This window comes from Mytilus trossulus, chromosome 14, assembly GCF_036588685.1.
Source record: "Mytilus trossulus isolate FHL-02 chromosome 14, PNRI_Mtr1.1.1.hap1, whole genome shotgun sequence".
Lineage (NCBI taxonomy): Eukaryota > Metazoa > Mollusca > Bivalvia > Mytilida > Mytilidae > Mytilus > Mytilus trossulus.
Window position 1 is genome coordinate 69,929,718 of NC_086386.1, and position 144,179 is coordinate 70,073,896.

The following is a 144,179-nucleotide window of genomic DNA, read 5'->3' on the forward strand; positions in this document are numbered from 1 at the left end:
ATTGTAAAAAAAAACTTTATGAGCACAAATTACAGCCATAAAAGGGTCAAAGGACATTCAGGAAAAGGTGGAGGCAAACCTTATTTTCGTCAAGTTAGACAAGTGTGTTTCATTTTTTTAAGTCCGAAAACTTCGTCCAGCATTTTCGTTTCATGTTTTTCGCAGTCATTTAACATCTGTAAATTGTAGAGTAACCATGGTAACTTTAAATCTGTCAACATCAGTCCTTTTATCGTGTTGATATTTGGTTAGATATCTGCTTAATTAATTTTATCATTACATTTGATGATTAGCAAAATTTACACGGTGTAAGGGTGTGGATCAATGGAGGAGGAGTTCAACCTGGCTCATGGACACCTAAAAAGAAGGGAGATTTCAACCTCAATCCTGTCGATTTTATTTGATTAAAAAGTCAACAAAAAACTTGGGATTCTAATGCTGGACCGCTTCTTGATCAAGTAACGAACATTTTTGATGACGGTGATGTGTTTGTAGATCTTATTTTACTAAAAATTCTTGCTGCCTACAATATTCTCTATCTTTAATAAACTTGGCCTTTTAGTTACACAGAGGAAAATATTTGGTAAACATTTACTATAAAGGGCAAAAACTCCTTAAGAGGTCAACTGACCATTTAGGTCATGAGACTTATTTGTAGATCTTACTTTGCTGAACATTATTGCTGTTTACAGTTTATCTCATAATAATATTCAAGATAATAAACAAAAACAGCATTTCTTTAAAAATTACCATAAAGGATGGCAGCAACCCAATAACCCATTGTCCAATTCATCTGAAAATTTCAGGGCAGATGAATATCGACTTGATAAACAATTTAACACCTTGTCAGATTTGCTCTAAATGCTTTGTTTTCAGAGTTATAATCCAAAATCTACATTTTACCCCTATGTTCTGTTTTAGCCATGGCGGCCATCTTGGTTGGTTGGCCAGGTCACTGGACACAATTTTTAAACAAGGTACACCAATGATGATTGTGGCTAAGTTTGGTAAAATTTGGCCAAGCAGTTTCAGAGGAAGGATTTTTGTAAAATATTACAAAATTTTACGAAAATCGGTAAAAAATTACTATAAAGGGCAATAACTCCTAAAGGGGTCGACTGACCATTTTGGTCATGCTTAATTATTTGTAGATCTTACTTTGCTGAACATTATTGCTGTTTACAGTTTATATCTATCTATAATAGTATTCAAGATAATTACCAAAAACGGCAAAATTTCCTTTAAATTACCAATTCATTGGCAGCAACCCAACAACGGACCGTGTCGGTTTGTCCGATTCATCTGAAAAAGGCAAATAGATTTTGACCTGATGAACAATTTTAAACAGTCAGATCATTATCTCTATTAAATGCTTTGGTTTCAGAATTATAGGCCAAAATCTACATTTTACCCCTATGTTCTACTTTTAGCCATGGCGGCGATCTTGGTTGGTTTGCCAGGTCACCGGACACATATTTTAAAACTAGATACCCCAATCATGATTGTGGCCAAGTTTAGTTAAATTTGGCCCAGTAGTTTCAGAGGAGAAGATTTTTGTAAAGGTTAACGACGACAACGCCGGACGCCAAGTGATGAGAAAAGTTCATTTGGCCCTTTGGGATAGGTGAGCTAAAAAAAGAAAAAATATTTCTATGTCAATTTCATTGTGCGGAAAAAGTTTCTGTTACAATTTATTGATCAGAATATAATAATAATTTACATATTTTATTTATACGATGTGTACGAATATTAGATAGTATATTTAACATAAAAAATACAGACAAAGCTAGGGTCACACAAAATAAAACAAATAAATTGAAAACGAAACAAACCAAAAAACCAAAACTTATTTTAATATCAAGTTTTCATTTGTAAATGGGAAGATTTTACTATTTTTAGATACAGCGCATTAGAAAAAATATATGTGTGCATCTGTCATGGCTCACTCTGTGTATTATATTTAGCTAGATAGCAAGCGAGACAAATCGTAATTATGACGGATTAAGGATCAACAGATCAAAATAAAATATATTTGTTTTGTAATATCATCCTCATCATTTTATAAACTATGCAATTGTCATGTTTTAATGCATCATAAACATGATAAATGTACCAAATTATAAAATATTTCCGCAGTCAATAGTAAAAATGTGGAATCGTTCGTGTCCCAAATTTTGCCCTCACAAGAGCTAACAGCTTACTGAGTGTGCTTATGTTGTTCGCCCAAGCAAACAGCCACACCCCTGGCCTATGTTTTTTTACCTTGACATATAAATACAAATCAATAAAAAAACGTAATTGTAAAATATTATATGCCTACCTTTATTAACATTGGACTGTGACATTTCGGTATCCAGCTTAATAAACTGTGAATATTCTCACAAAACGTAAGCTTTACCCACAGGTACACAAAAAACTGTGTTGTCGTGATCCCTGTATTGCTGTAACGAAATTTAAATAGTCACAGGTAATAAGGAGTTGTGTTGAAATGGTCGGAAAACCACACTTAGATACGTCACAACACACATGACCATGAAGTATACATTATGAAATATACATGTATGTATTCAATCAATAGATATGTATTTGGTATATGTTTTGTTATCTACCTTTTCAATTTACCTGTTGGATTAAAGGTTACCTCGCGACATTTGTACCGATCGATTTTTCTAAAAATATCCTGAAAAGAATTATATTAATAAAAGTCACATGGTTTTAAATATGAATGAACGTTTGTAATAGGAAAAGATAGATATGTAGGTTATTTGTAATTAAATGCGTAAAACTAAACGAAAAAAAAATATTTGATGATGACAAAGATTTTAATTTTATCTTTTAAATAAATCTTGTTAAATTCAGTAACTTGGGGCGGATTTAAAACACTGATGTCACTGATGGTAAGAAAAAAATTACAGAATAGATTTTTATCTATAATAACATGCTATATAAAATACAACACTTCGATTGTATAACATGTATAATATGAGCAACATTTTTTAAATTCCTCTCAAATTGTGTGACAAATTCCAAAAAAATAACAAATTGCCGCCCCCCTTTTAATAAATATATTTAAAAAAGCACCACCACCACCACAAAAGCTTACTAGCGCGTGGAGCATGTAGACTGTAATACACAGTAAATTTTGTCTTATCAAGTGGTATTTGTCGCAAACTTAGTTAAATTTTTTTAGTGACAATACAAAGATTTTGAATTTAATGTGAGTAAAATCTCTATACGCATAGTTAAGCTTTGACGGTTTCCTAGTCCATCATTACTACATATATTAAAGTGATAAAATTCATTGCCCAGACCATTTCTACATACAACTGAGACTCTAACACTGTGTTATAGCAGTCTCAGCATAAAAGAATATCGTGTCGCTCTATACAAAACTGATCATTGGAAATGATTTGAACATGTGCACTTTTAAATTTGAATTCGAAAAAGTCTCGTGGCAGTGGCGGATCCAGCCATTTAAAAAAGGGGGGGGGGTGGTTTCCCAACCCAGTACAAAAGGGGGGGTTCCAACTATATGTCCCCATTCAAATGCATTGATAGTCCAAAAAAAGGGGGTTCCAACCCCCGGAACCCTACCTCTGGATCCGTCACTGCGGGTCATTTTGATAAATAAGACTCGATCTTTAATTCCCTTTTTTTTATAGAATTATTTAATTTATTTGAATCAGATTTCGACAATCTTACCACAACTTGCGAATTGAAGCAATGATATCCGGGCTCAACGAAATTTGACGAAACAAACCGTTTCTAGCATTGCTTAGTTTACGAGCTGCAATATTTGCTTGGAAGTTGAGCTTACAACATATTACCGGTCATGCACCTCTTTCGATTTTCTTCATTTCACAATTTCCCGATACACAAAAAGATCGAGTGATATCATAGATCATCATAACTATAAATTAGTTTCATCAGCTTAATCAGAGACATATATACATGGGCTACATGTATATACAAATGTATATGATCCTGGCTCAACAGTTTAAAAAAACTTCATCAAATATACCAGGCTTATGATATGTTACCAGAGCGCAATTATTTGTAATGGATTTTACATAGGGTACTAGTTGTGTTCCATATTTATCTCTTGAAGACTACACAATCTAAAAAAAATAGGTAGCAGTTTCAGTTACAAGAAATGTCTGCGTTATATTCCAGCCAAAAAGTAGTAAAAGTCATGCGGCAAATGTTAACCTAAAACAAAATTGAGAATTGAAATGGGGAATGTCTCAAAGAGACAACAACCCGACCAAAGAGCCAAAAGCCCAAGTCCTCCATTGGGTCAAACATGTGCGGGCTTCAGATGGCCCCTAAACAAAAATGTGTACTAGTTCAGTGAAAATGGACGTCATACTAAACTTCGAAACATAAAAATGAACTAAAATTTAAAAAACCAAAACATACAAGACTAACAAAGGCCAGATTAAGCATCCGAAAACCACTCTTCTGACTACAAATTGCGGTCCATTTTAGTAACTATGACCTTGACCCTTTTTTAATTGACCTCACAATCCTTTCATTATATGGGACCATATATCCAAGTAAGGTTGCAATCCGATATCAAATATCTACGGTTTCGAATATTAATACGAAAGTTTTATTTTGATTTGGCTCATATATAACAATACAAACATATTTTGGCTTTTGAGAGCTTTTTACCGAATATAAATAACATATACATCACATTAAAACACAGTCAGGCATTTTGAAATACATGCAAAGCACTACTATACTACACATCTAAGTATGCCAAAACTGATGCATAACTAAAATTGAATATATATATAAGATATCGGTCAAAAATAATAACTTAGTTTAGTAAGCTTTCAAACAAAACAAAATCCAATCCTTTTTCATCCATGCAATCAAGAGTCGGACAGGATCTCATTTTGGTACCAACCTTGGTAAAAAGAAATGTCTGTAAAAAGTAAAATAATAATTGCGCTCTTGTAACACCATCGAAAAATCCCTGTTTTTGGGTTAAGCATACTAAGGTGGTTGATATTTTTTATTATTATACATATTTCTTAAAAATATCATAATCGCAGAAAACGCATCTGGTATTGGTGCTGTACAGTGTTCGAATATCGTTAGTATATCCACTCGAATCTTTAAATTTGAAAATACCCGGTCGAATATCTTAAGTATACCCACTCGAATATCTTTAGTATACTCACTAATTTGTCACAAGTATACCAACTCGAATAACCTAAGTATATTCACTATTTTGTCATAAGTATATCAACTCGAATATCTTTAGAATATACTCATTCGTGACTTTATTCGAATATAGCAAGTATACCCACTCGAATATCATAAGTAAACCCACTCGAATAAAAAACTTTAATTTCAAATGATTGATATCTTTCCATGTAAAACTGTTTCCTGAATTTTGACAAAAACACCATCCTTGTATTTAAGTGCAAGTACATTCTGAATTTCTTTTGACCGATATCTGAACTTTCTGCACTGATGTATTGTACCATGCGAAACCAGTTACCCGTTTAAGAAGTACGGAACATTTAAATATGTGATATAGGCAGCCAATAGAAAATAAAGATTCTTTAGTGAGTAAGCTCACATACCCCACGTTCTCATCTAAAGGGCAAAAGATTTAAAAAACCATTTGTAGTATTAGGTTAAGCATCTGGAAATCACTTTATATACGAATTGCGGTCAATTTTACTAACTTTGAACTTGAAGTTGAAGGTATTGGCGTAAAATCTATAGGGATCTTCCTCTTATTATATGTGACCATATATCCGAGTTAAGTTTCAATCCCATATGTAATCCGAAAACCACTCTTCTGACTACAAATTGCGGTACATTTTAGTAACTATGACCTTGACCCTTTTTTAATTGACCTCACAATCCTTTCATTATATGGGGCCATGTATCCAAGTAAGGTTGCAATTAAAACAAATTATTTTATGTTTCAATGATGACAGGTTATTTAAACTCTACCACACAAAACAAATTCTCAGTGGCGGATCCAGGGGGGGGGGGGGGGGTCCGGGGATTGGACCCCCTTATTTTGACGATGCATTTAAATGGGGACACATAGTTGGAACCCCCCTGTTATAAATGCCCCTGCATTCTTCATATGTGTTAATTGTTTCCGTCTCCCCAAATTTTCCGGTTATTTTGTATGTACGATAATAAATAGAACGACACGTGTTTTTTTTATATTAGCATCCCCATTAAGGCTGACCCTTAGACCGAATAGCTGCTTAACACCCAACTGCAAATATTAAAATCAATGATTAGAATATGATCATGGATCCTGTTTTGTTCTAGACCGACGATTTTTACCTGCTAGTTCACAAAATAATAGTCCACAGGAATAAATTTTGCCGTATCCCTAAACCTCATATTATTCTATCCTCGAAGGGTTCAACCGACAAGTATTTGCTGTGAATCCCTTTTTAAATGCTGATGCTTAAGCAAGCAGCAAATACCAATTTAATAGTCTTTTGATTGACGTTAGCCGGGGTTTGAACCGTCGACCTCTGCATTCGAAGCGAGCTCGTTACCACGAGACGTGGCATGTAAAGTATTGCAATGATTCAATAATCAATGTTTGCTTTCGGTGTATTCCGCATGACTCATATTTGTCAAAATAAAAATGAAACAATACATAAATTATTTTTTATTGATTTTTTTCCTTTACAATATTATATAGTACAAATAACAATATAGTAAAAATAGAATATATTAAAAACTTTGAATATTTGGGACAGGAACTTCATAATTTAAATTTATTATGAAATTAAGAATAATATAGTATACAAACAACAAGTAAATAAAAAAACAACATGGAATATGTGTTTGCAACTCTTAATCAACATGCTTAACGTGTAACATTAAAAAAAGGCAAGTTTTTAAATACGTATTTATAGACCTATTTACCCTTGATGTATAGCCGGTTTCTACCAGATGAATTATTAACACTTTTAATATTTGGGGCAGAAACCCTCATAATTCAAATTTATTATGAAATTAAGAATAATATAGTATTCAAATAAGTAAAGAAAAAAAACATGGAATATGTTTTTGCATCACTTTATCAACATGCTTAACGTGTAACATTAAAAATAGGCAAGCTTTTAAATACATATATAAATATATACCATTGATGCATAGCATGTTTGCAGTAAAACTGAATTATGCAGTACCCCTAAAACCCAGCTGTTTACTGTTTACTGGTAGGTTTCCCCTATCCAAGAAGCACGTCTGAATGATAAGTTTATATATTATTTGAAACTAAATGAATATTTACAGAGACTTAGTTAAAAAATGTGATACAGAAACAAAGATGTGATACAGTCACAAAATAAAACACAACAATTTAGAGACTAATAACCATATTCTAGTTGTTATCAGTCTTTATATTGCTTTGAAAATCAGGTAGCTACCATTTCACTTGTACAAAGTGGCATGTTTCCAGAAAATAAGTATTATTGTTGATAGATCGACATGAAATTTAAAAAAAAAATATTTAGTTTCAGCAATATAGTACAACAAATAAAAAAGACATACCATATATTTTTTTTCCGTGTTATTGGTTTTTACATAACTAAAAAAAATAGAAATACATATTCCTTATTAGTTTCGTCCAATAAAGTATGGGCAGGTCAAATTTCAATTTTATTTAACCATTGTACTCATGTTTTTTTTTTGACGAATTAAATAACAGATATTTTTCTTGAAACTGAAACATGTATTATATAATTAATAATAAATATTGTTTTGCTTTTGTACGCAACAATATAAATAGGGAGATGTGATATTTTTGCCAATGAGACAACTATCCAACAGAGACCAATAAACGAGGAATTAAGCAACTATAGGTCACTGTTCACCTATTCAACACTAAGAATCTCGTTTTCGTTCTTAATCTTGTAATTAAGGCATATTCATGATATCACAAGACCATGCATATTTTGTTATATATATAAAGTTATATTGTTTTGATATATGCCATTTTCAAGCATAGTCTTTCATTTACGTTGTACAAACAACAATGGATTTAAAAACATAAAAACACCAGTTTTATTTTTTGCCAAATCCACTCAACAAATCCATTGGTAATGGGAAAATAATGGTGGAATTCCTCTCTGCTGCAATGCTTTGCAATGTTTGCAAATAACGGAGCTGAATGGCGGCTGGCGATTGGGCCATGATGTCGGCTGCTTCCTTCAGTGCACGTGAGGCACGCTGTTCTCCTTCAGCTGCTATTACCTAGTGAAAATAAATAAAATAATAAATCTCCTTCAACATATAAAAATAAAAAAGTGTTTTCTAATTAAAGTTAGTTTTTTGATCTAAAGTCAAAGGTCATCTTCAATTTCAACCTCATGAACACATAACAAATAAATAAAAAAAAACTACCAAAAAAATTTTCAATTATACCATGGCTGAGAATAATTGAGTTAACTCCAATGTTGAATATTTGTAAATATTGTATGTACAGCCATAATAAAGAAAAAATTCAGAAGGGTTCCGCGGAACCCCGTGTCTCGCCTACTTTATGAGTCCATATATAAGTACCTACACAGAAAATAGGAAATATATTTTTACAAAATTTCCTTCTAGATACTAGCTTTTGATCATAAACAAGCTTCTGTCCAAGTTTGTTAGAAATCCAGGATAGTTAAAGAAAGTTATTAAAATTTCAAAAACTTTAACCACAGAGTGAATATTTGTGGACGCCAACGACGACGGAATGTAGGATCGCTATGTCTCGCTTTTTCAACAAAAGTCGAAGGCTCAAAAAAAACCTAGACCCTCTTGATGCTATTAAAACGAAAGAACTTGTTTTCAAGTGTAACATTAATTTTCACTGTAAATGAGAAAAGCGGCAAAAGGTGTTTTGAACATACCTTAGCACGTGCTTCTCTAGAAGCTTCTGCTTCAGCAGCCATTGCTCTCTGGAGTTGTACCGGAAGTCTGACATCTTTACTGTAATAAAAGAAATGTAAAGTTTACAACTGATATGCAGCATTGGGTGGAAATTGAACAATAGATGTAAGAAGATGTGTTATGAGTGCCAATGAGACAACTCTCCATCTAAGTCACAATCTGTAAAAGTAAACCATTATAGGTCAAAGTATAGTCTTCAACAGGGAGCCTTGGCTCACACCGAACAGCGAGCTATAAAGGGCCCCAAAAATTACTAACTAGTGTAAAACCATTCAAACGGGAAAACCAACGGTCAAATCTATATAAAAAACAAGAAACGAGAAACACTTATGTACCACATCAACAAACCAAATCTACTGAACATCAGATTCCTAAGCATGCATTATCTTCTCACATCATGAATCTTCATTTGATAATTGAATTCACACTTTATAAATATACCAACACAGGGGCGGATGCAGGAATTTTCCAAAGGGGGGTGCTATCCCAGGGCAAAGGGGGGGGGGGGGGGGTGCAAAACATATGTCCCGATACAAATGCATTGATCGGCCAAAATAAAGGGGGGGTCCGAACCCCCGGAACCCCCCTCTGGATCCGCCACTGCAACAAAGGTAAATAGTTCAATTGTTCACATTTAAAGATTGACAGAGTTTCTCTGTTCTTTATGATTGAGTGACAGATACTTTCCCTCCCCAGTCACACAAAAAAGAACTCACAGAAAATCTTTGACAAGGAATGTTGTAGGGTCTGCATGGGGGGTCCTTCGTTTCTTTTTTTTTTTTTTTAGATCATTTTTCTCTATTCTTTACTCATTTTGTCCATTATTCTCTATTCTTTATATTTTTACACCCCATTATTCTCTAAAAAATTTTGTTGGCCTATTTTTCTCTCTTTTTTTGTTGGCCTATATTTCTCTATTCCTTATGTTTTTCCCTTTATACTGTACTTTTTGTCCATTATTCTCTATTCTGTAAACCCCATTCTGACCCTCATATAGTGTACAGAGAATAAAACAAGTGAACCGTGAGCAATAGCTCACTGAAGATACTCAAGCTATAAGTATTCGGGAAACAGGAATTTGATGAGCAATGGATGTGAAAATCCGTCACACAGTATGGCATGCTCACATTCAGAAGCCTGATACCAAATTTCAGGAAGTGATTCGTAGTTCCAGAGAAAAATGCAACGGCAATTTCATGAGAAGGAAATTGAGTCGAATGGACAGACAAATAGGGATAAAACAGTTGATTTCTTATGAAGGAGGAATCTGGTTGGTTAATTTCCCGGTATTAAAAGTAACACCCCACCCTTGGCCCAGTTCACCCGCCCGTGGATAAAATTTTGCAAAACATTTCTCAAAAAAAAAAAAAAAAAAAAAAAAAAAAAAAATAATCTTCAAATTCCCCAAAATATATTTAAAAAAAAAAGGTAACATTTGACAATGCACATCACTGTTGATAAAATATGTAGTGATAAGAACTTTTCAATTTTAAACCAGAGTATAAAAATGAGAAAAGGAACGCCTCAGGGTGTATGAATTTTCAACACTGGTGTTATTGTGTACAATTCTGTACACCCCTGAATACAACAAGATAACTAATAATACCCCCTCCTTGAAGTGGGTATAAATAATAACAGCGACATGACTGATACTTACATTTCAACTCTTTCTACCTTGATTCCCCATGGATCTGTAGATTCATCTAAGATTGCCTGAAAAATAAGACAGAAAAATTGAGATTATGATGTCCAAAATAGTCTATGGTTCCATAAAATGACAAAGGTTTCACACTTTTTCTTACAAACAAGACAAACTTTTTTTTAACTTTGAGTAAATATCTTCTTTGTCAGTTAAGGGCAATAACTCCTGTAAGAAGTTGTCTGGCAGTTTTGACGTATATTGACAATTGGTAGAGCTTTTGGTAAAGTAATATTCCTTTTCAAAACAAACTTCTGTCAAACCAATTAAAGTATATGCATTATATACATGTTAAGAACATTATGAAAAAGTGTGGCCGAATCAACCGTGGCCGAAACAACTGTGGCAGAAACAACTATGGCCGAACTGTTACTATGGCCGTAACGACATGTGGCCGAAAATTCTAGAAAGAATAATTTGTATGCAAGTTCGCAACATCGAAAAAATATACCACAGGACTAACAATCATCATCTTGTAACACCTCTCCGTTGACAAAAGAAGACGACTGGATTCGACAATTGGGAACTGCGACGACATATAGTTGCAATTGTCCTTCCTGTAGCTCGGTGAATGTGATGAATATTTTCAACTCTCCTCCTCGACGTAGACGCAGTCATGGTCATGGTCATTATAGATCACATACTCTCCATGATGTCTCTAATAATGACAATCTAGAAATTGACAATGAGAATCAGATAAGAACTAAACGTTATAACATAAAAGTCTAAGAACAGAGTTCCAATGTTCCCCGCGTTGCACATAATTACCTATCCAAGGAACAAGGGCAATAACTGAAAAAAAACACACTTTTTTTTGTTCTTTAAAACAATTTATATATATCTTCCGAGGAATTATGCAATGAGATTTCCATTTTAATTAATATTTCCAAGGAGCATAACTTTAATCATAAAATTCTGGCAAGAATTGTACAAATGAGAGCAATAACGATGCAATTTTCCATAAAATCAATATTTCCAAGAGGAAAAAAATAAATTGATGGGCACTGATTTTCAAACGCGTCCAAGACATTGCTTTCATACAAATCTGGCAAGAATTGTATACTTGAGAGAGCTAACAGTGCAATTTTCCATATAATTAATGTTTCCAAGGGGCATAACTCTTAAAAATAATTGATTTGCACCGATTTTCGAACTCGTCCAAGACATTGCTGATATACACTTATATGATATAAGTTTTATAAAAATCTGGCAAAAACTGTACATGTGAGAGCGTTAACAAGACAGAACGGACAAACAGACAGACTGACACCCGGTATTTCTATGAGAGATGATTTGAGCTTCCCAATTGTTAACTTTCCATTTCTATGTAGCAACATTCTAGCAGCGCCTGCATATGGAGTATATATCTCCCAGTTCATACAATATTCCAGAACTTGCATTTTCTATCATGAATGCATTGATAGAGGGTTACTGATTACAAAGAAGCTATTAAACCAAGAGTTACAAGTGGAGAAGTTGAAATTATCCCTTCGAAAATTTTACGGCAGCCATCACGAGTTGGTTGACCTTTTTGAAATATCTGTTTCACAGATGACGACATAACCACAATACCATCCTCTTTTCCTCGAATGTGACCTACCGATATTAAACTTATCACCGGGTTTGTACTTAGATGAGCAACACAACAGGTGCCACATGTCGAGCAGGATCTGCTAAACCTTCCAGAGCACCTGAGATCATCTACAGTGTTTGGTGGACTTAGTGTTGCTCAGTCTCCAGTTTTCTTTGTTGTGTTTTGTATACTGTTGTTTGTCTTTTGATTGTTTTTCCCCATGGCTGTCAGTTTGTTTTCGACTTATGAGTTTGATTCGAATGTCCCTTTGGCATGTTTGGTATCTTTTGCCTCCCTTTTTTCACCATTTACTAAATTCTCTGTCACTTTATGGTCATATAACTCTTAAAAAGGGTATATTATTAACCAAGACAGCATTATTTTATCTAAGTACATACATTCAAAATTCTGAAAATCTAAGTATGTTTGAAAAATATATTTGATTTTAGGGCCAATTTTGCCCTTAATCATACCATGTCCTTTGTGTAATCACAATTTTAATGTCATATTGAATGAAAACAGAAAACATGGGCTATATATACTGACATACTACAACGCTTTATAATTTCATAGATCTATACCAACCTGCATTTGATGAGCAATAGAATCCCTTTCAGTCAGTAGTTCCGACATGTTTTTAGTTCCAAGGACATTTCTCAAGGTTGTCGCTGCCAACAATCGTGTAGACGAATCAGCATTTTCTACATTACACACGGACATTGTGGGGTCAAACACACGGCTGTAAATCACAGCATCTACAGCAACTGTCACAGAATCTTTTGTCAAAATCTGAAAGGAGTACACAACTTTTAAAACAGTGAGGGGGTGACATGGGGATGATCATTTCGTAAATGTTTCCCCCTTCCCACTTGTTTTACCCCCTCTATCCTAGATCCCTACATTTTTACCTCTTCTATCCAACATCCCCAATTTCTTTATCTCCTCTATCCAATATCCCAATTTATTTATCCCCTATATCCCTTATCCCAAAAGCGTGTCATGCCCCTCTATGAACTAAAGTAACACATTCACAATCCAATTCGAATTAGAACTACGTAAATGATAACAGGAGTTTTCACAATGTTGATCGATCTTTTACACTCATTTACTTTATTGAACAGCAGTATACTACTGTTGTCTTCACTCATATAGTAACCTCATGTTTATTTGGTATTAATGTTCTATTGCTTAAATTGTGCTTTGATTTGTAAAATTTATATGAAATAATGAAATGCATTGGTGTTGCATGGTTGAAGTCAAATCCTCTCCAGTGGTCAAGATTTCAAGCATTTTTATAAATACGTATTCTTACCTCTTGTGGTGGGACATCATATGACACTGTACGAAGGTCGATCTTTTTGAACTCATCAAGACATGGTAATATGAAAAACATTCCTGTAAAACAAATATGGAAAACTCAGAAAAGGATACTTCTGTAAGGGAGCAACCATTAAACTTCAAGGGGAGGGGGTTATGTTTTTTTTGTCCGAGTCAGAATTTTTTCTCGAACATTTTAGTTTTTCGACGCTATCAATCAAATTATTTTTTTCAAAATTTAACACTATAAGGTACAGAGAAAATCTGGATTCACAATATTTTTTTTTTTGCTATCTGCTTGAACAGATTTTTTTTTTATCAAATTGGGGATCAGAATATTTTTTTGAGGAAAAAAAACCTACCCCCCCTTTTGAAGTTAAATGGTTGTTCCCTAAGGGTAAATAGCATACAGTTTGATCTGAGACTAATCTAATGGTCACAGGTTGTTAATAAAGAGGAACTTGTTTTTTAAATACTTTCATTTGAAGTAAAACGATTCGAGTCCTAGAGTTTCAGACTTCACGGCAAATAATCCCAAATACTGTTTCAGTAAAATGGCAAAACAAATATTGATTGATTGTTGTTTGCTTTACGCCCAGTGCCGAATATTTCATGCAAATTCAGGACGAGAACAAATTCAAAATACATGTTTATCCAATAGGTACTAGGTTCTGCCAGAGACATATATATGTATATATGTCTCTGGTTCTGCAAAGCTGGTCAATAGAAACGAGGCCAGAGTGTGGGAAATTTAGACTGCCACTGGAAAATGGGGTATGTTCGATCGATAATGAGCCGTGCAACAGACCGACTAAGACCCCTCAAAGAGCTGTTTTTGCGATTTCCGTATGAAATCGGGTCCCTGTACGGAAATATTTTTCGGCAATCAATCTCGGAAGTAACAATATATTTATTTCTTGTTGTTACTTTTTGCGGGTAATCGTAGCCAGTGCAAGTATAATTATACGTAAATATACTTCTATCTGAATGCTGAAATTAAGACTGACCGAGTATCGACATTTCTGTTGCATAATCGAGAACATTTAACAATTGCATTAGTAAATGAAAAGTATTAGTATGGCCCCTCATAGGGGGTCCAAGTAATCCAACACTCACAATCTTTTTGCCAATAAAATCACATAATCATTAATTATTTTTTTAAATAAGATAATCAAATAATCAAATAATCAAATATTTGTTCTTGTAATCAAATAATCACTATAAAAACGGCCAAGTAATCACATAATCAAAAAACCCATTAGGAGGCTCATTAGTATGTAACAAACTTACCAGGTCCTTTCGCCCCTCCCGGTAGTACTCGACCCAATCGAAAGATGACAGCTCGTTCATACTCAGTAACAATCTGAAAAAGGAGACAATTTCCCTGAAGTACCTAGGCTTTTCATGAATTGCAATTTCATTGGTTTCAATTTATATGGTATAAGAAAAGATAAAAATAAAGACACATTGGCATTAAAAACAACAACAAAATAATAAACTATAAACAAAAAGAAACATAAAACAAAATTTCGATATTTTTGTTTTATAATATTTTTTTCTAGGTAGTTACAATTATTATATAGATAATGGTGATTAATATGAATTTCCCATTGTGATAAATTCCGATAATCTCGATCTCACATGTGAAATAACTCCTTTATTTTCACAGAAGCAAGTCAACTCGAACCATTGCAAACTTGTACCATGTCAACTCGTACCACTAAAATTCAACTCGTTCTCGTGCACATCCTGCAATAGGTACAACAAAATCCGTACCTCGGTGTTATTATTTCAGATGATCCGAATTGGGGCGTCCACATTGCTAAAACCGTGAAGAAAGCTTACTCTACTATAGTCTTCTTGCGACGAAACCTCCGTCCAAGGATTGCAGGAAACAAGCCAATATAAGGCTGATCCGGTCACTGTAGAATACGCATCAATAGTATGGGACCCTTATTTAATCAAGGACATTAATGCACTAGAACGCGTCCAGAGACAAGCAGTGCGTTTCATCACTGGGGATTATACAAGCAAAGAGGAAGGTAGCATATATACGGAGACTTATGAACGAACTAAAACTTCCAACACTTGAAAACCCACGTCGTCGCAGTAGTCTCAGTTTTCTCTATGTAAAGTACCAGCTATCCCGCAAGATATAGTGGTACGAGTTGACGTTGGTACGAGTTTACAATGGTACGGGTTAACTATAATTCCGCAAGATTCAGTATTAGTTAAGGAGAGATTAAAACGTCAAATAAGATCCAAACAATTTAGTGACTATAAAACAACAAACATTGTAGACAAATTTGTACAAAACAACAGCCGGTGTTTCAAAATTCCACCTAGTTAAATCTGACCAATAAAAACAGTCATTCTTTTTAAGAACAATTTCCGATTGGAATAGACTACCAGACAATCTCCATAGGCGGATCCAGGGGGGGGGGGGCTGTGGGGCCCGGGCCACCCCTTTTGTGGGAAAAATTTGGTTGATTATATAGGGAATCACTGAAGCATGACTGGAGAGGCCCCCCTTAGGACAGTCAGAGCACCCCCCCCCCCCCTTATGAAAAGTTCTGGATCCGCCACTGATCACGTGTGTGCCAAGACAATAGAATCAATACAATATAAACATGATAAAGCCAAACATGAATCGTATTAATTCAATCAAGAAATAGAGAATAATTGGCAAAAAAAAAAATAGGAAGAGAGAATAATGTGGTGCTAAAATATAAAGACTAGAAAATATGAGCAAAAAATAAAGAAAATGGCCTAGAAATTTAAAAAAAATATATTCCGACAAGACTTAGCTAGATGGAGAGAAGCGGAGTCACCCGAGGGTTGCCGATTGACGGACGCCCCTCTAAGTTAGCTTGGATTTTACTGTCAAACTAGAGAAGTCCGGATGACCATATTTCTATACCCAGTCAACCCTTTGGTGTCTAACCTTATCTGGTTACACTGACCATAAAGATTTAAGGAGTATTTAAATTAAAATATACCAGTTTGTTTATTTAATAAGTACATGATTATTATACCTATTTTATACTGATTATACGACTATCATGGAAAAAATGTGTTTTTGTTAATATGTCTAACTACCCAATTTTCCAAATGAAGGTATCCATTGATGTGAGGTATACCGTTTTTATATTCCCTTTAAATCATCTTTCTTGTCTGCAGTTTTTTTAGTTCAACTAGGTTTTAGTTTTCGTTTTATTTTGCTTTTTGTTACAAACAGTATAAAAAGACCTCTGAAAGGTTTATCATCATGTTAAAGATCCGAGTTGAAACTTACAATTATGATTAGATGACACCCGCGAATTCGCGACTATTTGAATTCTAATGTTGGTGTTAACTTCAAAATTAACATGTATTATAAAAACTTCAAAGTACGTGTCGTAATTTCTGTGAACTATGTTCGTCGAGTTCAAATCCTTTATTCTGCTTGTAATGGACTCAATTTTACCCGTATAAGACAGCTAGGCAATATTCCTCGATCGTGAGACAGTCTCCAGATCTAGAGATGTCTCCAAATTGGAAGACATGGAATAATGTAATTTGTCTCCCAATCAGGAGACACACTATGAGATATATTATATATAGATTATTCGGGTAAGTGTGTTTTATTTAATAAATTTCCTCACACCGCTTACACGGGAAACGGAAATATTAACATAAATCCGAATCGAATGAGTAAATGAGATTCGAAAATCGTTTTCCCTTTTCAAATTTCCCAGATAATCCGAAGTTAAGAATGAATAGTGAAGATACAAAACTACACTGTGCATGTTACATTCAAGAATCGGTACACTTTGTTGTATTGATCGTAATCTAAGAGGACGACCATTTGGTTTTCTAGGCGGCTTGAGGATTTTGAAAATTAATATTCCGCCCCTGAAGTGCAGAGCGCTCACAAAAATGTTTAACCCCGCCAAATTCTATATGTGCTTGTCCCAAGATAAGAGCCTGCAATTCAGTGGTTGTAGCTGACTGTTGTCTGTCATATTTGTTTTCGTTTATTGTTTTGTCATCAGACAGGTGTTTTTTTCATTTGAATGTCGAGGCCTTTTATAGCAGACTATACGGTATAGGTTTTGCTCATTGTTGATGACCGTACGTTGACCTATAGTTGCTTGTACATGAACGTCAGTTGGACTTTGTTGGATAGTTGTCGCATTGGCAATCATACCACATCTCCTTATTTTATATAACATATCAAGATATTTTGATTTCTCTGTTCCTTCAGTTCTTTTAAATTGATTTGAACTGAAAATTTCGAATTCCAAAAAATGCAAGGTACACTACAGGCCCAAAACAATATGGGTTTGTGAAGTGAACCCCAAAGTTTGGTTGGGTCCGAACTTAATGCAATGTTTAATTATCTGCCTGTCCTAGATCTATACTGTCACAACTTAGCCGAACCAGAACAAAAATAGTCGCTGATAGGAATAAGTGCCCTTTAAAGTTTGATTTATGGATATCTGACATTGCTTTACCAGATCTTATTTTTTCTTACCTTTATTGTCATACATAGAGAGACTGGGAAAAACAAGATAACAAGAAAGTAGGATAGTCCCATCAATATGCACCCACAGCAGCCGATCCCATCTTCGGAAGAATCCTGCATATTTCTTTGGTCACCCATCTGATAATCTACAAAATATATAATGATACAGTATTATTACTCAATAGATTAAACCTGACTGCACGTCATGGACATGCTTACTCACTGAAAACCAACAAAAACATACAATATTTCTGTAGTTATACTCAATAAATTTCACCTGACTGGACATGATTACTCACTGATAACCAACAAAAACATACAATATTACTGTAGTAGTACTCAATTAATTTCACCTGACTGAACATACTTACTCATTGATAACCAACAAAAACATACAATATTACTGTAGTAGTACTCAATTAATTTCACCTGACTGAACATACTTACTCATTGATAACCAACAAAAACATACAATATTACTGTAGTAGTACTCAATTAATTTCACCTGACTGAACATACTTACTCATTGATAACCAACAAAAACATACAATATTACTGTAGTATTACTCTATAAATTTCATCTGACTGAACATACTTACTCACTGATAACATACAAAACATAACATTGATCCTTTATTATTACTCAATAAGTTTTACCGGAATGGGCATGGCTTTACATGGTGGCTGGGTAAGGTTGGGATGTTTTATATAGACTATAAAAATCCTTATAACGACCCAAGTTCATTAAATCGAAAACGTTGGAAGCTAAACACATGGCGGAAGCCAAAAATATTTATAACATTTGAGGGAAAGTTAAAAAAAAAACTATAAAAGGGGATAAACAGAACAGAAAAAGGTTTAACTTATTTCAAGGTCACCTTTGTCAGAAAGAGTTGAATTGTTATAACAAGAATATGTGTCCATATGACACGATGCCCCGCTCGCACCATCACATTTTAAAGTTCAGTGAACTGTGAAATCAGGGTCAAACCCGCAAGTTGGCATAACCAAAATAAAATGTTCACGTCATAATGAACATGCATACTTATTTTCCAGTTCGTGTGAAAGTAAAATAACTTAACCAAACACTTTAACCTGATACGGACGGACGGACGGACCAGAAAAAGGCGATGTGGTATAAGTTAAGTTTAAGTACAATCATAATGTATTAACTGGAAATTTGCAAACAAAATATATAATTTAACACGTGCCAGTAGCAAAGCAATGAGTTTTTTTTTTTATAAAAGGATTGTTTCAAAAATATTGTAATGCATAATTAATCTACAAAAATACGAATCTGACAATAGTTGTTAGACAATTATTATGCAAGCACAAAGCTGAAAAAGCAAGGAATAAATATGCCTATTTAATATTGCCTGCCTACCCTCACCCATTTTGTGGCAATTTTTTGTTGAGGTCAAGGTTGATCAACTTCATGCAAAATACTTTCGAAAAAATAAAAATTTTACCTACCTATACCTATATATATCTTTATATTACCTCCTATACATTTCTAGGAATATGATTGGTTAAAAGCAACCGCGTGGAGACCGTGTATATTTCATATGGGGTTAGTAGGCGTGGTTTATTTCAATACACGGTTAGCAGTGGTGTTTGTAAAAACAACACGGTGTTGAGGAAAAAATCTGAAAGGTTTCAACAGACGAAGAAATTGATGATGAACGATTGAAAAAAAATCACAAAACAAATTAAAAGCTAACAAGTTGTTATTATTTGTTTTGTTTAGACAAATGGAAGTAGGTTCTTAATATTGAAAACTTGATTAAGGTAACAGGTACGTAAATGGCTTGCCCTGCGATTTTTAAAAGAAATTGTATGCACGTAGAACTTTTAAAAAGATAATGAAAAATCGAAAAATTTGATTTGGTAACCGATCTAGTTTCCGAGTTCCAGACATTTGAAAATGGTAAGAAATCAACATAAAGTACATAGACATAACGTCAAATTTGAACCAAAAATAAGAAATTTCAAGCTTAATTTATTCTGCAGTTAAAACCAATCCTACGATTTTTCTATAAAAATTAAATGTTTTTAAGGTATTATTTTCCTTTCTTTTGATATATAATTTTCAAGGGGTCACCGAACTCCTCTTTCATAAGTGAGTGTATGTGTGTATCTCGGTACGGGTTTGCAATATTTTTATCTATACTACATTCCGTTTTCACGTCCCGTATCAACATTCCCGATTTTCAAGTTAAGTCTCTGAATCTGTGCCGATTACCAGCATGTAGTAAGTTAATGTACAGTTACCCCAATGCATATACACAATACTTCCGAAACAGATTCTTTGTTCTTTTAAACAGTTTTTAGAAACATTATGGTGAATAGCTATTCTTGCAAGCTTTAGTTGGTCAGCTCACTCTCCGACTAATACGTGCATAGCCAAGTTACTTTATTTTCAAAAGGAGGGAACTCAGGCTCGGAAGCACTGTTTAAATGTGACAAGATATTTCATTTACATACTTTAATTTTTGCTGTATATTTTGATGAGGTGCATTCAATACTTCAACATTATTCCGACATCTTGAAAACATTTCTTCTGGTGTACGGGAGGTAACTCCCATAACAACAGACGTCGATTTTCCCGTTTTCCGCTAGAGGCGTTCATTTACGTACCTCTCACCTTAATGCGATGTATATGCATGGGGTCTTCGCATTCACCCCATATGGAATTTACTGACCCCATATATATCGTATTATGTCCCTAGCACACTATGTAACTAATAATACATGCTATATTTACATACCCTGTTATTTTTATTTAACATAAATAATGTTCATGGTCTGAGTTCAAAATCTTGCGAAAAAAAAATTTGGAATGTGCTTTTGGTGAAAGTTTTTCTTCACGTCAACTGGGATCAAAAAATGATAATTTACGATTTTTTTTAACTTTTAAAATCTGACAAATAACCGTTGTCTTATTAAATAACAACATGAACTGTTATCTTTAAAAAAAACAAATAACGAACAGAATTCTACATCTTTTCACGCTTGGTATACCGGTATAACATAAGAACACTATATAATAGACAAATGATAAAGAAATTAATTTATGTTTCACGTTATTTTGACACTTTTACCACGGTCAGTTTCACACCGAGGTGTAAGGAGTTACTAGTATATAAATTATTCAAAAGGAACAAAAGACTTTTACGAAATCAATATGGTTTGTTATTTGTATACACAAATCAATATAACTAAATAAATATTTATCATGTTTTTTTTATTTATCAATAATCATACATTTATATTTTGTGTCAATATCAGTTAAAACTATTATCGACATTTTGCAATGTTATAAGGTTAAATTTGGCATTTCGTTTAAATCAATATGCATGTACACGTACCTTATATTCAATTAATGAATTGAAATAGGCTGTGGGTTTAATTTTTGTAAAGTCAAACAATTCAATGCTACAATTTCCCATAGGAACTCCCTTTACGCATGAAACTGTATTACTTTTACTTGGATTTTTCATGACTGATTTTTCATTAGATTTTTCATGAAAAATCCTATACTGGAATGAAAACTTGACATGTTCATTTTTTTTCTGCAGGTCTGTATGTAGGGTCGTGTGGCACGCTTATCTTCATTGCCTAACAATAGTGTGGTAAATATAATCAGTGGCGGATTCAGAAGGGGACGTAGAAGGCGTACGCCCCCCTTTTATTGGAAATATATCATTTGTAAACATAAAATCGTCCAAAATATTTTTCGCCTCGCTCCAGTTGGCATTACATGTATATATTCACTTTTCTAGACTTACGCACCCCTTTCAAAAATCCTGGATCCGCCCCTGGGATAAATATCCTAATCAACGGAGTGATGTGGTAGAACTGATCAGGAAAATAATAGAATTTGCATTTGTACAATTTAGGCTTATATTATCATTTTGTTATTCTTAAGTACTTTATCATGAGCTGGCGATATTGCATGTGCTATTAGAAAAGAAATAATTCATGCGGTTTGAATTTATATTGATTTTACCGCGGGTTGGCTCTTTATGCTAAATAATTTACCTCGAGCAATAGCGAGTGGTAAAATATCGGCATAAAAAGCGTTTGCGATCAGCTGACATACAATATATTCGTGTTTTACCACGAGTGTGTACCCTAACCCTAACCCGTTTGAAGAATGTCATATTAGAATTAATTTTCTTTCAATGATTTAGACCGTTATCCGATTGTATTTTTATCATGTATATTGGTTAAATTACAAAGTTGTGTCTATGAAAAGGAACATGGGCATCATATTAAAGAACCATGCAGTGGTGAACACTGAAATGTCTCGCCTGTTTTACTTATCATTGAATTTATGTTGAAAGTCTGTAATATGAATGTTTTACTACAATTATCACACAAACTTAACATCATCAATGTACTATGAAAATGAGATCACGGTCAGACGAATCAAGCCAGACAGACATGTACACCTTACAATCATTCCATATACACCAAATATAGTGGTCATATCGCTAATAGTACTACCTGAGAAACAGATCAAACCACAAAATCTTAACATTGACCAATGAACCTTGAAAATGGGGTCAAGGTCATATGGCCCTGACCTATTGCTTATAGTGTCTGATAAACTGAGAAAATTACGAAAACTTATATCCTATTACTCATAATTAGTGAGATTTCCACTTCACAATAAAAAAATCTGTATACAAGGTATGAAGCACCCAGGTCTTCTACCTTCTGAGATATAAAGGCGTGGTTTGTGTACCAGCTACACTCTCCCATAGAAGCGTGGTTTGTGAACCAGCCATACTGAGTCTCTCAATAGATGCGTGATTTGTGAACCAGCTATACTCCCGAATAGAGGCGTGGTTTGTGAACCAGCTATACTCCCGAATAGAGGCGTGGTTTGTGAACCAGCTATACTCCCGAATAAAGGTATGGTTTGTGAACCAGCTATACTCCCGAATAGAGGCGTGATTTGTGAACCAGCTATGCTCTCAATAGAGGCGTAGTTTTTGAACCAGCTATACCCCCGAATAGAGGCGTGGTTTGTGTACCAGCTAAACTCTCAATTGATGAGTGTTTTGTGAACCAGCTATACTCTCCAATAGAGGCGTGGTATGTGAAACAGCTATATTTACAAAGCGCAATCTGTAACTATCGCCAGTGCCATACAGGATTGAATATAAATTTGTGTTTCCTTTTCTGGTATCCTACAATGAAGTAGTTGGGTATACAGGTATACAGTAAGTATTTACTAATGAAATGTACATATTGTTATGTTTAAGAATTATGATGGGATTGCATAACTTTTCCCCCACGTTGAAGTGAATACAATTTGAATATGGCAATTTTTGTATTAAAGTAAAGGAGGCAAGACTTTACACAAAAGCACTATAGAAATAACAGAGAGTGCGGAGAAATATTACACCTTCACCATGTTCACCACAATAAATAAATAAATTCCAACTTTACGTAAAGCATGTTTACATTCGGGCGTGATGAATGCACAAACAGCTATTTAGATATTGCATAGAATATGTGTTTACTGTGACATGAAAATCAGGGGTGGGTCCAGGGTTCGAGGAAAGGGTGGGGTTGTGATGCCCTCTAGGTCCCAACCTGAATACATTAGTGTTACGTCAATGAAAATAGTTATTTTTGGTGGTGTATACTAAACTCCATAACATTACCAGAAAGAGTGAGAGATTGCTTTAACAATATTATTTCGGTGAAGAGAATTCCAACTATATATAAGTACAATTGCTATAACGCAGTGCCCGGGTAGAACCAATGACCTTCGGCAGGAACACTGGCAATCCTAGTCAATTAGTCGGGGTAACCATGCATGGTTACTGACAAATGGACAATGTGATCCGAAATAGCTCTTTAACCTTAATTGTGAGAGTAGAAATTAATATGTGTCTTGTTCAAATACGGAGCATATTATTCCATAGAACTTCTAAAGAAATTCGTACTGTGCTAGCTAGAGTTAACAGTAAAATAAATAGCGGCTGACTATGAAATTTGTAACAAATTGAAATAAATCGCAAGCTTGTTAAAATGCAGATGAGACCAAAACGGTCTATAGAAATTCTTGCCTCGGGAGAACACTGGTGACATTAATACGTCACTATGTGTAGAAACCAAATCCTGATTGAAGCAAACTGAATGTGTTGTTTGATAAAGCTTGATTTTCGACGGAAAGTTTGATTAAGCTTGATTTGATACGGAATAGTTTGATTAAGCTTGATTTTCTACGGAAAGTTTGATTAAGCTCGATTTGATACGGAATAGTTTGATTAAGCTTGATTTTCTACGGAAAGTTTGATTAAGCTTGATTTGATACGGAATAGTTTGATTAAGCTTGATTTTCTACGGAAAAGTTTGATTAAGCTCGATTGTCAATGGAAAGATATCTGATCATAAGCAGCAGCAGTACCACACCCACAGACATTTAAAGCACTTGCAAGAAGCCAATTCTATAAAGCTGTTAAAATGAATCTAATTTTGTTGAGAATAAGATGATTTTGTAAATCATGAAATTGAGCAGTTTCACTTAAACCATAGCTTACATTTACAAAGTATTTTTTTTTTTCAAAATATGAATAGAAATTACTATTTGCAAGAAAATTTCTTAAAAGTTTCTGTCGTTCAAACAGGTAATTTGAACGTATTCACCAAGCTAGGAAAATGGTCAAAACGAGATACTTTGTCGTCCAAATTATGATTCACAGATTCAGATATTAGTATTTGAATTTACAAACGATTCCAGAATATCGACGCGGTATAATAGTAAAAAAAGTCCAAGTTGAAAATACACCCCAACCCCAAACCGTTATATACTTTTTTCTTTAGAAGTTACGATCTTATGAATACGTTTACGGTTAAGGGAGCTACCATTTGATTTTTAGGAGAGGGGGGGGGGGGGGGGGGGGGGGGTCTAGGATGAAAAATGTTGTCATGCATTTTTTTTAGTTGTAATCTCTGTCCTGCATTTTGATTTTTCACTCTATTCGGTCCTGCGGTTTTTTTTATTAGATTATTCTGACTTTGTTGGCATAAATTGTCATCCTGCCTTTTTTTTACTCAAAACTCCTGTCCTTCCATTTTTTCAATCCCCCCCCCCCCCCCCCCAATAAAGATCAAATGGTAGCTCCCTAAAACCACAAGAATTTTGACAAGCATAAAAACCGATGAAATTAGTTCAAATGATACTTGTACATGTATATACTATAGCCCATATTCGTTATATCTGGTTATCTGTGACAGTGACGCGTAGCTTACACATACTTTGATCTCTTTTCTGATTTATACAACATCAAAAATTATTATGAACTTTCTTCCGCATCTATAGTGTAAAAACAACTGTAGCTGCAGATTCTAAAAATAGACCTATATATCCCGTTTAGACCACTGTCCAAAATCGATTAAACTTACTTGTATTATTAAATGCAGAGCGTACAAGGATCGACTTTTCACCTAAAAATACAATTCCAAAAGATTTCATGATTGGAGACCGCATCATACGTCCCCAAAATAATCATGATAATATTATAGACGAGTTTTTTTTTAAATAGAATTCGTGCACATATTCACTTCTGTATATCGTCTTCCAATCCGTTGAAAAAGGACTCGTTTGAAATAAGCCACCAGTGGCCGTACACCATTCTTAATTGCTTTTGTAGAATCACTGATGAAATCACTCTTAGCTGGATTAAATGTTCAGTGGCCTACTCTTAAATGAAGAGTGGCCATGCACATCATCGCGACAGGCATATGTCAGTGTGCACATAAAAAGGTATATTAAACGAGTTGTAATTATTTCAGAGTGAGATATAATTGTTTGTCATATAAAATACCAACTTCGGCTTTTCAAACAAATGTGCTTTAACAATCGGAAAACCTCGGCAGATTCCGGTTCTCTATATCTATGTATTATCTGTCGAGGTGTGCTGAATGAGCTTTTACAATACAATAAATTAGCACAAAAAGACTTTTATCATTACATTGCAATGCGAAAACCAGGAAATAACGAATTTAATCGAGCTTTTCGGGTTTGTTTTTAATAATATTCCAACGTATTGTTACATAGAGAGCACGTGTCGTCATGGGTACAAGTTGTGTTGTATTTTATTATTATATTGATGTTTTGGGAGGCGACTTTCCTGCTATGGAACTTGCGCCCTACTGTGTTGTATTTGGACATAAACATCACTTTTAAACACAACGTGATTTTTGTCAGCCAATCAAAATGATGGAATCGTGATGAAACATCTATGTTATATGATTATAAATAGCTAAAGATAATAAAATGAAATATATTTGTATCCAGGGACTAAACGTGAGCAAGCATTTTACATTATAGTTTTATAGTTTAATTTTAGTACAATTAATAGCTTGTTCATAATTATAAGGGAACGGTTTAAATTTTCAAATTCCTTTTTTTTTCAGGGGTTTCTTCATATGAACTAATTTTCATGTCCAAAACTGTCAAAAAAAGTTTTATACGAACTTCGATGAATAATTCAAATTCAACTTGTTTAATCACAAATTATTATATACTCAATAAAATGCCAATGACATATATACATATAACAATGGCCAGGCAATATATTTACTTTAATCTTACCATATGTTATGGTCTGAATAATTGATTGTTTTTTGGTTTTTTTTTAATTTTGACATTTTTCTTAAAAAATAATCTATCTAAGGAAATTAACTGTAAAAATGGTATCGTATTACTATTGAAAAATTAATTAAGTTTTTTTCATCGTGTTTGATTAACATCCATGAAAATGTGATGACTGATAAAACTAATCAATTCAAAAAAATGCAACAAATGATATTGGACAGACGAGGATCCAGAATTGTTTTGAAAGGGATGTTAATCTAGGATGTTCCTGTTGGATATTAGAGGAAGGGGGTCAAGCCTAATTTTCGTCGAATCATTGAGATTTAAAAAACATCCGAAAATAAAATGCTTTGCTGAGGGCAGATGGATACGATCGCAGAGGTCCAACCCTGAACAGTTGGAGCAAAAATGGACACAATATTCACGCTTGATCATGTTGATACAGGTCTGAATTTGGATTGTTATTAAATATTTGACACATAATAGGTTTCTGACACAGAATAACTGTAGTCAAAGAACTTAGAATTGGTAAATATATGATTTGAATTTATATTAATTTTTTTGCTTTGTGCAATACACTATGCTGTTGCGTATATTATTTTAAAAAATAATAATATTTGAAATTTTCTTTTTAATTTCTGAAATCTGAAATGAGAAAAAAATGCCCCCCCCCCCCCCTCACAATTTCTCTTTTACCCCCATTTTTTTCCCAAAAAAAATTCTTTCCCTCAAGATTTGGTCATAATCTCAATTCAAATTTCCAATGGAGTTTGCAACCATAACTACCCATTAAAATACATCAAAAAAGTCTTAAAATAGAAAATGACATACATAATCATGGCTAAAATTAATATTCCTTTAATAGTAAGTTCTAAAAATAAATGGACAGCTAATCACTTCACGACAAAACAACATTTCGTTATACATAATTTAAAAGCAGTGTAAGGGAGGTAATCCAAACATACACAATATTGTACTTTAAATGTTTTTGGATTACCTCCCTTACACTGCTTTTAAATTGTCCATTAACCAGGAAACCCTTGCTTTCCCCCTTTTTTTTTGCCCCTAATTCCTAAACGGTTTGAGCCATTACCCCCCAAAGTCAATCCTAACCATCCCTTTGTGGTATGGACACTTGTGGTATAATTTCAGAGAGATTCATATACCGTTCCACAAGTTATTGTCTGGAGACTAAAACAAAATGCTTATTTGGGCCCTTTTATGGCCCCTGATTCCTAAACTGTTAAAACCATAACCCCTGAAATCAATCCCAACCTTCCTTTTGTGGTTATAAAACTTGTGTTTAAATTTCATAGATTTCTATGTACCTATACTAAAGTTATTGTCCGGAAACCAAATGTCTTCGGACGACGCGGACGACGACGACCACGACATGATACCAATATACGACCGCAAATTTTTTTGCGGTCACAGAAAAAGGTGTTTCTATTTAGTTGTGTCCGAAATTTCGTCCAGCACTGCTTTTCTAATCATACTTGTTAAGCAACCTTAAAATCTGACGAAGTCAGTCCTTTTATATTTGGTTTGATTTCAGCTAAATCACAATATATTACATGGTTAGCAAGGATTACATGGTGCATGGATGTTTATCGATAGGCGTGGATAAAGATTTTTTTTTAGGGGGAGTTCAACTGGGGTTCACCTGGAAAAGAAGGGTGGTTTCAACCTAAATCCCGTCGATTTAAGGGATAAAAAAATCAAACAAAGGGGTTGCTACTCCTGAACCCTTTTGATCCGCTTATGAATTTAATCGAGCGGAGAATCTTTCTTTAATATTTTTAAGATGAGAAAAAAATATATCCTGGTAGAATTTTGGTACGCAGCTGCGGATCTACGTGCTATCATGAGACCAACAAAGCGGCTGTAATCATCAATGATTTGGTTTTTTAACACGTGACCCACTATGACGTGACCCGAAGAGCAAAGATATATTTTAAAGTCGCATATACAATATATAAGTTGTTTACGGATTTCCTCGCCAGATGTGTACTTGATAACAAATATAATATGCGTAAATAGTGTTGGTCATAGCATACGATGTGAATATAAAATACCAATGAAATGAACAAATTTGTCTATTAATTGTTCTATTCCAAATCAACAACAACAACAAAAAAACACACAAAACAAAACAATTCAATTAAAAACGAAACAAAAACAAAAATAATATTTATATCATGTGTCCAAACCGGGAAATATTTCCTATTTTTAGGTACAGCACATACATCATTTTTGTACATTGACATAGCTTCATACGATATCATATAGAAATAGTTTTGTGTATTTGTGTATAATTAATTGGCCATTGAAGGAACTTCTAACGGTTTAACAACCGATACATGCTCGAGATAATTAACAAAAATAAAAATAAAATTTATTTTAACATCCGATTCGCTATTTTACACACAAAATCATTTGATACATTTGATTGCACAATAAGCATGATAAGTGTATAATATTAAAATAAATTATATTTTTTACACAGTCATTAAACGGGGAGGCGTTAATTAATGTCCCAAATGTTGCACTCAACTGGGCTAACTCAGTAACTGTGTATGTTGTTCGCCGAAGCCAAACGTCACCATGACCCTTATGTTTTTACCTTTACATATTAAAATACAAATCAATAAACAAATGTTTCTCAATATACTGGTTATAAGCTTACCTTTGGTTGACATTTCAATGTCTAGATTTGTAGACAAAAACTGGGTTGTCTTAATCTCTAAAGCGAAATTTAAATGGTCACAAGTCTCAGAGTCACAGGTAACAAGAAGCCGGAAAATAAAAATAGATACGTCACAACACACATGACTATCAAATATACATGTATGTTATAAATCAATAGGGAGGTATATTTTGTTATCTACCCTTGATCATCCTTAATTTAGCTTTCCCGAATATTCACGTACAGTTCGATTTTTCTAATTATATCCTGCAAATATTAATAATTGTTGCAGGGTTTATGAATGCGCTTTATAACGGAAAATAAATAAATACAGTTTACTTTTAATTTATAAATGCGTTGAATTTATAAATGTCTAAATAAGCAATTGGACTAAGTCCTTAAAATTATCTTTTAGGTAAATTTTGTAAATTTCAGAGACTATTGTCAGATTTAAAAACAAAATACAAGAACTTGAAGAATAGATTTTTATCTAAATAAAAATAACATGATGTGTAAAATATTCCACTCCGGTTGTATAATGTTTGCAACATATTTAACATTATTTTCGAATGGAGGTGCATGACAATTTTCAAAAATCAATTAACCATCGATGTCATAGATTTGAAACGAATACAGTGATTCGTAAATAAAGTTGTGATGAACGGCGAGAATGACTGTACCACGGTGTTGCATTAAGAATATAATGTTACGTTTAGCGCAAAAAAGCGAAGAGATCACCGGTAGTTAAAAAAAGGAAAGTTTTCTGCTTTTAGCTAAACAAATAAACAGATGAACGCCCTTTCTCTTTCTTTTGCAATTGACTGTGCACTGGCTGCCCCAAGAATGTTATATTAATTTCAAGAAAAAATACTTTCTTCTGTGTGCATGCATTTGTAGATGTCATATAGATGTGCATGTCATAGATCAAACTGATTCGTTCAGTGTATATTTACTTGTTTTTATGTATTGTCTTTTTGATCGAGTTAAGCCATCTCAATTGTCCTTTTATTGTGTGTCTTTTTATGTTGTAATGTTTTACCACTGTTTCAGGTTAGGGTGAAGGTTGGCGCCTGTGAAAACGTTTAAACCCGCTGAATTTTTATGCACCTGTCCTACATGAAAGCCAGGAGCCTGTTGTTCAGTGGTTGTCGTTTGTTGCTGTGGTTCATAAGTGTTTCTCGTTTCTCGTTTTTTATATAGATTATACCGTTGGTTTTCCTGTTTGAATTGTTTTACTCTAATCACTTTGGGGCCCTTTCTAGCTTGCTGTTCGGTGTGAATCAAGGCCTTACTTTGACCTATAACTGTTTACTTTTTACACATTGTGACTTGGATGTATAGTTGTCTTTTTTCGTTTGAAATTTGTGTTTATTTGTCGGGAAATTTTTGAAGTATAAAGTTTTGTGATTTAGCCTCAAACATGCCGAATCATATCAAACTGAAATATCTCGAAGACTAGAGTTAATCCTGCAGGTGTATTTTCCTTTGCATATTTCGAGAGTGCATATCAAACTTGACTTTGTGCTAAAGTTTCAAAGCAAATTAAACACTGGATGTTTTCTGTATCTCATGCCCTTCAATGTGAAAAAAAACGTCTCGTTGGTATGGTGGTTACGTGATAGCTTCAAGTGAGGGAAATCATGGGTTACATCACAAGCCGGGTCAAACCAAAGACTTGCAAATTGGTATTTGCTACATCTCAGCTAGATAAGTTATATTTAGGAGTAGAAGCAAAGACTGGTCAGTTCGGAGTCATAATAATGTGTCCATATCTGCCTGAGGACTTTTAAATCCAACCTATTGTTGATTTGACTACTGTAAACCAAATAACTTTTGTTCGCGGATATTTTGTTTCGCGTTTAGCCCTTTCTCACCATCTTCGCGTTTATTTAATTTTGCGATTTTAAAATTTACTTGATGTAGTTTTAAAAATAAGAAAAGAAGAAAACATTTTTTACATTTTCGCGACGATTTATATTCGAGTTATTTTTCTACTCGCGAAAATCGCGAAAATAATTCGCTCGCGAAAATAATTTGGTTTACAGTATTCTTTTTATGACCCTTAAGTCATATTGCTCCTCAAGGTTTCAAGTATATTTTTATAATCTTTGCTTTCAATGTTTTTTTAGTGTTTGAGCATTCCTTGGTGAGGATACTGAAATCCAGAAAAACACTTAGGACACAACATATTAATTAAGTGTTACTTTAATTTTGTGAGCTAGCACGTTAAAAATCAGCGTGTTTGGTCTATTACGTAGCAAGGTTCATATGCATATCACATTTACATATTCTCGTCTGGATATGCATGTGATATTTGCCACTGGACGTCAAACACTAATTTATCATCGTTATTTTATAGATTTTAATATGTTTACTGCTTGGTTCATCTTTTTCTAAAAAAATAATTGACTCTTTCTGTTCAAAGGAACTATAAATGTATAGCTAATTCTCCGGTTGATTTTTGACAAGTTTTTTTTCGAAATTCGAAGGAGGTAGTGCCAATTTACCATGAATTCAATTATTTCACAATTATAAGTGCCGTTTTGAAAAAGTCATTCAAACTTTTATAATTCTAAAATTAAAATTATTAATGCTTAAAGATGGCTGAAATTTAAGTCAAGAATTATTAATGCTTAAGATGGCTCAAAACTTATTTTCAAAGATTTGACAACTATTTAGAGTTTATCAAAACAAGGGAAAGGGGGATGGGGGGAGTAAAAGAAAAATAATGACATTCGTAACCGAAAAGAAGAAAGACTGTATAAATAAGCCCGCACAATCAAACGGACTTCCAAGATAAGGGAAGTAATACAAGTAAAACACTTTGATAAAAAATTCAACTACTTATTTACAATGTCTAACAATATAAATAAGAAGATGTGGTATGAGTACCAATGAGACTACTCTCCAACCAAGTCACAATGTATAAAAAGTTAATAATCACACACATATAACTAACAATGATTTGCACAGCAGACAGAAGCCTATATATATACAAACCAACTTCCAAGCAAGGACTGAAGCTCATAAACTCGGCAATCACGCGCGTGCAATCCTTGCCGTTACCGTGTTTTTTGTATTTTGTTAAACGCGGGACTTCATGAAAGTTCGGAGAGCCGACAACCTTGATTCGAAAGTTAGTTGTATACAAACAACATAAAAACTAACCAATAACCATGAACACAAAAGTGTAACACAATTTGGATCGCTATTTCCAATATGATATACAAGAATCTTTTTCTTCAGCAGAAAAAAAAGAAAAGCATTACGTGAATCCGAGACCGCTGACAGGTCAGCAAAAAAAAATATCGCTGTTTTTTTTTGCTTTTGATATGAAATAAATGACTGTGAATAAGGTACTAATGGTGTTATAAAACATTTTATTGGATACATTGTTGGTTTAAAATCATCAAACTGTGTAGATTCTTGCACAAGTCAATGAAAACTGAAGCACTGTAGTTGGATTTTAGTTGTAAGTAAAAAAAAAGTGTACACAGTTACCGTTGAGTTTTACCTTTTACACAATATCACGTGCAGGGACCGTCTCAAAGACATAAATAATTATCTGTACAATTGATCGAACATTTTCGAGGCGTTCCGAGAATCTCTTTCCGAGGATTTCCGAATGGCCCATAGTCGATACCAAACTGACTCACAAATATATAAAGTCAACACTGTCTTAATCTATTATCAACTTATCTATAAAAAGCTTATTGATCGAGAAAACAAAACAGTTGTTATTGTCGTTAATGCCATGGTTGACAAAGCTTATCCAATAAATAATTTATGTTTTAATTTATAATTTCTTATTACAAACAGGAACAATCGATTTTAAACATGTAATGAAGTGATACATAAACAAATAAATTCATTAAAAATATATAGATTTGTACTTAATTAATGTTTACCTTAACCCTCAACGCAATCTACGTCGTTTATACGGTCTCGGTCAAACAAATTTAGTGTAGAATATATGTTGCTTTTCACATGGGTTTGCATTGAAAATGAAACATGAATATTTTGTTTTACTTTTTCGCTGTTTTAGCCTCCATTTGCAACATACGGCAGCCCCAGGCCACAGAATAACAGAAGATCACAGAAGGTAGTGATTGAGAAGGGTCAAACATGATGTAGCAATAGTTTTGTGATGCTACCATTACAACGGAAATACTAGTCATTTGATATAAAATTCCTAAAAAAGGTTTTTTGGGGTTTTTTTTTTTGGGGGGGGGGGGGGGGTGGACCTTTATCGGGACTCCGGAATCGGGAGTTTTTAAGCTCCGGATTTCGGGATTGATACTTTAGGGATCCGGGAATTCTTTTTTCGAATTTCGGGATGTCGGGATTTTACTTTCTTAAAATTCGGGACCTCGGGATTTCATGTTTTTAAGCCCGGGATTTCGGGATCAGGACCCCTCCGACCCCCCTCAATATTTAACGTATGATTAATTATCAAATATTCTTGAAATGCTTTTTCACTTGTAAATATTTTATGGGATATGTTTTCCTATGGTTTTGTTTTTGTCCTTTTGTGTATGTTTGCATTCATAAAATGTTTAAATATTATCTTTTTGTATGTTACTGTCACAAATCTTTTTAAAATGATTTATGTAATGGTAATAAAATTAAAGTTAAATTCAATTAGTATACGTGTCACCATACAAACTGTGCATGTATATAGAGTGAATAATGTGAATTAAGACTTAATTTCGTCTATTTCGATATAAGTGTACTAGAACTATTTTCCCATTTTTCTATTTTCATTGGTCAAAACGTTTCCACATGTGGAGTAGGATCTGCTTACCCTTCCGGAACACCGGAACTTTAGATGCGTCGGATTTTAAAACGACCTTATGCAAATGAATATCAATACATCTGTTATTCTATTTCAGGTTAAAAAATCTGTACGCAAAGTGTTTAACTGTTTGACAATTGAGCTGTTATAAGAACAATACAAAACCGACCAAAATTCATTCTTCATATTTGAATGTTCCAAAATCAACCAAAGTCTCATACATGTACATGTGCATTTGTATAAGGTCAATTTCTATTCGAAGCAGCTCATATGTTGAATGGAAAAATAAAGCATGAGAACGTTCATATATTCAGTCTCCTGTATTGATATAAAACAACTTTGTCATCTGAAATTGGACTATAGGTTTTGGACGATTGTAAAACATTACTGTTTGTCTATGATGAACTGGACATACAAAAAATAACCATAACAATCAACCAAAACAATCAACTTCTATAAATACCAAAAAAATAGACTACGTCAGACAACGATTTATTAGCACGTCACATAGACGTTGCGCACGATGTTGGTTCTACTTTGCGTTTCGCGACTTTCCTAAAAATAAGGCAATTTCGACGATTTCAGGTTTCAAGCATATTATTGATGAGGTCAATTTACTGTTATGAATTTGGTAACCGTTTTCGGTTTGTTTGAAAAAAATGCTTAGTTTACAAATAAATCTGAAAGTGGTCGTATAGATATTTAAAAAAAAAAAAATGAATATTCATTTACAGGAGTTGTCAGTCTTTCCAGGCCATAATTGATAATTTTCCTTTCGCCAGCAGTTCGCATTTATGAATCCGATACATTAATTTCCAAATTTACACAGATTTATTTTTAATATAAATTAGATTTTGAATTCATATTCTCCTATTTTTTTCAGATTTATACATTTGTACATACTCCTGTTGTTGCATTTCTTCCCGTTTCCGTTTCCTTTCTATATTTTATCATTCCCGATGCTTTCTTTGTCGCAAAATATTTATCAGACCATTTTCAAAAATAACATTTTCCGAATTACGGTTTCAATGATATTGATTTGGCTTTAACACGCGAATAACTACAAATGTATAACAATAGCAATATTCTTGTGAAGTTTTATGATGATCGGAGAAAAAATGTGGTATTTTAAATTTCGGTTCCTTTTTTTCTTTTATTTTAAGTTTAATGTGATGAATTTAATCAGAAATCACTATATGTTTATCGAACTGACCAATCTACGTATTTATTTTTATGCTAATTTATAGCAAAATGGAATTGGTACCAACATCGTGCGCAACGTCATAATTATTAAATGGTTTTATCAGCTAAACATTGCAGGTTACGAGGAAACGTAAACATACTATTGGAAATCTTAATTCGAGATAAGCATGCCAAAGTGGCAGATATTCCACCTTATTATTCATATTTATTTAAAGGATTTTATTCTAATGACACGTGCCCGTTATTAGTGTTTTTAAAGAGTGCTCGAATATCGCAAGTATACGCACTCAAATGTCGTAAGTATACCCACTCAAATGTCGTGAGTATACCCACTCGAATGTAATAGATATGCCCATTCAACTGTCGTCAAGTGTACCCGCTCGAATGACGTAAGTGTACCAACTAGGATGTATTCCGCACATTCCCCACTCGAATCTCATAGGTACACCCACTCGAATGTCGTAAGAATTATTCACTCGAATGTCGCGTAAGTATACCCACTCGAATGTCGTATGCATATGTGTATCCACTAAATTGTCGTAAGTATACCCTTTCGTATGTCGTAAGTATATCCACTCGTATTTATTTATTAAGTACATTACCCACTCGAATGTCGTAGGTATACCCACTCGAATGTTGTAAATATACCAAGTCGAATGTCGTAAGTATATACACACTGAATTTCGTAAGAATACCCACTAGAATGTTGAAGTATATACGTACTGAAATTTCGTAAGTATACCAACTCGAATGTAGTAAGCATATATACACACAAGAATGTCATAAGCATATATACACACTCAAGTTTCGTAAGTATACCCACTCGAATGTCGTAAGTTAATACACACTCAAATATGGTAAGTATACCCACTCGAATGTCGTAAGTATATTGACTCTCAAATTTCGTAAGTACATACACACTCAAATTTCGTAAGTATACCCACTCGAATGTCGTAAGTATATACACACTCAAATTTCGTAAGTATATCCACTCATATTTCGTAAGTATTCCCCCTCGAATGTCGTAAGTGTATATACACTCAAATTTCCTAAGTAAACCCACTCGAATGTTGTAAGTATAAACACATTCAAATTTCGTAAGTATACCCACTCGAATATCGTAAGTATAAACACACTCAAATGTCGTAAGTATACTCACTCGAATGTGGTAAGTATATACACACTCAAATATCGTAAGTATACCCACTCGAATGTCGTAAGTATGTTAACACTCAAATTTCGTAAGTATATTCACACTCAAATTTCGTAAGTATACCCACTCGAATGTCGTTAGTATATACACTCAAATTTCGTAAGTATATCCACTAAAATTTCGAAAGTATTCCCCCTCGAATGTCGTAAGTATATACACTCAAATTTCGTAAGTATATCCACTAAAATTTCGAAAGTATTCCCCCTCGAATATCGTAGGTATATACACACTCAAATTTCGTAAGTATACCCACTCGAATGTCGTTAGTATATATACACTCAAATTTCGTAAGTATACCCACTCGAATGTTGTAAGTATATACACACTCAAATTTCGTAAGTACATGTTTACCCAAATAATCTCTGTTGGAAGTACAGAAACATAAGTATAGGCCAAATGATCTATAGGTTTTCAAGGTATTTCATCTAATTTGTGTTCGCTGTAGGTACATTTATATAAAAAAAAATCCTGAATTTAAAAAAAAAGGAGAGATAAATAAAAAAATAAGGACATTCGTAACCGAAAAGAAGAATTTTTGATAAAAAAAAATACTACAAAAATATTGAATAAATAAATTCAGCACTGTGTAAACCTATTAAAACACTTCTACAAGGACCTCATTGATCGAGAAAACAATACAGTTATTATTGTCGTCAATGCCATGGTTGATAAAACTCATTTCATGTGTATTCAATTACTAATTTATGTTTTAATTTATAATCGACGATAACAAACAGGAACAATCGATTGCAAACATGAACTGAAGTGGTATGTTAACAAATAAACTTATTGAAAATCTATATAGATTTCTACAACATTATAATGATTATTGTTTACCAAACCCTCACGTCGTTTAAACATCCTCGGTCTGATAACTGTACAAACAAATTGAAAGGTATTTCGCTTTTCACATTTGTTGGCATTGAAAGTAAGACGTGCATACAATAGCTGTCCTAGATTTGGGAAAAAGGGGTGAGATTGAGCGCTCATAAACATGTTTAACACCGCCACATTATTTATGTGCCTGTCCCTAGCCAGGGGACTGTAGTTCAATGGTTGTCGTTGGTTCATGTTTTGGTGGGTTCCTTGATGCTCATTATCAAGTTTTCTGTGTTGTTTTTCGTGGACTGTTGTTTGTCTTCGGTTCGGATTTCGTTTTTGCCATGACATAAATTTTACAGTTGGTTTTCGACTTATACGTTCAACAATCCCTTTGGTATGTCCGCCTCTCTTTTTAATTAAAACCAGTGCATTATTTTATTTTATTTGAATTGTCATTGCTCATTTAAACACAAACATGGTTTCTAGTGTGCAGGAACTGTGATAAAAGATCTCAAATGCTCGTTAAATGCAAAAGACTACTAGTACATAAATGGTTTCTGGTGTAACTGGAGGAATGTGAACCAATCTCTCATATAGTTACCCCTGCCTATTCCTTTTAAATACCACAATGAATTAACCTTGTAAACCTACATTCCAACCACTTTCGCATCAAACCATTTAGTGGTAAACGGTCACTTAATATTGTCGGGATCTTTTAAAGCAGACAACTGGTATACGATATGGGTTTATCTTGATTTACTTCTTCGCTTTTTAAGTCATCATTGCAACATCTTGCAGTCACACACAATAACAGAAGGTAGTAATTGAGAAAGACAAAAGACTCGATGTAGCTTTTTGGTAAGTGAGCTTGTTTATCTTCGGGTTTTTTTTGTAGTGCATTTGACAAATTTGTCTGTACACGAATCTACATATTTTCTTTTCTATGATTATCCAAGATACACCCGAGTTTAAAAATTGCCTCTGAATCGAAATTTGTTCAGTTTTACAATTTTTTTTATTTTCAACGATGGTTTGTGGAAACAAAATTCAGGCAATTATGCTTTATTCCTCACACATCATACATGTAATCCCATTTGGACACTGAATCCAAGACACACATTAAAGGGGCATTAGCTACGAGATTTGAAAAAAAATTGATATGATTTGTTTGTTTTAAACATTAGTAAAAGTGAAATAATGAAATACAAATTCACTTTTAGCAGCCAATTTGGTTCAATTTTGTCAAAATAAGCAAAGAAACACCGGTGATGAATTATTTACTTGCAAGTGAATAATTCGATCTCATTGAATCCGTATTAATGTGACCTTCAATTTCACCCATTAGCTAAAGATTGGTTGCGCATGTATTAGTCATGTTCAGCTATTAAAAGGAAAAGAATGTCAACATTGAAAGTGAAACAAAGGTGAACCATTTCGTTGACTGATTCGATCCACAAATACATTTTTATACAGGTAAAAACGATAACTAACTTATTTTTTAAAACATGAAATCAAACAGAACTAGAAAAAAATCCTATTGCACGAGGACGCTAATTATTTATGTTTATATTTATGTTTATATCGGGTTATGAGACCGTCGGCAGGTCATCTCGATAGTTAATAAGATGTCGTCTAGGCTAAAATACTCACGAAATTCTGATATATTTTATAGAGTACATGCATTGTTAACTGTTTATTTCAGACTCATTGTAATTTGGATATACGTTTTAGTGTGTTATAAATCAAATATGAGAATTTGAGTAAAATCGATGAAGATGAATTTGACAGCTAATGCCCTTTTAAACTATCCAGCACGTTGTTAGTTTAGCGCGATCTAAAACCCGGGTTTTAGTCGTTCGAAAGTGTATGGTGGTACCAAGTCAAGATTACGACAGTCAGCACAGTAATAGCGAAGGTCTGAATGAACGAAGACTGGGGTCTTCAATTCTGTTTTCGTTCATTTTATTAGTCCATTTTCTCTCTTCTGTATATTTATGACAATAAACCAAAACCAAAATAGATAAACAAAACAATATTGGGACACTGTTAACAGGTTGAATTGGTGCCTATCAGTTTCACCATCAATATCATTCTTTTGTTTTTAATTGTTTTAAAAGTCTCTATATATATCATGTTTTGATATATTAATTTATTATTAAGAGTTTACAGTTACCCTCAACTCTATTGGCTTTGACATGGCGGCGATGTTTTATTGGTGGAAGCCGGAGTGCCCAGAGAGAACCACCGACCTTCGACCGGAAAACTGATAATACTAGTCAATTAAAATTGGAGTCAAACGTTCTAGATCTAATTCGGTACTATTGACAGCTGACAGGCTAATAATACAGTAGTTTATTACTTATAAAAATATCGTAAGTGTTCCACGGAACCAGGTGTCTCGCCTACTTTTGCTGTGGTCTATGTTTTCAGTGTGATAGGGGAATGCATATAATAGATTAAAAGTTAATGAAATAAAACGTTTGAAATGTATTAAAAAAGTTATGCTTGTTAAAAATGAAAACAGTATGCAATCAAATCTATAGATTTATAAAATTTTCCTCTTGATACTATCTTTTGATTGTAAGAAGCTTCTGTCCACGTTTGGTAAAAATCCAGGATGGTTTATGAATCTAATAAATGTTTTAAAAACTTTGAGTGCAGACTGTGTGTAATGTTAACTGGAAGAAGAACTAAGTCCTTTTATAAGTAATATACGGAAAAACAGGAAATAAATGTTTACAAAATTTTCTTCTAGATACTAGCTTTTGAGCATAAACAAGCTTCTGTTCAATATTGGTACAAATCCAGGATAGTTTAAGAAAGTTAATATATTTTTTAAAACTTTAACCACAGAGTGAATGTAATGTTAACTGGCAGAAAAACTAAGCCCATTTATAAGTAAAATACGGATAGACAGGATTTTTTTTTACAAAACTTACTTCTGGATACACTCTTATGATCATAAACAAGCCTCTGTCCAAGTTTGGTAGAAATTCCAGGATAGTTTAAGAAAGTTATTAAAATTTCAAAAACTTTAACCACGGAGAGAATGTAATGTTAACTGGCAGAACAACTAATTATAGTATACAAGGGGTACAATCAAAATCACGTGATGGATATACACACACCGGAAGTAACAGTCGAGCAGACCGCTTGAAAGGTAAGTAGTCGTATTTACTTGTTTATATCAATAAAATTTAATAAATAAGGTAGTGCACCGAATGTCGGAGACTATCTAGTTTTGAAATACACAATTATCCTTGCTGGAAAGCGTGAAGTTAATGCTAACACTTCGACACAGTTCCAAAATTTCACCAGATAACTGTGTCGAAGTGTTTGCAATAACTGCACGCTTTCTAGCAAAAACAATTGTGTATTTTAAAACTACATACTATCCGACATTCGGTGTGCCAACTTATTAATGAAAATTTAATTGATATAAACAAGAAAATGCAACTACTAACCTTTCAAGCGGCGAGTTCGACTTTAACTTCCGGTGTGTGTCTATCCATCACGTGATTTTGATTGTACTACTTGGTATAACTAATCGCCGTATTTGAATATCTAAAATTAGACAACGCGTGACCGAACGACGCATGGATTAAACTAGTGCGCAGCATAGTTTAAGAAAGTTATTGAAATTTTAAAAACTTTAACCACGAAGTGAATGTAATGTTAACTTGGAGAACAACTAAGTCCATTTATTAGTAAAATACGGATAAACAGAAATTTATAGTCCCTAGTGTTGACAGTGGGTTACTTGCCAATATTTGTCCATATTTTGAGTAAGAGCCGATGTGAAGTTTTCTATAATTTTGATATAATTTGTCCCAAAAGATGTCAAACACACTGTAAAAATTTCATTGAGAAAGCGCAAGTGGGATTTTTTTAATTTTCATTTATGTTCTAAAAGAAATGCACTACGAAATAATTGTGGTCTCGGATCAGAGTGAATATTTGTGAACGCCGCCGACGACGACAACGACTACGACGACGACGCCGACGGAATGTAGGATCGCTATGTCTCGCTGTTGCGACAAATGTCGCAGGCTCGACAAAAAGATGTGGTGTGATTGCCAACTCTTCACAAGAGACTAAATGACACATGTGATTAACAACTATAATAGGTCACCGTACGGTCTTCAGCAATGAGCAAAGCTCATACCACATAGTCAGCTATAAAATGCCCCGAAATTAATGACAAATGTTAAACAATTCAAACGAGAAAACCAACGGCCTGATTTATGTACAAAAAATGTAACACATCAACAAACGACAACCACTGAATTACAGGCTCCTGACTTGGGACAGGCACATACATACAGAATGTGGCGGGGTTAAACATGTTAGCGGGATCCAGGCCCTCCCCTAACATGGGACAGTGGTGTAACGGTACAATATAAGAACGAACTTTAAAAATCAGTTGAAAAAGGCTCATCAGACGGATACAAATAGAAATACATCTAACAAAAGCACAAAGTGGACGTGGCCGGGTACTTGTACATCCCAACAACAAAAAGACACTATGTACAGATCTGAGAGTACTCGCAGTTACTGACAGCTAGTTCAAAGCCGATAACAACTAATAAAAAACATCATGCAAATAAGACTAAATTAGACCACTTGTCCACCGATCGAGACATCTTAATTTTATTTTGAACCAGAGACATATAATATAAATGTTCAAATGTCCGCTTTGAACAACCTTTTTTATTAAATTTTAAAGATGTTCTGATCAGATTTTTTGTTGTTGTTTGGTTTTTACCTCGAATAAAAAAAAACTACTTTAAACCGGGAGCAAAAGAAAAACCAAAGAGAAGCGCATCTTTGTCTTTAGTATAGGCTATGTTTCTATACTACTGTACTTTGTTTTACGAGAATAAAAATACATGTCATGCCATGGCATTCAAATCCACGAGACAAAAGTATGAAATTTTCTGATACCTAGTATAGGTCAATGCCTTTCATCATACCCTTAATGACCTAGGCTGGCTATTTAAACATTAAACAGCCTAGCGATATTAAGACTATTTATCTAAAGTTGTTAAAATATATACCCACTGAATTAAAATCATTAATTGTTTTTTTTTTTTGATACATTCTTATGTTCAAAGTAGACCTTAACACCGATGTAATGAATGATTGTTGTATGTTTACACTAGAACAATTAATTTACATTACCCTGCAATTGGCCAACCAAATAACAGGTATACAAATAATTTTTTGCTTTATTTGTACAAATAAAGTGTCCTGTTATCCCGCTTCCATGTTGAGCAAGTGGTAATATGGATATTTCTTTTTGCATACCAGTTCATTTTAGGGTCCTCTTCGCGGTCCGCGTTAAAACTATTTGGATTTCTTTGAGAAATTAGAGACAATGCATTTGATTTTACTAACTAAACTTTCAAGTGTTGGGAGTCAATTTCAGGATAAAACAATATATGTAAATTGTCGGAAAATATAACTCGCTACAAGCCTCGCTTTTCGTCCTGTTTCTTAAACTCATACAAACAAATTTTATATTTTCCGACAATGTTCATATATTGTATATTTATCCATTTATAGCTTCAAACATAGAACTTTAAATAAAGGATACCACATACACGACATAGGGAATTTTAATATATTAAAATAATTCTGTCTCATATCTTCATGATATTGGCTTACATCTAAAAATGACAATGAAGGTCGTTTGAGATCAAAACTTAATTAAAGACAAAAGGGATGATTTCAGCTTTCCATGCAATTGTTAACTTTCCATTTCTATGTATAGCAACATCCTTGCAGCGCCTGAATAATGATAATATATCTATTACGTTGATACGACATTCAGAGTTTGCGTTTCCTATAATGATTTCCTTAACAGAGAGTTGCTGCTTACAAAAAAGTTATTGAACCATGCAAGGGTTCATTGAAGTGGTAGTCATTCTTTTGAAAGTTTTACGGACACCATCACGAGTTGTTTGACCGTAATGGGATATCTTTAGGCCCAGATGACCACGGGTTACTGTATGTTCCAATTGTAATTGCCACAATCATGCCCTCTTTTCCTTAATTGTGAAATCACCGAATAGTTCTTTTCATGCGCATCATGAAGGGCGTCACTTGTGGAACTGGATCTTTTAACCTTCCAGAGCACCTGACATCACCCATATCTATGTTGAGGTTCATGTTGATGATGTTTTAGTTTTCTATGTAGTGTTTTATTTCGATTGTTATAACCTCAAGCATGTCCTCTTTTTCTCGTTTGTGAAATCACCGTATGAGTTCTTACCACGAGCAACATGAAGGGCGTCACTAGTGGAACAGGATCTTTTCGCCCTTACGGGACTCCCTCCCCATCTTATGGTACGGTTCGTGTTGATGAGGCTTAGTTTTCTATGTAGTGTTTTGTTTCAATGTATGTAGCCACAATCATGTCCTCTTTTTTCGATTGTAAAATCACCGCATGTGCACTTACCATGACCAATATAAAGGGCGCCACTACTGGACCAGGATCTTTTCACCCTTCCAAAGCACCTGGCATGACCCATATCTTTTTTGGGGTTCATGGTGATGATGCTTTATTTTGTTTCAATTGTAGTAACCCCAAGCATGTCCTCTTTTACTCGATTTTGAAATCACCAAATGTGTTCTTACCACTAGCATCATGAATGGTGTCACTTGTGGAACAGGATCGTTTAAGCTTCTGGACCACATAAGAGCACCCTATCTTATGCCGAGGTTCGTGTTGCTGAGGCTTTAGTTTTGTATGTAGTGTTTTGTTTCAATGTATGTAGCCACAATCATGTCCTCTTTTTTCGATTGTAAAATCACCGCATGTGCACTTACCATGACCAATATAAAGGGCGCCACTAGTGGAACAGGATCTTTTCACCCTTCCAAAGCACCTGACATGACCCATATCTTTTTTGTGGTTCATGTTGATGATGCTTTATTTTGTTTCAATTGTAGTAACCTCAAGCATGATGTCCTCTTTTACTCGATTTTGAAATCACCAAATGTGTTCTTACCACGAGCAACATGAATGGTGTCACTAGTGGAACAGGATCGTTTACGCTTCTGGACCACATGAGAACACCCTATCTTATGCTGGGGTTCGTGTTGCTGAGGCTTTAGTTTTGTATGCAGTGTTTTGTATGTAGTGTTTTGTATGTTTTGTATGTAGTGTTTTTGTATGTGTTTTGTATGTAGTGTTTTTGTATGTGTTTTGTATGTAGTGTTTTGTATGTAGTGTTTTGTTGACTTGTTTGTCCTATCGTCATCTTTCGTTTTTAGGTCAATTACCTGCTACACAATGTGAAAACTGGAGAGGCGAGAACAATAGAAAAGTAACTCTTCTTCAATGCCATTATGGTGCATGTCCTTTTTAAAACATGCGTAAGTATCGAGAACCAGAAACTCTTAAATTGTATTGTATTTGAAAAGATTTTTGGTGTATATTTTTTATGGATATGTTCCCTATTTCTCTGGTACTATACTCAATCGGTCTGTCTTTCTTGATTTTCGATTCCCCCCTTTGGACCTCCTCCCCAGTTTTCAACTGTTTATCAACTTAGTACTTGCCGTTAATTTGACTTATATTACATGTATTAGTATTTTCGTGTTTCAGTTAAGTTGTATGATAGATCTTGTCTTGCAGAAAGAATAAACTTTGTGTGAGTAACCTTTACTTATTTCAATGTAAAATAAATAATATACAATCATATTTACAAAATACATTTGAGTATACCCTACTTTTGAATCAATGTGTACATAAATAAATAACACAGTCAAACAAACTTCGTCCTTAAGGCACATGTTGTCAACGTTATGTGAATATTGCACACTTGAGTGATAAATGCGCCACCTACATCAATGATCATCAGATTAACAATTTTACTTTGCATCACGTTCAATCATTCAATGGTGTTTTTTTTAAAGTTATTTGGAACAGTCTGAACAAGGAAGCAGTTTTAGTCTGCACTAAAGTAGAAATATTAAGTAATTTTCGGTGGATAAAAATGCTTTGTATGCCAAAGCAGCTTCATGCACAAACACACACCTTCAAGAATTAATTCACTTCTTCAAAAATCCTTGTAATAGATCCATTGGAAGAGGGAATATAATGGTGGAATTCCTCTCTGCTGCAATGCTGTTCAATGTCTGCAAATAACGGAGCTGAATGGCGGCTGGTGATTGGGCCATGATGTCGGCTGCTTCCTTCAGCGCACGTGAGGCATGCTGTTCTCCCTCAGCTGCTACAACCTGTGGAAAAGTTCAAGTATTAATCTTTGAATGGCTTAATTTATAATAAGATATAGGAAGATGTGGTATGATTGCCAATGAGACAACTCTCCATCCAAGTTAATTTATAAAAATAAACCATATATAGGTCGAGGTACGAATCTTTAACACGGAGCCTTGGCTCACACCGAACGACAAGCTATAAAGGGCCCTAACAAATTACTAGTGTAAAACCATTCAAACGGGAAAACCAACAGTCTAGTCTATATAAAAAACGAGAAACATGCAAGAAACTCTTATGAACCACATAAACAAACGACAACTACTGAACATCAGATTATTCACTTAGGACAGGTGCAAACAATTGCAGTGGGTTTTAATTTCTTTTAATTTTGCTTCTTCGAACTCAATAAATGTGGTTTGTGAGGTTTTTATGTAACATTTTTGCCTGAAAATGATCTTTTTTTATTTGGTATTAAAATGTTTCAGGTAAAACTATAATGTTTTCGTTTGGAAAATAAAGGTACTATTTAATATCAAATAGCATTGGGTGTTTTTAAAAGTCATTATATTGGTTAATTGGCGAGTTTGATTTAATACTTTGAAGATCAACTGAGCTCTTGTTATAGATGAATACGTATCTCATGTGAATAGGAGGACAATATCATATATGGTGTTTACAACAATAAGACAGCAAACCTACAACACAAACATCAAATGACATCAGTAGAGGTTATTCCACTATGCTATATATGATCAGGAACAGATATACTGTTCCCAGATATGATGAAGGTATAATCTATGGTAAGTGGCAGAACTCTTCAAAACCACTTGTACGTTTGTTTCGAACATTTTTTATAATATATTCTAAGCTTCTAAATAACAAAGATTACGGTACTTCTATGTCACATGAGAGCTGAAAAAGAATTGAAAGGACTATTACAAACGCATTACTGATTTAAAGTGTTCTCTGATAACCTTTCACTTTTATCGTCCGAGTCAGTTTATAGAAGTTGTACATGAATGTACCCCTTTTTATCCCTTTATCTAAATATATAAAGTATCTGCCATGTTACTCACCTTAGCACGTGCTTCTCTAGAAGCCTCAGCTTCGGCAGCCATTGCTCTCTGTAGCTGCACAGGTAATCTTACATCCTTACTGAAAAATAAATGGGTGAAACTCTATATAAACAACAGTTGTATGAATGAATGAAAGAACATGTAGGTTAACGTCAACCCAAGCAATGCAAGTAAAACAAATGTCACTTTACGGCATACAATAATTAGCAAGCGTTAAGGATGAACTTAGGTCAGGTTTAAGAATTTGTGTCAGATGTTCAGACTCCTTGGTTTTTTTCCTACGATACAGGGTAAATATTTTGCCCCATAACACCCATTTTTCTTTTCATATAAGGCTTCAATAGCTCATAAAAAGTCATTATAATTTTTAAATTGTTATTTGGATGGAGAGTTGTCTCATTGGCACTCACACCACATCTTCCTATATCTATTTACCAAAATTTTATAAGCAGATTCTAGATTTCTTTTCTTTCGATTTGAGACCCAAATAATACCAATGCAAATATAAGGTAAAAAGATATAAGATGTGGTATGAGTGCCAATGAGACAAATCTCCATCCAAGTCACAATTTGTAAAAGTAGACCATTATAGGTCAAAGTACGGTCTTCAACACTGAGCCGTGGCTCATACCGAACACCAAGCTATAAAGGGCCCCAAAAATGACTAGTGTAAAACCATTCAAACGGGAAAGTCAGAGTCAGCCTTTTCTCGCCATTTAAAAAAAATAAATATCTCGAAAAGGAGCTCCATTAAACCTATCAATATTTTTAGCTTATTTTGTTCCTCAACTAATGCTCTTCCCGACTTATAGTATCAATTTTAAATTCTAGATTTTTTTTTAAATTTCACCTAAGTACATCCTTAAATCTTATCTAGATCTAGATAAACAATGACCACCGAAAATCAAATTCAGGAGAAAACCGAAAAATATGGCACAACCACTGATATGAAATAAGAAAATAACCATATTTATTTGTTACATTTATTGAAAGGTATGCAGTTTACAGCAAATAGTTTGAATCGATATATTCCAATGATAGGTCCAAGAGTTTTAACGAAACATAGAGAGCTTGGCAGTCAAAATCAGAAATTGTGCTATAAAGGTGGTTAGGGCAATACCCCTCCCTCGGGATTAGCTTCTATATATATATATTGGTGCTATTTAAGTATAATTCAGATAAGGTAGTTTATAAGGAAACACTCTTTTATCAGTTGGTTGTAAAATACTCACATTTCTACTCTTTCAACTTTGATACCCCATGGGTCTGTTGATTCGTCTAGAATTTGCTGGAAAATGTGTATAATAATATATATAAATAGTTAACATATGCGTTTGGCACAAGGTCCGTCTCTTTTTGTAAGAAGTACATGACATTAAAAATATCAATATTAAATATTTCAGCATGTTTTCTTTATTCAAATTAAATGTGCTTTTACTAAATCAAATATGTATTTCTAAATGTATGCCATCAACCCCATTCGGGCATTATAGTGCATTATTTTTAATAAACTTAATTATTGATATTACAGGAAATGATATAAGCACAAAAGAACATAAAATATCTTTTCACAGCGTAAAAATAACGATCACATGTCCCTTTATAAAACGACTGTTAATACCTTCCATGATCTTCCTTGTAAAACTTCTTTTGTTGTTAATCAACATAGAAGATATTTATGGTTCACTGTCCTATAAATAGTGCTTTAATTTTCATATCTTTTTCGATAAAGTCACATTTAAGTTTTTGAACTTAAATGACTGTATACAATTAAATGATTTTCATCGTCAACCGTATTATGGATGAACGCAATCAGTTTTCTCAAGGAAGTATTAAATGTCGCAATTAATCCTGTCAAAATTCAATACTTTACTCCCGTGCTTAGGGATCATAGATTTATTCTTACGAGGAAGCTCTGAGCATGTTCAGAGGATGCTCGGAGCTTTAAGTAGGCTCTTCTCAGCAATTTATGTGACAATAATTATCATGATCCATTTAGATGTCTATCAAATCTACACCACTTCTATAATAAGGAAAGTAGAGCATTATAGAGGAAGCTCAATTAACACCTGTGTAAACATCTAGTATATTCAAATAGAAGAGCCTACTTCAAAAGCTCCGAGCATGCTCAGAGCTGCCTCGTAAGAATAAATCTATGATCCCTTTATATCCTGACCCGACAGTCGGGGGACAAACTATAAAAATGACACGAAACGAGATGATCGCAAAACCTACCTGCATTGAACTGGCGATAACATCCCTTTCGCTGAGAAGTTCTGACATATTCTTTGTCCCAAGCACGTTTCTGAGTGTAGTTGCTGCAAGAAGTCGTGTCGAGTGATCTGCATTCTCAACATTACAGACCGACATCGTCGGGTCAAATATCCGACTGTAGATTACAGCATCCACTGCTACTGTTACCGAGTCCTTGGTCAAAATCTGAAAGAAAACATCGACATACAAATATAAACAAAGTTAACCTTTCCTGAAAAAAAATTCGGAGACTTCTATTTTTCCAGTGCCGGCAACAAATTCACTATATTGCTGTTGCCGGTCAAACAGCTATTTCTATAGAAATAGGCTATTTTGCCGGCTTGAATTAAGATATTTTAATCAGAGCCGGCAAAATAGACGTCCGGCAAAATAGCCACTGCCTTAAATTAATTACTGAATGTACTTTCTCAGTTAACGTTGACAAAAGAAAATTGAATTTTGAAAATAAACACAGTTGTTTCGAATTATCTCCGTTTTTTTGTATGGCGTTACCTGTTTTATGTTCAATCTTCAATTTTATGAGAAGTGTAATACATTCTGCACACCTCTGCAGTTTAAACATATAGGGTAGGGGTTTTTTTTCCGGTGGAGGACTTATTCAACATTTTAACTTTGAAATAATTTTAGTAGGACCAGGTTTATTATTTTAAACTGATCCGTTAAGTAAAGACAGCTACATTTTTTGTGTGTGCTGCAACGTTGGAGGGATTTACGTAAAGAAGAAGAAGGTTTAAGATATGACGATTGAAGCTTATTATTGGCCGTTGTTTGCCTTTCCCACTTCTTTCTTCTAGTCATTGTGTTGTCTTTCCTCCGATTTATAAGTATGCCCCTTCGAATCTTCTTTTTTAACAGGTAAAAATTGATTTTTTTTTTACAACTGCAGAAAATTATTGACTCCTTTAAAATCTTCCTTTATTTACCTCTTGAGGGGGTACATCATATGAAACTGTACGGAGGTCAACTTTCTTGAAATCATCAAGGCAAGGTAGAATGAAAAACATTCCTAAAATGAAGAAAATATAACATACAGAAAGAGAAAGAATGACAGTTAGTTTCACTCTAAAAATATTCATAAAATAAACATATCAGAAGCAAGTATATGTAACACATATATATTGAATGAAAAGGCACAATACCAAACAATAGATTTTTCTTACAGACTATTGGTAAGTTAAGGGGTGGAGCTGTGTTAAAAAAGATTGCTCTTTAATGACTTATATGTTTTCTTTATCAAGTTTCATCACTGCCTTTTAAGTATCCATGTGAAGCAGAATCAAAATACATTCAGTGGTTGTCGTTTGTTGCTGTGTTACAAATTGATTTTCGTTCATTTTTTTGGTACAATAATTAGGACGTTATTTTTCTCATTTGAATTGTTTTACATTTCTCATTTCGGGGCCTTTTATAGCGGACTATGCGGTATGGGCTTTGTTTATTGTTGAAGGCCGTGCGATGACCTATAGTTGTTAATTTCTGTGTCATTTGGTCTCTTGTGAAGAGTTGTCTCATTGGCAATCATACCACATCTTCTTTTTATATGCATCTTGAAAGTTTTGAAAATAAATTAGAAAGGAATTGACACAAACGTTCCTATGACTTTAAGAGTAACTAGAACACACCCGCGAAATCGCGGGCATTCAGAGCGTATTTGAAAGGATGTAAAGTGTTGTGGGAAGAATTTTGTAAAAGATTTTATGACTTGATAATTTCAGAAAAAGTATCATAAGTCATAGGTACTTTGGGACAGGATAATGTTTTTTTAACCCTCCTCCTTTATTTCCAAAATTCCCATTTTTTTGTTTCCTATTAATTTCATTATGAACATACATTTAGTGTACATGTATCATGAACATTCCAGTCAGGAGCCTTTAATTCAGTGGTTCAGTGATATTTGTTTTTCGTTCATTTTTTGTACATAAATAAGGCTGTTAGTTTTCTCATTTGAATTGTTTTACATTGTCATTTCGGGGCCTTTTATATCAGACTATGCAGTATCGGCTTTTGCTTATTGTTGAAGGCCGTAAGGTGACATTTAAATGTTAATTTCGGTGTCATTTTGGTCTCATGTGGAGAGCTGTCTCATTGGCATTCATACCACATCTTCATTTTTTTGTAAAACATTAAGTGACTTGAGAATTTCATAAAAGGTATCAAAAGTCCTGGGTAATTTGGGACAGGATAATTGTTTTTCTAGCCCGCCTCCTCCTTTTCCACAAAAAAATCCTTTTGTTTTTTGGTTCTCTATTAATTTTAATGACACATGAATAATTTTAGCGCTTATCTGTATATTATGGATATTCATTAAAGGGGGGTCGGGGCAGAGGCGGATTTAGGGGGCCCACCCCCCTCTTTTCTGGAAAATACTTGGTTGCTTATATAAGGAATCACTGGAGCATGACCGGAGCGGGCCCCTCTTAGGCAGTCAACGGGCCCTGCGTATGAAAATTTCTGGATCCGCCACTGCGGAGGGTTCCTGGTCCCAATATCCCGGGCTTAAAACATGAAATCCCGAGGTTCTGAATTTATTATACAAATTAAATATCTCGACATCCCGAAATTCGAAAAAAGAAATCCCAGATCCCGAAATTTCGATCTTAAAAACACCCGTTCCAGACGTCCCGAAAGGGTATTTTCTTTTTACAGTCAATTCTCAGTTTAATAATTGATCCACAGCGGTCATTGATATATTATTCAGACCCTCTCTATTTAAAAAACCCTGTGACTGCCGTGGATAATTTTAAAACTTGAAAATGATATCAGACAGAAAATAATCTTTATTCGTAGTATATGTATTTGTTTCAAAGTAAAAAGAAAAATGCAAACCGAAGGTCTAATCTGATTTAAATTTCGTCTATAAGAGAGAAAATACACTGTTTTCGTAGTATTAATGTATGTTCAAAGCACAGGCACTTGTTTCTGTCAATATGGGGTTTACTATCAATACCAGTATTAAAAAAAACACAAGGTAGCTAACGGGAATTTTCAATGTGTTCGCTTCAACCAATATTTTATTACTTTCCCTTGCCCCTTTCACGAATAAAAGTACACCAGTCTTTCGGTAATTGATTTATCTTTACAATGAAACAACTCTCACGTACCTTGAGAATACCCCTCAAACAGAATAACACACTTGAGATGAGAATTATTGACCTTTTTCCAGACCATTGAATTTGGAAGTACTAAACTTCCGGTTTACTTAGGAAGTTAATAAAACTGTGCAATCTGATTGGTCACATTTTTCTGGTTTCTGGTAACTAATATAAATAACCAGGTAACCAGATGAATTCGACCAATCAGATTGCTGTGTTATATTAACTTCCTAAGTAAACCGGAAGTTTAGTACTTCCAAATTCAATGGTCTGGAAAAAGGTCAATAATTCTCATCTCAAGTGTGTTATTCTGTTTGAGGGGTATTCTCAAGGTACGTGAGAGTTGTTTCATTGTAAAGATAAATCAATTACCGAAAGACTGGTGTACTTTTATTCGTGAAAGGGGCAAGGGAAAGTAATAAATTATTGGTTGAAGCGAACACATTGAAAATTCCCGTTAGCTACCTTGTGTTTTTTTTATACTGGTATTGATAGTAAACCCAATATTGACAGAAACAAGTGCCTGTGGTTCAAAGTATACAGAAAACGCAAACCGGAAGTCTAATCTGACTTAACATTTCGCCCAATGACGGAAACATATCCGGACGTCTTTTTTCTCGTTTTTCACCCCAAATAACTCAATCTGAATAATCATATGAATGGATGACAAATGCGATTATGCACTGTACCCATAGGACACAGAGGCATGTTGATAAATTTATTGTTGAAAGAAGAGAAGCGACACCAAAAATGAGGTCTTCTCGTTTAATAGTATAGATATCCCCTATATATGAATGTTAACCTCAAAGAAAAATAGAAGAAAGAAAAAAACCAATCAATTTATATGAACAACTTACCCGGGCCTTTAGCTCCTCCAGGAAGTACCCGTCCAAGTCGAAATATTACTGCTCTTTCATACTCCGTCACGATCTGAAATATTACAGCATATAGTTTTTTTTATTTTTTTTTTATTTTGCAGCAATACTATTTGTGCAATGCAGTTGTATTGACCGTAGCAAACGTTGGTTGTTATTTTAAAAGCGTTGATATCAATAAAAAATATATGTAGGGTATGTCAATATCTCGTTGAGACAGCAACATAACGACATCTGGGTCTTCGGTCATAAAACATTACACAGTATTCGGAGAACAAAATTTGTACTCAAATCACAACATCCAGTATTTTGATTGGTTGTTGTCGGAGTCTGAGTACGATAATCGTACTTGAAACTTTTATGACCGCAATGCCTGCTTACAACACCGTGAGTTTTTATTATGTATAAAAAAACACTAAGATATATGACAAGAGAGTCTCCCACTTAATTAAACTGTTGTCGTATGATAGAACATTTCTCAGAGTATACAAGGATTGGAAACACATAAAAAAATTAAACAGACATTTTTATTAGTTTGGCTTATTAGACTTACCTTGATAGTCATACACAAAGAAAACGGGAAAAACAATCCGACAAGAAGATATGATAATCCTATCAATATACAACCACAGCATCCTATATCATTGTCACTTCCGGGGGCTTCGTGCACTGAAAAAAAATGCAATGGTTAAATAATGTGGATTTATTATATTTCGTTGAATACCAATTTTCGTGGACTTCGTGGGTACAGGGAAACCACGAATTTAAACGTTCAACGAATTGCAAATTTTCTGTATGATTAAATGCAGACTTTTAGAAAACCACGAAATCAAATATTCACGAAAATGCAAGTTTTCCTTAATCCACGAAAATTGGTACCCACGAAAATAAATGAATCCACAGTAGGTGTTTTTTTACATGGAGCATAGCTTGTAACCGGAAGTTGATACTGATCATGATGTAAGTGGAACCTAGTGAATCAGTTTTGTTACTAAGGTTATTGCTTATAATTTGTTATGTATAAATCTTCAAGTGATTATCAAGTTTTGGGCAAATTCACAAGGTAAAACTATGATAGTTTATTTTCCATTCAGATATCACTGGAAAGGCGTGTATACTATGTATATACATGTTAACTTTATAGCAGGCACATAGAAGACAAATTTGTTATGAAATTAAAAGGCAGTCTGGTGGAAACGTGAGCTTTGACCAGTTTGTCTAGTACGTTAGGCAGCATGTTACAAAATGTACGAACAAATTATCAACACTACGTTAAATATCAAATTACACCGTAAAAAGAGAAAACTAGAAAACGTTTTTACATATTTGTGACAGTTGTGTGTCTACATTTCTTTTGCCAAATATCACATGATTAGATTTAAGGTCAAACCATTTGGAACAATATTTTGCCGTTTCTATTAATGAGACATAGAACTTTAAAATCAGTTCAAATTCTTCATTGCCATTCTAGTTTCAACAACATGATATATATAACGATAAATACTTGAGATTTCTACACAAGCTAATTTTATATACTTTCGGATTATCTATTCTCAGTTCTAATGACCTCTTTATTATAATAATCTGTTATAGTCGTAAAGCATTTCAAATAATTTAAAAGCTTGTGACAACAAAATACAAACTAAAACATGTATATTTTATGCATATGTACATCATATCTTATAACAATCAATTAATGAAGTAGAAGGGTCCCTTGTCCTCAGTTATATTGACGGTCCAAAAGCTTGGACTTCACATATATCAACGTAGAGCTAAATATAAGAAAATGAAATGTAGACGAAGAAATCTTAATTTATAATGGGTCTACTAAGACCATACATAAACGCACAAATCTGAACGATATTTCAGACGATTCATGAACCTATTAGACCTATACTGATTATCGATACGGTAGATACAATCGGATCTGAGTTCCAAACTCTCGTCTCTGCTACCGCAGTGTAATTGGTGTGTGATGTTCTGTCAGATTGCCATGGCAATACAATTGATATTGCCATGATCACGTATAGCAGATTAATATGTGTAACCTATTGCATCTGCGTATCGATACTGCGATGGCCAGTAATACTGCAAAATCTACAAATCTGTTAAAAAAAACGAAAAATGAATTAACAAACATGATTTACCTTTGTTGGATTCCATGTTTCTGCTTTCAAACTATTATCCCACGGACTTTAAATAATACTGTCACGCTTAGCTTAATCTTTTATATCTACAATGTATACACATATATATTTATATTTAAATTATCACACGGGTATTTCTCAATCATCTGATACATGTACCATACGTCACTAGGTAGGTCAACGTATTGACGTCATAACAGGTACATTTTGAAAGTCCAGAATGTTTAAAATGCCCGTCAATATAAGAAGATCAACATACAACTGCAACCGATCGTCAATTTAATTCCTTTTGTTTTGCATGTAGCTACGCGACTTGTAAACATTCGATTTATTGTATTACCTGAAGAGGTTTAAATACTGTATACATGCTTAAAATAACCCAGTCCTACTGAGCTATTTTTGTTTAATTGTTTAGTCAATATATGGAACGTCAATTTGAATGTACTCTCATATAGCAAATTTGTTAAATATTACCTTAATTATTATTACAGGTTGTCTCGTGTCCGAGTGCCGATACTGCGTATGGGTCCGATCCTCGACTAGATAGAACCAAATACGCTCATTGAGTGCTCGTAGCACCCAGGAATGACTAGGCGGTTGGTAGTATAAAAAAATGTGTACGGGTAAACCGACATGTCTTCGCCAGGAAAAAGTAGTGTGTGATTAACATCCGACTTAGCGCGAGTCCATCTAGTTTACAACAGGATAACTTCATATGACAGAAATATGTTGAAATAAATGTTGTGATAAATGTTGTAAAGATGCAGACAGAAACTGTTAAATCACAGGCAGAGGCTATTTTGCCGGCTCCGGCAAAATAGCGATTTATATAAAGTTTTGCTATTTTGCCAGTCTTATTTCAGATTTTAAATCCGACTATATGAAATACATTTTTTATTGAAACTATCAATTACCTTTTAGTCTTCGCCTTGCCGGGTCTGGTTTATTCACTTTTGGTGAACTGCACTTATTAAATTACATGTACACACGTTAATTTATGTGGACCATTGACGTTCGACAATGGGAGACGACAATTAGTTATAAAAAAAAATGAATTAAACGCTTAGTTCGACTTATATATGAAGAGCTACAACAGGTTTTGGAGCACTCTGAAAAAGACAACTATGTGTAACCGTGGAAACGTGATTTGAGGACTATAAAATTCATGAAAACCAGACAAAACTTTAATATTAATCTAGTCTACACAGCCAATTTTGCATAGGTACTATTTTTGTACTTAAAATCTGTAGTACTGAAAATTTACTTTTGATATTATGTACTATTTCTTTACCTTAAAATTATTTTAATATTTACGTACCTGTATTTTACAGTACTTGGTTTGTACTTAAAATTTTGGTACAGAAATAATACCAAAAGCGAACACAATATTCCATGTTTGAAAATCATAATTTTAAAAAGATTTGAAATAGACATACTATCAAAATGCTGAAAATGTAACGTTGTAACCAAAAATATGTAGATGTACTTAAATTTTCAAGTACAAATCAAGTACTGTAAAATACAGGTACCTAAATATTACAATAATTTTAGAGTAACAAAATAGTACTGAATATTAGAAGAAGATTTCAAGTACTGTAAAATACAGGTACCTAAATATTACAATAATTTTAGAGTAACAAAATAGTACTGAATATTAGAAGAAGATTTCAAGCACTGTAAAATACAGGTACCTAAATATTACAATAATTTTAGAGTAACAAAATAGTACTGAATATTAGAAGAAGATTTCAAGTACTGTAAAATACAGGTACCTAAATATTACAATAATTTTAGAGTAACAAAATAGTACTGAATATTAGAAGTAGATTTCAAGTACTACATATTTTTGGTACAGCCATAGTACCTATGCAAAAGTAGCTATGTATGGTGCAATAAAGTATTAAGATTAATAAATAAATATTGTACAGACGATGCACAACAATCTATTGACAGATTTATCCTATGAATGTTGAATATAATGTATGTATATCTGCAATTTTTGCAAAAGTGATGCAGACGCAAAACGAAACAAGTGTTATGTGCAGTTCATATGTCTGCAGTGGCAGCATCTTTCTTGTGCCAGACCATAAAAAAATGCACCAAAAGCAAGGCACTGGTTTTGTTACGCGCTGTAAAAAACGTTTTGAGTTTGTTTAATGTTACTGTTTATTTTAAAACTAATAGGATATTTTTATTAAAAGTTTTCAGTAATTAAAATGTCGATTTTTTTTATATGGGTTTGCATGCTTTGCTTAATGTGTATTGTATATATTATATATTTTTTAAAGACATATGTTTTACAGACTTCCTATTAATGAAAAGAATAATAGTATCAATTTTAACATTTATGCTTTTTAAAAAGGTTTTAAAGAGACATGTTTAAGGGACTTCTTATTAAAGTAAAGAATATAAATTTGAATATGCACAGTTTAGGAGCCGTCCTCTTTGTTTTCAAAAGCCTGGATTCGCATCTGATAATTATGTACCCCAGTCTACTATTGCATAGGGAAAAATGTTGTGAGGTAGGAAAGCGTTTCACGGTTTTGTCAAGCAAGTACTTGAAGTAGAAAACAAAACCAGAAATGGTCGAGGAGTTAACTACCCCGATGTCCAACATGCAGTCACGTTTGCAGGATTTCTCCTAGATATGAGTGAATAAATAAATAAATACCTATTTTTAAAAGAATCTGACTGTTTCACGACCGGTCTCTAGTTCTCTGTTTATCCCAGCATGTATAAATATATAAATGCAATACTATCCTCCGATTTTATATTCAATAATAGTGTAATGAGTAGATGTGTTAACCTTCAACTATTTACCTAACATGGATAGTCGTTGTGAAAACGTGTTGTCATTGGTTACTTCATTTATCAATCGATTTCTGTTATTTGCTTGCGTCTCTAATTAATAATTTGTTGTTTGTCAACATTTAATTACTTGACACATTAATTACGTTTATAATTATTTATTTGAAAAAAAAAGAAGTTAATTGATTTTCTGATTTGACACAAAACTCTAAATGAGATACATGTCTAATTATGAAATATTTTAAAATAAGTTAGATTAAATTTCAAAACTGACGTCAAGAATTTTAACTGAACTCAATGCTATAGGATCGGAAAAAATATTTGTTCAATGTATTTCCAATCAATTACCTCAATCACTATATATGAACAGTTTGTTTAATCTTCTTTATTTTTCTCTCTTGAAATTATTTACATTTTTAGTTCGGCTATTGTGCAATGTCCTTTTTATAAATTATCAGTCATAAAGTTGCTGTGTGAAATCTAAAATTTGAAATCAGCGACAAATATTAGAGTAATGAAAGGATGATTTGATTTCCACATCAAAAGTTATAGTACATTGCTTTCAGTAACTGCTAACAATCACATTCAACAGGTTCTATTGTCAAATTAATGCTGATTAGTTTAATTCGCATTCGAAACTTTTTACGTCCTAACGTCAGTTCTAATTCGAATTACAATGCGAGTCAAATTCGCTAAACTGTCCAAACGACGTTGACTTTTAATTCGAATTAACAAAAGCGTATTTCTAATGCGAATTGGATAATTCGAATTAGCTAATTCGAATCAATTCGAATTAAAAAAAAGAAGAGTGTGTGAACGCGATTAGCGAGTTCAATTCGCATTCGATTCGAATTCAATTCGATTTAAGTGCCATTCTGCTTAAGAATCAGGCAGTGGTGAAAACATGACCAAAAAAACCCACCCAATTTGACATTGATTTCAGTTCATAAAATGTAGTTATGCACAAAAATAACATTCATTTCTATTTTCTGTTCTGGTAATAGAAGATACAATTTGGTTGAAATGCACTAGAAATTAACGAATAAGGGGAGATAACTCTGTGATTTGCTATCATTCTAACCAATTTTCTAACCAATTTATTTGATATTACCAGACACACACAAACGAAAGACTAATACTTTTTAACTCAGGATGATGGTTAGTATTAAATAGCATGATTAGCTCGGTTTTTTTTTCTAATCATGTTTTAGATTGCCTGATTCTTACAAAGACTGGCACTTTAAACATGTACGTGTGAACAAGGCAATATGATACGGTATTTTACTTGTGTCAAGTAACTATGTTTTTGTTGTTGTCTGTGTTGTGTTAACTGCCTTTCTGTGCCGATACATGTACTTAAAATGATGTGATATGATTGCTAATAAGACCAAATTACATTGATGTAAACATCTACAACAACAATGAAAAACAAATACTCCATAGTAACGGTATAGTATGAAGGCGTGGTATGATAAGCAGCCTGCGATAGACCGTACTTTGACCCATAGAAACTGTTGCTTAAAACAATGCCATTTGAACTTTGTTGCATGATGTCTGATTCACAATCATGTCATGTCTCCTTATTTTGAAATGACCTTGTGTAGTCCGAGTTTGTTCTGACCGTGCGTCCCACTGCCCTAGAAGTTTATGCATCTTCTAAAGTAAGAAAGTAAGAACAATAGTTAACGTAACGTTAGAAATAAATTTCGTAGCTTCAGTATATGTATTTTTATACTTCACGTTAAAATGCCATATTTTGATTGGCTAATACGAGGATGTTAATTTACTCTCATCACATGGCTGAGCGGGTGACATTTTTTTTTAATGTAAACCTCTCGTCCAGACCAATCAAAAATCGATAATTTAAAGGACAATGAATTGAATTTACATCAAGTTATTACAGACATTGCTTAAGATCTACGTTTTGGCTCAGATTCTATTATTTGACTGTCAAAATAAAAAAATAAAATATCTTGCTTCACTACCGTTGATTTTTCTAATACCCGTAACGTTGTTATGTTCGTGACGTCGAATAAATTCATCTGTAAAAGACAATAATGATAGGACATTAAGTATAATAAATTAAATAACACATAGCTGAGAGGGTGATAGACCAGATTGGTACCCCTCGCCGCGGTTGACAATGTTTTCTCGGGGTAACAATCTGCTCTATCACCCTCTCAGCTATGTGTTATTTATATGTTGGCACACGTCTATTACCGACTTCCCGCATGCAAGCATGGATCGAATCATGAACTCGGTAATAATATACTGATATGCAGTGAAGTTTAGCATTTGATAGTTCATTGATAACATTCTGTCGTATCATAAACAAACAACTTGTAACGTCTCATTTCATTGGCCGACAGATTTAAATACAACAGCAATGTAGTCAGTGTGCACGTGAATTGACACAGGTGACCGACAATGGAATTTACTATGTTTACTACGAACGTAAAAACAATGATTTGTATAGTTTACAAACCTTTGACCCAAAGATTTAATTAAATGTTTTGCTAACTTCAAATAGTGGGGTCGAAATAGCATACTGATATTCTAAGTTCTTTATGCATGCAGCAACTCAATTATCTTGTACCCGGCATGATGAGAAATATAAGGATAAAATAAAATACAGGTGCCGCTTTTATACGGATGAATAAATGAACCACTTTTAATTTCTTTCATACCTACGATAGGTTATAATCCTTACAATGTCGTAGTCACTTATAAAGTATTTCATAATACTGATCCTGCTTTACAAATATTAATGATGGGTTGCACTGACAATCCTCCTTTATTATTTTCATGCTAAAAACATACACACAGTAGCTACCATAAAAGGAGGAAGTTGTCCCCCAAAGATAGAAACAAAATAACTCTTATCGTATCATTTCTTTCGCATGTTTGGAAATAAATAAATATTAGTATTTGTGAGAAATGTCGTAGTTTATAAGGAACAACTCCCGTTTGAATTGTTTTTACATTGTCATTTCGGGGCCTTTAATAGCTGACTATGGGGTATGGGCTTTGCTCATTATTGAAAGCCGTACGGTGACCTTTAGTTGTTAATTTCTGTGTCAGTGTGGTCTCATGTGGAGAGTTGTGTCATTGGCAATCATACCACGTCTTCTTTATTACATATAAATGTACTGTTTTCGATTATGAATGGGTGAATATTTATTTTTTAAATTTATACTGTATCAATAGAGTTGCATAACATTGTTGAACAATCCGCTAAAGTATATGTAGTACGTATTCGTATTTGAAATAAAATACAAAACGAAACGTGTATGATAAACTGATCAAAAAATATCAAGAAGTTAAGGATAACTAAATGTATGTACAAGATGAAACTCATCTTTTTATAAATACATTTAAATGATTTAATGAATACAGACATTGTTTGTTTCTATTTACATAGATATAGGAAGATGTGGTATGAGTGCCAATAAGACAACTCTCCATCCAAATAACAATTTATAAAAGTAATTCATTATAGGTCAATGTACGGCCTTCAATACGGAGCCTTGGCTCACACTGAACAACAAGCTATAAGAGGCCCAAAATTACTAGTGTAAAACCATTCAAGCGGGAAAACTAACGGTTAAATATTTACAATATATAATTTACGTTCGTTTTTCAACCGAGAATAGCAAAACCTCATGGATTATATCGTTTGTATAAACTTCATTTAATTATCCACTGTGCCATGATTGGCCATCTCCATTTTTTCTTAACAAAGCGTGTTACATGATATGAATTTACTTACAATTTCGGAATTATTTTTTTTTTCAAGTTAATGGAATCAGAAAAAATATCACTTTATCTATGAAGAATACCTAAAACTTGGCAAACAATATGAAAAGTGTTTGTAGTAAAGTATACAGTTTCATTTTTCAAGTACAACGTTAATTCATCGAGTCCATTGAGTAAAAGAGAAGGCATGATAAGCAACTTGGGTGTGTCAATGAAAAAAAAATATGTGAATTGTGAGGTTTTTTTTATCCTAAATTAAACTTTTGATGTCGTCCCTTGATTTAGAGGAGATATTTAAATTGAATATTTTAACTGTTAAGATTTTAAAGTTTAAACTTTACTACCAATTGATTGCAGGAAATCAAAACACAAATGAATTCCACATGGACATTAAGCAATAATTGTGATTAGAATCATGTATGCGAATACGACGATAGAAGCTTTAGACGACCTTGACCAGCTACGTGAATATTAATCAGTCCATTCAAAGTTAAAGTACGTGTGTTCTATTTTTGCAGGTGTGAGGTCGAAGGTTTGAATTGACCAATGAAAACGATCGTTCCTTAGAGAGTTAATCTAATAAAGTTTGTTTGTCTGATTATGTCGCACGACCTATCGCGAAGCTTGGCCGCAGTTGGGTATAATGGAACTTCGTTAAACAAAAAATTGGCGGAAAATACCAAAGGGGACATTCAAAACTTATGAGTCGAAATAAACTGACAACGCCATGTCACAAAACGAAAGACGACGAAAAAACAAACAAGTTCATGCACAAAGAAAACTAAAGACTTTAAAACAACAGTTACACGAAGTGAAAAACCCGACTCAGGTGTTCAGAAAAGTTAAACAGATCCTCCTCTACTGGTTGTACTCGTTATGTTGCTCATGGTAAGTGTATAATCGTAAAGAGTCTTATTCGTTTATGTCACAAATCGAGCAAATAAAGAAGGAGTCTGGTTACGACAATTTGAACATATCCGTGGCAATCTTTGACACAGTCATCCATAAACGGTAAACCAATTGGTTGTGATGGCGTCCGTAAAATTTTCGAAGGGATGATTCAACTTCGCCACTTGGAAGCCTTGGTTCAATAGCTTCCTTGTAAGCAGCAACCCCAACGAAATCATGATAGGAACCACAAGCTCTGGTAAAAGCTTATCAACTGGGCGAGATATAAACCTAATATACAGCTACTGAAATGCAGTACATAGAAATGAAAAGTCCACAAATTATGGAAAGCTGAAATCATCCCATGTGTCGTAAAGTGTTGTTCTCAACCGACCGTTGTTTATCAATCTTTAGATGAAAGTCTAGATATGTATGAGGCAAACTTAAGTGTGTCTGTTGTATTTTGTATTTAAAAATAAATAAAAATTATAATTATATATATAATTGATCATGATCATGATCATCGCCCAATCTCATATAAGTCGTGCAAACATGGTTCATGAGTTTGAATGGGTCCACTGTTGAAAAGATACTACTTTTTGAACAGCCTATGGGTCAATAATAAATCTCATGATATGTAAATTTACTTTTAAAAACATATCAACTATATTAAACTTCAATTAACGTAAAAATATCGAACTTAAATTCCATAAAATTGTAAAAAAGCCATGTCGTCAATTTTAAATAAGGAATATGCAGCCGAAAAAAACTATCATGTGCACCAATTTCATGCTCTTTCTTTATCAAACCCAAATGATCCTGATATGAACTATTGAATATGAAAGTAAAAATGAAATAAAAACTAACAAAAAAAATGTTTATCAATAATTTAGATGTGTCGTCAGTTTCACGATTCTTCCATAACGGTGATTTGAGCATATTTCAAAATGAGCAACTTACAGGTTCAGTGCTTTTAATGGTTGTTTATTAGTTGAATAGTGTTGAATTTTGAATTACTATCACAATCTGTCCATGTAAACAAGCTATCTTTGAGAATTTCTCTTTAATTTTCCATTTAACAAATTATGCTCATCAAATGATTCCTCCGTAACCGTAGGCAAAACGATTGGTACAGTATAGAAACAAGAGTTTCTCTTTTTCTTTCAACCAATCATACTATTTCGACATAAAACAAGCTTTGAAGTAATTAGAATAAGCAGCATTCTTGAAAAAAAACACTAAAAACTGCTTGGAAATTCCTCCGAAACGATTCTTCCGTAACGGGACAATTTTATACAGGGCAAATTTTCATCCATACAGCGGTTAATCGTGTATCACGTGGTTATAAAAGTTTTACAAGCGGGATTGTATAAAAGAAAGAAGTGCTAGGCAACCTAAAACGAAAAATTTGAAGAAAAAGGAATTATTTTGGAAATTCTGAGAAGGTAAATATATCATTTCATAGAGAGGAAGTTTTAAAGAGAGTAGATTTGTATTTAGAAAGATTTTTTACCCTAAAAACATAATAACAATACTGTATAAACCACTACCAAAATGTACATAAACAACTTTTGGGTGCAGAAGGAAAAAAATACAAATAAAAAAGTGCCTACAATGTTACGGAGGAATCACAATTCCTCCGTAACATAATTGTATTGACAGTAATGATGCAAAATATGAACTACAACTATGTATTAATGAATATAACAAGTTTATGCATAATTTATTATAAGTATTACACTGATTATCCAGAACTACACTGCTATAGATAAAGGAAGATGTGGTATGAGTGCTAATGAATTGAAACAACTCTCCATATTGAAGTCACACTTTATAAAAGTAAACCATTATAGGTCCGGCTACAGTCTTCAACACGGAGCCTTGAATTTTTCTAAAATGTACTTGAAACGAACATACGACAGCAGAATCTCTAGACAAGTATACAAGAAGCAAACAAATTACAACAGCTCGCTCACCTACGAAATCATGGAAATATAAGAGACGATCCTGACTGGCTACAAGCATTTTTAAGCAATGAATATGGTTTTAAAATGGTTTTACGGCATGCCAAACCACATTGTGTCTTGGCTAGATTTTTGTTTCATTTGCACTCATACCACACCTTCTTATTATTATACTTATTTTTCAGCTTAAATGGCATTAACCAATGCCGAAAGACAAAAACTGTTTAGAGAAAGACAAAAGGCAAAAAATGAAAAAGAATACCTGCAGAGAGAAAGAACACGTAAAAGAAAAGCATACATTCCATCAAAAGGACTAAGTTTGTCTGAAAGAAAGAAAAGAAATAAACAAAAGTTGACCAGTAATAGGGAAAGTAGAAAAAGGAAAGCAAATTCAAATCAGGAAGTATTGGTGCTTAAACTAAGTTTTCCAGCTAAGGCAAATGGCAGTAAATCCAGAAGAAAGAACATTTTGTTGGAATAGACCAATTAATGCATTACAGCGTTTAGAAGAAGAAAATTTGAAACTGAAAAGAAAATATCAAGCACTAACTAGAAAGCAGCAGAGGATAAACAAGAAACTAAGAGACACAGATTCCCCAAGAAGCAAGGCTAACAAAGATATCCAGGAAGTAATCTTAAAGAAGACCAGTGCTGATAAAGTTAGAAGAAAACTAGTATTGCATCATACAATGACAAATGAATTAAAAGAAACTAACAAAATGTACAACTTCAAAGCAAAGCCCAAAAGCTCAATTTATTCAGCTAGCAGTGTCTGTTACCTGAAAAAATATAGAATGTTAAGTTGCACAGCTCAAGAAACAGGACTGACCAGAAATACTTTAGCAGGAATGGCCAAACTGAAGATAAAAGAAAACTATCAACGTAAAAGATCACTGAAAAAGCAAGGAAAATATCAGATCGCAATCATCGAATTTTTAGAACGCAGTGATAATAGTACCACCATGCCGAATAAGGACGTAAAAAAATTAATGACCAACAAAAACCAAAACGAATACTGAATGATTATATAGACAATTTATATGATAAGTTCCGTTTGGAAAACCAGACATTCAAGGTCAGTAGAGCTACATTCTACAGATGTCGTCCAGGTAATATTATGCCAGTTTCGTTCACTACAAAAAGATCGTGCTTATGCATAAAGCATCAAAATATGGCCCTGATGACAAGCAAAGGACTGAATGAAAGTCTTGGTAAAAGTGACAGAGCACTTGACAAGTTTTATTACAGAAATTCAAATGAAGATCTTCTAAGGATAGTTGATGACATGGACAAAGAGAAAATAGGGTTTAGTAAATGGCAGAGAATTGATATTGGTTACGGACGAAAAAAGATAGGATTGGTAAATGTTGAGCTTGAAGCTAATGAGTTTAAGGAAGAATTAGTAAAGTGTGCTGATATTTTTAGGCAACACGTTGACATGCATGGTTACTAATCAATGCGATGAGATACGCAAATTGAAGGAAAATCTACCAAATGGCCATGTATTAGCGCAGCTTGATTTTGCTGAAAACTACACCTGTACAACATACGACGAAGTACAATCAGCATACTGGAACAAAACCATGGTCACTATACATCCTATTGTTGTCTACTTTCGAAATATTGAAAGCGGCAAAATAGAACACAAAACATTTGCTATGATTTCGGATGAACTATCCCATACAGCAGCAGCAGTGTTAGCCTTTCTACGGTCATTGCTTCCTAAACTACACGAGCTTGTTCCTAATATGTCATGTGTACACTATATATCAGACAGCCCGACATCCCAATACCGAAACAGATATATTTTTAATGTAGTTGCTGAACATGTATCACTGTTCAGTGTTCCTGCTAGCTGGCAGTACTTCGAAGTAGGTCACGGCAAAGGTCCTTGCGATGGTGTAGGTGCCGTGGCAAAACGTATGGCGGACAATGCAGTTGAAAGGGACAAACATGTCATTCAAGATGCCAAGTTCTTCTTTGCATGGGCTTCACAGTCTGAATGATCAATTAATTACAAGTGGGTTGGAAAGGATTCAATCGCTCAAGCTGATATAGACATTACAGCCACTGAACTAAAACCTATTAAAGGAACAATGTTGTTGCACGCAGTTTTTGGACACAATGAATCTACTATAATTACAAGGGAAAAATCCTGCTTTTGAGGAATGCTTTGTAGATGGCGAGTTGTGCCCAAATAGTGTTTGCGGAGGCAGTTGAACAAAATGTCCAAATAGAACCAACAAATGATGAATACCACAATGGTGACTGGATTGCAGCAGTATACCAAGGAGACTGGTATATTGGGCAAGTCATTGATATTGACATTGATGAAGGAGATTACAACATATCCTTCATGACGAAAACTAAACTTCGGGGAGCATATAGTTTCAAGCCTCCTTCAAAATCAGACATAATGTGGGTTTATTCTAGTGAGATTCTTTGTACAGTAGAAGAACCATCACCTGTAGGAAAAAGTGGACGTGCTTTGTCTCTTTTACCGGACACAGTTATCGAAATTGAAAGACTTTTTCTTGCAAATTCCTCCGTAACAGAACATTGAATTTAAATTGCTTTTTTGGATAAATTCTGTTCAATTATTACTTTTGTTTGTTTGTCCATGTTTATTTGTATGAAAACTCTTAACGTTGCTATTGTATACTTGCAACTATATATGACTGACACGAATTATTTGTCCTAAAAGTGATATGAGATTCCTCCGTAACAGAAATTGATGTGTGAATAAATAAGTAGATACTATCAAACATGAAACATTAAATTGATTTATGAACTTCATCATGTTTAATGTTCAATAATACATATATATATAACAACAAGGATGTCATATTATTTCACTCCAAAAAATGTTGATTAAACTGAATTCCTCCGTAAACAATATCATTGATTACTTCTTGATTACCATTTAAGTAAAATATGTTTAAAATATGCGTACATTATATCTATATCAGATAGAGGGTTATAACCGAACTTAAAAATGTTAATATTCTTATATTGTGCTGCTAAACCAGTTGTGTACAGATAATGGCATATAAGGTTTGTTTTATAATCTAAAAATACAAATTTAATCAAATATTCATCCATTAAACTAAAAATTTTACTTTTATAAACATCATAGCTTACCGTTTTCATCAATTTACATCAGTTCTATACATATACAAGTTTATGAATCAGAAATTGGCTGAGCATTTTTTGATTGTTTTAAAAGAAAAAAAATGCATCCTAAAGGGTCATTTCGTTGTTATGGAGGAATCTGATGATAAAAGTTTAGCAGAAAGCGCTTGTCTTTGGATATTCATTAGAAAGTAGTTGAGATTTGATCAAGATATTTTACAATTTTAAAATTCAATATATTTCAAAAATAAAAACGAATACAGTTTGTAACTATTGAGATTTTATTTCTTATGCATTTAATATATCCCATTGCAGGGTTCTCACTAAGGCGAGTCCATGAGTCCTGGACTCATCAAAATATGTCTAGACTCATCATTTTCAAAACTGGTGAGTCCACAGATGCATCAAGATTGAAACATTTTGTATAAACCGAACACGGTTAAACACAAATATCATCATTTTATTGCAAAAGTTGAAAAGTGATCTGAATTTAATGTCATTTCCTTGCTCTGTTAGGAAATGGAGACTAAAATATTACATTATATTGCAATAAAATATTTTCTTCTTTCTGTTGGACTCATCATGGCTAAAAATGACGAGTCCCTGGACTCGCCTTCAAAAATCCTTAGCGAGAACCCTGCCATTGCATGACTTATATGAGATTGTAGTTCAATGGAATATATGCGTTCACAATAGTCACCACACTTTAAATTATTTAGTGAGAAGATAATGGAACCATCCATATCATGGAACATCATGTGGTTTATTGTGAAGTTAAAAGCAAATTCTATTTTCTTCTTATCCTTCCCGGGCAGCGCTGGAAACATGAATAATGGGTCCAAGAAGTGTAGCACAGTTGGTTCTCATAAGAATTCCGATTGATTGTTTAAAAAAACCCGTCCTCAACACGTAATAAAATAAACCAGCATCTCGAGACCAAAGAAACCACTTTCTCCTCTACTGTCAAATTACGTATAAACTCGTATAAAACTTTTTAATGCCATCTTATCGCTAATTCCGGCTGACCCCGCCGCTTGATCTTTTGACGTCATACAACAATCACTTTTCCATTGTGGCGTCAGATATTTTGTTTTATGACGTCAAAATTTTACGGGAACCTGTCAATCGTAACTACTCGGCCATTCTCACTATGCAATACAATACTATATATATTTCTTCGTGCAACCAGAAAGGTCGAGTAGTTACGATTGGGGAACCTGTGTGATATGTAGTAATGGCGGACAAATAGCGATAAGGTGTATAGGTTAGATCCTATATTTCTAAAATCTGTCTGATACTGAAAGACTAGTAGTCCTGCTAAATCCTTTAAATATAATCCAAGTGAAACTCGGAGAAAAAAGGTTCCTTTATCAAACAGTCTTTACAAAGCTGAGGACAGGGGACTCTTTGTTATTTTTGCTTGCGTCTTCAAATCAGTCTATTTTTTGTTTTTGTTATAATTTGTATTTGTCACAAATTATAGCATGTTTTACTTTATTTTCGGGACATTCAGATTTGCAGGGACAACAGAGGTATGACAGACATTTATATTTTAGGATTTTTAGCGTACACGAGTAACATATGTGTATGGGTCTCAGGCTTCCGGTACAGGATACAAACAAACAAACAAACAAACACACATAAGGGCGTTTTTCAATAAAAACATATTTTCTTGTCCCAGCCACTTTTAAAAATATGTGTTTGATCTTTGCCAGTAATTTTTTGTGCAGTCAGTATACGGAATTAGATCTTACATTTTTAAGCAAAGAAACAGTTTATTTTTTAAAGGGATTCAAGAGCCTGTTTTTAACTAGAGATCCATGATGATTATCGTTACTAGGTTAATGTAATCCGTTGAGACGCTGAGTTATATCCAGGAAGAATAGTTTAAAAGGAATGATGACAAGTTATAGAAATTAAGGTTGAGACAGAACAACAAATGACTATTATATTTATATATATGTATAAAAAATATAATCAGTGTCGAAATTTTAGTGAGGCAATTGCCTCACTTGCCTCAAGGGTAGTTACGGCCTTGCGGATTGATAAGATATTGATTCCTGAATGGTCCAAAACAACTAAAATGGCATGTCCCTAGACCGCCTGCTCAACATTCATACTCTAAAATATCGTAAAAAAAAATGTAGAAATAAATGTTATTTTTAATTAATATAAGTTCTTTAATAATTCAAAAGTATGTTTAGAGCCAACATATTTTAATAGACAGCTTTTAACATAGGATTTTTTATTTCAGAAGGTGTGTCCCTGACAAAATGTCCACTATGTTAAAATTTACTATTAAACAGTTTTATAAAATCAATGTAATTTGTGTTTGCAAGAGATATAAACATTAGGGTATTACAAAAGAAAAGATGCTTTTATAACGGCAATTAAATTGTTGGTAAGAAAAATTGAGCACATCAAATGGACCAGAGTGATACCGTATTTTTGTTTATGTCCACTACGAAACGGGTCAAATCTCCTTCACCAGTGTTTCAGTATCTGATTTTAAAATTATGAAAAAAATATCAGTTTACAGCTTAATACATGCTTTGATGAATACAATCAGTCTTGTTACTATTGCAATCGTGTAGGGATTGTGGGAAAAAAATAAAACATGTGAATATGTCCCCTACGAAACAAGTATGGGAGAAAAACGTTTCGTCGTGGACACTACCACTACCCTGCAGACTTTTTTTACTTTTTTTTCAATTATATTCGTGCAAAATAAATAACAAGGGTTAGTTTCATGTAATTTTTATAATGTTTTTATTAACATAGAATAGGGTTAATGTCAACTACGAAACTTTTTGTCCACTACGAAACGGTTTTGTCAACTACGAAACGCATCAAAATGTCCACTACGTAACATGAGTTGTACCTTCAGAAAAAAATGAGATTTTCTAGTATATAAAGTAAACAAACTGGAATGTCTATAGGAAACATTTAAAATTGCAAAAATACGTGTGTTTAGAAGCAGTTTCGTTCTTGTCCCCTACGAAACAGTACACAAATTTTGAAAATAATATCATTTTAAAGAGTTTTTAAGATTGCACTTTTAGTTTACTAACAGGTCTATGACAGAGGTATTCAAAATAACTCTTGAAATTAAATTTTAGACAAGTTGATTTTTCCATTTTTTTAAGTCTGAAAGTTACGCTTTTGTAGAAAAACGCCCATAACTATCCATATGATGTTTACATTGGATTTGGAATCAGTGAAACAAAACCTAACCATATAAGACATTGACCCTAAAGTACTATAATGCAGTGACAAACTTACCGATTCTTTGTAAATAGTTAACCTTCTTCAAATCAGAATCAAATTGCAAACCCTAACGACATGGTAGTATAAATGACGTCATAAACGTAAGATGTAAACAAATGTTACGTCTTTTGGCAAAGTATCGGTAATATTAAGACTAGCGTCCTTTAGAATGTTAGATTATTTATATGTTTATTGAATAAATGCACATTTTTACCCATATGGGTTGAAGGCATACATAAATCAACATAATAATTTTACAATACATCATACAAAAAGAACAACAAAAGAACAAAACATTATATACATTTATGTTAGAAGACTACTAACCCGAATAATTCAGTCGTTATATTCCGCTGATCTACGAAGGCTAGTCATTAACACCTCGTGTGGAAGAAAATCCGACACGGAAAGGGCTTGAATTATTCGAGTTAGAAGACTACTCGATTTCCATTTTTCTCGAATGAACGAATATATTTTGTACTGATAATATGGATCAGATAACATTGACTATATTCCTAAATTAATCCTGAAACAAATATATCATCATATAAATGATACCATTTCTTTACTTTTTCACAACACTAAGACTGAGGCACCATCGCTCTTGAAACTATGTTCAAATATAAATGAATATGGGCGTTTTTCAATAAAAATGAGATTTCTTGTCCCAGACACTTTAGAAAAAATGTTTTTAATCTTTACAAGTAATTTTTTGTGCAGTCAGTACATTTAATTACATTTAACATTTTTAAGCAAAGAAACATACTATTTTTAGAGGGATTAATAAGATATTGATTCCTGAATGGTTCGAAATATCCAAAATGGCATGTCCCTAATTCTTCAAGTCAACATTCATACTCTAAAAGAAATAAATGTTATTTTTACCCAATATAAGTTCTATAATTATCAAAAGTATGTTAAGAGCTAGTCCAAATAATTATGAAAGGCTATTATACATTTTTTCTTTGACGCCTTAAGTCGATATAAGGCGTCAAAGAAAAAAAGTATAATAGCTTCTCAAGACGTCATAATTAGTTGGACTAGTTTAGAGCTAACATATTTTAATAAACAGTTTTTGATAAAGGATTTTTAATTTTAGCAGGTGGGTCCCTGACAAAATGTCCAGTACGAAACGAAGTCATTACATTTTGCGAATAAACAGTTTTATAAAATCAATGCTTGCAAGAAATGGACAGGATATAAACATTATCATGATTATGGTGCTTCAATAGAAGTGATGCTTTTATAACGGCGGTTAAATTGTTGGCAAAAAAAAATGAGCACATCAAATGGACCAGAGTGATACCGTATTTTTTCTTATGTCCCGGCACTACGAAACGGGTCAAATCCCCTTCAGTGTCTGGTTTTAAAATTATGAAAAAAATATCAGTGTACAGCTTAGCATGTGCTTTGATGAAAAGAATACTTTTTGTTACTATTCACGGCAATATAGGGATTGTTGGGAAAAAATAAAACATGTGACTATGTCCACTACGTGACGATCAACTACAAAACAAGTTTGGGAGAAAACGTTTCGTAGTGGACACTACCATGCATGCAGTCGTTTTTTACTCTTTTTTCAATTATATTCGTGCAAAACAAATAACAAGGGTTAGTTTCATGTAATTTTCAATATATTTTTATCAACATAGAATAGGGTTGATGTCAACTACGAAACTTTTTGTTCACTCCGAAACGGTTTTTGTCAACTACAAAACTCGTCAAAATGTCCACTACGTATCATGAGTTGTACTGTCTAATCTTTATCGATAAAAATGGTTCTCCAATTCATAAAAAAATGAGATCTTTCCAGAATATAAAATAAAACAAACTAGAATGTCAATAGGAGACATTAAAATGTCATAAGATGTGCGTTTAGAAGCAGTTTCGTAACAGTATATAAATTATGAAAAAAAAAAAAATTTTGAAGAGTATTTAAGATTGCACTTTTCATTTACAAACAGGTCTATAGAGGTATTCAAAATAACTCTTGAAATAAAATTTTAGACAAGTAAAGTTGATTTTTCCAATTTTTTGGTCCGAAATTCACACTTTTATTGAAAAACGCCCATAAAGGTCTCCATATGTAATTTAAAACATAAATATGTTATATGTAAGTTCGTATGATTTATATTTTTTCCATGTACTTATTACACCTAGTCTCATTAATCTGGTTATAATAGTTGTTGGACTTTAAAAAGTATATTTCTTTTCACAGTCCTCATGAAATCCTACTCTACACTGGGTTATTGCTTTAATCCATAGCTTTCTATATTAAAATCATGAAGAAGATATTGTCTTTATTCATTATTTATGTTAAGAATAAAAAAGAACAATACACGTATTCTTCATGTAAAATTCACAATGAAGCTTTCTTACATCACACCAAAAGCTCGACTGGTGTATACATTAAACAAATACACTGCGTTTGAAAACACGATTGCATCTCCAATATCCCGTTCGTGTGGACCGTGTATTAGGCAACAGTAATTAAACAAGTAGTATCGTCCTGAACATGCATGACATATTTGCCACTGAATGTTAAGCAACCAACAATCAATCAATCTTACAGAACCGATAATAATAGAATCCCCTACATAAAAAGGCAAAAAAAAAAAAATCAAACACACAAAGAGAAATTTTATCAAAACAGGTCAAAAATATAATTACATAACATGCATAATGAGTAAAAAAAATTGAAGTATTCTCTTGCTAACACGCACAAGGGGACACAACTACTATAAAACATAAGGTTTATTTTTAGTCATCTACATTTTGAAATGAATATTGTTGTTGTTTACTTGTAATATGCAAGGTGCAAGAAAAAAAGGTAGATATCAACATGATTATTCAAGTCTGATGGCGACAGATAACGGTAGGTTAACTTCATTTTCTGTATAGAAATATAAACATTAAAGTTCACTGTGTTTCCAGTTTCAACCACAGGTACAAAAATGTACTTGTTTGTGGTTTCAACCAGTCGATCGATCTGTCTAGCTAGGGGAGTATAGAATCATTCCGATCCGATGCTAGTCCAAATAGTTGTGATGTTTTGAAACCTTGACTATTTTGATTTTTGTCGAAGGGAAGCATTAGTAAAAAAAATAAAATTAAAATAGCCTTTCAAGACGACACAATTATTTGGAATAATGCTGTGCATGCTTTTTTTTTAATTTGACGCTTAATTGTGCTAATCTGTTTGATAATTATTTAGTCCACTTATTTTGTCAATCTGATGCTGCTTACTTTTGCTTATTTTATAAATTTGACGCTTATGCGTGCTAATCTAAGGAGTTGATTTGTATGCTAATATTCTTGATACATGTATATATCATTCTTAAGCTGGGGTCACACATTCACGATTTCTACTACCGTCCGTGAAAGGTCCATTCCCGATTAAAATTTCAGTGTCAAAAGTCTGATCAAGATCCTGTGAATCGTGGATGGAAATTAAAACTGTAATTAAAATTTGTAAAAAAAATGATTTAATCACGACAACAATCAGATATTGTTCAGGAAGCGTCGATATTCAACCGTTTCGAAGCGAATGTATCCCGATAATCCCGTTCTAAACTCGTTTCTAATCCGTTTTGTATCTTTCGCCTGGTAAAATTCGACCGAGTCTGTTACGACTCCGTCCCGATTCTACCGAATGTAATCCGACAGAGATCAGACAGTGACCAGACAGTGAACCGACGCTGACGGAAGTTATCCGTTCGAAAACGGTCAGCATTCTCGGGATGATCAGGTACTGTCCAATCACGGTCCGCTCTATCGCATTGCAAACGGCTTTGTCTAGTCTCAGTCGTATTGTATTCTGTAATTTTCGGGACTCTGACGTGGGTACCATTGACGAATTCAAATTAATAACGGGACTGTTTCGGAACGGTTTCGGTAAAAACGGTTCGCAATCGACAAGATCTGGATGCAATCTGGACTCAATCGGCAAAAAAACAGCAATGAAAAATTTCTCCAGATCCTTCCCGTTCCACAGGACACCGTCCAGAATACACAGAACATTGTTAGGAATTCGATCTGATACAGCAGAATCTGTCACGACATAGGCACGATTGTAATCCGACTAGACAAAATCGGCTGAGTTTCCCCGAATGTTACGGGACGCACCTAACTGTCCGGGAGCTTTGCAGAACTCTACGGGCCCTTCCCGACCCGTAGGAATCTGTTACGAACTTAAACGACTGCGTTCAGACAATGATAGGACATTCCAGATAATTGAGGATAGTAATCCGACTTTTTCACTTTTTGTGTCGTATCACTGTCTGATCTTAACTTGACGGGAGCAATAATCGGCAATGTGTGAACCCCGCAATATGCTTATAAATGTATATTTTTTTGTATAAAATCGTTACGCTCGGTGTTATTTTTACCATTACGGACAATTTCGCCTTACTTTCAATCTTTGAACCCTGGATCAACCTCTGGTAGTCCAAATTACATATACATGCTCGGTGTTTTGCGGGACAGTTAAAACTTACATTAATTTCAATTAATTACTTCTTTTTTGAGTACTGAAAGTGAACTACTCCAGGGTTTATAATTTGAACTCACGTAAAAAGAAGGGAATGTTTGGATAAAGGCAGAAGTTTGGACTTGCAATTAACATGCTACTTATATGAACCAATCAAATAAAGTTATGCAAGGGATGTTTGACGCATGCACTTGCATGGGTACATGATTTGATTTGTTTTCATTGTTTGCACTGAATATTCAGTTTTCTTTTCTTTTTTCTTTTGAAACCTACTACGGTAGAAAAAAGACAATTGTATGAGATATAATGTAGAAAAAACAATCTATTATTTTCAGGTAAAAATGAGACTGCTGCAGCCTGTTCTAAAGAGCCATATACAGGACCCGGATGTGCCGGTGGTATATTGATTGGCGTTACATATTTGCTCTGTGTCCTGTTTTTCCCGTTTTCATTATGCTATACCATCAAGGTATGTCAATCGTTTGCATCCTCTCTACACGACAAATTATAACGAGTCAGCATGTCCGATCTCTCTTCACGACAAATGATCGCGAGTAAACACATTTGATCCCTCTACTTGAATTGATTAGTTTACACGTAAACACATCTTATCTATCTTCATGACAAATGATTACAAGTTAACACATCTGATCATGATCTCTCTTCACGACAAATAATCACGAGTAAACACGCGTCTAAACACGTCTAATCTCTCTACACGACACATGATTACAAGTAAACACATCTGATCTCTCTACACAGCATATGAACGCGAGTAAACACATAAGATTTTTCTTCATTACAAACTATCACAAGTAAACACGTCTAAACACGTCTGATCTCTGCACGACAAATGATCACGAGAAAACACATCTGATCTCTCTCTACACGACAAATAATCACGAGTAAACACGTCTACACACGTCTGATCTCTCTCTACACGACAAATAATCACGAGTAAACACGTCTACACACGTCTGATCTCTCTCTACACGACAAATAATCACGAGTAAACACGTCTACACACGTCTGATCTCTCTCTACACGACAAATAATCACGAGTAAACACGTCTACACACATCTGATCTCTCTCTACACGACAAATAATCACGAGTAAACACGTCTACACACATCTGATCTCTCTCTACACGACAAATAATCACGAGTAAACACGTCTACACACGTCTGATCTCTCTCTACACGACAAATAATCACGAGTAAACACGTCTACACACATCTGATCTCTCTCTACACGACAAATAATCACGAGTAAACACGTCTACACACGTCTGATCTCTCTACACGACAAATGATTAAGAGAAAACACATCTGATCTCTCTACACGACAAATAATCACGAGTAAACACGTCTACACACGTCTGATCTCTCTCTACACGACAAATAATCACGAGTAAACACGTCTACACACATCTGATCTCTCTCTACACGACAAATAATCACGAGTAAACACGTCTACACACGTCTGATCTCTCTACACGACAAATGATTAAGAGAAAACACATCTGATCTCTCTACACGACAAATAATCACGAGTAAACACGTCTACACACGTCTGATCTCTCTCTACACGACAAATAATCACGAGTAAACACGTCTACACACATCTGATCTCTCTCTACACGACAAATAATCACGAGTAAACACGTCTACACACGTCTGATCTCTCTCTACACGACAAATAATCACGAGTAAACACGTCTACACACATCTGATCTCTCTCTACACGACAAATAATCACGAGTAAACACGTCTACACACGTCTGATCTCTCTACACGACAAATGATTACGAGAAAACACATCTGATCTCTCTCTACACGACAAATAATCACGAGTAAACACGTCTACACACGTCTGATCTCTCTACACGACAAATTATTACGAGAAAACACATCTGATCTCTCTCTACACGACAAATAATCACGAGTAAACACGTCTACACACGTCTGATCTCTCTACACGACAAATTATTACGAGAAAACACATCTGATCTCACCTAGCGACAAACAATCACGAGTAAACAGGTCTACACACGTCTGATCTCTCTACACGACAAATTATTACGAGAAAACACATCTGATCTCTCTCTACACGACAAATAATCACGAGTAAACACGTCTACACACGTCTGATCTCTCTACACGACACATGATTACGAGTAAACACGTCTACACACATCTGATCTCTCTACACGACAAATGATTACGATTAAACACATCTGAATTTTCTACACGACAAATGATTACGAGTGAACACATCTGATCTTTCAACATGACAAATAATTACGAGTACACACGTCTGATCTCTCTACATGACAAATGATTATGAGTGAACATATCTGATCTCTCTACATAGCAAATAATTCACACTTCCGACCTCACCAACAACCAATCATACACATAGAATCATATTCAAAACAGTGTGGTCCTGGCCATTGATTGACGACCTAAATTATCCCATTGACTGGGACAGATTAGGCGAACGTTTGTCGGTAACAATCACTGCTCACTATGTACTTGTTAAAGACACTGAATCTGTGGGGTCACCAAAGGTTCTCAACACCTAAATAAAGCAATTTGAAAAACGAATCCGGAATAATACGATGTGTTGATTTATATCAATAATATAAATCAAAACATAAAGGTTATTCCTGAATATTTTTTTCTAATTATTTTATTATTAAAGGCGTTAAGAAACTTTGGTGACCCCACAGTTCAAATTCTATAATAAGTAAGAAGTGACCAATCGTCGTTACAGACAAACGTTCACCTAATCTGTCCCAGTCAATGGGATAATTTAGGTTGTCAATCAATGGCCAGGACCACACTGTTTTGAATCTATACGGTTGTATGTCTTGGGTCTAAAAACAACGGATAAACATATCAAACTTGAAGCATATGGTCTTTCAACTTCCTCATTAAAACTGATTAAAAATTTCTTATCTAACAGGAAACAATGTGTTCGAGTTGGCTCTAGTCTGAACAATTGGCAAAACATATACAAAGGAGTACCACAAGGTTCTATTCTTGGTCCTATGCTTTTCAACATCTTCATAAATGATATATTTCACTTCACCACACACAGTTCACTTTACAATTACGCTGACGACAACACACTATCTTATGCAAATAGAGATATAGACACAGTTATTTCCACACTTGAAAAAGACAGTTTGGCTCTGATAGACTGGTTTTCTTCCTATCAAATGAAGGCAAACCCGGAAAAATTTCAAGCTTTGGCAATTGTCAAAAAAAAACAATGGGCAAAAAACATTACATTTGATCTAGCAGGTAACAAACCCGCAAAGTGGTAAGGGATTAATATAAGTTGCAAAACTTGTTTCCCAATCCACTATAAATAAATATGTTTAAACTAACAAAATAAAATGTGAAAAAGAGGTCAAACTATTACATTAGGCATCACTATTGACTTTGAACTAAATTTCAACACACAAATATATATCAAACATCTGCAAAAAAGCATCAATACAACTAAATGTATTAAAAAGACTAGGCAAATACTTGAACAAACTTGGAAAACTAACAATATATCACTTCTTTATTATGTCAAACTTTAATTTCTGCTCATTGTCCTGGGATTTCTGCAGCGAGGCCAACACTACAAAAATTGAAAAATGTACAAGAAAGAGCACTTCGCTTCATTTACCAGGATCACAATAGCACATATGAAGACTTACTTTTAAAATAAAAAATGCCATCACTTAAAGTAAGACGCCTAAGAACCATGGCAATAGAGGTCTTCAGAACAGCCAATCATAAAAATCCAGTATACCTCCATGATCTTATACATATTAAAAAAACAAAATAGAACTAAAACATCTTTTACCCAATTCAAGAGTCTAATAAACTCATGGAATGGCAACTCATGCCATTGCAATGCATGTGCTTAGTTTTTATTTTATGTTTTATGTTACAGCTTTAAAACATAAAAGTGCTGCTTTTTTGTGATTGTTTGCTTAGCTTTATTATAATTTGTGATTGCTGTGCTTTAGTTTTTATGTTGCTTTTAGCTTAGTGCTCATGCATGTGTATAATATGTAGTATTTTAATAAGTGCAGCCTACATATGCATGAAATGTATGTTCTGTGTCTTTTATATAAAGCTTTAATATTAGTATTGTGTATGATTATTATGTAAATGTATGTATTTGTCGGTTATAAAAGCTCAGAGAGCTTATAGATATAGGAAGATGTGGTGTGAGTGCCAATGAGACAACTCTCCATCCAAATAACAATTTGAAAAGTAAACCATTATAGGTTAAAGTACGGCCTTCAACACGGAGCCTTGGCTCACACCGAACAACAAGCTATAAAGGGCCCCAAAATTACTAGTGTAAAACCATTCAAACGGGAAAACCAACGGTCTTATCTATATAAACAAAACGAGAAACGAGAAACACGTATATATTACATAAACAAACGACAACTACTGTACATCAGATTCCTGACTTAGGACAGGTGCAAACATATGTTTATTTGTTATATAATATGCCGACTATAAATTAAGCTTTGAATTTGAATTTAAAGACACTAGCATTATTATAGTGTAATTGGCCGTTTCAGAATCTAAAGCATCATGGGTAATTTCATTGTTCGTACCCCAAAGTGAAAATTACGTTACGTCATTGGTTGAATTTCCATTGTTTATAACGTTTTAAACCAATCAAAACGCTTTGGTATACGCTTTTGAAAATATTACCCAGGATGCATTAGATTCTGAAACGGCGAATTGCATGCATATTAGTAAATATTATCCCGTGAAGATTTATAGTATTGCAGCTTGCGAGTGCAACATGTATTTTATATACGATACTTTATTAAATCTCGTCAAAAGTCCAGAATCGATTAATATAATAATATAGAAAATAATAAATATCGAATATGTGCTTTTAATATATTTTCAGGTAATAACAGAATATGAGAGAGTGGTAATTTTTCGTCTCGGTCGTTTATTACCTGGTGGTGCCAAAGGACCAGGTATCATATCAATTAAATTATAAAGTTGTATTGCTTTAATTCAGTGATCTTGACCATGCCTTCTTAAAACCCTTTAAAAATAAAAAAAATAAAAAAATATTTACACGTCTATATATTTCCTTGCATGCAGTAATATCGTTTTCAATCTAATCTAAACGTCCTGACTGTATCAGTGTTGTTGAGAAAAAAGAAAATGATTAAATATTCAGCCATGGCATTTGGGACGGTTTGTTCCAAACTCCGAAAAAATGGTTACATCATTTCTGCTACGCTACGCTGACTTACTGAGAGTGTAGTAAGGGGGTCTCATCGGGTGTGGGAGGGGGTCTGATCCCGGATCACGTTTATCACTGTAACTTTCAGATTTTGTTTCTCGTACTCGCACTTTCACGAGTCACGCTTACAAAAAACGAGCTAATGAGGGCCCTCATGGGGGTTTTGATTATGTGATTACTTGGCCGTTTTTTTAATGATTATTTGATTATTAAGCCAAATATTTCATGATTATTTGATTACCTAGGACTGTATTTTTAGTCTATGATTATTTGATTACTAAAGATAAGCAAATATTTAATGATTATGTGATTATATTGGCAAAAAATGGTGATTATGTGATTACTAGGACCCCCCCCCCCCCCCCATGAGGGGCCTCGCTAATCCCGCGCCACGCTTAGACCACAATGAGAGTCAGACCCACTAGCAAAGACACCCGCGCTGTTTCAGGGTTTTGGTTAGTCCATTGACTGTTTCACCGAGATAAAAAAAAAAAAAAATTGTTGTTCGGAATAAACGATAAAAATCTTGAAATTATTATATATTTTTGCATCATACTATTCAATAACCCATCTGAGTAGGGGTTGCCTAGCTTGGTTATAGAAATGTGGTCATCTGGACCTCTTCCATTCGTCAGTAATACCCGTGCAAAAAAACAAACAAAAAAAAACTCATCAGAGATACTAGGCTTATAATTTGTTACGCCAGACGAGCGTTTCTTCTCAATCCTATAAGTAAAACAGGTGGGGAGCAAAATCAATTACAAAAAGATTGAAACCCAAAAATTCTAATAAAACATGTGCCAAATACAGATATGGCAATCTATGCATGGGAGGAAAACATCTTTAATATAGTGTTACGATCGCGAATGATTTGAAATTTAAGAAAAAAATATTTTTTTATAGAGACAGTCTCATTGGTATTTCATAACAACACAGAAGTGCTTGCTCTTTGTGTAGAAATGGCTGTCCAAATTATCCCTCTATTCCCAGTTGAGCAAAGCATTCCTAGTGTTTTAAATGCGGATGCGTCCTCTACTCGTAAACACAGTGGCGGTTCAATGCATTTGAACGGGATATATATTTGGAACTCCCTCTTCTCCTGGGTTGACACCCTCTCTTTAAAAATGGCTGGACATGCCCCTGAAATACGCTTGAATCATTTGCTGAATTATTCCTCTGCTTAAATTCTGGAGAACCTATGTCCATCGTCAAATTATTGTTTGGGTTCGTGTTGTTTAATCGTCGATTCTTCTGCGAGCTGTAATCTCTGTTGTGTTTTGTGCATGAACTGTTGTTTCCATGTTTCTAGAACCAATTCGCAAGACACAAATAATACATGTTCATATTTTGCTTTTAGGTCTTCTTTTCATCTTACCATGTGTGGATGAAATAAAAATGATGGATTTACGAACGGTGTGTCGGGACATCAGACCTCAACAGGTAACATATTGTCTAGACCTCCCTCCCTCCACCAATAAAAACTCACGATATAGATTTAGAGGAGTTGCAATGACAAACTGTTGCAGTAGTTTGTTGAGGCTTATAAGTGCAAAGGGACACAACTCCTTAAAAAAATGCATCATAATTTCCTGTCGATATGCACATCTACATAGTATGTCCTTATAAATTATACACTGTTATGGAATTTTGTTGTGTGGTTTCAGAGGAGTAGCGATGACGGGACAGACAGACAGACAGGCATGCAGACAGGAGCCTGCGGCAATATTGCTGAAGTTGATAGCGCTCTGAATATCCATTTACTTTGAATAAAAAAAAAACCGACTGATCATATCGTTATTTATTCCAGCTAACTATCGATCAATACATTAGCTTTCGAGGACACCGAGCGATAAAGGGCGCTAAATCGTTTGAGTTAAAAAAAAAAAATGAAAAAAAATGTTCTACTAATTTTAATACTTTTTAAACTCTGTAATTTTCAGATTTTGACAAAAGACTGTGTGAACATCATGGTGGATGCAGTAGTTTATAGTCGTATATTTAATCCGAATTTATCAGTATGCTATTTCTCGAAGCCACATTTATCTATGAGTATTCTGGCTGCAACTACTCTTAGAAAAACATTAGGGAAGAGAGACATGACTGAAATATTATGTGACAGAAAGAAAATTGCCAAGGAAATAGCGGTAAGTTTTCAAAGAAAACTTGCATTGTTTATACTTTTGGATCGAGCATTTAGAATAATTTTGGGGTCTAAAATTAAGGAATGGGGTATTTTATTATTTTAGCAATTGTAATCCCCCAACATGACATATATGATCGTTTACGGTACATATCATGGTTTACCGTTGTCCGTCGCCAACATGTCAGACATAAACCCCAAAACACGCTTTAACCAATTTGCATAAAACTTTGGTGAGTTATTTATATCTATTAAAGTGAGCTCCATTTTTTTTTTTTTTATAAGTTTTAGATTTTACTTTTCCCAGTTATTGGGTTTTAATCATTAAAAAGGGTTATAATCCAGTTTTCAGACAATTACTCAGCAATGCTTTCAGCAAGTCTCACGAAACTTTAGTGGATAGAAGATATTTATTGATGTAATCTCCCTTTAAATTTGAGATGTTACGTTTCCGAGTTATGGGGTTACATTCAATAAAAAAGGGGTGATTTTCAAGCTGTCGGACAATAACTCAAGAATGCTTTCAGCAGTTCTCATAAAACTTGTTAATTGTTTATATATTTTGACGTAAGCTCCCTTTTCATTTTTATAAATTTCTTATATGACATTGCTTAGTTATTAAACTTTATTTTTTGAAAACGCGACGGGCTTATCATGCGATCATGGCGCAGCTGTTTATTTCAATAGCTTCCTTATTTTCAACTACTTCACTTGCCTATTGAAATTGAGTCAGGTCATAGTTCAATTACATAATTGTCACAAGGGAGTGAGGGGATGAAACCTTTCTCTCCCGAAAGTCTTTATGTAAGCATTCAATAAATTTTGAGTTGTAGACATTAACTGTTAAAGAAAATAAACTTACATTGTCTAATTATAAATTCGTGCTACCTGCACTACCTGCTTAATCAAGAAATACTGTTTCTCTATTCCCGAAGTTGTATGATTGTAGGTTCTGTACGTACAGAGGCGGATTCTGTCATTTATAAAGGGGGACCCAGGATAGAAGGAGGGGGCGGGGGATTCCAACCATATGTTCCATTCAAATGCATTGATCATCTAAAAAAGAGGGATTCAAACCACAGGACCCCCGGATCCGCCAATAACGTATATTCTTAATACGTTATCAGGTTTTGATAATAATCACCTTTCGTTTATCTTGAACGGTTTTTCATTTTCAGAGGAAATTTGACAGACAAACAGCTGACTGGGGAATTAAACTGGAAAGGATTGAAATGTAAGTGAAATATTGCTTTTGTTTAGCTTTGGCGTGGCCGGTATATTCATGTACATGTAGTTGACAGGATTGATTGCTGGATTATAGATATAGGAAGATGTGGTGTGAGTGCCAATGAGACAACTCTCCATCCAAATAACAATTTAAAAATTAAACCATTATAGGTTAAAGTACGGCCTTCAACACGGAGCCTTGGCTCACACCGAACAACAAGCTATAAAGGGCCCCAAAATTACTAGTGTAAAACCATTCAAACGGGAAAACCAACGGTCTAATCTATATAAACAAAACGAGAAACGAGAAACACGTATATATTACATAAACAAACGACAACTACTGTACATCAGATTCCTGACTTAGGACAGGTGCAAACATAGTATTACACGCAACTTTCAATAAAAAAAAGATGTTGTGGTATGATTGCCAATGAGACAACTATCCAAAAAAGACCAAAATGACATAAACATTAACAACTATAGGTCACCGTACGGCCTTCAACAATGAGCAAAGCCAATACCGCACTATATTGTGCTATTCCATGGCGGTCAGTGGTTTTTGGTGGAGGAAGCTCGAGTGTCCAACTAGCAATACTATAGCCAAGTACGATTTGCCCAACTTTTTGCTTTATGTCACAGTGTAGCTCCACGCAATCATTCTTCCTGTTATGAATGACCCTTATGTTGTCCTTTGAATTGAAACTTTTGACTGTTGCCATGATATTATTAGTAAATATTCGTTTTTTCAATAGAAACATTGTTTAAAAGATTAGAGAAATTTCAATAAAACTTTTACATACTGCTAACAGACGTTAACAATGATCAGACGCAGATCAAGGTTTTGATGGGGATGGTGGGCGTTTCCTCAGAATGAATGATACCTCTTGTAGGTCGATATTTTGACATTTATTTTTTATTGAAATTGAACCTAAAATAGTTTAGGGATGCAACCTCCCTAGGTACTAATGCATATAACTTTATGCAACGTATATATTTCAGAAAAGAAATCAAACTTCCAAAAGAAATGGAGAGATCTATGGCAGCTGAGGCAGAAGCTGCAAGACAAGCGCGTGCAAAGGTAAAATACAATAAGAATCGAATGACATTGCATTTTTTGTAGATATATTAGGGTGTATAATTGTTGACTGTGAATCATTTATCTTTTTGAATGATAAATATTTTTTTTAATTGTTTGTTTTGTTCAGTAACCAATAGATTTTAGATAGATACATAATGTAGAACTTTAACTAGCACAAAAGATCAGCAAGACAGATCTACAATTAACACAATTTGTCTCCTTATTGGATGTATAGGCCTGAAATGACGATTTATACTAATTTTGAGTATTTTGGCTCATACAATAAAAATTAAAAAAGATAAATAGACATTTTGAATCCCAAAAGTGATCAGCAAGGCCAGATTACAAAAAAGGTTAATGTTGACGATAAAGTAAGCAGACTGTCCCCTTTTATAGGAAATTGACCCTAATATAAATTAGGAATTTCTTAGCCACTTTTCTGTTTCGTGCGAAAACTAATGAAAATGGAGAAAAAATAAACAGACTAAATGCTCAGTAGTGCAAGATCATCAAAACAGAGATTTTTGCCATGATTTCTATTCTCGAGTTTAATTTGAACATGCACATAGACCAACGTAATATGTATACACAGGCTCTTTGATCCTCTTTAGAACATCTAATTTATAAGTACAAAGGTCATACAATCACAGTTGGTCATTGTAACTAAAAATCCAATCAAAAATAGTGATGAACTGTATACTATATGTCGTTATCAGTTGCATGTTATGTCATTAAAGGTCACATGTTCTATGTCATTTAGTCATAGGTTGTATGTCATTCAGTCATATGTTCTATGTCATTTAGTCATATGTTCTATATCATTCAGTCATAGGTTGTATGTCATTCAGTCACATGTTGATCATGTTGTGTGTCATTTAAAGTCAAATGTTGTATGTCATTTTAAGTCACACATGTTGCATGTCATTCAGTCATATGTTGTATGTCATTAAAAGTCACATGTTGTATGTCATTCAGTCATATGTTGTGTCATTAAAAGTCACATGTTGTATGTCATTCAGTCATAAGTTGTGTCATTCAAAGTCACATGTTGTATGTCATTCAGTCATAAGTTGTGTCATTCAAGGTCACATGGTGTATGTCATTCAGTCATAAGTTGTGCCATTCAAAGTCACATGGTGTATGTCATTCAGTCATATGTTGTATGTCAATAAAAGTCACATGCTGTTTATATGTCATTCAAAGTAACGTGTTAAATGATATTCAAGGTCACATATTATACTAGATATGCATATTAAAGTCCTTGAAAATAATCCTCCAGATTTTATAAGGAACAAAAAGGGCTTCATTCAACGTATAAATGCAAATATTTTCAAAATACCTGATCCCAAACTGTTCTTTATTTCATTCACATAATTATAAGCCTTTAGTATAAAAGCTAACACCAGACAGCTGCAAATAAAGAAACTGAAAGTCATAAGTACTTAGCTTAATTGGATTGAGCATAATTATTTGCTTACATAAATGATATTTTTTAAAGATAGAAGATAATGCTGTCAATGTTCCTCTTCCAGAAAAGTAATACATAACTCGCAAAAGTCTGGTTTACTTTTGTAACTTTTATCAAAATAGAGAGAGAAAAGATGTGACTTCTTAATTTAATAATAAGGTAAAATTGTTCACATACATATTTATAAAGAAAGATATTCACATCTAGAAGAGCTTTAGTTTGATAACATCATTTTTGCCAGCAGGGCGAAGCCAGCCATCCAACCATATGTACCCATTGAATTGCATACACCTTATCGCTATTTCCGCTTGACCCGAGAATCTGTTCCGCTTGAACTATTGGCGTCATACAACAATCACTTTTCCATTGTGGCGTCAGATATTTTGAATTATGACGTCAAAATTTTACGGGACCCTGTGTGATGTCCAGTAATGGCGGACAAATAGCGATAAGGTGTATTGTTTGGGCAAGTTATATTACACCTGTACATGTACAGTTCTTTTTGTATAATTGCCTATATATAATTATTTACTCAAATTATCAGCACAATGTTAAATCTGAAAATTTAAAGAAGCTAATATTTATCTACATACATATTTATTTACACAGGTCATCACAGCCAAGGGAGAACAAAATGCATCTCGTGCCTTCAAAGAAGCTGCAGATATCATGTCACAATCACCTGCATCCATTCAGCTCCGATACTTACAGACACTAAGATCTGTGGCAGCTAAAAATAACTCAACCATTATATTTCCTTTGCCGATGCAGCTATTACAGGGATATGCTCACAGCTGACCCCCATTGCCATGACAACGGATATTCCATAATTCAGCATTCATTTGAAAAATGACACTTATCCCTATATTTCTATATATAACAATGTCCTTCTACCTCTGTTACCCAATCAATTATTTGGCCTTTTATAACATTTTTGATTCGAGCGTCACTGATAAGTCTTTTGTAGACGAAATGCGCGTCTTGGGTTAATATTAAATGTTATTCCTGGCACCACTGGCTATTGGACAAACTACCTTACTTAATAGTTGATTTATCTAGTTCTATCTAGGTAAACAGTTCACCTTTTGACTATATATATTGTACTTTTTTACTATATTGTCAATGCAGAATAAGAAACACCAGAAACAACAGTAAGAGCCGTAGCCAGCATTATAAGGTATTTACATTTAAGGGTTTTTCAAATTAGTTTATGGTTAAATGTTTTTGACTTAAATATTTTATTTAGTTTCATTTACTTTGCTAATTGTATTTCAAACTTTATATATTCTTTTTACCTGTAATTAACTTTCAATGTTATATAGTATTTTATAGAGTAGTATGGTCAACTTACTTTAGTGAACAGTTTACATTTGCATTGATTAACAAATTGTTTACATTCAGAGTGGTCATTTAACTGTGTTTTGCATTAATATTTATTTGCAATTGTGTAATTAAACATAATATACATTATTTGCTACAAAATGATATATTCATATACATTTATATGTAAAGTTGTATTTATTTGTCATTATCTGTATATTTCAGATCTGTCGTTGCCTTCTATTATATATTATATTTATTAAAATATATGAACGTTCTGCATAATTTATCTGAGCCTTATTCCACCTGGTCACAAATGGCATCTATAATGAGTTAATTTATTAGATTGACATGATTGATGAATATTTCACTCTTCATAAAATTTCATGAAGTTGTTTTGCCCAGACGTCATAAAATTTCATGAAGTTGTTTTGCCCAGACGTCATAAAATTTCATGAAGTTGTTTTGCCCAGACGTCATAAAATTTCATGAAGTTGTTTTGCCCAGACGTCATAAAATTTCATGAAGTTGTTTTGCCCAGACGTCATAAAATTTCATGAAGTTGTTTTGCCCAGACGTCAATAAAACTGTGTTGCTCATCTGTATCTTTAACCATGGACACTCTTTAGTAAAAATCATCATTAAAAGGGAATAACTCTATAATGAGTTAATTGGACATTTCAGTCATATAGATCTGTCCTGCTGATAATTAAGCTTGTTTCTATAAGAAGTCCTATGACAGTTGACATGTCTATAGGCTGTTGTCTGCTCTATGGTTAGTTTAAACATATTTATTTATAGTGGATTGGGAAACAAGTTTTTGCAACTTATATTAATCCCTTTCCACTTTGCGGATGCGAGTGCTGCCTTGTAGCGGCATTAGCCTACTCTTTTTCGAAATCTACAAGGGTGTCTTTAACGTGCAAGAGATATGGCTCTCTCTTAACACGGGTCAGCCATTTATCGTCCCCTTCCGAAGGACTATCATCGTTTCCTCAAGACCATACTCGCAAATGGTGTCAAGGGAGAGCCGGAAATTGAGTTCCTGAAATTTTCATCCCAGACGGGAATCGAACCAGGAACCTTTGTGCTAGTAGTCCGATGCACTAACCACTACACCACGGCTCTCTAGTGCTCTATGGTTGGGTTGTTGTCTCTTTGACACATTCCACATTTCCATTCTCATGTTTATCAAGTTTTTTAATGATCGCTTGAGTTCAGCCCTGTAGTTTCAAAGGAGAGGAACTTGGTAAAATTTAACAAATGACAACAGATGTCAAGTGATGGCAAAACCTTTCACAATTATCTTTCTATGTAACGTCATCTGGCATGGTGGCCTTTTTCATTAGGAAATACAGAGAAAAGCAAGAAAAATAGACACCAATATTATATTTTGACCAATGGAGAACTTTCATCAAACAAACCACACATTGCTTAAATAAAAATAATCAGCAGGTCATGAAAAGTATAAATCTGCCAGAATGAGAAAATTTCAAAAAATATATAATTTCACAGGCAATTAGTATATCACAGATTTTATTTCTTGCCTAACTCAATAATAGCATCAACAACATCCCCACACTTTCTTAAGGCCATTACAGCCTCGTTTCTATCTACTCCCATTTGTTTCATCAGTACATCAACATCACCAGTATCAAGTCCATCCTCATTGGCTGCCTGTTCACCAATCACTTGGAAGATAGCCTTATTTGAAATAGCAGACGGAATTGTGTCACAAGTTAAAATCTTGCCTTTATTTATCACTTTAATCTTTTCATATGAAATGTTTAATTTGTTTGAAAATACTTTTAATATATCATCCCCACTCCAAGCATTTTGTATTTTTAATTTTTGTTTTTGTTTGTTACATTTCACAGTTATTTCACAAAATGGCTGACTTTCGTCAAGCACAGGTAGATCAGTTTTGTACTGGTTACAATGTAGATAGGAGTTCTCTGGTTTTATAGATCTATTTACATGTTCTGTCAGAGGTTTCTGGTTCTGCAAGTCTTTAGAAGCTTTGTGGAAATCTACTACAGGACGATGACGAATTGTTATTTTACCTGAAAATGCAAATATACAAAGTACATATATTGCAATTCACACCTATCAATTATCTTAAAACTTTAGTTGTTAAAATCTAAATCACTGTCTCTAATTTTTCAAATATGATCACCATGAAGAGGACCCCAAAAACTTTTATATAAAAAGAAATATATCCGGAACACATTACAGGTTGCTTACCACAGAAGCGGGGTAACAGAAGAATTTATTTGTACAGGTACAAATAAACCAACAAATTTATTTGAATACCTGTTATATGTACAATAGATGGCTGTTTGAAGGATAAAACAATTTTTGTACAATAATACACTAGTATATTGATACAGTCAAGGATTTGTATAGTGTATACAAATCCTTGATACAGTGCACAACTTACTAAAATGTTCAAACTGAAAAATGGAAGAAAAATAAAAAGTACATGTTAGAAATTAAAATCTTATATTAACCTCTCATGACTTTTTCTGTGGTGAATATAACATTTTATCAAAGAAGGGACAGTCACACTCATAATTTATGAGTCATAAATTAAAAAATAAACTGACAATACCATGGCTACAAATAACAATAGTACATAAAATACAACATCTGCTACCCATGATGCATTAGTTTCTGCCTAACTGCAAGAAGCCTTACCTTGAGGTTTACACTCTGTGAAAATTGACCCGTCATCTTTATAAGAAGTCTCAGAACTTTTTGTTTTCGCGTTGATTTGTTGACAAATCTGTCTGTGTGTCTTCCAATCACTAATCTGGCATTCCTTTGAGCTGTAATATAGAATTGTCAAGAATTAAGAATTTTTTAGGCTAAGAATACCATCACACATGTATTTAAAGTATTTGAAACAGAAAGTGTTATCAAACTTATCACAATAGCGCATGTACATTACAAATTCCAAATGTATCACTGTTGAGCAACTGACTAAATATTAAAACGTTCTGTTTAACATCATGATCATGTTTATTAGAAAGTCTACATACATTGTACAAGCATATAGGTAAGGTTGCAATTTGAAAATTCAGCTGTTTCACCAACCACACCTTTTTTGGGGAGATATATATTATATTCATAGATATTTTGTTTTTTGTTTTGTTTACGTACTGGTAATAAAAATTACTTTACAAGTATTACCCCTGACTGACCTTTAAAAGAAATATATATACTTTATAGTTAGTGATAGAATGAAAATGTTTAATGCAGCTTTAGTAAAAAAAAAATGCTTCATCATGTCTATTCAAAGGGTTTGTAACAAGAGGAAGCAGTCAATTTGTTCAAAGTTATCTCCCCTTCTTAAACATGTTAAATATGTCAAAACTGGGGAGAAATGAATATATGTCCTAAGTCAGGAATCTTATGTTCAATCATATGAGAGTTTTTCGTTTCTTAATTTTTATATGGATTAGGTAGCACTCCACAGTTAGGTTTGTAGATTCACATTTTGTCCCCTGTGGATTTGTCAAATATGAGAGCTAGAATGCAATAAAATTCATTTTTGGATAGCTGAGTATTAAAATAGCCTTTGTGTATTGGGTCTATATGAACTTCAAGAGGCTGTTTTCTGTATGACAGTCCGTATTTGTATGTCCATGCCATACATTGTTCATACATGTGAACCTCCCGACAGAAGTACAATAATCCCTTTTTCAGGGGTCTCCTCCCGTCCTCCCGTTTAGGAGAAAAAAATCCTGTGCATGAAATATTTCATGCATGAAAATTTTCAACCACCATATTTGATAATGTCTTACTACCGTACGAGTGTAGTTGACACCTGTGTTAAATTTTACCTGTAAATCAATAAAGATGTATAATTATATGGCTTCTCTTAACAGCTTGGGTGTCAAGCATACTGCTAATGAATTACTTTTACCCCTACAATTATTGTAATGTTTTTTTCCAACTTTTTATTGCACAAATTTTGTCTTAAGACTTTACGAAAAAATGAGGCGAGAGACACCCATTTTTTTTATTGATCATTAGGAAGATTAGTGTCAACAATTTCTAACTAGAGGCTCTAAAGACAATGAAAGATCCTGTGTCAATCACCTTGGTCCATGTGAATATTCAACAAAGGACACAGATGTGTTAAAACAGTTTATATATATATTATATATATAAACTGTAAAAAATGGATATGTGTTTTCACAGGCACTCGTTTCAGATTTTTCCCCTCTTTATACCTTTATATTAAAAAATTCTGAGATGAGTGACTGTGTGTGTGTATTCACTCATTAACCGTAAAATGAATTAAAAATCGTATATAAACTCAAACTATACTTGAATGTGTTTGTTTATTCATGTTATTCAGTTTACATAAATCTGGGTTAAGTGATCCCTTATTAGAACTTTTGGTTTCCGATGCTTTCCAACTACATAATTACCATGATTTAGCCTTTCACTGTTTCCAACTGGGTTGGTTTTTAACAAAACCTCGTGTTTATTAGCAATGTTCTCGTTAAGTTACACAAATAATGATTTCGGCCATGTTTGGTTTGATTTGGCCCAGTAGTTTCAGAGGAGAAGATTTTTGTAAAAGTTTACAGACGGGGATGGACGCCAAGTGATGAGAAAAGCTCACTTGACCCTTTCAGGTCAGGTGAGCTAAAAAGGTATCACTTAAAGGCATTGAAATTCTAGTTTGATCCAAATTTTGGGGGATATGTGACATGTTCACCACCCTTTTTGCAATATTGTATGGTAAATCAATGCAGAATGTTGCCATGGATACACATATTCAAAGGAATTTTTTTCAGCCTTTTAACTTTAGAAAATCATATCTAAGGAAGATACTGATTATATTCATATGTACATGTATAACAAAATCAGTTAGGTTTATGTACTAGTATTAGAAATGCAGGAATCATGGGAATAGGAGAAGATAAAACATTTTGTGGCTAATTTTAACTTTTATTTTCTAACTTAGGGGTGCTACCTTTGGTTTTTCCTTTTGAATGGCTTTAGGCTAGTAATTTTGTTAGGACCCTTTATAGCAAGGCTCAGTGTTGAAGACTGCACTTTGACCTAAAATGTATAATTGTGTACTTTTGTCTCATTGGCACTGATACCACATCTTCTTATATCAACCATTCTACAGTTAATACCGGTATAGAACCAATTCTCACTCATTCAACATGTTCAAATATATATGGAACAAACATTTATTTACAATCTGATTATATAATACAGGCTTTATAGTTCTATTCTATCTTACCAGTAAAATACAATGTGACATTGTGTACATCTTTTCATAATCTGGTTCTGAGTCTTGCAGACATTACATTTTGTTTCGTCTGACATTTCAATTCATTTCAAATATCTAAAAAAAAAAAAATTAATTCAGAATGCATGTCCCTGGCCATTTATTTAACTTGTTTGAGGAACATTGAAAAATTATCATTATGATTTACAAACATGCATGGCATGACAAATATCATGAATATATGATTAAAATGTGTTACTTTGTGAATAATATTCATGATATTTACAGGGGTGTCCATTCATACAAGCTTTTTACTAGCATCTTCAAGCTGTCTCAAGAGTTTTATATATATAATAGTAATTATTTAAGAATTGAATGCTTCTTTTTGTAACTTCATTGTGGTGTAAAAGCGTTGACCAAAGTACATTTAGTATGAAGTTCGGAATGAAGTATTATAATGAAACATACATCTAATGTAATTATTAATTAATCATTTCAAAGACATGATAACTCCAGGACGGTAAAGGTGACACTATATAAACATGATAAATCTGTATTTGATTTTAGTTTTCTGGTAATAAGCATTGTGTATTCATGAGTATAAAGTAAGAAACTGAAACCAAAAATGTAGCAATTTTACTATTTGTAAAGGGGCATAACTCTAGAATAGTAAACTTGAAGCCACCAAAATTCAAACTTGATACTTTGTATGTTATGTATACAGTATGTGTTTTGTTGTTATAGGCATGATAGGCATTGTGTATAAGTTTCATAACATTTGGTTGAGGCAAACTGTAGAATTGAAACCAAATTTGGGACATACAAATGTACATGTATGGACTTACAGACAGTCATGAGTAAAACTTAATTTCACCTTTGCTTTGGTAGGGGACATTAAAATCATAAAAATTCTTCTAAGCCAATGCTTTATAGAAGAAAATAGCTGACGTCATTATGGAAAAGTGATTGTTTTGCACATGTTTGAGGTCAATAGTTCAAGCGGTGCTGAATTCCAAATAGTGATAAGGTGTATTCATCATGTTCATAAGGATTCTCCCTAACCTTTGACTCAATAAGTGTGTAAGCAATGATATAATGTTATTTACTCACCCTCTGACATCAAGCAACAGTCACTTGATTTGTGAAGTTTACATGGTTTATGGGAACCTGTGAGATTTAACGTAATGTGGGACAAATTTGCATACAAGTGTAAATACAAAATGTAGGTATATTATATGAATAATGCAACTAGACATGCTAGAGAAGAATAAGAATCAGGGCAAATGAACCCTGGGCTAACAGGTTATGTAAATTCAAAAATTATTGCGATGCTTTTTTTATTGCAAAAAATGTGACAGGATATGTCATTTCTGGAATCATGTCTTTAACTAGAAAAGATCGTCAATTTCACACGCCTTTATGACGTCATTTACCAGATAGAAGCCGCGCCTGTATCCTAGTCCAAATAATTATGACGTCTTGAAAGGCTATTATATTTTTTTTCTTTGACGCCTTACTTCGACGTCATAATGCCAAACTCATATTTCCAGTTGAGCTGATTTCTCCTCAAGATGCTTCATTTTCGTAGTATAAAATATATTTTTTTGAACTAAACACGATTCATTTTGACGGACCTGAATTTCCGGATAATGTAAAACAATGGTTCCAGAAATTTAGGTTTTACCGAGTTTGGTGTAAAAACTATTATATAATCTCCTAAAAAGAAATCAGACAAACGTTATAAAAAATACAGTCGACATGTTCCCGCCTCGGATGGAATTGTTACTTATATTATTATTTCTATAGGGATTAATGAGGGGGGATAGTTGGGGTCCTGATCCTGAACTTAAAAAAACGAAATCCTGAGGTCCCGAGGTTAAATAAAACAAATCCCGACTTCCCAAAATCCAAAAAAAAGGATTACCGGATCCCGAAAGGGTCAATCCCGAAATCCCAAGCTTAAAAACACTCGATCCCGCAGTCTGATAAAGGTCCTATCCCCCCTCATTAATTGAAAATATTTTGCACAAACAAACACATAAAAGGTAAGAATTTTTGTATATGCAATTTCAGGCCTCTACATTATCATTTTTTCTCACTTGTCCCTTCGGACAAGTTGCAAGAAAATCAACTTGTCCGAACTCATAACTCACTTGTCCGAATTTATAATTGAAAATTCTCCATATTGATTATACATGTTATACGCAATAAAAACACTTGCCCTTTGATTGTACCTTATAAAGATCAATAAAGGGAGCATTTTGCTATGTTATATGTATACTACATCAAAATTCATCTTATTATTTCAGACTGAAGGCTTATTTGCAAGACTGAGCTCTCTAACACATTGTCACTATCATGTGTCGTTCATTAAATCATATCTCTTCCCATACCACTAGGTTCTCCTATTCATCGACCTATATGCATTCTGAAGTGGTGGTATGGTTTAAATGTTATAATAATACCTGGCACCTTGTTTGCAAATAAACCTTTTAAATTTATTGATGGTGCCAAACAAGATTTTACAATTTGTCTTGATTTTTACATACATTGATATATGATCATGAAGTATACATAAAACATTTTAGTAAAAAATCTGCCTTTTTAGATTTTATCTTATTTTTCCATCTTAACTTATTATTTTAACATATAGATCTTATTAAATAATACCTTTTTTAATTTAATGTTATGCCTAAAAGCAAAATCAAATGATACAAACTTTAATTTAAAATTTTAAAGTTAAGGTAAAACTCCATATCATGCAAATGGAGGTGCTCCTAATTCAAGAGGCTTATACTAAGAAGAAACATTTACATTTGGTTTCCTTCCCCTTACTTATTTTCCCCTGGTCAATGGCTGCCAGCATGTTCAAATACGTTCAATCAGAGACATAATATACAAGTTTATATGTCTCTGGTTCAATCAATGAATATTTATTTCATTTTGTATCATCAATAAAACAATCATTCATATTTTTAGGAATGTATAAGTCTTGAATTTGATCTATTAACATCTGACATCGATTTTTTCACTTGTCCCATCGGACAAGTAGTATGATGAATCCACTTGCCCGACACCTATTTCCACTTGTCCCGGACAATCGGACAAACGGTAATGTCGAGCCCTGAATTTTTTTTAGCCTTCAATGAAAATTTGATGGCTAAATCGGGTCTTAAAGATGAGAGCAAAATATGCTCTCAAAGTCCAACTGAAAATGGCGGCTTCAGCATTATGACCTCGAAGTAAGGCGTCAAAGAAAAAAATTATAATAGCCTTTCAAGACGTCATAATTATTTGGACTAGCCTGTATCCCTGCTCTATTAAAAGTTTCCAGCACATACTTTCATAATCGTCATTCTGGAGGGTATTATAGAAATGATTTATGTTCCGTAAGTTCATAATTGTGATTGTCGTCTGATTGAGTGAGGGTTACCATCCTTTTAGATTTTAATTTCTCAAATATTTTCTGCAGTATAAAATAAAACTTTTTCACCCGTCAGGCTCAACATGTGTTGGAAATTTCAATGCATACATTTTAGTCACAGGTGATGGAAGTCACATGACAGATTCGTCTGAAAACCGTATCCTGTAACTGGCCTATAAATATTCTCAAAAATAAATGCACACAATAATTTCTGAATTTTTACAGTAATAGGTCGAACGTGAATTAGGGCGAAAGTACCCAGATTCGGTTTTGCTTTTTGTTGTTTATGTCCAGGGTAGCTAGCTGTTCTTACATTAAGCCATCAACCATTTTTGTATTAGTTTTACCTCTGATATGTCTAATCAACTATCAATGTTCAACTAGAAGTCTTACATTAAACGGTGTGTTACTAATCTTGACACTTTTATTTTTCAACTGTAAAAATCAACATCTCTAATTTTTATTAGGAGACTTCGAGGTATAGGGGAAATACATGTACACATACATATAAAGACAGCTTCTGTTTCTGTTAATATCTTCTGCCAATCAAGGCACACCCCTTGAAACCCGGGAATAATAAAACCTGTAAAACATTTACTATTCTGAATCTCCGCCCAGTGTTTACAAGTGTTTACGTACACCAGGAATATATGAAACAAGGATAAAAGTTCTCTATCACCACTAATAAAATTGATATGTTCGACGGTATGAAAATAAACAGAGTTTTTTCTTGATAAGGATTTGAGTATTGCCAAGAGGTAAACCGATCATAACAAAAGCCCATTATAGTTTATCTGTTAGCTTTGTCCTTATTTGTATACTATTTCGACTAAATACAAATATAAATACAAATACAAATACAAAACTACTCAACCAAATTCAACCAAACTTCAACTGAATGATCAGTAGGGTGTATAAAATAAAGTTTGTGTTTTATTTTCTATTTCGTCAAAAAACATTAATTGTGTTATAGGTGTTTTTATTGTGTTTTTACTACTTTTTACAATAATAAAGAATAACAATAAGAGTTATTTCTCGTTTTTATTCATTAAAAATGCAATTTCAGGTAAAAAATTCGAAATGTATGTCTTGTATGTAAAATCGTTGTTGAACACAATATGGCGGACATTCTAAAGGTAGACAACATTCAAAATTATAAGAAAACAAAACTACTGGTTTCTATTGTATATATTTCTGAAGACTATGTACTGATATGTTATATTTCAGTATATATGTTTATGTTTATTATACAGAAAGGTACTCATATTTAGGGAACAAATGATAGAGGATCAAAAAGAATGTCCGCCATATTGTTTTCAACAAGGAATTTGCATATAAGTAACACGACATAAAAATCGATTTTCTGAAGATTGCGTGTACTATTATTAATTATGAACGCCATAAACGTTAATCATTGTATGCTGTAACACGAATTTAAGCAAAAAAACACATATAACACCATTAAAAATCTTGTTCTCGGGACATATAATCTTGTTTTCGGGATATTAAGTTTTTCTCGTATTTCTCGGGAAATCGTGGTACCCGGCCGTCATGGCTAAAAATAGAACACGGTAAAATGCAGTTTTTGACTTATATCTCAAAAACTCCAGCATTTAGAGCAAAACAAGACGTTACAGTATTTAATAGGTCATGGTCTACCTGTCCTGAAATTTTCAGCCGAATTGGGCGGTCCTACTAAAATGCGCCCGGGAGCGCCCGGGTGAAGAAAAAGCGCCCGGGGAAAAGAAAAAGCGCCCGGAGAAGAAAATATAGCGCCCGGGGAACAGAAAAAGCGCCCGTGAGAAGAAAATAATATTATTGTATAGCAATATAATATTTCCCACAGAAAGTAACCAAAAGTTAGCGTGCAATAAATTCTATTATTGCACTAGTGCAATAAATCTTCAAAATTCATGACGTCATCAACGACAAAACGTCAGTTTATACCAATTTTAACTTTCAAATATTATATTGCTATACAATAAAAGGGTTATTGCATGAATATTGGGGAATATTGTCCCTCGTAGAACATATATTGCACTCACAAGCTCGTGCAATATAAAATTCTACTCGGGACAATATTCCCCAATATTCATGCAATAACCCTATAATATTTCATAACAATATTTTTTTTCCTTAAAAAATATCTAATCATTGCTTGTTTTGTCCTAAGTAATAAAAATGGGGATATGTACGATGCTACATCTAAAGTGTTGTTGTACTTTTACATTTTACATTTCAAAATTGTATATAAGTAAGTAAATAAATATAAATAAGAGTATAAAGAAGAATCATGATTGCCGGTTATTAAAAATAATCGGTGCTTGAGGTCTATTATTTTCGAAACTGCATGTTGAAACATGTCTTTTGATGTCTTACATGTTATAAATCTGCCGCATAAACTGTGATCCATTAATATTATTATCAGTCTTTCGAAATAGTATTCATATAATATTGTTAAAATTGAAATATTCATACTTGTTTTTGTGCTTTATTACAATTGTCTATTATCTGAATTTGCAAATTACTTGTCTAAAATTAAAAAAAAAATCAATGTCCATCACTTAACAAAGTTGTCTCATGCGAATAAAATATCTAAATATTTTTCCCGGGCGCTTTTTCTGTTTCCCGGGCGCTATATTTTCTTCTCCGGGCGCTTTTTATTTTCCCCGGGCGCTTTTTCTTCACCCGGGCGCTCCCGGGCGCATTTTAGTAGGACCCGAATTGGGTAACTGGTTTTTCAGGTACAAAGCCCCTGAATTGATGATTTTAAAGAAATTTTGCAGTTTTTGGTTATTATCTTGAATATTATTATGGATACAGATAAACTGTTAATAGCAAAAAAGTTAAGCAAAGTATGATCTACATATAAGTCAATTTGACCAAAATTGTCAATTGACCCCTTAAGGAGTTATTGCACTTTAAAGACTTTTTTTCACAATTTGTTCATCATGTTGACTTACTTTAAAAAATCTTCTCCTTTGAAACTGCTGTATCAATTTCAGCCAAACTTAGGCTAAATGAGTTTCAGAGTATCTAGTATAAATTTATATTTTATTTCCTTGTATGTCAAGAAACATAGCTCCTATGGCTAAAATAGAACATGGGAGAAAATAGTTTGTTTTTCTTTGCTTTTGAAGAAAAAAGGATGATTCAAAGAACATTTAAATAAATTGAAAAGCCAAAATAATCATTGATGAGAGATTTAACCAAAAAAATTAAGGTGAGCGATTCAGGCTCTTGAGAGCATCTTGTTTAAACAATAATATGAAATTAAACAGTAATTAGACCTAACCAAATCTAATTGCACGCGTTCGCTCTCTATTTATATCTCTATTTATGTTTAAAGCTACAAGCGGTGCTGATATGTTATGTGTTTTTTTTTCAAGAATAGGTTCAAGTATATGTATTCGAGCTTGGCACAACCAAAGTCCGCGAAACTGTTGCATTGTCTTTAGCATCTAAACAATGTGACGTCATGTGTTTACTCTGGATGTCAAACATGAATATTAAACATATTTTTACTTTTCCTACGCTTCAAAACTGGTAGAACGTGGAATCTAACCCCTCAAAATATTTCTCAACGTCCAATGAAAATTATCGTTACAAACTAATTGCATTAGAATTAGGAGATAACTGTATTGTATTTTAAGCTTGGCCTTCGTAAAACGTAGATTTTACTGTCGCAAATTGAGTTTACCTAGCGACGCGGAGCGGAGATAGGTAAACGGATATTTGCGACAGTAAAATCAAGTTTTACGAACGCCAATATTAAAATACAATACAGTTATCTCCATTCTAATGCCACATATTAAAATAAAGTAAGTAAGTAAGTAAGTAATTAGTTTATTACAGTGTCACAATCTAACATTATACATAATATATTATACATCAGATAAAAACAGCATAAACATACATTAGATTCCTGCCTTAAAAGACATATGAGACACTTTTACCTCATGCACATTAAATGCATACATAATTTAATACATTTTTCAAAAGTAAAATTTAAAAATACAAAACAATTACTTCGTAAATTAACAATTTTTAACTAAAAAGTACGAAAAGGGTAGAATTGATTTAAAAATCTTTAATAATATGCAAATAAATAATAATTAAAAATTTTAAGTTCTTTAAAAGTTATAAATTTATCTTTCTCCTCTTAAACATCAAATGCAATGTTTTAGCTAACAAAAATTGAATTTCATCACAGCTCATAATATAATTAAATTTCTCGTCTACACTCAAGATTATAAAAACATAGTTTGATAAAAAGGGTGAATTTAAAAGTTCCTCTCTCAAGTCCGAATAAAAATTACAGTTCATTAAAAAATGTTGTTCAGTTTCAATCGTATTTCCATCACAAAACTGACAAATTCTTTCATTTAAATGTGTAACTGGCTTGGTGTAACGTCCTGTTTCAATGGCGAGTGGTAATGAACCACAACGAAAGTTTGATAAAGTTCTACGATAGTCTCTAAACTTGACGGATTTCACAAAACTGCTTGGCTGAAGATTACTTTTATACTGTCTAAACGTCCTAAGTTTATTTCCATTTTCACAGTTTCGATCGTTATGCACATCGCGTAGCCAATTTTCAGCATCCATAGTGTTTAACTTGTCCTTTACAATATTAACTTTTTGTCGGATTGTCATATTTTGAGCGTTTATCAAAGAACTTAAGTCACTTTTTTCAATAAATTTCAATACACGGGAATTCCACGAGCGCTGTTTTGATTTACTTGATTCATGTATCTTTTTAACTAGCCTATTTCCATCTAAATTTGTAACTTTAAAATACAGTCTCAAAACTTCGATATTTTGTTTAGTTTTTACCGTAGTCCATCCCATGTCTCCACGTATAGCTAGGTTTGAAGAGTTATTAAAAGCACCTAGGTAGTATCGGCATGCTTTGTTTTGGACAGTTTCTAATTGTTTGTGTTCTGATATGCCCCAAATACTCGCTCCATATAATAAAACAGGCTGTACAAGGCTTTCATATAGTTTTGTAAATATGTCATAGTCCATTCCGCCACATGAAATGAACTTTGTATAAAGTGCGGAGAGAGCTCTACTGGCCGACTTTCTTATTTCCCTCACTGTAAATTTCCAATTTAGATGTTCATCAAGCCACAATCCTAAATATCGGTATTTACTGCAATAATCAATAGTTGTGTCTCCAAAAAGAAAGTTAAAGTTCGATCGAGGGGATGCGGGACAACGAAAATGTATTATTTTTGTCTTTTCAAAATTTAAACTTAATCTCCATTTTGAACACCAGTTGCTGACTACATTTAACATAATTTGAAGGGATTCTTCATCTGGTGCTAGTAAAACAATGTCGTCAGCGTATAACAGGATAGACAAACCAAACATATAGGTCATATGGCCGTTTACTTTAACAGCATAGCGAACATCTACATATAGCGACTGTAGTCCTTTTAGAAACTTTCCATTTATGCCTATTGACATCAGTTTAAACCACATCATCTCTCTATTTACAGAATCAAAGGCTTTTTTGGCATCGATGAAACAAGCAAACGTTGATAGTCTTTCGATTTTTCTATTAGTTATAATACTTGTTAGAGAGTATAAATGTTCAATGCAACCACGATCTTTTCTAAAGCCGTTTTGTTCATCGGCTAAGATGTTATTTTCTTCTAACCAGGATGATAAACGTGTGTTAAGAATATCTGCATATATCTTACAGGGAATTGACATCAGAGCTATCCCTCGATAACCTAAATGATCACGATAATCTTTGTCTGGTTTTAATATTGGATTAATGAGTATGTTGTTCCATGTCGCAGGCACAACTCCATTGTCAAATGCAAACTTTATGATCTTGAATAGAATATTCACACACGAGTTGTTACGAAGAAATTCGGCACATATTTGGTCGAGCCCGCCGGCTTTATTAAGTTTTGCTCGATAAACAGCCTTCTCAACGTCATCATACGGAATATCATTATTTAAGATTTCTGAATCCTTTCCTGAAAGATTTATTATTTCATTTTCTAGTTGATGTTGGACAGTACATAGAAAGTCTTCGTCGTACTTACTATCAGTTACATTGAATAAATGTTCATACTTGCATTTCCATGTGTCATATACTGTTTTAATATCTTTACACACATTACCTTCTGATGTTAATATTTCCATTGGTATTGAAGAACGCCTGTCATTCGCTATTCCTAATTTACCAATTTTCTTCCAAAAGTCTCTTGTGTTGTTCTCTGTCGAAAGATTCAGTAACTCTTGTTGTTGTCGCAATTGATAACTTCGTTTTTCTTTCCTCAAAAGTTTATCGAACGCATTTCTCGATGTAAGAAATTGTTCTCGCACACGTTTCTTTTTGGTACCACATCCTTTCCATTTCAGCCATACTTTTTCGTGTTCGCAGGTTTTATCCCACAGTAAACAATAAATGTCATTTAATAAATATTTTGGCTTAAAAATGGCATAGATGAAAAGTCCGCGAAACTGTTGCATTGTCTTTAGCATCTAAACAATGTGACGTCATGTGTTTACTCTGGATGTCAAACATGAATACTAAACATATTTTTACTTTTCCTACGCTTCAAAATGGTTTCAATATAGACTAAAAGAAGATTTTGAGGCTCAAAATGTGAATATCTTGTTTATTTTTTGAGAAATTACATATCCCAGAATTCAAAATGGTGGCTTTCTTAGTTACGGACTGGTAGAACGTGGAATCTAACCCCTCAAAATATTTCTCAACGTCCAATGAAAATTATCGTTACAAACTAATTGCATAAGAATGGGTTTTTTTTTGAAACTGCAATATTAGAGAAGAGTTATTTCTAAGAGCTCCTATATTTGCTAGTTGTTGACAGTATGGTCTTGTCGCTCATCACTGGAGATACCACATTGAGAATAAGATTTTTGAGATTTTTCAAGTTTTCTGTTGATCTGAACTGATTTTAAAGGGCATACGATACAATTACAGGGGAGGTAATGACGTTGCTAACGTCAAAATAATGCTATTTTCGCGACGTCAAACAGTGACATATCGGGGAAAGATGCAATTTTCGACCAATTTTTATCATTCAAACTGATTTCATTTGAAAACGAGTGCATGGACCCCTATTTATATTTGTATCATTTTGCAGGAAGATTATGTGGACCAAATTTTATAAAACCGTAAATTGTGAATTTTTTTAATTTTGAAAAATATACAGTAAAAAATAACGTTTTTTTCTCAATTCATCCATTTGATAAATATGAGTTATTTCTGAATAGAAAAGGCATAATATTTTAGGATACTTATAAAATACAGAAATGACAAATTATTTAACAAAAAACAATTTGTGTTTATCTTTTAAAACAAAAAAAGTTACGTTTTTCATTCGAAAAAGAAAATACGGCCACAAATCTGAATTTTGAGCAAATATACAAAATTTCGAACTCATTTTATTAAAAAAGTAGCATTTTTTTTGTTACATATTTGATTTAATCAGGTAAAAAATAGCCTATATGCAAATTTTCATCAACTTGTAAATACAGGTTCAAAACTATATCGTATGCCCTTAAGCATAGCATCTGAAGAGCATGAAGAACAAATTAATTAAACCACGTTTCCCGCATCTGTTTCTGTTTCACTGTTATAATATTTCACTATTTTTATTTGATCCCCCCAGTAAACACATTTTGAAAATTTGATCCCCCCTTCAATTTTCGTACGAAAATTTTAACATCAAAAACACTTTAAAGAAAACTTGATCCTAAGTAACTAAAAAAATAACTTTTTGAAACAGTAACAACACATTATTTATTAAGAGGAATCTATGATATGAACGCTGCTTAAACTTGAGCTTTATATGGATAGTTCATGCTTTCAGCTTGAACAATTCAATTACTCATTTATTGTCACATTTCAATCACAAATGTGTGATAGTAACCTTGAAATTTTGATCTATTAGCCTACAAATTTTGAGGGAGTTAGAGGTAAAAATGGACCCAAAGGGATCTTGTTATAAAAACAAAAGGATACATCGTGGTGTTTTTCATCTCAGAATCATTAACAATGTGAACAATATTCAAATGCAGATTAGATAAAAATTATTTATTGGAGAATTTATTGCTGTACACTATGTTTTTTTATAATGTGACGTAAATCTTTGTATGTTTGGACAAAATTTTGCACAAATCGCTGTAGATTTCCTTTTGATTTATACTTCATTTCTATCAAACTAATAAGCTGATTTAAATAAAGCTAGGCAGTAAGGCTTGTTAATTTAGTTATCAAAGTGAGTGAAATACATGTATAACGACTGAATTATTTGGCACATTATCGAAAGTAAAACCAAACGCAGATAGTGCTGACCTAGCACTATTCAAAGCGGAATAACTCAATCCACATTCAAACAAATTAGTCAGAAATTCTAGCACAAGTTGTACAGACGTGTGAAATTTATCCTCTTTCCGTTCAAGACAGAAAATAAACCATTTCTTGATATATGTTTTATATTGTTTCTGAGTTCCTGATCTCCACGATGCCATGATAATATTGGAAGTTTTCTCTGAAATTCCTCTGTTTTGTAATTGGTTCCGGATAGCCGACATACCATCAAATTCATGGATAATCATAGGTCTGTTCTTTGTTCCTTTGATATTTCAACCAAAGATGAAGAACTGGATCTTCCATCACTGTATTGGATACCTAAACTACACAAGTGTCCTTGCAAACAACGATATATTGCTGGGTCTTCCAAGTGCTCCACGAAACCTCTTTCTAAATTATTAACATCTACTTTATCAGCAATCAAACACGGGCTTCAAAGTTATTGTGAAACTGCCTATTCTAGAGGTGGCGTGAATCAGATGTGGATACTTAAAAATTCCAAAGATCTTTTAGAGTACATACAATCTAACTCTCTTTCATCTTGTAACAGTATTAAAACATATGACTTTTCTACTCTTTACACAAGTATTCCACATTCCAAACTAAAAGAAAAATTAAAAGAGTTGGTATTACTTTCCTTCATAAAAAAGAATGGCCAACGTAGATACAAGTATCTCGTCTTAGGGAGGGATACATCCTACTTTGTAAAGAATCACTCTGATTCAAACAAAAAATTCTCTGAAACCGATATTATCAAGATGCTTGATTTCTTGATTGACAACATATTTGTTACGTTCAGAGGACGTGTTTTTCAACAGACTTTCGGCATCCCAATGGGAACAAACTGTGCCCCTCTACTTGCTGACTTGTTTCTTTATTATTATGAGGCTGACTTCATGCAGGAATTTCTCAGGAAGAAAGATAAGAAGTTAGAAATATCCTTTAACTCTACTTTCCGCTATATAGATGACGTTCTTTCACTTAACAATTCAAAATTTGGTGACTATGTGGATCGTATCTATCCCATCGAATTGGAGATAAAGGATACTACAGATACATTTAAGTCGGCTTCATATCTTGACTTACATCTAGAAATTTACAATGAGGGTCGGTTGAAGACAAAACTTTACGACAAAAGAGATGATTTCAGCTTTCCAATTGTGAACTTTCCATTTCTAAGTAGCAACATTCCAGCAGCACCTGTATACGGGGTATATATCTCCCAATTGATACGATATTCCCGTGCTTGCATTTCCTATCATGATTTTCTTGATAGAGGGTTACTGCTCACAAGGAAGCTATTAAACCAAGAGTTCCAAATGGTGAAGTTGAAATCATCCCTTCGTAAATTTTACGGACGCCATCACGAGTTGGTTGACCGTTATGGAATAACCGTTTCACAAATGTTATCGGATATGTTCCTTACGTCGTTACTACAATCCCCTTCCCTTTCATGAATTTGACCTACCGAATTAGACTATTTACCGGAATTGTAATCACATAAGCAACACAACGGGTGCCGCATGTTGAGCAGGATCTGCTTACCCTTCCAGAGCACCTGAGATCACCCCTAGTTTTTGGTGGGGTTCGTGTTGTTTATTCTTTAGTTTTCTATGTTGTGTCACGTGTACTATTGTTTTTCTGTTTGTCTTTTTCATTTTTAGCCATGGCGTTGTCAGTTTGTTTTAGATTTATGAGTTTGACTGTCCCTTTGGTATCTTTCGTCCCTCTTTTCCTAAATCACCAAAGTCTTGTGAGGTCTGACCTTAATAGTTTTATAAAAATAAAATGGTGTTAAAAATATATTTTGACTTGACTTTGTAATGTTCTTTTATACATTTTGTCCCTTGAAGTATGTATAATACTTATTTGCATGTGTATAAAAACTTGATCCCCCTCTTTGAATTTATAAAAATAATTGAATCCCCCTTTTCCACATACAGAAAAAAACTTGATCCCCCCTGTATTTTGACCAGCCCCACTCCCAGATAAAAAATGATAAGTCCCTAATGTACTTACAATTTCTTGTAGGTCTTCTTAATGAATTCCGTGATCTCTCTTCCATTTTCTTCTACAGAGAATGCTGTTTTGTACAAATCGATGGTGTAAACTGATCTCCTACCAACCTTATCATTTGTGATTGTTTTAATACTGAGTGATTCTTCAACTAAAAGATTGTTTGTGTCCATTTCGAAGACAATAACAATCAAAACCAAGGAGTAAACAAAGACTCACAAAACTAAGAGACATTTACATCAACAGTTATAAGTAATAAATAAGATACAACACGAACTCCACTGAAAACCGGGAGTGAAATCAGGTGCTCCGGAAGGTTAAGCATTTCCTGCAACATATACGGCACCCGTTTAGTTATTTCTTTGTTCAGTTCGGTGATGATGAAAGGTTATTATGACGGTGAAAATATATCAGATATGATTTCTGACACACTTTTTTAACAATGGCCAATCAGCTCATGATGGCGACCGTAAAATTTCTTGAGTAACGACCTTAATTTGATTGATTCATAGCCCTGTCTTAGCAACTCTTAAGAAAGCAGTATTACTCGTTCAACAAAATCAACGTACTTTGAGCTAGCTCTAGAGTAACGTATCAATTGAGACACATATATTGCATATGTTGGTGCCTCTGGGATGTTGCAACACAGAAATGGAAAGTTGACTATAGGAAAATTATCGCGTTTTTCATAAATGTTAGTATTCAACCAACCATCAGTAGTAAATTCGAGAAAAAGGTCTAAATATGAAGCAGATTTATCTGTGTTGGTAGTATCTTTAATTTCAAGTTCACTTGGATATATTAAATGTAAAAAGTAAAATCACAAAAATACTGAACTCAGAGGAAAATCAATACGGAAAGTCCATAATCACATGGCAAAATCAAATAACAAAACGCATAAAAAACGAATAGACAAGAACTGTCATATTCCTGACTTGTAAAAGATCACTGAATCTATTATTATCAAAAGACAGTACATCATCAATATACCGAAAGGTGAGATTAAAAGACTGGGCTAATTTCTTTTCTCCTTTCTGTACAAGCCGTTGGATAAATTCTGCTTCATAGGAATACAAAAACAAATTTGCAAGTAGAGGAGCTCAACTGGTACCCATTGGGATTACAATAGTCTGTTGGAAGACTAAACCTCCAAATTCAACAAATCCGTTTTCAATTAAAAAGTCAAGCATGGCAGTGATATCATCTTCGGTGTATTTTTTCCTTGACTCTGTATGATTTTTCACAAAGTAAGCTGAATTCCTGCCCAAAACTCGATATTTAACACGCCTAGTGGCCTTTTTTTTTTAAAAGAAAAATAAGCTGCTAAGTTCTTTTAGTCGAGCTCTAAGTTTAGTATGTGGAATAGTGGTATAAAGAGTTGAAAAATCAAAGGTTTTAATGTTGGTACAGTGTTTTAATGATTGAGATTTAAAAATCACCAACAACTCTTTTGAATTTCCCAGTATCCACATTAGATTAACATCACTTCTTGAATATGTCGTTTTGGAATATTTCTGAAGTCCTTCTTTGACTTCAGTGAGTATGGCAGTCAGAACTTAATAGAGGGGTTTAGTGGAACACTTGGAAGAACCTGCAATATACCTTTCCTTATAAGGATTCTTGTGAAGCTTAGGAATACAATATAAGGATGGAAGATCCTGGTCTTCATCTTTTGGATTACCACCAAAGGAGATTAGAACCACTATTGAATAATGAGGGATTTCAAACAAAGACATTCTCGGAGTGTTTTTCTTTCTGAACATTTCATGGCTAAAATAATATCCTCAATGTTGTCCTTTATATATTGGAGTATACTGGTGGTATTCTAAAAGCGAAGGTTAAGATATTTATTACATTTTGAAGTAATATGAAAACCTTTATGACTTCCATTTTTACGGTTGCAAAACTTCACTTGCGTAATGGGGAGATAATTTTGACAAAGTAGAATCCTGACTGTCTTTATATTGATTTTGACAGTTTTATCAAGTAGAATTTTTAAAATGCGTTGGTATTTTCATTTAAACTTCAAGTATGTCGCTTAAAATATTAACTTGAATTGCAACAGTTATGATTTGTTACAATAGACTTTAACGTATCACTGGCCCAGTAGTCAGCACTTTGGTGTTGACATGAAAATCAATTATGTGGAATTTTTATAAATTTCCTGCTTACAAAACTTTGAATTTTTCGAAAAACTAAGGACTTTCTTATCTCAGGCATATATTATCTTAGCCGTATTTGGCACAACTTTTTGGAATTTTGGATCCTCAATGCTCTTCAACTTTGTATTTGTTTGGTTTATAACTATTTTGATATGAGCGTCTACGATGATTCTTATGAAGACGAAACGCTCGTCTGACGTACTAAATTATAATCCTGGTACCTTTGATAACTATTTTCGATAAATGCAATATTGGCATTGCTCTCAGAAATATTACATAGATAGGTCACATTTTTGAGAATAAGGGACTAACCGCAAATCTGTTCAGTCCATTCAGATTACACTTTCGCTTGAAGAAATGAACACGGTCATGAATATCAATAAGACTTATTTATGATTTTGCGTGCAAATTTTCAGAATACAATTGCATTTTAACAACACTTCATTAAGCATAGGAATAGTGTGATGGTGAGCAACAAACAAATGAGAATACATTAGCTAGCTTTCTGTATTAGTTTTACATTTTTATTTTGAAAATATTTTTTAGAAATTCAAATGTGACGTCGCTTTGTGCGTTGATGGTTTTGGCTAACTCGGCTATGAATTTTCGTGTGCTTGTTAAGTTTGTTTTATGTAATGTATCCGTTTTTATTCTGTAGTTGTTCACCACTTCGATTGTGTCATATATATCTTTCATAGTAGTCATTTTATATAATAAAAAAAATACTGTTTGTAAAAATATGAATTATTCTAAATAATAAATATCCCAGGCAGAACATCCTAGCCGTATTAGGTACAACTTTTTGGAACTTTTGGTGCTTAATGCTCTTCAACTTTGTACTTGTTTTGGATTTCGCACTTTTTTCATCTGCGCGTCATTGGTTTTTCTCGTGTGAACGAAACGCACGTCTAGCATAATAAATTTGAAACCTGTACTTGTCAATGATAACATTATTTTTCCGCTTTTGATATTCCGTATAAAGTCAAGTTATTGGAATTTTAATGGAGTCTAACTGTGCACCACTTCTTGCGGACCTATTTTTGTATTGTTATGCGTTACAATTTATGACTAAAATCAGAAAAGACCCATTGAACCAACATTTTATAAAAAAAAATAACAACACTTTTAGATATTTGGATGATATTTTGTCTTAATAATGACAACTTTAGTGTGTATACTAAAGAAATAATCCGGTTTAACGTACTTTAAATAAAGCTAATACTAACAATGACCACTGCTCTTTCCTCGATCTTGATATCTATATCATTACCGGGAAGCTTTTTTCAAAAAAATATGACAAAAGAGATAATTTTTCATTTCCTATCGTTTATTATCCATTTTTAGATGATGACGTTTCCTTGTCACCATCTTATTGTGTTTATACATCTCAATTTGTATGATTCTCACGTGGGTGCCACATGTGGATCTGCTTACCCTTACGGAGCACCTTAGTTTTTGGTGGGGTTCGTGTTGCTTATTCTTTAGTTTTCTATGGTGTGTCATGCGTACTATTATTTGCCTGTTTGTCTCTTTCATTTTTAGCCATGGCGTTGTCAGTTTATTTTTGATGTATGAGTCTGACTGTCCCTCTGATATCTTTGTCCTTATTTTCTTTCACAACGTATTACATTTTGGTGAGAGAAATATATGTATTACTGAAAAAATTATTATACCAGGGTTTTCGATATCACAAACTAGTCAATACATTTACTAAATTTTGTTATCGGTATATGGGAATTATACGTAAATATAAATCAACATGCAGACATCTTATACATTCAGGTATTTCACACCAATCTTTTATTGTAATATACTTTATAAAGCACAAAAATGTCAGTATTCACCTCATAATCTAACAAAACCTTTAAACAGACTTATTTAGAAGGGGTATAGTTACGATACTGTTGTCAGGTCATTTAAGATAGCATATTGTGGCTATAATATTGATTCACCTTTAGGGTATTTGCATCTGAATTAATTAAACAAACTTATTCTAAAACCAGTGTTTGACATGACATGGGTTATGTTCGTCTCATATCTTTCATGATGGTATGATACTAAACCCCTAATAGACGTGATTGTGCCTGATATTCACACGATTAAGACATAATATTTCAATCAGTTTAATTGAGGTCTGGAGCTGGCATGTCAGTGCTGCTAGTAGTTTGCTGTTATTTATGTATTATTGTTATTTTGTTTATTTTCTTTTGTTTCATATTCTGACATCGGACTCTGACTTCTTGTAAACTGAGTTTTACTGAGCGTAATGTTGTGCGTTGGGTTTTCTACACTGGCTAGAGGTATAGGGGTAGGGTTGAAATCTCATTGACATGTTTAACCCCGCCGCATTATTGCGCCTGTCCCAAGCCAGAAGCCTCTTGCCTTTGTTAGTCTTGTATGATTTTTAATTCTAGTTTCTTGTGTATAATGCGGAGTTTAGTATGACGTACATACACACTAAACTAGCATCCATATTTTTTAGGGGCCAGCTGAAGGACGCATCCGGGTGCGGGAGTTTCTCGCAACATCGAAGACCTATCGGTGGTCTTCGGCTGTTGTCTACTCTGTGGTCGGGTTGTTGTCGCTTTGACACATTCTGCATTTCCATTCTCAATTTTATTTGCCTTTTGTTAGCAATAATTCGTGTGTTTATCTGTCCTTTATGTTCTCCCATTTATTTGTATTGTAGTCCTGTCATGTAATGTTGTCATTTAAATGTTATATTTAAAATTGCCATAAAAGCGAGAGGTTTGGCATGCCACAAAACCGGGTTGACCCCACCATTTTTTTCATGTACCAAGTCTGGAAAATGGCGATTGTTATGTCATACTAAAATAGTTCGTTTCTGTGTGTATTACATTTAAATGTTATTTTTCTGTTGTGTCGTAGTTCTCCCCTTATATTTGATATGTTTCCCTCAGTTTTAGTTTGCAACCCGGATTTGTTATTTCTCAATCATTTATGAATTTCGAACAGCGGTATACTACTGTCGCCGTCATTTAGATGAGCGAAAGAAAGATGTCGGTTTACAAGTAAAACTGAAATACCCTTCATCATTTTCGTGCCTGTATAAACAAGTTTGAATGATTAATCCTGAGTTTATAAACGTTGCTAAATATCGTCGTTTTTATGTCTATTTCGTTGGAGAAATCGAGGGTTGGAAATAATTATGAGGCCCTTCGTAAGTAATCGCATAGTCGCATATAACGTAATCATTTTTTTTTAAACAAGATGATAAAATAATCAAAATTACAGTCCTAGATAAAAAAAAAATCAACTTATTATGAAATAATTGATCTTGTTAACAAATAATCACATAAAAACGGCCAATATAAAAAAGAAGATGTGGTATGATTGCCAATGAGACAACTATCAACAAAAGTCCAAAATGACACAAACATTAACAATTATAGATACAAGTAATCACATAATTATGGATACAAGTAATCACATAATCAAAACGGTCCAAGAGGAGGATCAGTTATAGTTTGTTGTAATTTATCCCTTATGTACTAAGTATATAACAGATTTAGGTAGATAAAGAATCATAACAAGAGCACAAAGTTTATGTAACGAATGTGGAGTCCTAGATGACGAATTTCATTTCCTTTTTTGATATAGACATTCACATAGCATTGTTTTTAAATGTGAATGCTTATCTAGATTACAATGTATCATTATTTCAACATGTAAATGCATTTAATAAACAAAAATACATTCTAAAAATCACCCTGAACTTGTTTGACTTAGTGGAGTCATTAAAAGGAAATATTTAGTACGGAGGGGATGTGACAAATTAAAAGTGTGTTTTGTTTTTCATAGATTTGTTTAATGAACTATTTTTGTTCAAATACAGCCTATTGAATTGTATTTTTTTGTCAATTATTTATTGTTTGTTTTTATTGCTTTGATCTTTTATAAGGACGTTTTGCAATAATGGTTTTTGATCAACACTACATTTAAGTTCGCCTTTATTAGCAAGGTAAATGAAACACATATGACATTAACTACAAAAGTTTAATCTTATTTTATAAGTATAATGTAATCCTCGGTTGATGCTGAAGAATCTTCTAATGCGACGGAAAGTTAAAACGAGTACCTTTCGATGCATATAATATGTACAGATCACTCAGACTTTGGTTATCATCATGATGGAACTTTTCACCAAACCAAGTAAATCAAGATACCAGCGTGGACCATAAGAACCGTACTTTCCATTGAGATCACAATGTTCACAATTACTGTACCACCATCCACTTTTACGTTGTGCAGCACAGTCAGAAGATGACATATCATTATCCTGACCTGTTGTTGAAAATTTCATTTCATTTGCTCTGCCGTCAATGTGACCACTATCAAGACAATCTCCTATTTTGAAAGAATTAATTTTCAGTCATGAACGAAAATATTCAAATATAAAGGTGGTATCAAATGTTGTGTTTAAGCCTTGTAAATTCAGGACTGATATGTATAACATTGCTTACATTACGATATCCATTCGTAGTATCAATTTATCGTAAAACATACAGAAAATTTTCCCGTTCGGGACAAATCTGAACTGAAGTACTTTTTTGCATATGGAAATTCGTGAGAACATGTATATGGTCATATTCAAGTGCTGTTTGTCATGTTTGGAGTATTGCGCCATTCATATGCAGATCCAGAAGGGGGAGGGTGTGTGGCTGTGGGACACGCTCCCTTTCGTTTTGAATATTATGTTGGTTATATATGAAATGAAACATATCTGGAGCGGCCCCCTCAGATTAGTCAGTAGGCCTCCTCCTAATGCAGAGTTCTGTATCCGCCACTGCAGTTGGTAGGTTTTTGATTAAGTTTATTACAGAAACAGGTGTTATGTGCTCGGTTATCGACTGTTTTAATCCATTCCAAACTAAAAATACGTTTCAAACCAAACTTTCGACATCGAACGCTCTCGAATCATGAATTTTATGTTCAAGCATGCAAAATTGACTAAAGAATTATTTTCTCAAAGTAGTTAAAGTGGTTCTTAATGACATTACACGTTATTTCAAATACATTTTGACATGAATTTACATTGTTTGACAATGAATCCTATTAATATATCTCAGTTATCATTTTTCTCTATAGAATTATAGAATAAATACACATTATTTTTGATTTGTTTTTAAATTGCAAGCGTTGAACTATTGGACCGGTCAATAGTGTCCAACTATTGAACCTTGATTAAACCATTTGACAACAAGCATCATTTTATTTCGCGGAACTTTCAATGCAACTACAAAATTGGAGGATTTTAAAAATCCCGCGGGAGTTACGATGTTGCGTTTTACCTATTGTATCTAGAGTTGACATAAGTGGTGAACGTAGCTTTAGCATTCATCATATATATGAAGTAAACATGTAACAGTATAATTGGGTTTCTGCATTTTATTTTACGATATTATTAGTTGATTTATCCCCGTAATTTATTGTCTATTGTCTTTTTCGATATAATAAAACACCTAATGACTGGATATTCGTGGAATAGTTAGTTTATTGTACCCTCGGATACAACTTTTGCCCTCAGCTACGCCTGAGGGCAATAGTTGCACCTCGGGGGCAATACAATTACTATTCCACTTAAACCTAGTCAATAAGTATACATTATACAAGTTTGCTAGAAATGATCACAGTATAACATACCTGCAGTACCATGATAGTTTGTGACGTTAAGCAAATATTTAGTACTCTCATCACCGACATAAAATATTGAATAGTCAGCATAACTGATAGTACCATTTTTTTGCTCGAGAACAATATGCACGCGATGACGTCCATTCTTGGTTATCGAATGTATGTTCTCGTTTCCTGTAAAGTAAATTTAATCTGAATAAAAGGAGATGTTGATTAATTAAACAATAACCACGCCAACAAATACCCAAACGGCAACCGAAATGTTTTCAAAAAGTCAAACATTTGCTATTAACCTAGCAAACCGAACATTCAAATCATTTTGCTTCATTCCATGTCGTTTTAGTTATCTTTAAATGTATAAATTATAATTGAAATTATAAAGAAACTCAGGTTTAAACTTCCTCGGGTAAAGTTGGCCATAGATTGATTTACCTGTAAAAGAACGAATTTTTGTGGATCGAATCAGGTATTCAAATGATTTACCTTTGTTTCACTTTCAATGTTTACATATGCATTCTTTTCCTTTAAATAACTTTCCACATACAATTCACGTGTTATCCATCTCAAGCTTAGGGGTTAAATTGAACTTCACATGAATACAGTTTCAATGAAGTCGAATTATTCACTTGCAAGTAAATAATTCAGAATCAATGATTTTTAGCTTATTTTGACAAAATTGAACCATACTGTCTTCTCAAAGCTAATTATTATTTCACTCTTTGCATTTCATTATCGATTGATAAAATAAAAAAAAGATACTAGCTTTTTTATACATCTTGTAGATAGTGCCCCTTTCAGTCTATACGCAATAACAGTTTCTATTCTAGCTGTTAACAAACGAAATATCTTTTTCCGTACGTACAAAAAATCATGAAAATATTTCTTTGATAATCAAAATGTCGACATCCTTGATCATAAACGTTTAAGTAACATTAAGAAATCGACATTTCGATAAAGATTTTTAAAATTCCTCTTCTTCTATATTGCAATGGTTTTATGTTTTAACTATCTACCTAGCCAGTACTCTGTATAAACTATTCCGAAACCTTCTTTGTATTCATTCCAAGTTCTTCCAAAGTCAACTGAACCGTCATATCGTCTTTGAATAACCTTTAACAAAATTAACAAAATTGAAATATATATAGACGTATATACTTTGATTGACTGCTTTTTATTATTGTCTCTAGTGTTTGGTTGCTGCCTTTATGCTGATTAATTATATCCGCTTTTTATTATAACTAAACTTAGTTAATATACACATTGCGATAAAGTACCGATAAAAAGGTAATGATTTTTTTTTCTTTACGTCGGAACTTTTTTTAAACACAGTAACGACTGTTGTTATCCATTCGTTTGATATGTTTGAGGTCTTGATTTTGACATTTGATTAGGGACTTTCCGTTCAAAATGGAATATGATATTTAAAGAGGCATATGTAGTTGTGTTCAATGTCACATGGAATAGTCACAACCAATCATATATCAATTTCACTATCAATATTTATATACAAAGGAATAAGATGTTAAGTGTAATGTCCACGTGTACAAGTCTTAACCAAGCAACATCATAATTTTTGTATAAAGGTGACACAATACTTCCGTCGACCATGATTTGCAGACTTATGACAATGTATAATGTAACATTGTTTACTGTAAAAAAGTGAATTAATTTCAAAATACAAGTTCTAAAGGCAGATTAATATTGAAGATACAAACCGTCCATTTTTTGCCGTTCAGGATCATACAGTACACACGTTTAGAACGACTGTCACCTTTTGGATATATAGTGTAAACACCTTCATCGACGAAATTAATGTCCGAGCATTCCAGAGGATCGCCTTAAATAAAAATGTAGAGAAAAAATAATGGCTTCTGAAAGATAACTTGCGTAGATAAAATGAATACCGGGAATATACAAATAATTAAAAGACATTTGGACTGATTGTTGATTCTTTGATTACAAAAAACCACGAAAAATATTGTTATTCATTGAAAGACTCAAAGTGCCAAAGACATTTAAATGACCAAACTACATCGGGAATTTGAATGCCATTGTCTTTGTTGTGTTCAATTGATTAAGACGACAGTAGATATACGTTACCGGTGTAAAATTTTCATAAACCGATTATAAAGAAGAAAACAAAAAATCAAAGTAATTCAGGTATTGCATGAACTTTGAAAGAAGGAAGTACACCACTAATTAATGGTCCCATTGCTTTCTATGTTAAATTCCTCAATTTCGAGTGGTCACAGTTCTTTTATCTTAAGTTCAAATAAAGTAACAATCATTGCATGTCAACGCAGCACCTTCTGGTGTCCTGTACTGAAAAAATCAACATACCTTACATGGCATATAAGAAAGAGCTGGTTCCCGGAACTTCGGATGTACCAAAACAGGTACTTCCGAACTGACAAAAAGGCACAATGTACCCTCCTTTTTAAATTTCATGCCATTTTTTTGTTATTCAAATTTATCAGTCAAAAATTGTTCTACAATAATCACCAGTCATGCAGCTTTCCTTTGATACCAAAATTAATAAAATATTCTAAATATTTTGAAAGTTATGTCCATGTTTAGGAACTATTTTGTGTTAAATATGTACTACTTTCTGGTATGTGCTTTCTGGCCGGGCCCGAATTAGTGGTGTTACACCAGGAGTGATGGAGTACACCGATAGGGTAACCGTTGTTTGCTATGCAGGCATGAATTACCCGCCATGCGAGTTTATACTCCAAAATTGCTATACACCTTTTAGTGATGTGGTCACCATGCTTGTTGTTTCAGTTGAAGTAGTTGCCTGTACTGTAGTTTTAGTTGTTGTTGTGGTTTTTGTTGTTCTTGTAGTTGTTGTTGCACTTAAGTTGGATTTCCAGCATTCCATATTACACAAATCATCAGAACAACACCTGCTGCATGCAGAACTTCGAAGGTGACTTCTGATTGAGCTACGTTTTTTGCCTATTATGGGCATACCACCGGACACAGCATCACACACCTGCAATATCATTGAGGATGAGAGAGAGAGAGAGAGAGAGAGAGAGAGAGAGAGAGAGAGAGAGAGAGAGAGAGAGAGAGAGAGAGAGAGAATTTCGATATATATATATATATTCGATATTCGATATATAGAGCCCAGGTGGTCGTGTGGTCTAGCGGGACGGCTGCAGTGCAGGCGATTTGGTGTCACGATATCACAGTAGCATGGGTTCGAATCCCGGCGAGGGAAGAACCAAAAATTTGCGAAAGCAAATTTACAGATCTAACATTGTTGGGTTGATGTTTAGACGAGTTGTATATATATAGTTTTGTAATCAAAGAGTCAACACGATTTTATAACAACATTTTCGTTTAATAACACCTTATATCAGTACCGTTGTGCAAATTTTTAGACTGATATAATTTTTTCCTTATCTGCATAGTATCGCCTATTCTAGACGATCCGGTACATAGTAAATTTGCTGGTTGGTCCTTTTTATAAACTTTTATATATATATATATCGAAATTATTTAAGTAAACTAATTAAAGTGAATAGTAACACATATCCTTAAATTTGCATTATCTTTTTCGGAATTAAGATTTATCTGATGATCAATTAATAACTCTCTCTCTCTCTCTCTCTCTCTCTGTATATATATATATATATAGTTTTCTATGTTGTGTCAGGTGTACTATTGTTTGTCTGTTTGTGTTTTTCATTTTTAGCCAGGGCATTGTCACTTTTTTTTATGAGTTTGACTGTCCCTTTGGTATCTTTAGTCCCTTTTTTGCTAATACGATTTTTTGTTCGGGTTGTTGTCTCTTTGACGTATTTCTAATTTCCAGTCGTAATTTGATAATAATTTGACGTGTAACATACAGTGAACCTACATTTTTGTATTGACAATTGGTTGTGTAAAATCTTTCCCCAATACTGAATAGCTCCTCGATATAGCAAAACTGAAAACAAATAAGTTAGCTTTTACATGGTTGTAAATACATACTTTCCTGTTTTCTAATATTCGTTTTTATATCATTACTTTCTATAAGTATTAGATAATCATTATATTATATATACTGAATGTTACCTTTTAACTACCGAAAGTTGTTTTTCTCATTTTAAAGACACATTTGCGTTATATCTATATTCAACATATCTTTTATGTTTTATGGGTTTGATTGATACGCTATTGATCCGTCATGTCACATGTGTAAGCTTGTAAAGGGTATCATATTTCTTTCCTCGAAACCAATTTTACTTTAGAATTGTATATGTTGTAGTTTCTAATGCTATTGCATTCTGTTTGTAAGTTTTACCCACGTTTTCAGAACGGCAATTGTGAGCATACATGTATATTATGTCCCGAATGAAATAAATGAAATAAAATTTTGATCGGCTGCAGGACACCGTACAGATAACAACATTGAGCAAAATGTGTACCATTACATACGCTATACAATGCTCTATAATGACAGTATCATATCATACCATACTTGATATAAATGAATTGTGTAGGCTTAAGTTTAAGGCCACAGAACTACGTTTATTTTGTACACAACTGATATTGTTTGTTAAATAGGTAAGGCTGAAAAGTCTTCTGTCAAAGTCAAATATCAGTTTTTTGTATTTCTTCCAGCATGAAAGATCGAAGAAAGGGGCTAATCAGACGGAACTATGAATACCTGGTTCTGTTCACAAACTGATATTGTTTTGCATTCATTTATTGATAATGCTCCATCACAATGGTAACAGATCGGTCCTCTCGACAGTGTTAATCCTTAAAATATAATACTTTGTATATTTTTGAAATGATCACAGAAACACTCAATCTGATATATATATACATAAGCAGTCAATCCCATTTAAAACATATATATGACAAGTAGACAGGCGTGAAATTGAGATATAATTAGTAATATGTATGCAAACATTTATTGTAAAGAACTTTGCTTGTCATGTGTTTGGATTTTTGTCAGATTTACGGAATACTCTGGTCTTATTCATTAGAATGCATAAGAAAAAAAATGGCCACTGATGCTTTTTGTTCTTTTTATAAATCTGTAAAAGTTTTATAAAATTCTAATTACTTTAAATACTTAAAGAGAACTTTTAAAAGGTGGCTAGGGCGTCTTTATTAAAATTGATAGAATTTTTTGTCAAAATGAAGTTTTTATCATGCTTTTTTTTTTATGAAAAATGGGTCACCGGACTTTTTTTCACGCTACAGGTTGTGCAAAATTGTCAGATTTTGTAAAGATTATGCATGGAAAATCTAATTTTGTGTAATAAAAAGAAAACGAACTATTAGAACGTTAAGATAAAATATGACAAGATTTTTTTGAGACATGACAACTGTAATTTGCGTCTTCATAATCCAAGATGGAGGAAGACACCCGAACCACCTTAAACTTGTCAATAATAAAGCTATGAAAAGTCAAAAGAGAATATTTTCCCTCTAAAAAAAAATCAATGACTAATATCTCGAAAACGGAGCACATTGACCTATATATTTCTTTTGCTCTTTTGATTCCTTTGTTTTTCCCTTATCAATATAAACTAGTGTTTTGAAAAGCTAAGTATTTTGAAACTGAGAAGCGAACTTTCTTAATATGTATATATCCTTATTTAATTCTAATACTTTAGTTGGAAATTTCTAAATAAACTAGGGACATATTTAGGCATAACCATTATTAAATATTATCTATATATTACTTTTTGTTCCATTAAGGTAGCACAATACAAAGATTTTTTTTACTTCCAATCACTAACCATTAAAATGATAGAACTTTCTTATAAATGCATTAAAAATAATAAAAGAGGAATATGTAGATGGATAAAAGATATATCTTTTATATGAATGCAATATTTTTATTATGCAATTATTTTCATAATGGGATTCCATTCTCTCATAAATCTGTAGTTAATATAATTTTAATAAACATCCTAACCACATAAAAGAAGATATTGTTTAATTAGGTGTTAAATATGTACTATACATTTTATCTGAAATCTGAGATATCTTTTTGTAGATAATGGCCATAGGAATAACATATAATAAAATCTACCCTCTAGGAATAATTATGCAGAAGCTAATTTCATTTGAAAGTGGAAATTTGGTGAAAAATATTTTAGACACAGTTAACATTATAATTGGTTAGTACATAATTGTTGCATAATACTAACATTGCATTACTTTGAAAGAGTAATCTGTTAGCTATCCTCAACTACCACTTTTATAAATGTTCAAGCATTATTAAGAAAGTTACATCATTTTAAAACTTGGGAGTTGGAGTTATGAAATCTTTGTAGTGTGCTACCTTAATTAACAAGGTTTTAAGAAAATGTTAATTATGCTGACCAGTTATATAAGAAGCATTAAATAATTTAAAGAAGATCTTCTCAAGGAAAACAAAGAGATAAGGTAATAAGATTTCATAGATGATATCAAACTGAATTAATCGCAAGTGTTAAAATCATTAAAACAGTCCTTTTCACCCAAACACAGTACAAATCTACATAATAAAATTACATGCACTTTGGAATACATGTATTTCTAAAGACAAACCTCTCTCTCCGCAACCATTATCATTGCACATGTTTGTTGAGCAACAATGTCGACAGGTTTCATGTACTGTAGATTGAGTACTGTTATCATAGCAAGTCTGAAAGCAACACAAAATTATAAACTAACACAAAGCTTTATGTTCAAAACATCATTAGATCTGCCATTCTAGTTTAGTATATTTTATTCAGGTACATAATCAAGTACTTGCACATATTAAAGAAGTATATCAAAAAGTAAAAAGCTAAAAAAATCCTGAATCATGTTAATTCCCGTCTCTTTTAGATAAAAATGTTATAGTCTAACATGTCTAAGAGCTGTCTTCAACATAGTGATCTAATGACGTAAAAGAAGTCAACGTTAAAAAACGAAAACCACAAAAGCAAATAGTTTTGTTAATTTGTGGTTATCTTAAATTGGGAAATGATTATAAACAACTACACTAATTTATTGTCAATAAAAATATTTTCATCATTTCCAATATGTAACAGGTGTAAAAGAGGAACAGTCAAACTCATAAATCGAAATTAAACTGACAACGTCATGGCTAAAAATAAAAAAAAGTTAATAGTCTAATTTGGTAAGAAAATAATGTTACCTTTGATTGAAAACATCCGACATTAAAGGTTGTTTCTCCAGATGGATACACCACCTTTTCTAAGCCACACATCTAATAAAACATTTTGAATTATAAACATCATTTCAGGTGCTACTCATTTATGACCTCACATATGATTTTTCGTTGTGATCCATGGAATATTTGCTACTGAACGTTAAGCGTAATCAGAAAAAAATCAATCAGTGCAATATAACCTTTAATTTTGAATATTGATCGTGCTTTTATTGCTATAATTCCGAATTTTAAACAGTAGACAACATATTTAAATAGAAATTTATTTATTGTCGTTTCAGAAAATTCTGCATGTAAATTATGATGTTTAAGATTAAAATGCGAGTTTCATTTTTGCGAAACATCAAGTCCCAATGTTTGCAATACAGAGAATATATATAAGAAAAAGCTATAACTATTTCGATCTGAGCGTTACAGATGAGTCTTTTGGTCCGAGAACATAGTTATAGTCCCTTGATTTTCGTTGTTCTTGTTGTCGACAGTGAACTACTTGCAAATTGTGTTATACCCTTTCTTAATTTATTTCTACTAGTTGAATGCTTTAAAGTTCAAGGGAGGGGATAAAACTACATTGGAAAACAAATTTGGTTCGTGAATTTTAAAGTTAAGTCGAGATTTGGTCCAACTTAAAAAAAAAGGTTAAAATAATTATCAACGGTACCAGGATTATAATTGAATACGTCAGACGCGCGTTTTGTCTACATAAGACTCATCAGTGACGCTCAGATAAAAAAGGTTATAGAGTCAAAAAAATACAGGGTGAAGAGCCAAGAGGACCCACAATTCCAAAAATGTTGTGCCAAATACGGCTAAGGTAAACTATTCCTGGGATAAGAACATCCTTAGTTTTAAAAAACTAACATTTCGGAAACTGTCAAACTATTCAAGATCCTTTTAACATTTTTGAGTTAGAACTGGTGACGTTTTCTATCATTTCGATATCATGTGTCCCAACAGTAGTACAGCACACTGTAAATATATTTTAGCGCAAGTTGGATTTTTTTAATGGTCTAATAGAAATGCACTTCGAAATAACAGTTCTCTGGACTCATGTAGAAGAAACACGCGTCCGACGTGTTTAATTATAAGCGTGATACCTCTGATTATGGGTCCTCAATGTTCTTCAACTATGTACTTGTTGGCTTTATAACTATTATTATCTGAGCGTCACAGATTAGTCTAATGTAAGTTATATCGTACCTTTGATAACTAACTAGTATATGACAGGTATAAATGATATTCTGAGTATTTATCAACCACTATCTAGACCCAACTTTTATATGTTGTTGAATAATTGATTATGAATATACTCATGCATTTGAGATTGTTCACTGATCTTTAGTCAAAACAACAGCTACTCTTAAGATAACAGTTAAGTATCATTACCTCTCCACTGTGACAGTTATCTACATGTTTGCAAAATCGTGGATGTGTAATACCCAAACAACTAAAACAGGTTAAACCTTGAACCAAAAATTAATAAAGATAAAAAGATAAACTGATTTTTCTGAACATATAGCTGTTTAATTATATGTTTTATAGTCACACTCATGTTGTTAACCAAGGAATCACGTATACATTCCGGACCATATGAGTATTTGGAACATACGCATATGGTAATAATCATATGGGTATATACTCATATGGTCGGGGTATAATTTACACGTTAACTTTATATACTTTTAAACTCTTCATAATGTATTCTAGTTGTCACGTCAGTAAAAAATCATTTGATTATATTTAAATAATGAAAAAATGCTTAACTATATAAAGATAAGCAATTTCGCACACTCAGTTAGTTTAACCAACGTTTTGCATTTCCTTATGTACATTAAACTTGGATTTTCAAATAGTTTTGTCTCGAACATTACTGAAGAGACGTTGATTGTTGAAATGCGCATCTGTTGCAACAATTGGTAGCTTTTATTTTCTTACATTCTAAGTATGAAAAAAGGTTAAGTCGACTGTTTAGAAATTGAAAGTCATCAAACACAAAGTGTTATGTGTTTTCAATTGCCCCAATAAAAGTTACTCGAGTATAGCTGACATATGTTACTAAAATTGTGAATTCTGGACTTCAATTTTATAAAACTTCAATATCATTCTAAAACAGTAAGGGTTACAATTTCTTCATTAACAAAACAATGTTTGTCCTAATTGTTGTTCAGTTGTTTGTTGATGTGGTTCATAAGAGCTCTTGTTTCTAAATTTTTTTTATATAGATTAGACAATTGGTTTTACACTAGTCATTTTGGGGGCCCTCTAAAGCTTGCTGTTCGATGTGAGTCAAGGCTCTATGTTGAAAGCCGTTCTTTGACCTATAATGGTTTATTTTTTTATAATTGTAACTTGAATAGAGAGTTGTCTCATTAGCACTCACACCACATTTATTGCTATCTTCTTAAGGCGAAACTGTTTGAAAATCGAAAGTTTATACAAACGTTGAAGGCTTATATAAACGGCAAACAAAAAATTAGATTTTCTGTTGTATATTTAGTAAGCTCTTATATACAATTATAATTCAATTCAGAACGTTTAGTCTTATTTCAAATAAGGTTATAATTTCTCATGGCTGATATTTTTTTTCTAGCAATGTATTGTCTTGTTTTCATATTTTCATATGGCAATGATACTCATTGTAGTTGTCATTATATGCAACGCGTTTTTATAAAATACGTGCAAATAATAGTAACGTTGATGTGTTATTCTTCATTCGGATTAGAAAAAGTAAAATACATTATGTCTACAGAGGTCCGTCGTAGCCGAGTGATCTTATTTGTCCAACGACTGTGTCACTAGCCAGTCATCACTTAGGTTTTGAGTTTGGTACTCATACGGGCAAGTGCACTCGACCCTTTTCTTAATTGATGAGCATAGTGAGTTTAATACCGAAGGTTCTGGGCATTCCTCAAACAATGAAAACGGACTTCAACGAAATAGCACAATCTTGTTGAAAGTGTGTTGTCAAACACAAATCAATCTATTACGTTTAGAGAAACACCAATATGGTCGAATTCAAACTATTGATGTATTACAATAGCTGTCTTTGTCTTTGTTGTGTTGAATATCGAATCTTTTGTTTTCTGGATTTTGTTTGTAACACGACTACTTTATTAACTTTCGTCATTATTTTTATTTGACACTCACCATTTGTTTCCTTTTGGAAGTATATAATGCATAAAATATACACTGAAATACATAGAGCAAAGTTACCGAGTTGTATGGATTACATACAGATATAGCGACTGTACACTTGATAAGTTTCGTATATTATACTTTAACATTTAACATATTGAACATTGTTAAACCATCCTGGCCTATATTTTAAACTCCTCCACACAAAAATATTTTTTTTTTTTTACAAATGGTGCATTGAAATTGTGCAAAGAAATAACATAAAACAAAAAGAAAGGAAAACAAAGGGAAACAAAAAAAAGCATAACACACTTTCTTTCTTTTTTTATTTGTACTCATTAGAAATCAACGTATCACTTTTGCTGAAAACCTTTAGTAAATATAAAGAAGAAACAATATTTCCCGTGTCTTTTAAATCGTATATTAGTTTGATATAATTCATATTTTTCTTTCTTTAAATATTTGAAATGCCCTTAATCGTGTCAAGTTTGTAGATGAAGGCAACTGTAGTATACCGGTGTTCAAAAGGTCACAAATCCTGGTTACAAACTAAATCCGAGGGAAACACTTAATTAGCTAAGATAGAAAACAAATGAACTGTAAAATGGCAAATTACGTTAACATTGACAATAATGTTTTGCCGTGAACATTAGAAACCCTTGAATACAAAATATACTCGACTACAGACAGCCAATTAAAAAATTAGAATAAACACATTAACATAAGTTTGAATTTTAAAAATTTCGGCGTCCATGAAAAGATATCAACTGAAAAAGCATTTGTAATAGAAAAATTTCGCAGTCAAAAAAGAAGAAAGATTGGTGCATTAAGAAGTAAATTCACAATAATACTGAACTCCGAGGAAAAATCAAAACGGAAAGTTGTTGAAATCACAAACATTAACTTTACCTATTTTGATACACTAGATTCACATTTAAACAATTTCGATTCAGTTACGATCGAAAACAAAACATTTAAAATAATAAACTGATAAAACAAAAAATACCGAACGTAAATTCAAACAAGCTAACAAAAGATCTAATTAAAGAAGAGAGTCAAAGAGATTGCAGGGACATTCAAACTCATAGATCGAACTGACAACGCCATGACTAAAAATGAAAAAGACGAACTGACAAATAATAGAACCGAATACACAACACAGAAAACTAAAGACTATGTAACACGAACCCCAATGTTATGATATCGGGTGCTCCGGAAAGATAATTGCATGCCAATCTTGTAATTGTGTTCTGTTTCAACTTCTTTGAAGTCGCATGTTTATACCTATATGTCATTATGACTAATATAGTTTGTTGAAAATTCCATTGTTTCATTAGGGTTGATTATTGGCCTGTGGTTTCCTTTAATTTCGTACTTACACACAAATGTTTGATGCAACATTCACATGTCACTGAGAAACAAATATTAAAAGTAAGCTTGAAAAAAAAAATGTTTTCATTTTTAATTACTTGTATCACTTTCTTACCTAGTTTTGAAACGGATCCCATGACCACGTAGATCCTAAATGACAAGGTTCGTTTAGAACGGTCGAAATTGTGTTATCTTTTTTTAAACGTAGAAGTGAAGTCAAGATAGGTTTCAATATACAGTTGTACCAGTCTTTTCACTGTAGTGTTAGTGATCTTTTTAACATACACTGTTTCGAATTGTTCGAGTTCTCAGAGATCAATCCACTACGAAAAATTAACAGATCCATGTATGCTTTAAGGGTTTCGTTGTACTTATTGGTACTGGTTCAAAGTCAAAGCAATATTATTCCGATAGCTTGCTTTTATGGCTCTGTGTGATATAGCAACCAGAAAAATATGAAACCTCTTTGTTTGTCACAATTTTTTTTTTTGGGTTGAAATCAGAAGAACACGAACTATTAACAGCTAGTTTTTTTCAGATCTTTTCATTTCTCAAACACCAGAAAGTATAAAAAAATCTTTTGGTATTTCTTCACTTCACATTACTGTTCCCCTGCTCAATTGAAAACCGACTACATTTAGAGCTCGTTTTACAAAAACAGGGATAAAGGATGTTAACAAAATGATGGACATTTTAATCGACAACATATTTGGAGAGACGATGGGTAAATATATCATCAGAAAGTTTGTACTACAAAGAGTATTATCGCATCGGCACATTGTGTTTGTACTAAGATGAAGTAGAATCATAAAGAAATGATTCAAAAGATAAAATAAAAAGTATGTAGCAAAGTTTTTAATTTCGTATTCAGATCTCTTGAAAGTTTGTTCGCATCTTGATCTGTCCATCGATATTGACACTGATGGACGGTCTAAATCTAAAACAAACGTAATGATTTCAGTTTTTCAATAGCCAAATTGCAAATCCTTAGCATAAACATACACTTCCCTCCGTAGGTAATATAGTAGTTTCATATCTTAGTTAATATGTTACGCATGTACCTGTTTATTCTATAAGGACTTCATCAACAGTCATTAGCTTCTTTCAAAGAACTGGTTGAAAAAAGTTTGTAATAACGACTGAAATCGACACTACCAAAATTTAATTACCTTCACAAACTAATTGACCGATACGATGTGTCGGTGTCGCAACTAAATAGTGTCAAGGTTTTTTTGCAGTCGGACACGGATTTCCTTTCAACTGAGTTATGCTGTGTATTTGTTTTTTCTACATAGATGTATAGAGGAGGGTTGATAATTGACAAAAAATGTTTAATTCCACCGTATATTTGTGCATGTCCAAAGTTAGGAGGCTTTGGCCTTGTTAGTCTTGTGTTTTTTCATATTATGGTTTATTTATATATTTCAAAGTATATTGAGACGTCCGATTTTGCTGAAGATTTACTCCATTTTTTAAGGGGCCAGTTGAAGTTACATGTAGAGCCGGACCTGCTTACCCTTCCGGAGAACCTGAGATCACCCCTAGTTTTTGACGGGGATCGCGTTGCTTATTCTTTAGTTTTCTATATTGTGTCATGTGTACTATTGTTTTTCTGTTAGTCTTTTTCATTTTTAGCCATAGCGTTGTCAGTTTATTGTCGATTTATAAGTTTGACTGTCCCTCTGGTATCTTTCGTTTTTCTTTTTGAAGCCGGTTACCAGATGCTAGATGTTCTCTAAACATGTTGAAGACCAACTGGTGGCCTTGTGCTGTTTTCGTCAGTTTTTGCGGGTATTGAATAGCGTTTTATCTTTAATATTTCAGATAAATCATCTTATAACAATTTAATTGAATAAGTGGTGATGAAAGTGACTTATTCATCATACAAATGCTTACCTTTTTATGTTCAAATGAATAATTAATTTTCCTCGAGAGCAATATTGCAAGATTAAATTCTCTTCCGAAAATGAAATTAACACTTTTTGTAAGTGATTGCTTGTTTGTTTAACATAATTTTATATCTAATGCTCCTAGTTAACAGTAATATATGTGTTGCTATACACTATTTTTTTTTATTAAAGGCAACCTGTGACTTCCTTAATTTATCGCAATTGCTTAATCGGTACAAAAATAAAGAATTTGGCTGACAGTTTTACACAACTGTATTTCTAATTTCAGAAACTTGAAGTTTTAATAAAAAAAAGGTTTAAAATTCATAGCAACTCATATACATGGAGTAATCACGTTTTAAAAAAAGTTCAAAACAAACAGACAAGATATGGTGGGTTAAATTGATTTATTAGCTAGTTTAACCACCGACTTGAAAGTGTGCTAAAATTTCATTATCATATTGGAATTGATTGTCATGCAATAACATGTATGATGACTATGACTGGTCAGTGGAAGTAAATTTTACCTTTATGTTCAAAAGATAGACCAAACATGCGTCATTTTAACCACAATGAAAACCAAAACGCTACATAATCCAGGTTAGACGTGTAAATGGCAACCTCATAAATTTTGGCTTAAAGTATCTGCTTTTTCTGAGAGAAAAAAGTGACAGAGAAAGAAAAATAAGAGAGAGAGGGACAGAGAAAAAAACCTGCTATACATAAATCAGTGCTACATACAGGTAATAGGATACTCATGCTTTGTAAAACGCTCACCAATGTTTGAGCAGAAAGTTCATGAATCAGAGGTATATCAAATAATGTCCTTCTGTTTTGGTTTGTGACCCGGATATGTTTTTTTTTCTATCGATTTATAAGTTTTGAACATCGGTATACAGCTACTGTTTCCTTTATTTGTTCTTTTTCTTAAAAAGATCATCAGAAGATACCGATACCTAGTTGATTACTATTCCTTATCAACTTCACAAATAATATACGATGGTCTTGACGTATAGATTCTTGGGATTGACGTTGTTTTTCATCATAATTACGTGTAAAGGTATTCTTTTATTTGTCTTTATGAATATTACTTTTCCTTTTTAGTATGTTTTGGTGGTCTCCATTTCACCTATAGCTCTATACTTATTCATCCCGCCGTTGTGTTATTTTTCTCTGAAGATTTTTTGTCGTATTCTTGTTTTCATTTTTGCTAATATGCTTTGTCTGTATGCCTTTATGTGTGTATTTTATTTTATTACAATGACGTTGCTCTGTACTTTTACATCCAGTCATAGTTCTATGATAATTTTTGTATTCTTATCTTTCATTTGTGCTAAAATGCTTTGTCTGTATGCCTTTTGTGTTCCTTTATTACACAGGACGTGACTGTGTTTATCCCGTCATGGTGTTTTTGTGCCATAGTTAATGTTTGTTTATATATTTGTTTGTATTCGTAGGGATTATCTGGCTATAAGACCAGGTTTAGTCCACCACTTTCTACATAAGAAAACGACTGTAGCAGGTCAGGAGTATGACAGTTGTTGTCCGTTCGTTTTGGCTTTTGGTTTTTGGTTAGGGACTTTGCTTTTGTTAAATTTTCTCCGGAGTGCAGTATTTTTGTGATTTTACTTCGTACATAATTATTTTTCTATCAGTGCATATAATTTCATTTAAAATCTTTAGCAACTAGTCGTTATTTCTTTCCAATATGACATTAAACAAATGTAATATTCATACACTTACAACATGTACAATGTATATCGACTATGTTCTATTGGTACCACCATGCATTGTAGTCTTTGTTCACAGCAAAGTCAACTCTAGGTATATAAAAGTCTAGGTAATGAAGCGTAGATACAAAGTTAAAGAAAGGAATGCTACATTAACGTTTTATTAATTACATAATGAATTATACAATTAAAAACATTACAGGTTTACTGATGTTCAAAATCCTTAAACTCACTTTAATCCAATGTGACAGCCAAAAAACACAAAAACGAAAGCTAAAAGAACTAAAGTGTTCTACAACTAATCTTTCAGTGCTTGTAACAAGTTCATTAAGGGGGCTCGCGGGTCTCAATCAAATTTTTTTTAATTTAAAATTGGATTTCTCAATATTTTTCTATAAATGAACTTTATCTTAGGCCACACCAATTTAATTTCTTGATCTACGGATTTTTGGACTCCAAAAATTGGGGCAAGCAAGCGATTTGAAAATTTTAATAAAAAAAATTTTAATTTGCAAATTTTGGAGGCGAAGCTTAAAAAGTAAAGGCGAGCGATTATAATTTTTTTTTGTAACCATAAAATAGTAGGTTTTGACTATATTAAAACTTGATTTATCACTTGTACCTTGACATTTCTTTAATTTATGAAGTATTTTTTCTTGTTCAACAAGAAATAATTGAATAATTAAATCTGGTCTATGTATGTGTGACTGACAATGAGACAATTCTCCATCCAAGTCATAATCAGGTTCAGAACAACCCCTTAATGTTATGAATATCCCTTTTATGAGGGGTCATAAGTTATAATATTTTTCTTTTGTAAAAACACTTTTAGTACAAAAGGGCTAATATTTTCCCAAAGAACTATAATATCAATATGGTATTAAATGGTCAGAACATGTCCAAGAATTTTGTAATATTCCTGGACTTCAACCATGTTAACACATTTACTTTAATAAGTTTAATATTATTCAAAATAAGTGGACCCCTCTTTTAGAAAAGTTGTTCAAAATATAGTGTATTTCTCCTCTTTTTGAGTAAAACATTCTAAGTTTTCAAAGGTTATGTATAGTAGCACTATAAAAATCCTTAGTATATCTATTTTCTTTTCTACAACAGTAAACATGGTAAAATGACCCCTTCAATGCCCTTGTCTGAGGGATAACCTGATAATAACAAGCATAGGTCAAAGTACGGCCTTTTACACAAAGCTTTGATCCAGACCAAACAGCAAGCTATAAGGGACCACAACTTAGTATTGTACACAATTCGAACAGGAAAACCAACGATCTAATTTATATTTCCAAACGGGAAAATACTAATGAACCACATCAACAAACGATAACTGCTGAACGACAAGTCCCTGAATCAGTCAGGACAGGTGCATAAATCTGCAGCGTGTATGACCGTCAGCATACATTATAATTGCAGTTGAAGGTAAATCCTTCAGAAGTCCTCTGTACTTTATTTTAACGACGAACATTTTTTGAAAGGGAATATAAGTCAGGGGGAAAGAAATCAATGTTTTGTTCTGCACAGGTATTTCCGCTGTTATATATTTATATCGGAGCACTCCCACTTGGAATAAATTGGTTTCATGCTGAAACAAATATTCTCACAGATATGAGTGTTGTGGGGTGCTTATAGGTTTAAAATCGTTATATAAAGGTTATACTGTGATTTTAAAATCAAATGTTGAGATCTTTTTATAATTTACCAAAAAAACGGTGCGGGAAATGGACATGATTAAATTTCCGGATGCGGGAAGCGGGAATATAATACAAATAAAAAAAATCGGCTTTGAAAAAAATGGGTGCGGGCGGGTCCGTCGAACAAGGAACTAAATTGGTGTGGCCTTATACTTAATAGAAAAATGAAATAAAAAAATGGGGTCATCGTTCATTTACGCTTACAATCTGCCTTCGAAGGAAGCATACATTTTTGCTAGTGTTCTTTTTTTCTGTTGAACTAATAGGGAGATAGCGGTAATATCGAAATAAAAAAAAATAAAAATTACAGAATCGTTTAAATTTTACAGTCATTTAGTTTATTTACACCTTTTTCGAAAACAACAATAAAAAATATAGGTCACCGATGAGTTAAAAAAGATAATTCAATTTTAATGCAAAAAAATTGTATTTTTGCACCCAAGGGAGATAATTTCGAGCTTTTTCAATGATATTCACATTTTAAAAGTCACCTGGGGCCAACATGAATTGATTTTGTGGAATGTTTTTGTACAATATGATAAATTAACAACTACTAAAGGTAATAAATAAAGTTTGCAATGAAAAATTAATGTTTATTTTTTTTCTGAAAATCTTAGACCCGCGAGCTAACTACTATTTAAGAGCTTTTATAGCTGACTATGCGGTATGGGCTTTGCTCATTGTTGAAGGCCGTACGGTGACCTATAGTTGTTAATGTTTGTGTCATTTTGGTCTTTTGTGGATAGTTGTCTGATTGGCAATCATACCACATCTTCTTTTTTATATTATGATAAACTATTGTAATAAAATATATGAAAATAGTGGTAAAAGCTATTTTGGTAGTGTAAAAAAAATCTTAGGTTGTTTTAGATAAATCACGTGCTTTTGATGGTCCTTTTGATTCTGTTGACAGTTTTGATTTTTCTACTCTTTACACTACACTTCCGCACTATCTTATTAAACAAAAAGTTTTCCTATTTGATTAAATTGTCGTATGGTAAAACTGAATGCAAATATATTTTCTGCAACTCATTTAAAGCCTTCTTCTCTAATGAGAAAGGTAACTATGCTAGATATACTTACTGGAGGTATGACTCTAAAATCAGTAAAGACCCGTCGAAATTGCATTTAATTGATAACACTAAGCGTTAGATGGTGATTTTCTTTTGTCACCAACTTACGGTGTTTATATTTTACAGCTCGTTCGCTGTTCCCTTGTCTGTTGTGAAGTTTTTAATTTTAACGACCGCAATCTATGTATTACTGGTAAATGATTAAACCAGGGTTATCGTTACCATAAATTACTTAAAACCTTTACTAAATTTTTCCAAATATATAAAGATTTGGTTTTGAAGTTTTGTTGTACCTGTAGAAAACTTATTTCAAACGGGATAGTACATCTTCATTTTCACGTAAATGTTGTTAACCATGCCCGGAAATTGAAAAAAATCTTATTCTTAAAGATTACCAATTCATCACTGTAATAAAATCATTGAATATTGTTTTTATTGGCATATATATTGATTTTTCTATCAGTAAATTAAAAGCTTACTCAATATTACTAGTATGTTATATACCTATACACAGCCATGGATCTAAAATCTGTCGATACCAGTTACTTGACATTGGACAAGGTCAAGTTTTTCCCCGACTGTTTATGACGTCTTTACACTAAATCCATTGGATGTTGGATGTGAACAGATTGATTTTTTAGTCTAAGTTGCATGATTGTTTTAATTAATTGTTAGTGGTGTTGAACTAGCTATCAGATAACTGCGAGTACTCTCAGATCTGTTCATTGTGTCTTTTTGTTGTCGGGATGTACAAGTTCCAGGCCACGTTTACTTGTATTTTTGTCCATCTGATGAGTAAAGCCTTTTTCAACTGATTGTTATAGTTCGTTCTTATGTTGTACTGTAATATCACTATCCCAGGTTAGGGGAGGGTTGGGGTCCCGCTTACGTGTTTAACTCCGCCACATTGTTTATGTATATACCTGTCCCAAGTCAGGATCCTGTAATTCAGTGGTTTTCGTTTGTTTATGCGTTACTTATTTGTTTTTCGTTCATTTTTTTTATATTAAAAAGACCGTCAGTTTTCTCGTTTGAATTGTTTTACATTGTCATTATGGCGTACGGAAAGGGTCAAAAGTAAAAGGGCAGCATAAGCTATATTTGACGTACCAAAAGGGTCAATATATATTTGTCTGGTTATGCTGCATTTTAATCGCATATGCTATATTACAAACACTGACTATGCTATATTTTCAAATTTTAGCATATGCTGTACTATTTCAAACACATCAATAAAGGGTAAAAACTCGAAAGTAGCATAGGCTGTATAATTTATTTTGATTGGACTGTATATATCTCACTGTTGGAAGGTGTGTTTAACGAATCTAGTAAATTGTCATCACTAAAGTCTCCGCCCTTTTTTTATCAATACTTCTAGAAATGAAATGTATAATACGATCATTTGAAAACAAAAACACAACTTTTTTAATGATCAAGTCGGACTTGATTGAACAAAAAAAATCTTTTTTTTTATATTATTACATTTTATATATAATACATATGGTCCGAGACCACAATTGTCGTCCCTTGATTTTCTACAAATATAGTCCCTAGTGTTGACAGTGGGTTTTTGCCATTAATTTTTATACCCCTTCAAAATTTATTTCTCCATGTCTAATGCCTCAAATTGCAAGAAGGAGGGGTGAAATTACACTGTAAAAAAATTTGGGTCCAGAATTTTAAAGGAAAGTAGTGATTTGGTCCAGGTGAAAAAGGTTGAAAAATAGCACTTCGGAAGCTGTCAGAAGATTTCAAGACGCCCTAAAGATAAAATTGTCCATATTTTGAGTTAGAGACGATGAAGTTTTCTATAATTTTGATATAATTTGTCCCAAAAGTAGTACAACACACTGTAAAAGTTTCTTTGAGAAAGCGCAGGTTCGATTTTTTTAATTTTCATTTATGTTCTAAAAGAAATGCAATACGAAATAATTGTGGTCTCGGACCATATGTTTTGCCTGGTATATTAGTGGATTTTATAAAACTGGCTTCGGGTAATTTTAAAACAAGGTGATTGGAAACGTGGCACACATGAACAATATTTTTCTTATATCATCTCTGTCTCAGGTGATGTATTAATTATGTACCCAGCAGAGCCTTCTCGCTAACAAATATTCACATGTACGTCCCTGCCGTGGCAATTACGTACCTTCAGTATCACTTAGTAAATGTTCAGATCAATAAGTCTAAGTATAGTATTGAATGCGTCTTGTAAATAATTTCATAGAGTTGCACATGTATTAGCGTTGACCGCGCTTCTTACAAAATATACTTCGGTCAACCCTATGAATTTACAGAAAGAAACATTCAATTCTTGAATAAAATTTTCAAAACCTGATAATAAAATTATCAAGACATTGTCCAAATAATCCTTGAACTTTTGGCTAAGGCCGAAACACGAACAGATATGCCAGTGACAAAAAAGTACGTACATGTATGCAGCAGGAGAATTTGATTTCAGCTTTAAAGTGGGACTAAGTTCATAATTTTATGAACCATTTTTTTAAAAGTTTTTACAAATATTCGCTGGCTATAGTACTGCTCTTAATAAGATACCGGTATTAATAGGAACATTTTGGGGACTAGTCTTCAGCTGCCGACGCCGAGTTCTTAATTTGAACAAGAAATATAAAAAAGAGTCTTAACGGGATATACCTTAATTCTAGAAAAAATGCATTTTTATGTAGAAATGATACCAAAATCTACGTTCTATCATACATAATTCTATAGCTTTGGAAATATTCAGAGCTCCCTGTAACATCCATAGACAAACAAAGAATAAAAAAAACAAAAACAAAAACAGAACAGAAAGAACTATTTCCTTGAAAATCGGCACAAGCAATAAATCAGAATTTTAGCTTTAGAGCGAGAACAAGAGTCATTATTCAAAGTTACACAATTTTGAAGTTTTTAGCCGGACAGAATCCAGAAACATTGGGAAAAAATAATACATCTCATAAGTGAAAAGGTTTGTGTATGTTTTGTTATAACAAAACACCCATTCAACCACGCATCTCATATTGCATGATAGGACCCGACCAGAGGCGGATTTAGGGGGGAGGGGCTTTTTGGGGAAAACAATGGTTGCTTGTATAAGGAATCACTGAGGCGTGATCGGAACGGGCCCCCTCTTAGGCATTCAGTGGGCCCCCACTTATGAAAATTTCTGGATCCTCCACTGCCGACACTACCTTAGTGTTTTGGCAGTTGAGCTTGGAATGGTCATTTTAAGATGCATTATTTGAATATAATCAAATATGAAAGTTATTCATGTATATATTGATATATTTATTTTTTAATTCTTCTTCACCGTTAATAAATTCTCTGAATACATGCTGTCTGTGAGTGACAGCTATATCAGTGCAGAAACAGATACGAATTGGTTTCTTTAAATGTATTTCAAGGTCAAGCATGCCATGTGTTGTAAATCGCTGACCTTTGAGTACATCAACATCTAAGAACGACATTTTATCAATTGAGATTTCAAAGGTGAACTTTAATCTTTAATAAGGGATTATAATTATTTGCTAGAGGAAACGAATATATAATTTCATCTAGATATACAGATCTGATTAACTTTCATAACTTTGCTACTGCAAAAATGTTTTGTCATTGTTCCAAAACAAATGATTAACTGCGCAAATATTACTCCAAATACAGTACTTGTCTGTACTTCTACAAGGAGGGTTAACATTTAAAATATCCTTTAAAAAGAGAGGCAAACGGTACCAAAGGAACAATCAAATTCCAAGGTCGAAAACAAACCGATAAAGCTATGGTGAAAAACGAAAACCGACGAGAAGACAAACAGCTGAGCAGCCAACATATCACAGCATACAAAACAATAAACTCAGCAACACGAAAACTGGAATGATCTCAGATGCACCTGAAGGAATTGAGATCCTGCATTTTGGCCACGGAGGATTTTTTAAAAAATATGAAAGTAATTGTGCAATCACAATCATTTTTAGAAAACCATTCACAGTTTGTTTATATGAACATCAAGACTATTTTTTCATTCGATTTATGGGTTATTTTCTTTTTGAGAGTCCGTATTTTCATTAGGTCCAGAATTATTTGTAGGACAAAATGTTAATGTTTCAACACAGGCAGAAAATGAGTACCCTGTGGCGGGCTACATCTATCCTCTTAAAGAAAATGTGTACTAATTCATTGAAGAGGCCCCTGACTTGGGAGAGGCACAAATATGCAGCGGGGCCAAATGTTTACCAAATTTTTTTTTCACACGATCTTTTAGACGCAAACAAAAAAATGAGACGAAAGTCAAATGATTTTTATTTGATCTCTTGATGGATATATGTAAACAGGTTGAGAAAAGGTATCACTCCAAGGGATTGAAATTTCAACTTTTGATCAAATTTTGAGGAAATGTGTGACATCTTTACACCACTTTTAGCAAAACATGTAGGTTGGTGCCATGGAGACGTCAAACATTCATTCTAGCTTTAACCTTTTAACTTCTGGATATCAAATCTTTACAAAATACTGATTACACACATATACACATATATGACACAAACAGTAGGCTTAATTTGTAAGAAAGGAAAGAAAATGGGGCTGGTAAAATGTTACGTATTTTTTTTCCTAACAAGTACCAATCTAGGGACATATCTCATTTGATGATGTCATTTTCAAGAAAAGAGCAACGAAAACTACCATAACATATCAGCTTCCTACTCTTCTTTGGGGACGTTTTAATAAACATTTGGGGTCTTCTTTGTTGAACTCCTGCAAGTCTTACATTTTGCCCATACAGCTGTTGTCGTGTCAACCTCTATCTCACCACCTAGATTCATTGGCGCACATTGCTGTCGACGACTTTCGTCTTCTACGCTCTTTTCAAGGTCCATCACAGCTATTAACCTGTCATTCTGGAGGACTAACCACTTGCCTACAAATCCAACTGCTTCGTTTCGATGTAGATATCTTAAATGTGACAGACCTTTTATAAACTACTGAATCTAACCAAATGAATTAAAAAGAGAATGTGTCCATGGGACACAAATAATGTCCCGCTTGCATATATATAGCATTATAAAGGGTCATTACTCAAATCGATAAAAGTGACGCCATCCAAATTCGCACATGATCTGTGTATTATGGTAATAAGCATTGTGTATACGTGTCATTATATTTGGTTGGGGCAAACTTTGAGAGAAGGGAAACTGATTGGACGTACGTACGGACGGACAAGTTTAACACTTAATGCTCCCTCCGCTGCGTCGGGGCTTAACAAATTCAGACGTTTGTTATACTGACATTGTACATACCCGACAACTTCCCGACTATCCCTACGACCCCTATACGACCAGGTCGACCTGGTCTGGTCAAGATCGGGCTGAGATCGATTATAGTTGATTTGGTCTAGTTATAGTTGAGTAAAGATCGTCTTGAGATTGTGAATTGGTCGGAATTCGAATATGTGTTCAATTAGTGGTCGGGTTGGAGTCTTGATGGAGACATTAATGAGTCGTGAATGGTCGAGTTAAAGAAAGTCTGATGTTCAGAAAATTTGCTTATAATTCACAAAAAAAGAATTAATTTGAACTTTTTGTTAAAATTGATCCAAATAATTAGTCAAAGGTTGTCGTTTTCATCTTGGATAAAATACAAAATTTAGGTTTAGCTAATGAGGACAAAGATATTAGGTCAAATGAAATAGTAAAATGGTTAACGCAGATTTTCTGATTTGCCATTTCTTCCAGCGGATGAAGTTGTGGACAGTTTTGCTGACGATATAATGTAAGATGTTCCTGTTAAAAATAAATTTGCCGACTACAAAGAAGAAATTTACGTAATTATTGAGCTGTTGTTCTCAAATCGACGTCCACTTTTAAGCTTCTCTGATCGACGTACGCTCTATTGATTTGCTGCAAGGACGTCATAACTTTACTCAAATGCCCGATGTTTATGCAGGTTATATAAAACTAAGGAGATTTGGTATGATTGCCAATGGGACAATTATGCAATAGAGTTCAAATGAAGTTGAGGTAAGCAATTATAGACAACCATACGGCCTTCAACAATAAGAAAAATCCATTCCATAAAGTCGGCTATGAAAGGCAACGACATGTAAAAAATGATGTAAAGAATTCAAACCAGCAAAACAAACGGTCTTTTTTTTATAACAAAACAATACCTAAAAACAAATATAACAGGCATAAACCAACGACAACCACTGAACTACCGGTGTTATATAGCCATTCTTCCCCATGCCAGTTTCCCCCAGGGAGAAAACCAGCATGAGGCAATTTTACCCCCGGGGAAATGTTGTATCAATGCCATTCTCCCCTAGTGAAAAATTGGCAATACGTATACATATAGTCACCTTTCCCCCATGCCAATCTTTCCCCCCACATTATAGATTTCCCTATATACAGTCAAACCTGTTTTAAGAGACCACGTATGGGATAGCCAAAAAGTGGTCTCTTAAGACAGGTGGTCTTTTAATAAAGGTTCGATATTTATGAAATGTACTATACAGAGGGATCTAAAATCGGTAGTCTTTTAACACAGTTTTTTGCTTAATACAGGTTTGACTGTATGTTTAAAAATTAAAATCAGTGTTAGACATAGGTTTTTATGTTGAAATTTGTTTTGCCCATTTACATTTACACAAGTCTGTCTACATTGTCATCGGTCCGTCTATGTGTCAACAAGTCTGTCGTCATATTCACCTGTTTTAGTCAAGTCGATTTGTGCAGATTTTAAGCAAAATTGCTCACAATGTGGTAAAAGCATGAAATTTTGCATAGTTGTAGTAAAGGTGATAGAGAACATTTTCAGCTATGGACCCACTCTGGAAATTGACATTTGCGGGAGTGGCGGCCATTTTAAAAATGGCGGACGTTGAATTTGAAAAAAATACTAAAAAAATTCAAGAAAATTTTATTACTCAAGTTATTGTCTTGAAACTTGGAAAATAAAGTGTACGTATTTGAGTAGAACAACATTCAATTTTGTTGATAAAAATTAGTTATACGCCTAAAGGGATGTGTTCGATTTGAAAAAAATCTGATTTTTTTTAAGCCAAAATAGGTTGACCTTCAAAATCGAGGTCGATGAAAATAAACATTTGTTTAGTATTTTTAATCTGAAAAAAACTTTAATAAACCTCCATTGGCATAATGTCATTATAATTTGTGTCATATCATACAATAATGAATGACATAACGAACTCAATTGCTCATATGTTCTCAATGACATCATAAAAATCACAAAATAAATGAGAAGAAAAAGTTTTGTCAATTGATATAATAGCAATCCCTGTGTTTCAATCCCTATCACATTGTCCGCCACATTTACACAGAGCAGTACAACTTAATGATGCCTTTACACATTTACATCGTCCTCTGCAACCGTTTTCACTTTTACATCCACATTTTATAAGTTCAGCACAGGACTCTGACGCTTGTTGTAGCGATGTCCAGAATGGTTCCCATAGCCCTTCTTTGTTTCGCTTCCAACCCCAGATGGAAGGCGATGGTGATTCTTGGAGTTTAACAAGAGCTTGTCCCCAACAAAATCCTGCTTGGTAAGCAGCTCTCTTTATGTGTTGGTGTAATGCGGCAGAAAAAAAAATGATGAAACTTGGTCACAACCACTAAATGCGTGGAAGAACCGAAGTGCATTGGACTTAGAAGGCCCCATAAATAGAGCTATTTCATGAACAGGGATGTACCTGAAGTTTTTTCCAACTCCAAATGTCATCCATAAGGACGTTATGTTCATTTTGTGCACTGCTGACACTGCAATTACAACAACGTCGGTGTCAACGGTTCTAATCATAATTTTCTGAATTCCACTTTTCACCGCATCTGCAACATGTAACAATATACGAGTGTCCGCCTCTTCATGATTGCACGGTGATAGGTTGCCTTTATTCTTATCTGGTTTGTTGCAGCTAGATAGGCAAATAACTCTGTCTTGTTGTAGTCAATTCTTAGAAATGACTCCCAATTACCAGGAATAGTAGAATCTGCCTGCACACGTCTTCTGATACCTTTTCCTCGCTTGCCACGAGTTGATGCCTTCAAGCTGTCCTGACGGTATTCATCCCATATAACATCTATCCGACTGCATGACTTCAAATAGTTATTAATATGAGGAAGGAAAACTTGCTTAGAGTAATCCTCAAAGGTTTTGCAAAACCTAGGCTTCAGTATATTAACAATAACAGCTCCGTCTAAAATAATGGCATCTACATCAGGAATCTCAGTAACAATTACGCACATTTTCTCTAATGGCACTAACAAATCAGACTTGGGACCAAGTCTCAACTGACCAAACTGGGACAGTGAAGGTGGGTAAGCTTGGTTCTCATGACTAAAAAAACTCATCCAGATCACTATCACGAACCTGGCAAGACACATACAACTGGGAAAATAAAGAGCAATTCTGCTTTAAGGAGCTAATTTGTCTTTTTTCCTTTGATTCACTTCTCAATTCCTGGCGACTGAAGAGGTGTAATTTATTTTTGTTTAATTGAATCGGATAGTGGTGTTGTCCTCTTGTCAAGACGTTCCCTCACGTACTCATGGTACTTATCATTCCCTATTTGTTCAATATTTCTAACTGTATTTGCAACTTTTGGATCTTCTATGTCACGTGTGTCCAATACTAAAAGATCTTCTGATTCCTCCAAAAACGGATTTCCCATTTCCTCTATTGTAGCTGTCAATGCTAAAACTTGTTTCACAAAAGCCTTCTGCTTACTTTCAACCTGTTCATGGTGTCTAACATTTGGACCTTTACTTTGTTCATGCTTAATCAGTTCTTGTGATAACTCGAATTCATTGACCGCACGAGCCATTTCTGGACCACACACCATCCATCGAAGAAGTTGAGATGCATTCTCTGTTAGTCCAATAACTCCACCTTCACCCTTTACTAGCTTGTTGTTCTGTTCATGAGCATGATCAATGGCTATGGCAGAGAATGTGCTGTGTGTTTTGTGAACAACGAAATGTCCGCTCTCAAATTCTGTAGCAATACTGGGTGCTATTGTGTCCAATGCAAACATATCCCGAACATGAATAGGAAGCCATCGAGCGTAATTAGGGTGATCTAACGCGAAAAACCAAGGTATCAACATAGTGAGAGAGTCTTTGTACAGGGTGAAATTCCCTTCACGGAGAGATCGAACAAATATAAGAATGATCAGTTCCAGCTTCAAGGTAAGTGACCAGAAATGAAACAAAGGGCTCTCAATTTCTCTCCTTTCTTTCTACTCTTCGAAGCTGATAGTGTTTTCCGCTTGATCATCAACTGTGTCTAAATATTGTCTGTAGGCTTTATGCATTAGCATATGTAAGGAACAAGCAGTCACTTGATGTGCATGTCGAGTTCGGGTCACATGGGATGCTTTGAGGAATGATTCTGCTGTTCCAGCAGATGCAACGTTTGACTGGCTCAAAGCATTCACCCATCCACTATTTTGTAGCCAATCTCCAATTGTTCTCAAAGCAGCAATTTCAATATGTAAACCACCAAACATTATCACAATATGATTTTCCCCATATCTTGCAGGCCAATTCCACTGAATGTTTTTAGCAAGGGCATACAGAGGGTGATCACATGCCATGACTGGTATTTGTCCTGGGTTCAAGAAAGACACACACTCTTTAATAATTGTCATCGAGTGGCGAATCATTGCAGTGGACTTGGCTTCCTCCTGAAACAATGGCAAAACTGAACTAATGTCTAAAGGTGGTAATTCAACTGCATGAGTCTGAGAAAGATTTGCATGAAATGCAGACCATGTCACATTCTTGTTATCTGTGTCATCATCTTCTATCTCCTGACGTACATGATTAAGCCATCTGCAAATCAGAAATATTAAATACATGCATATTTTTAATCCTTCGAAGATTTCAATATGTGTCTTGTAGGCTGCAAAATTTTGCCATCATGTATGATAATATAAATATTTAGAATGTGTTCTGCATGTCTATAGCATAGGCGTGAACGGTAAATATAAGCAGATCGATGGGAGCAACCATTTGTATTTTTGTGGGGGCTATATGACCAATTATCTTATCCTATTATGTTCAGTCTAAAAAAATTGTAAACTTTAAATAATCAAAATAGAGGGTTAGTCCTGTATAAATTATTTAAATTGGCATCTAGTCAATAAAAAACAAATGGTTGTTCCCTTCAAGTGTTTATTATGGTTTTGACTACATATGTTTGTAATCAATAAGAGATGATTATAATGGAAGGTTAGTGAATGAGTAAATGCTGTGCAAGAAGTTGAAGCGTAGCAGTAGCTGTAATCGAAATATAACATATATATACATACTTGTTGTTTATAGTTATTATTATATGAATATATGTACAAACATTGCTCTCGCCGTGTTCTGATATACAAGTAGTTACTATTAAATTATGATACTTATGATTATGATCTTTGTATATGAAATACCTATACTCTAATTGCTGTGCACCAGAGAAGAAACCACATTCACTGAACAGCAGGCTATCTACAGATGGAATAGCTGTTGGCTCTTTAGGCAGTACAACTGGTGGAACTACTGAATATCTTTCTGGTAACGGTTTTATAGTGTCTCGTTTCACATTTTCACTTATAGATGTCATTGCTCTAACTGTACCATAATTGTCCTGACTCGGGTGTTGGAAAAGAGAAATGGCAGTTCCATGCAAAGAACCCTTAGCCGAAGGGGAACTAGGATTATGATCAATGTTATCAACTGCTGCTGTCGTGAATACATCGCAACGTAGTTTAGCAGGACAGACTACATCATCGTCTTTGAACATCTCGCAAATAGAATTCCCCATAGCTGTTGATATATTCATCACTCTGTCATACGAGATACTGAGTCCTAAATTGTATAGTTTATCTACAAGGTCTCTTTTTCTCGTTTCTGCATGAATGACCATACCCAAATATATGGGTAGCGGAGGCTCTCTGTCTGAGGTGTGATATGTTGCAGCTGTACTCTTTCGTCGACGAACTGCAGAATTAAACTGTAACAACTGAGATATGGTAAGTGTTGTCTGTGACTCAACAACATTACTAGACTGTGTCTCGATATTTGGCCCACCTAGAATCATTCTCACTAAAGAAACTAATGTCTGAGGAACTGATTCGTGTTGGCAGCTCTCAGTGAATGTCCCTTTAAAGCTATATCGAGTATCAAACATATCTCTTCGAACTATTTTGACCGCTTTGGCTATAATGAGTCCTTCATCGTCGCAACTATAAGAAGTTGCTTGTTTCAGAGCTTCACCTACGTCATCGTTGAAAATTAAGAGAACGTCTCTACCTTGCTTGTGCGCCTGCAGATCTGGT

General features: G+C 33.5%; 6 protein-coding genes across 12 annotated transcripts in view; 1 reads left to right on the plus strand and 5 right to left on the minus strand.

Annotated features, from left to right (window-relative positions):
- LOC134697254 (stomatin-like) overlaps positions 1-2,534 on the minus strand; it is an 18,559-nt gene extending 16,025 nt beyond the window's left edge. Inside the window, exon 1 of one of the 2 annotated variants that reach the window (XM_063559412.1) lies at positions 2,321-2,534. In XM_063559412.1, the coding sequence (XP_063415482.1) occupies positions 2,321-2,345 (25 nt within the window). In that variant the 5' untranslated portion in view covers positions 2,346-2,534. The remainder of the gene's footprint in view (positions 1-2,320) is intronic. The other variant, XM_063559411.1, reaches the window with a different exon arrangement.
- Positions 2,535-6,649: 4,115 nt separating this feature from the next.
- Positions 6,650-29,567, minus strand: LOC134697256 (stomatin-like). The gene is made up of 8 exons (XM_063559413.1): positions 29,340-29,567; positions 18,043-18,179; positions 14,817-14,889; positions 13,522-13,604; positions 12,795-12,998; positions 10,595-10,650; positions 8,898-8,976; positions 6,650-8,256 (listed from the first exon to the last, which is right to left on the minus strand). The coding sequence occupies exons 1-8, from the start codon at positions 29,350-29,352 to the stop codon at positions 8,068-8,070; spliced, it is 834 nt and encodes a 277-aa protein (XP_063415483.1). The 5' UTR covers positions 29,353-29,567; the 3' UTR covers positions 6,650-8,067.
- Positions 29,568-45,025: 15,458 nt separating this feature from the next.
- LOC134697372 (stomatin-like) lies at positions 45,026-70,982 on the minus strand. 5 transcript variants are annotated; one of them, XM_063559615.1, is made up of 9 exons: positions 70,897-70,982; positions 55,067-55,152; positions 53,473-53,588; positions 52,902-52,974; positions 49,876-49,958; positions 48,914-49,117; positions 47,911-47,966; positions 46,679-46,757; positions 45,026-45,619 (listed from the first exon to the last, which is right to left on the minus strand). In XM_063559615.1, exons 2-9 carry the CDS (start codon positions 55,080-55,082, stop codon positions 45,431-45,433), a joined length of 816 nt encoding a protein of 271 aa, XP_063415685.1. In that variant the 5' UTR covers positions 55,083-55,152; positions 70,897-70,982; the 3' UTR covers positions 45,026-45,430. The 5 variants fall into 5 exon arrangements, with proteins under 5 accessions (XP_063415685.1, XP_063415686.1, XP_063415682.1 ...); XM_063559616.1 differs by lacking the exon at positions 70,897-70,982 and adding an exon at positions 57,887-57,905; XM_063559612.1 differs by lacking the exon at positions 70,897-70,982 and adding an exon at positions 57,738-57,880.
- Positions 70,983-73,635: 2,653 nt separating this feature from the next.
- Positions 73,636-88,271, plus strand: LOC134696291 (stomatin-like). Its single transcript, XM_063557997.1, has 8 exons — positions 73,636-73,756; positions 75,706-75,839; positions 80,313-80,385; positions 82,018-82,100; positions 82,601-82,804; positions 83,979-84,034; positions 85,030-85,108; positions 87,186-88,271. The coding sequence occupies exons 1-8, from the start codon at positions 73,690-73,692 to the stop codon at positions 87,372-87,374; spliced, it is 885 nt and encodes a 294-aa protein (XP_063414067.1). The 5' UTR covers positions 73,636-73,689; the 3' UTR covers positions 87,375-88,271.
- A 1,111-nt stretch (positions 88,272-89,382) lies between these two features.
- On the minus strand, positions 89,383-97,083 carry LOC134695660 (N-lysine methyltransferase SMYD2-B-like). 2 transcript variants are annotated; one of them, XM_063556997.1, is made up of 4 exons: positions 96,971-97,083; positions 93,166-93,270; positions 90,594-90,724; positions 89,383-89,959 (listed from the first exon to the last, which is right to left on the minus strand). In XM_063556997.1, the coding sequence occupies exons 2-4, from the start codon at positions 93,249-93,251 to the stop codon at positions 89,433-89,435; spliced, it is 744 nt and encodes a 247-aa protein (XP_063413067.1). In that variant the 5' UTR covers positions 93,252-93,270; positions 96,971-97,083; the 3' UTR covers positions 89,383-89,432. The 2 variants fall into 2 exon arrangements, with proteins under 2 accessions (XP_063413067.1, XP_063413068.1); XM_063556998.1 differs by having other exon boundaries at positions 96,925-97,045.
- Positions 97,084-113,249: 16,166 nt separating this feature from the next.
- LOC134697081 (angiopoietin-2-like) lies at positions 113,250-126,586 on the minus strand. Its single transcript, XM_063559114.1, has 12 exons — positions 126,565-126,586; positions 125,091-125,132; positions 123,330-123,406; positions 121,911-121,982; positions 121,316-121,412; positions 119,433-119,527; positions 118,641-118,709; positions 117,524-117,770; positions 116,491-116,612; positions 115,789-115,885; positions 114,785-114,949; positions 113,250-113,488 (listed from the first exon to the last, which is right to left on the minus strand). The coding sequence occupies exons 1-12, from the start codon at positions 126,584-126,586 to the stop codon at positions 113,250-113,252; spliced, it is 1,344 nt and encodes a 447-aa protein (XP_063415184.1).
- Positions 126,587-144,179: the final 17,593 nt, after the last annotated feature.

Excerpts from the sequence above, each read along its gene's own strand:
- LOC134697256 (XM_063559413.1), bottom strand. Across the intron at positions 12,999-13,521 it reads ATGATGTCCCACCACAAGAG|ATTTTGACAAAAGATTCTGT; the intron begins GTAAGAATACGT and ends TACTCCTTTCAG. Across the intron at positions 10,651-12,794 it reads CTATTGCTCATCAAATGCAG|GCAATCTTAGATGAATCTAC; the intron begins GTTGGTATAGAT and ends CTTATTTTTCAG.
- LOC134697372 (XM_063559615.1), bottom strand. Across the intron at positions 49,959-52,901 it reads TGGAGGAGCTAAAGGCCCGG|GAATGTTTTTCATTCTACCT; the intron begins GTAAGTTGTTCA and ends TCTTCATTTTAG. Across the intron at positions 46,758-47,910 it reads AAAGTTGAAAGAGTAGAAAT|TAAGGATGTAAGATTACCTG; the intron begins GTGAGTATTTTA and ends TTTATTTTTCAG.
- LOC134696291 (XM_063557997.1), top strand. The coding sequence starts at position 73,690 with ATGCAAGGTGCAAGAAAAAAAGGTAGATATCAACATGATTATTCAAGT. Across the intron at positions 75,840-80,312 it reads CATTATGCTATACCATCAAG|GTAATAACAGAATATGAGAG; the intron begins GTATGTCAATCG and ends ATATATTTTCAG. Across the intron at positions 80,386-82,017 it reads TGGTGGTGCCAAAGGACCAG|GTCTTCTTTTCATCTTACCA; the intron begins GTATCATATCAA and ends TTTTGCTTTTAG.
- LOC134695660 (XM_063556997.1), bottom strand. The coding sequence starts at position 93,251 with ATGTCAGACGAAACAAAATGTAATGTCTGCAAGACTCAGAACCAGATT. Across the intron at positions 90,725-93,165 it reads TGTCACATTGTATTTTACTG|CTCAAAGGAATGCCAGATTA; the intron begins GTAAGATAGAAT and ends TCTATATTACAG. Across the intron at positions 89,960-90,593 it reads CACAGAGTGTAAACCTCAAG|GTAAAATAACAATTCGTCAT; the intron begins GTAAGGCTTCTT and ends TTGCATTTTCAG.
- LOC134697081 (XM_063559114.1), bottom strand. The coding sequence starts at position 126,586 with ATGGGATCCGTTTCAAAACTAG. Across the intron at positions 121,983-123,329 it reads ATAACTGTCACAGTGGAGAG|ATGTGTGGCTTAGAAAAGGT; the intron begins GTAATGATACTT and ends ATGTTTTATTAG. Across the intron at positions 116,613-117,523 it reads GGTGACCACATCACTAAAAG|GCGATCCTCTGGAATGCTCG; the intron begins GTGTATAGCAAT and ends TTTTTATTTAAG.